This window comes from Somniosus microcephalus, chromosome 13 (assembly GCF_052327205.1).
Source record: "Somniosus microcephalus isolate GS21.2 chromosome 13, FLI_Smic_1.0, whole genome shotgun sequence".
Classification (NCBI taxonomy): Eukaryota; Metazoa; Chordata; class Chondrichthyes; order Squaliformes; family Somniosidae; genus Somniosus; species Somniosus microcephalus.
Window position 1 is genome coordinate 104,851,074 of NC_140999.1, and position 144,179 is coordinate 104,995,252.

At 45.7% G+C, this 144,179-nt stretch overlaps 1 protein-coding gene across 5 annotated transcripts; it reads left to right on the forward strand.

Annotated features, from left to right (window-relative positions):
- Positions 1–11,583: 11,583 nt before the first annotated feature.
- On the forward strand, positions 11,584–81,678 carry LOC147108519 (protein spire homolog 1-like). 5 transcript variants are annotated; one of them, XR_015080605.1, is made up of 19 exons: positions 11,585–11,989; positions 17,616–17,771; positions 18,886–18,917; positions 36,040–36,198; positions 38,524–38,649; positions 46,369–46,419; positions 47,624–47,788; positions 49,884–49,958; positions 52,536–52,662; positions 53,723–53,859; positions 55,375–55,456; positions 58,314–58,459; positions 65,657–65,761; positions 67,212–67,277; positions 68,006–68,033; positions 75,906–76,038; positions 78,711–78,820; positions 80,240–80,705; positions 81,072–81,678. XR_015080605.1 is itself a non-coding variant. In XM_086005173.1 (18 exons), exons 1-17 carry the CDS (start codon positions 11,740–11,742, stop codon positions 78,781–78,783), a joined length of 1,911 nt encoding a protein of 636 aa, XP_085861299.1. In that variant the 5' UTR covers positions 11,584–11,739; the 3' UTR covers positions 78,784–78,820; positions 81,072–81,678. The 5 variants fall into 5 exon arrangements, 4 of the variants coding, with proteins under 4 accessions (XP_085861299.1, XP_085861298.1, XP_085861300.1 ...); XM_086005173.1 differs by lacking the exon at positions 80,240–80,705 and having other exon boundaries at positions 11,584–11,989; XM_086005172.1 differs by having other exon boundaries at positions 80,240–81,678.
- Positions 81,679–144,179: the final 62,501 nt, after the last annotated feature.

Consider the following 144,179-nt stretch of genomic DNA (forward strand, 5'->3'; position numbering starts at 1 on the left):
TTCAAGACGGAAAAAGCTGAAATAAGCCGGAGGGGTTTAGGAAGGGGGTTCTAGAGGATGTTGCCAAAACTGCAGAAGGCTTTGCCTTCAACCGTGTCAGTCGTGGCTCAGTGGGTAGCACGCTCGCCTGAGTCAGAAGGTTGTGGGTTCAATCCCTACTCAAGAGACTTGAGCACAAAATCTAGGCTGACACTCCAGTGCAGCACTGAGGGAGCACTGCACTGTCGGAGGTGCCGTCTTTCAGATGAGACATTTAAACCGAGGCCCCGTCTGCTCTCTCAGGTGGACATAAAAGATCCCATGGCACTATTTCAAAGAAGAGCAGGGGAATTATCCCCAGTGTCCTGACCAACATTTATCCCTCAACTAACATCACTAAAACAGATTCAGAGTGACTGCTGCCAACGAACCGGAAGCTGCGCAGAAACATTCTGTGCATAAATGTCAGATCCTAAATAAGAAAAAGTAACGTTCACCACAATAAGCACACTCCGCAAAAGTACAATAAATCTCTCAATCTGACAACATCCTAATATCACCCTCAAGTCACATTTCCTTGTTAAATTTTACTGGAAGTTTTAGCAGTTCATCCTGATGAATTAAATCACACCGCTGCCTCTCTCCTCGCATTCCTTCTCCACCCTCCCCTCGTTTTCCTCCCCAGGCTCTTTGTCTAGCACTCCTCTCGCTATCTCTCCGCACTCTACTCTTTCTCAATTACCCTTTTCCCAGCCGGTTAAATCCTAACATCCTGCGCCTGCATTCTGTTCACCAGCCGCGTGCTCAATGATCCTATTCTCAGAGTCAGGTTGTTCAATGGCGAAGCTTCTCTAAGTAATTTAATGTTTATATAGATCATTCAAGTCCCCACCTGTTCACCTACATTGATCTGCAATGCATAGAGTAAATAGAATCGAATGCCTCTTCCAGACAGACCTCAGTACCTGAGATTTTCACCCCCTCACCTTTCATCAATCTGTGGGAAGTCTGGTGAGAACAACCAAAACATCACTGGAACTGCATGCCCAATGACTTCATTTCGTTGGCAGCAGTCGTGTCCAAACAGGTAATTATCACATTATTGTTTGTGAGAGCTTGCTGTGTGCAAATTGGCTGCCTTGATTACAAGTGACTACACTTCAAAAGTACTTTATTGGCTGTAAAGTGCTTTGAGATGTCCTGAGGTTGTGAAAGGCACGAGTCCTTCTTTCTTTAATCGAGCCAGGAGGCAGCTTTTGAAACACAGCACATAACATGCAGGTCGTTCTTCCAACCAAGGCAGCACTTCTGCAGCATACTAAAAGAACCACTCCTCAGAGTGGGGAAGGTTAGCCTCTTGCCTTTGCCCCTGGCCCAAACTTACCAAATTAACAATTGCAGATGGAAGCTCACAACAGAAGAAAGGGAACCACTGTGGTCCTCGTTACCTGAGGCCACAGAAGCGCGTTACACATTAATTCACTGTGGTTCAATGCAATGCTGCAATAGGAGGGATAAATATTGGCCAGGACATCGGGGATAACTCCCCTGCTCCTCTTCAAAATAGTGCCGTGGGATCTTTTATGTCCACCTGAGAGAGCAGGTGGGGCCTTGGTTTAATGCCTCATCTGAAAGACAGCACTTCTAACAGTGCAGCACTCCCTCAGTACTGCACTGGAGTGTCAGCCTACATTTATGTGCTGAAGTCGCTGGAGTAGGACTTGAACCTACAGCTTTCTGACTCGCACGAGAGTGCTAGCACTCTCGGGACAGCTCGGGAGGGGTCCTTCATTACAGCCCAGAGCGAATCTCAAGATTATCGTTTGCTGCATGCTCCACAATCTTGCCATACTCAAGGAGTTGCCTTGAAGCTGCATCAGGAGGAAATGGAGGAGGGAGATGAAGAAGGTGATGAGCTGGATGATGCAGAAGAAGAGCACAGTCCAGCAGTTGCAGCGAGCTGACAGAGCTGTAAGGCAGCAAATTATTCTCAACAATCCCCCCCATGCCCAGAGCATCATCACTCCCTCCTTCCATTTGACCCAGTCCTGACACCCACCAGGTTAATGCCCTCAAACAGTACAACTTCATAGGTGTTTCTGTTACATCACTAAAATTATGAAGACCAATATTTTTACTTTCAACAGACTCCCAATTTCACAAATGGTTGCATGACTGATGCCTATCTACAAATCACCCTTGCGCAAAGCCCTAGTTCCTGTCTTGTGTGCTCGGTTGCCTATTCCAGTGCTTCCATGAGATGGTTCCCCAGTGGCTACAGCTTGAGAGGTGGAAAGCTGCTGAACTTTGGCTGAGGTGCTTGAGATGGCCATGATGGGTGACCTTGAGGAGCTGTGGCTGGTGATGATTAACTGCAGACTGTTGGGACTCGGCTTTGGTCGGGCCAGTCTGGCCCAGCTGTCAGGCACTGGATGAGAGGCTAGTGGGGGAGCAGACATGCTGTCATCCTGAGAGAGGGCAGCAGGTACCTTCCCCAATTGAGCTAATGCCACTCAGTGGGGCTGAGCCTCAGCACTCCCACTGCTCTGTGTGAGAAACGAGCGCAGGTTTGCTGGGAGGCTCTTGAAGCCCCTATTCGCGCTTTCCTTCAGGCTTTGTAAATCAGATGCTGGACCCCAGAGTCAGAGCTTTCACCAGAGGCTCTGTCACTGTGGTTCTCCCTGCAGTGCTCATGGAGCTGACCACTCCCTCTATGATTGACTGCATGGTCTCGCTGCCATGCGCGAAGACAGCACAAAAGTTGGAGTGGGACTGACCTATTCTCCTGTCCTTGATCCTACATACTCGAGCTGGGTGCATCGCCATGTGTAAACCCCTCTAGCCAACCCTCTGAACTGCGTGCAGTGTCACTCTCTGAGCTGGTGTCTATAAGCGTACGGTCGAGTGACGGCTCTTGTTATGCAGAGCTTCCCTCTTTGTCTTCTTCAATCTCCTGAAGGCTGATTGGAGCTTCTGACGTTGAAATGGAAAGGCTGGAGTAAGGTTTTGACCCACAACTCTTCTGATTCAGGTGAGAGAGACAAGATAACATTTAACCTGATTTAGCAAACTAAGCCAAACATACCCAATCCAGGTAAACTCAGACTTGGGCTTCAAGCCTGCACTCAATATTCAAAAAAAGGATGATAAAATATTTTATAATTTAATGTTAATCCCCAACAACTTGCATTTATATAGCATCTTTAATGTAATAAAACAGCCCAAGGCGTTTCACAGACAAAATTTGACACTGAGCTACATAAGATATTGGCACAGATGACCAAAAGCTTGGTCAAAGAGGTAAGTTTTAAGGAGCATCTTAAAGGAGGAGAGGCGGAGAGGTTTAGGGAGGGAATTCCAGTGCTTGGGGCCTAGCCAGCTGAATACACGGCCGCCAATGATGGGGAAATTGGAGATGCACAATAGGCCAGAATTGGAGGAACGCAGAGATCTCAGAGGGTTGTAGGGCTGGAGGAGGTTACAAAGATAGGAAGGGGGCGAAGCCATGGAAGGATTTGAACACAAGGTTGTCTCGAACTTCTGGCTCTCTCCTCGTCCTGCTGTATACCTACAAACAAACCATATCATGCAAGCCTCTCTCTACTGAAAGTCATGTGTGAACTCTGCTCCTTAACTACCCACTCTCACCTCTCCATCTTTTCCTCCTCTAAATCCACCTCCGGAAGAAATAGCAGAAGAAGGCCTCCTGCATCTGACTCTGTCATCGCATAGTCACTCACTCACTCCCTCCCAAGGACTGGCACAGAGACATTTACCCAGGGGGAATAAGCAAGTCAGAGGGGGAATGCATTGGGTGATGCATAACAACGACAACAACAACTTGTATTTATATAGCACCTTTAACATAGTAAAACATCCCAAGGCACTGCACAGGAGCATTTTAAGACAAAAAAATTGACACCGAGTCACACAAGGAGAAATATGGGCAGGTGACCAAAAGCTTGGTCAAAGAGGTAGGTTTTAAGGAGCGTCTTAAAGGAGAAAAGAAAGGCAGTGAGGCGGAGAGGTTTAGGGAGGGAATTCCAGAGCTTAGGGCCAAGGCAACAGAAGGCACGGCCACCAAAGGTTGAGTGATTATAATCAGGGATCCTCGAGGGCAGAATTAGAGGAGCGCAGATATCTTGGGGGTGGGGGGTTGTGGGGCTGAAGGAGATTACAGAGATAGGGAGGGGTGAGGCCATGGAGGGAATTGAAAACAAGGATGAGAATTTTGAAATCGAGGCATTGCTTAACCGGGAGCCAATGTAGATCAGTGAGCACAGGGGTGATGGCGAATGGGACTAGATGCTATAGAGCATAAGTGAGCAGGAACAGCTGAGGTGGAAGACGAGGAGAGAGACGTTGCTGACTGGAGGGTCAGGAAGGGTCGCTCCTTGACTTTTGGTTGCAGAGCATCGAGTATATGTGCAGGCCCTGGGGAATGTGTCAGACAGCGTGCAGCAGATGGCGGGTCAAGTGAAGGAGTCCTTCACCTGTGTGAGTGATACCTTGACGGATGGCTTCATAGCACTGCAGTCCTCACTGGAGCATATGGCAACTTCAAGCAGATCTGTAGTGTAGACCCTCAGAGTGCTGCCATAATGACCTGGCATACCAGACTGCAGAAGGCTGCCTTTTCTGGGCTCCAAGTGATTGGGACTAGGAATACTGACAAGGACCTCGGAGGGCTTCACTGACCTCATTGGCACCTTTTTTCCTACAGATCAGTGGCCATGTGGAGGCAGTGCCCACTACTGGGTGGCATGGCCGGAATGGAGAAGAACAATGATGCTGTCTCTCAGGAGCACAGCAACAATGCCTGCACATGTGGCTAACAGGTTGCAGGGCCAGGCTACCACACGAGAGATGCAGGCGGAGCAAGTTCTGCTCGACAATTGCTGCTGTAAGATGAGGACCACCTTCTTCCCAGAGGCTTGTGTAAGAATGCAACAGTCAGCCACCTCCTGCCAATCAGGTATCATGCAGGGCAGAGGCTCCCAAACATTGCTGTTGCTGAGATCCCCTTCGGAGATTAATGACCCATGCTAAGAAACAGGATACATTTTACAAATAAATGATCCCTGTGTGGAATCTCATCCAATGGGAGCACATATCAAGAATTTGGTCCTCAGACCCCTCCCCATGCTTTTCTATCCATTAAGTTAATGGAGCCGCATTCATGAAATTTACCCTGTGTGTCTAAGAAGTGAGAAAATTATTTGGACGGTGGCCATTTTGTGTTCTCACTCTCTCTTTCTCTCCCATACACACACTGTGGGTTTTGATGAAGATTATGGCTGCATTAAAGTAGCTGTGACTGCCGATATTGTTCTTGGCAAGATTTTGAAGTGGCTTTGATGAGGTGGCATGAATGGAAACTGCGTGCGTTAATGCGCACAGAGAAGTGTCTGTGTCTGATGGCATATCTGTGGTGGGAAGGGGAGAGATGAAGTCAGGACTCTGTGCAGTGGTCAGATGTGACAGTCAGGGGAAGGTCTCCCATATCAGAGTAGCATAAATGTGTCTTGCAACCGGCACCAGATTATCCTCTGGCTTTCAGGTTCCTGCTGTTCCTGCTGATGGCTTTGCTCCCTATTGGCATTTTCCTCCTCCAGGTCATCCATGAGCAGGTTGCTGGGGAAATTGTGCAACATACAGATATCACCAGTAATCCTCAAGACCCTCGCTGGACTAGACTACAGAATGATGCAGGCACCTAAAGGCGTGACATCAACATGCCTGTGGTGTGCTGTATGATGACTCTGGTGGCTGCACAGACCTCATAGTCACACTGTTCAGCTGGTATCCTGTGAAAGCCATGTCTGCAGAGAATAATCTTGATCTCTGAGCATTATGCAGACACTTAGCTTTTTAAAAAAAAATCATCCTCAGGATATGGGCATTGCTGGCAAGGCCAGCATTTATTGCCCATCCCTAATTGTCCTTGAGAAGGTGGTGGTGAGCCTTCATCTTGAATCACTGCAGTCCATGCAGTGAAGGTGCTCCCAAAGAGCTGTTAGGCAGGGAGTTCCAAGATTTAGGAACGGCGATCTATGTCCAAATCAGAATGTTCTGTGACTTGGAGGGGAACTTGGAGATGATGGTGTTCCCATACACTTGTTACCCTTGTCCTTCTTAGGTGATCACGGGTTTGGGAGGTGCTGCTGAAGAAGCCTTAATGAGTTGCTATGGTGCATCTTGTAGACAGTACACACTGCAGCCACGGTGTGCCAGTGGTGGCAGGAATGCATGTATAAGCTGGTGGGTAAGGACCTGGAAATATGGAGTTCCTTAAAATAACTCTCTGGAAAGTCAGCATTCACTTACATGATATTTTGTTGTTGGATGCAAATGGCTTCCTTTCCTGTTGATGTAAGTGTGGCCAATAATGAAAGGATCACGTAGGGCCATGTGGGTGCAACCTATGACTCCTTGGACCTTGGGGAATCATGCCACTCTATGCAATAGCAATGCCCTGTGGGGATGGTGCCAATTATTCATGGGAAAGCAGATGAAGTTGCTAACGTTAGAGAATAATTATAAATGCAAGTCTTTATTGCTTTTCTTTTTATCCATGCACACCCATTGGCCTTGTGTTATAGATGTCCCGAATGGCACAGAACTTAATGTTGGTTGTGATGCATATGATGGAGATGGGCTGCAGATCTGCTTGTAAGAGGTGTCAGCCATGGCTCAGTGGTAGCATGTTTGCCTCTGATTCAGAAGGTCATGGGTTCAAGTCCTACTCCACTGATGAGCACAAACTCTAGGCTGACACTCCAATGCAGTTCTGAAGGGGTGCTGCACTGTTGGAGGTGCCGACTTTTATCTGAGGCATTAAACTGAGGCTCCATCTGCCCTTGCAGGTGAACTGAAGAGATCCCTTGGCACTATTCAAAGAAGAGCAGGGGAGTTCTCCCCGGTGTCCTAGAATCATAGAATAGAATCATAGAATCTTACAGCACAGAGGGAGGCCACTCAGCCTGTTGTGCCTGTGCCGGCTCTTGCCCTTTACAATTTAGTCCCACACTCCAGTTTTTTCCCCATAACCCTGCAAATTAGTCCTCTTCAAGTACATGTCCAATTGGCTTTTGAAAGTTCCTATGGAATCTGATTCCACCACCCTTGCAGGTAGTGCATTCCAGATCTTAACAACCCTCTGTGTGAATTTTTTTCCCTCATTTCCCCTCTGGTTCTTTTGCCAATTAATTTAAATCTACGACTTCTGGTTACCGGCCCAGAGGAAACCGTTTCTCCCTACTTACTCTATCAAAATCCTTCATAATTTTGAACACCTCTATTGAATATCCCCTTAACCTTCTCTGCTCTAAGGAGAACAATCCCAGCTTCTCCAATCTCTCCTCATAACTAAAGTCCCTCATCCTTGGTACCTGGTATCTCCACCTTGAAAGCCTGTCATTGCTCATTTACTGTTTTCCTGGCCAATCTTTGTTTCCAGTCCACCTGTGCTGGACCCCTTTTCACATCACCAAAATTGGCTCTCTTCCAGTTGGGTATTTTCACCTTTGATTTTTCGTTGTCCCTTTCCGTAACGACTTTAAATCTAATTATATTATGATCACCCACTGATGTCTCCCACTGCAGCACACCCCACTTGCCCTACTTCATTCCCCAGAACTAGATCCAGCATTGGGCTAGAAACATACTGATTAAGAAAGTTCTCTTCTACACATTTTAGGAATTCTTCACCCTCCTTACCCTTTGCTCTGTTTTTGCCCCAGTCTATATTAGGGTAATTGACGTCCCCTACTATTACTGCTCTATTATTTTTACATTTTTCTGAAATTTGCCTACAGGTTTACTCCTCCATCTCCTTCTCCAGTATCCTGGCAAATTCCTCAACCAACATCACTAAAACAGATTATCTGGTCATTTATCTCATTGCTATTTGTGGGACCTTGATGTGTGCCAATTGGTGGTTGCGTTTCTTATATTACAACAGTGACACACTTCAAATGTACTTCATTGGCTGTAAAGCACTTTTGGACACCCTGAGGTTGTGAAAGGCGCTATAGAAATGCAAGTTCATTTTTTTTCTTTTATTTGATGTAACTGCGACGGTGTGACCGACTGCTCCTCAGCCAAATGCAGGTAGGAAGCGCCTCTGCCTGTATCCCGTGATGTGAGGGCACCAGTGGGTGAAATGTGTCCCCAGGCTTAGCCTTACCAACCTGGCCTCCGCCCATAACAAGTGGCAGAAAGACACACGGTAAAGTAGCCCGGATGGCCTGAGGGCGCTCCGCTTCTTCCTTGAACAGAGGCCCGACCAGTCCCCATCCACCACGACCCTCCTCCGCCTGGCTGAACTTGTTCTCACATTGAACAACTTCTCCTTTAACTCCACTCATTTCCTCCAAATCAAAGGTGTTGCCATGGGTACCCGCATGGGTCCTAGCTATGCCTGCCTTTTCGTGGGCTATGTGGAACAATCTTTGTTCCAGTCCTACTCGGGTCCCCTCCCTCACCCCTTTTTCCGATACATTGATGACTGTATCGGTGCCGTTTCCTGCTCTCGCCCCGAACTTGACAATTTCATTCACTTTGTCTCCAATTTCCACCCTTCCCTCACCTTCACATGGTCCATCTCGGACTCTTCCCTTCCCTTCCTCGACTTCTCCGTCTCCATCTCTGGGGATAGGTTATCGACCAATATTTACTACAAGCCCACTGACTCCCACAGCTACCTGGACTACACTTCCTCCCACCCCGCTTCCTGTAAGGACTCTATTCCATTCTCCCAGTTTCTCCGCCTCCGCCGTATCTGCTCCGACGACGCCACCTTCCACACCAGTGCTTCAGACATGTCTTCCTTTTTCTGCAACCGAGGATTCCCCTCTACTGTGGTCGACACTGCCCTCGACCGTGTCAGTTCTATCTCCCGCACTTCTGCCCTCACCCCTGCCCCTCCCTCCCGGAACCACGATAGGGTTCCCCTTGTCCTCACCTTTCACCCCACCAGCCTCCACATTCAACGGATCATCCTCCGGCATTTCCGCTACCTCCAAAGTGATCCCACCACCAAACGTATCTTCCCCTCCCCTCCCCTTTCAGCATTCCGCAGGGACCGCTCCCTCCGAGACACCCTAGTCCACTCCTCTATCACCCCAAACAGCCCTTCCTCTTCGCCTGGCACCTTCCCGTGCAAGCGGAGGAGATGTAACACCTGCCCCTATACCTCCCCCCTTCCCACTGTCCAGGGCCCCAAACACCCCTTCCAGGTGAAACAGCGATTTACTTGTACTTCTCGCAATCTAGTATACTGTATTCGCTGCTCACGATGCGGTCTCCTCTACATTGGGGAGACCAAACGCAGATTGGGTGACCGCTTTGCGGAACACCTCCGTTCAGTCCGTAAGGGTGACCCCGAGCTTCCGGTCGCCTGTCATTTTAATTCACCGCTCCATTCCCACTCGGACCTCACCGTCCTTGGCCTCTTGTATTGTTCCACGGAAGCTCAACGTAAACTCGAGGAACAGCACCTCATCTTCCGATTAGGCAGTCTGCAGCCTTCCGGACTCAATATCGAGTTCAACAATTTCAGATCATAAGCTCGGCCCCCATTTCATTTTCTCTTGTAATTGTTCCACTCCTTTTCCGCCCCCCCCCTTTCCTTTAGTTTCTCTCTCACACCTGGCAGCTATCTTTTGCCCTGCCAGTACACTTTACACCTAATCCCAGCCTATTACCATCTCGTCTAGCTTCTAATCTCTTTTACTTCTTTCGTTTCTTTTATTCTTTTGTCCGATCGCAGCCATGCCTCCGATCCAGTTTCTTTTCTTTCCAGTTTTGAAGAAGGGTCCAACCCGAAATGTCAACTCAAATTTCTCTCCACGGATGTTGCCTGACCTGCTGAGTTTTTCCAGCATTTTGTTGTTATTTTGGAGGGAAATCAATGGTGAATTAAGCATTTTGCAAAGCTTTAACGCATCTGTGCTTGTCCCCTTCAGAAGTTCTTTTTCCTCTTCCCCTTTGCGTGGCAGCCTCAGTACTCTTTTGGTCCTCTTTTTGTTGAGCCAATTATCTGTAAATTAATAGAACTTTAAATAAAACTTATCAAATTAAATTTAAATGACATTGGCCGGGGTGACAATGCACTCCCGTCCCCGCGGCGCCCACCGGTCGCGGAAGGCCTCGAGCGTGCCGGCGGACACCGCGTGCTCCATCTCCAGGGCCACCCGGGCGCGCCAGATGTGTGTATTGTGCGTATGATTACCGCTGAGCACAAACAAAGCAGATGTGATGGAAACCGAGGCGGATGACGTCACCATTATCGTTACCACCCTATTCGAATATCTCCGCCCTAAAAGTGGGCAGGTGCTTCCACCGTCCACTGGAAAATTGGGCAGCCGCAAAAGTAGGTGGGATCAGCGTAACACGTGAGTGCCCCACTTCTTGCACCCACCTGTCTGATAATTACCCTAAAATGGGACAAGGTTTGGTGGAAACTTTAGCCTTCTGCCTCCACCATCCTGCTTGGACACGCCTTGGCGTGAGCATCTTGCCGTCCGGCGGAGGTGGAAGTCCCCAATGGGGGCTCTCTACGCGGGAGTCCCCCCATTTTCTATTGGGGACTTGGCCTGGAGGGTGTTGCATGGAGCAGTCCCGTGCAATAAAACGTTAAGTAGGTTCACGGACTCCCAGGCCGCCTGCCTTTTTTGTGGCCTAGAGGAGTCCGTGTTCCATGTTTATATTCAATGTGTGAGGTTGCAGCCCCTGTTCCATTACTTAAAGGGGCTGCTCCTCGATTTTTGGTTGCACTTCAGCCCCACGCTCCTGATCTTCAGTCACCCGGTGCGGAGGGGAGCGGGCAAGTCAGAGGACCTCCTCGTAGGACTGCTCCTGGGCCTGGCCAAAGTGGCCATTAATAGGTGCGGGCGGTCAAGGGGGTCGTCTGGCCAGATTGCCTGCCTCTCTCCCGTGGCTATGTTCATGCCAAGGTGGCCCTGGAGATGGAGCACGCGGTGTCCGCCGGCACGCTGGAGGCCTTCCGAGACCGGTGGGTGCCGCAGGGACTGGAGTGCATCGTCACCCCGGCAAACCGAATTCTAGTTTAATTTGTTAAGTTTTATTTACAGTTTTGTTAAGTTACAGTTAATTTTCAGGTAATTTGGTTCAATAAAAAGAGGACCAACCTGCCTGGTAGATTATTCCAAACATTTCCCACCCTCTGTCTGAATGAGCTCCCTAAAGTCTTTATAAAGTTCAGTAATCTATTACCTGTTAGTGTTGCCTTCTAATTTAAAGTTAAAGGTAACCACATTTTTAAATTTGAATTTTTAGCATTTCCACAAATAATCTAAAATTGAACAGCATCAGGCTCCAATCCTCAAATTACATCTACTACTGTGAGGGTTGGCCTATGTCACTTCACCTTCTCTCTACTGGGAAGTTATCAGGACTTTTTCTTTTTCTTACCTCTCCCCCTGTTGTCTTAATGGGAGAGGGGCCTTCTCCCCTCTGTTCAATGAGCAATTAAGTCTTTAAAAAAAATTAAAGGTGCCTTTCGGAGAGGCAGAGAGAGGGAGGCCGCAGCGGCGGGATAGTTATCAGGACTTAACAGCTCTTTAAGGGGTCGTGCTTGAACAATTTGTTAAACGACTGTTCATCAATCAGCAGAAGTTGAGGCTTTGACATTAGCTCGTTGTGCTCGTTTCCTTAAAACCCTCCACAGCTGCTCATTGCTGTTTCATTACAAAAGACTGTTAGGTTGCTTGTGGTTGAATTTGGAATGGTTTCTTCATGCTTTGGATTACAATGGCAGTGCCAGCTTCCTCACAGATGTCCTTGCAAGAGCTCCTGGCTGTGCATGGGCAGCCTGTGACTGAGGAACAGGCGTGGGCTCTGTGCTACCAGAGTTGCCGGTCCATCCAACAGCAGCAGCAGAGCCTGGCCAATAACTGGATGAACTGGAAACCGCCTCAGTTTAGAAAAGTGGATGATTTAGCCCTGTATAAAGATGGGACTGTTGTGTGTGTTTCAGCCAGCAATGGTAATTTGGGGGAGGGTGGGGTTTAGGGGGGGGAAACAATAATGTCCTGCCTATTTAGTAGATAATTTGGTCCCTGTGTAGATATGTTTTTCAGCTTTTTAAGTCATTTTTCTGGGAGGTGACAGGGTTGCACAGTGTATTGGAGTATCAATACTCCTGGATTAGTACACCCCTACTCTGTGCTGCTGTGAGATTAATTACTTTTTTATTATTCATTCTTGGGATGAGGGAGATGCTGGTAAAGTCAGCATTTATTACCCATCCCTAGTTGCCTCTGATAAGGTGGTGGTGAGCTGCTGCCTTCTTGAACAGCTGCAGTCAGTGTGGTGAAGGTATTCCCAGATAGTTTATGGGTAGGGAGTTATAGGATTTTGACCCAGTGCTGGTGAAGGAATGGTGATATATGTCGAAGTCAGAATAATGCGTGATTTTAGAGGGGAACTTGGAGGTGTTGGGGTTCCCATGCACCTGCTGCCCTTGTTCTTGGGTGGTAGAGGTTGTGGATTTGGGAGGTTCTGCCAAAGAAGCCTTGAGTTGCTGTGGTGTATCGTGTAGCTAGTACACACTGCAGCCATTGTATGCTGATGGTGGATGTTTAGGCTAGTGAATGGGGTTCTGATCAAGTGGACTGCTTTGTTCTGAATAGTGTCAAGCCTCTTGAGCATTGTTGCAGCTGCACCTATCTAGGCAAGTGGTGAGTGTTCCATCACACTTCTGACTTGTCCCTTTTTAGGTGGTGGCGAGGCTTTGGGGAGTTGAGAGGTGAGACACTTGCCGCAGAATACCCAGCCTCTGACCTGCTCTTGTAGCCACAGTATTTGTGGCTGGTTCAGTTGAATTACTAGTCTTGGCTATGCTGTTGGGGAGTAGTGTAGGCCAAATGTTTTTCCTCCGGTACCTGCTCTTGCATAGGGAGAAAAGGAAGAGACCAGTCACCCTTATGTACCTCCATATGGCTGCATATAGACTGGTGTTGGCAGAGACCTGCGAGTTGCTCCCCAGCCTGTCCTCTGGGCTGGGTGTGTGAGGTAAACTGTTCCTTCCTTTTCTTTCCTAAAAAGTGTAGCAATGTATGAATATTTGATCCATTATAAGGGTGCATATTGGAGCATTGTAAAATCCAGTCTCTGTTTTCACAGCACGCTGCAAGATCTATATCTGTAGCATAGAAAACCTGAAAGGAGATGTGATTTTCACACCAGATTTTTAAGGTCCAAGAGCCCTTGTAACCCTGGCATTCAAAATGCAGATTGAGCTTGCTATGCCTGCTATCCCCTTCTCTAAAGACTCGCTTCATTGTTCCAGTGATTATTTTGTGCTTGTATCTTGCTTATTCTTTGATATCCAGCACATAAACTGAGCTAGCCCAAATTAGCATGCGGGCTGGTTGGGAAATGACTGGGAAAGCTCCATGCTGGACAAGACCTTCGCTGGGTATTTCCTTCAGATTTCCTGCCCAAGGAAGAAATTGTTTCTGAACTCTAGTCTGCAGTAGTTTTCATAAACCTGACTAGATGGGTGGGCTGATGGGATGTTTGCATGACTGAAGATCTCGCTTTAATAATAAAGAAAATCTTATGATGGGAACTGCCAGTTCCATGTCTAGTGCCCTTCCCTAGTTGCCTTGAGAAGGTAGGGGTGTCATCCTTTTGGTGATGGTGCTCCCACAATGGTGTTAGAAGGGGTAGTCCATGAAATTGATCCATCAATGATGAAGAAATAGTGATGTATGCCCAAGTCAGGATGGTGCAGTGTGGAAGGAAATATGGGCTGATGGTGTTCCCACAACATTGTTGATCTGTAGACTGTACGCACTACTGCCACAGTGCATCAGTATGGAGGGGGTGGATATTGAATTCAGTGGTAGGGGCACTGATCAAGTGACTTGGTCTGTCCTAGATGGTGTTTAGCTTCTTGTGTTGTGTTGTGGCCAAGGATTCCATATGCTTTTTTAACTGCCTTCTTAGCTTGTCCTGTCACCTTCAAATATTTGTGTATGTACACCCCCAGGTCTCTGTTCATGAACCTTTTTAAAATTGTATAATTTGTTTATATTGTGTGTCCTCATTCTTCTCAAAATGTATCACTTCACATTTCTGTTTAATTTCATCTGCCATGTGTCTGCCCATTTCACCAGTCTTTGTTTGTTCTCCTGAAGTCTGTTACTATCCTCCTCGTTGTTTACTACATTTGAGTTTTGTCATCTGCAAATTTTGAAATTATGCCCTGTATACTCAAGTCCAGGTCATGAATGTATATCAAAAAGAGCAGTGGTCCTAGTACAGACCCCTGGGGGACACCACCTTGGGTCTAAAAAAAACAACAGTTCACCACCATTACGCTTCATGTCTTAGCCAATTTTGTGTCCATGCTGCCACTGACCCTTTAATCCCATCGGCATTAATTTTACTAGCCAGTCTATAATGTGGTATTTGTCAACCATCTCTTGAAAGTCCATATACACATCAACTGCACTACCCTCATCAACCCTCACCATTATGTTCTGGACTGTCCCACCAGGGGAATAGTTTCCCTCTATCTACCCTATCAAATCCTTTAATCATAAACACTTTGATTAGATCACCCCTTAATCTTCCAAATTCAAGGGAATAAAAGCCTAGTCTGTGCAACCTGTCCTCCTAATTGAACCTTTTTAGCCTTGGTATTTATTCTGGTGAATCTGCACTGCACCTTCTCCAAGGCCAAAGTATCCTTCCTGCGGTGCAGTGCACGGAACTAAAACCAATACTCCAGGTGGGGTCTAACCAGAGCTCTCTACAGCTGTAGCATAACTTCCACCCCTTTATATTCCTGCCCTCTTGAGCTAAAGGCCAACATTCTATTGGCCTTTAAATTCTGTTTTGTGCCTGTCCACTAGCTTCAGCGATTTCTGTACTTGGACTCCTAAATCTCTCTGCTCATCTGCAGTTCTTACCTCCTCGTCATTTAGAAAATACTCTATCTTTCTTGGGTCCAAGGTGGATGACCTTGCACTTTCCCACAATCAGCCACAGTTTTGACCACTCACTTAATCTATTGATGTCCTTTTGCAACTTTCTGCTCCCATCTACACTATTTACTGTGCCACCTAACTTTGCGTTGTCAGTAAACTTTGATATGCTGCTCTCTCTCCCTTCATCCAAGTTATTTATAAATATAGTGAAGGGCTGTGGCCCTGGTAGAGATCCCTGGGGGACTGCACAGGAATTAAGGTGACTCTAGTCAAATTATACCCATAAAATATTAATGTGCAGGTTTCGCTGGGAAAATCGTAAATGGAGTTTAAACACCAGCAGAGACCGAATGGCCCGTTTCTGTGCTATAGATTCTATAACTCTATGAATGTGATGTATGATCTGCAGAACTTATCTTGTATTTTACATGCACCTCGAATGGGGTGTGGGGGGGATAAAGTCCTAACCTTTCAAGTCCTCTTCATAATTATCTCCTCATCCCTGGTAACTCCTGAGTGAACCTACATTGCCTTTATATACTTCCTATGTGGGTTGCCGAAAACTCCAACTGTAGCTTAATTAAGGTTTTATCCAAATTCAGCATTAGCTCTTTACTTTCCATGTCTGTAGATTTTTAAAAAAAACTAAGGATACTGTTTACCTCGTTATGGTCTTATCTGCTGGTCAAACTTAGTCATTCCTGGGATGGCTCAAACAGCCAGCCAGGCATCAACTGAAATTGGATGCTGGCCTGGAACGATGCCGTGATAGCACCTCTGTTTGTCTGACCCTTTCCTGGCAATGAAATGGTTAGAGTCAATGAAGCAAGTGGCGCTGGTCCTGGGGATCTTGAAAAGGCCACCACCTCCATTTCCCTTTCTGTCATCATCATTTTTGTATCTTCTTGGAGAATAGTGTGAGGATTCACAGTCTGACAGACCGTGATGTGAACGCTCCTTCCATCACCGTAACCATCTTTATACCAGCTGATAGGGAGGTTAGTCCTGTACAGCGGGAGGGTTTTATGGGCTCCCACAGCCCATAATGATGAGAAGGGGCCACCCACACCCACCAGACACCAGTTTCCCACTGGATGTCAACCCAGAATTCTAAGCTGGACTCCACTCCACTTGCCAGGAATGTCTGGAGTGGGGTTGGAACCCGGCACCTTCTGGCCCAGAGACGGGAATGCTACCACTGCACCAAAGGCTCACTCCCTTCATTTCTGTGATTTCCTGCTTCTAACATTCCAGATGTCTTTACATGGGGGAGGAGCTGTACTGGGGCCACAGCTTTTCACTATATTTATCCTCTGTAAAGCCAGGATGTCCCCAGTGTAGTACAGTGACCAGAACTCTGCAGTTCTACAGGTCCGACTAGACCAGTACTTTGTACAAGCCCATCACTTCCTGGCACTTGTGCTCTATTTTGTTGTACACCGGAGGTCAATAGGGTGACATGGCATTCAGTGTACATTTTACAGATGAGTTGTGGTATGTATAAAGTTACATTCCAGTCCTAAATGTACAAATGAATAACTGGTACATGGATGTGTACAGTTGGTTAGCATTACATTATAAGCAGGATTTAGGTCACTTCCTGGCAGATGGCTGCATGCCAAACCAGAGCTCATTACTCACATTTACAGTCGTGAAATATTTAGTCTACTTTTGGCGGAAGGTCATTGACCTGAAACATTAACTCTCTTTCTCTCCACAGATGCTGCCTGACCTGAGCATTTTCTGTTTATATTATAGTTTACTTTATTGTTGTAGTGGCTGTATGCTGCCCACTATCTCTACTTTGAATTTTGCCTCTGAATTGGCTATTGCACCTCTTGTACTCAGTGGCTGCATTGTGTCTGCTGACGTTCTTCAGTGTATAGTTTGACACAATGGTAATGCTTTGTTCAGCAAACAATTGACGTCTACCTAAGCCAGGACATCCCACTCCTAACCCTGGATATGGACGTGGTGCATCAGTGACGATTGGTGTGTCAAGTGAGATGAGATGTACCGGCCTCGCCAAGGAAGCACGTAAAGAAAAGAACAACCTTTTTTAAATTATTTCTGGATCAGCTGCCTTGCCTGGGGGAGCAATAGGAGCAGTGCCAGGGTGGGAGGGCTGTGTGCCAAAGAAGTGACACTTCTACCTGCTCATTGGGTGGCCTCCAAACTCTGGCAGGGATCAGTGTTGGCAAGCACTAGTGGGTGCGATCCCACTGTAATCACTGGGATTGCCACGGGTGGAATTTCAGGGCTGTTGTGTGTAAGTTAGTGGCAGTAGGCCACAAGGTATAATTGCTGTACTTTCCTGAAGCCCTTTGGAAGCCAACTGTCCATGGCCAGATTCTCTGGCCAATTGGAGATCATACTGGCAAGTTGTGGCAGATGTATCTCCAAAACTTGTACCTGTTTATACTCTGGGTGTTTTTTAAAAAAAAAGGTAACAAGTGGACCTGTAAACCATGTCATATTCATGACCAGTGTGCTGTTCAGTCAGGGTCTACTTGTTGAAATATTTATTCAGTCCTTGACATGTTTCATCTAACATGCTGCACTTCCATCTTTGACACTGCTGCAACACTTTTCTCTTTCTTCCCAAGTTTGTACTCGAGTCTGATCTGATCTGGCTTGACTTGGAGTTTTTTTTGTTCCCCAAACTTGTTCTAGGTGGATTTGGATTAAAAACGGACAGATGTTGGGCTGCTTTAGCATTTGAGTTTGGATACAGCAGTACAAGCCCAAAGAAGTTCCATGAGGAGCTGGGGGAAAGAGGGAGGGAAATTTGGATTTGTGCTCATGCTTATCCCAGTAGGCCTTGCAAAGGTATGTAGACTATAGGTCACCTACAAGGTACTGCACATCAAGCATGGCTGATTGGAGTGATCAGCTGGGCCCAGGCATACGGCATGCTGTGTCTCTCATTCTGTGCTATATATTCTTCTGTATTTGTGGCGAACCTGTTTACCAGCACTGTCCTTTGGATAGCTGATGCTGTGTTTTGGAAATTGGGGTTACTGGCTGTCAACATTGGTTGATAGTCCCATGCACAAAGTTGGAAAGCCACTGAATGAGGCAATATTTAAGAATGTGATTAATTCTTAAATATAATTGCAGACCACCTGTAGGTCTGTCCTGATTCCTTCTAGAGCTTTCTCCACAGGATGTGATGAAGTCTGGTTAACAAATAGGTTTATGCATAAATTGCACACACAGTGGTAATTATTATATTCTGAATGGCAATAGAGTATAATGGTGCTGTCAAAGACCAAGGGGATTTGGGGGTACAGGCTCTCAGGCAGCACCTCGTGTTGATAAGGCTGTTTATTAAAAAGGACAAATAGAATTCTGGTTTTATCACCAGATGTACAATTTAAAAACCAAGAAGTTATGATGGGTCTATGTAAAACCTCATTAGAGTTCTGTGTGTAGAATTGCAATGGAGCAATATTAAGGCTTGAGAGGAACAACACAGATTCTCTAGCATGTTGCCTGGTGTGCGGAAATACAAATATGAAGATAGACTTGACATTGGAGCTTTGGTAAAAGAACATGGAGATATGATAGAAGTGTTTAAGAATTATGAAAGCATAGGAGAGAGTAGATAGCAGACTAATTCCAACAGTTGAGGGAGCCATCGATACAATCTTAAATGTAAGAGACAAGAGGGCAAGAAAAACTTCTTCACACAAGTATGAGGCTGTGGTTGAGGTAGAAATTATGCCAACATCAAGATTAGATTGGAGAGTTGGATGTAGGAAAAAGGGACAAAAGGATATGAGAACAGGGCGAGTAAATGTGATTAGAACTATTTGCTAAAGTGGTGGGGAGGAGAGGGCATGTGTTGAAGTCGGGTTATTGGCCCCTCGATTACTCTGGAGATTTAATCAATGATTATGTTTATTTGTCTTGCTGCTAAAAGTAATCTCTTAATTTTCAGATGACCTGGAGAGGACATGCACAGAAGAGAAGGTAACTAACTTCTGCTTTAATCCATTTAGTTTTAGTTTTTCTTTAAGAGGAAGCTGGAATGAGACTCTATTTTAGCTATAGCAGGCAGTCTGATTCTTGTGGAAACCAAAAGGAATTTTAATTGATTCCATAAACAGGGTATGAATTTATGGTGACTGAATAAGTCAGATTTACTTGGATGGGAACCCAGGAGTTTTATTGATAACTTGAGGACTGACTTGTGCAATTGCCCCCATTTCTGCATGGTAGTATTTTCCCTTGTATTATGCAAGATGGTTTCCTGGATCAGTATGTGGAGGATCCAACCAGGGATCAGGCTATTCTGGATCTGTGACTGTGTAATGAGAAAAGGCTAATCAATAATCTTGTGGTAAAGGGACCTTTAGGGACAAGGGACCATAATATGATTGAATTTTACATTAAGTTTGAAAGTGATGTAGTCCAATCTGAAACTAAGGTCTTCAATCTAAACAGAGGAAACTACAAGGGTATGAGGGACAAGTTGGCCATGGTAGATTGGGAGACTACACTAAAAGGTATGAAGATGGACATGCAATGGCTAACATCTTGTATTATCAGAATTAATAATTGGAAATACATGGGCCACAAAATGTGCACTCTGGTTGTACAAAGCTACTTACAAAATCTGTCTGCAGTTCCCTCTTTAAAATCTATCTCTTCAGGCTTGATGGCTGTTACTAATTGTCCTCTATAGGCAGGCAGTTTCACATCATTACCAAATTAACTCTGCTAAACACGTAGAATAACATCTACCCACTTGTACAAACGTTAATGCCTTTTCAGTATGAAATCTTCAACTCTTGGCTTTACTATACATCTTTATTGATTCCCAGCTGTATCTTGGAGAGTGTTGAGTTCTGGATGGTGCAGGTTGTTTCAATAGTGACCTTGCTGGTGCTGCTGATGCTTCTGTTGACCTTGGTCCTGCCGTTTTGAAAGCAATGTTAAGCATACCATCACTGATTCTGGTGTAAGGTGCCATCGCCGATGATGTTGATTGTGTCTGCAGGTCGTTCACAGTGTGCTTGCTGTACCTGTGACCATCCTCCCAGCATCTACCCTGTAAAGCCCCTTAAGAATTTTATGTTTCAATGAGATCACACCTCATTCTTCTAAACTCTAGGGAACATAGGCCTAGTCTACTCAATCTCTCTTCATGGGACAATCCCCCAATCCCAAGAATAAGTCTAGTGAACCACTGTTGCACCGCCTCTAAGACAAGTATATCCTTCCTTAGGGAAGGAGACCAAAACTGTACACAATACTCCGGGTGTAGTCTCACCAAGGCCCTATATAATTGTAGTAAGATTTCTTTACTCCTATACTCAATCCTTTAGTAAAGGCCAACATACCATTTCCTTTCCTAATTGCTTGCTGTACCTGCATGCTAACTTTGTGATTTTATAGACAAGGACACCCAGGTCTCTTTGAATGCCAACATTTCCCAGTCTCTCTCTTATTTTTAAAAAACTTCTGCTTTTCTATTTTTCCTACCAAAGTGGATAGATTCACACTTCACACATTAAATCTGCCATCTTCTTGCCCACTCACTTAGTGTGTCTCTATCCCTTGGCAGCCTCTGCTTCGTCCTCACAGCTTACTTTCCAACCTAACTTTGTAATGTATCCAAGTTTGCTGACGATATAATCAGACCCCTCATCTAAGTCATTGATATAGATTGCAAATAGCTGAGGCCCAAGCACTGATCCTTGTGGTGCCCCACTACTTACAGCCTTCCAACTCAAAAATGACCCATTTATTCCTTCTATGTTTTATCTGTTTGCTAATATATTACCCCCATTCCCATGAGCCCTAATTTTGTGTAATAACCTCTGTGGTACCTTATCAAATTCTTTTTGAAAATCCAAATACACTACATCCACTAGTTCCCCTTTATCTACACTGCTAGTTACAAACTCAAAAACTCTTAAAGATTTGTCAAATACGATTTCCCTTTCATAAATCCACGTTGACTCTGCCCAATCATATTACAATTTTCTAAGTGCCCTGTTACCACATCCCTAATAATAGATTAGGGGATCTCAGAGACGCCGTAATTGTGACCATCTTCAAGAAAGGTGACATGTCTGATTGCGGTAATTACAGAGGAGTTTCCCTGCTGCCTGCCACAGGGAAAGTCATCGCAAGAATCCTGCTCAATCGCCTTCTCCCAGTGGTTGAAGAGCTCCTCCCAGAGCCTCAATGCAGATTCCGCCCACTAAGGGGCACAATGGACATGATCTTTACCGCGCGCTAATTACAAGAGAAATGCAGGGAACAGCACCAACCGCTGTACATGGCCGCCTTTGACCTCACAAAGGCCTTTGACACTGTCAACCGTGAGGGATTATGGAGTGTTCTCCTCAAATTCAGCTGCCCTCAAAAGTTTGTCACCATCCTCTGCCTGCTTCAAGATGATATGTAAGCCATGATCCTGACCAATGGTTCCACCACAAACCCAATTCATGTAAGGACCGGGGTCAAGCAAGGCTGTGTCATCGCACCAACACTCTTCTCGATCTTCCTTGTGGCAATGCTCCATCTCAGCCTCAGTAAGCTCCCCGCTGGAGTGGAGCTAATTTACAGAACAAACGGGAAACTGATTAACCTCCGTCGCCTCCAGTTCAGATCCAAGGTCGTCCCTTCCTCTGTCGTCAAATTACAGTATGCAGACGTTGCTTGCATATGCGCACACTCGGAGGTCGAACTCCAAACCATCGTTAACACCTTCACCGAAGCGTACGAGACCATGGGCCTTACACTAAACATCTATAAGACAAAGGTCCTCTACCAAGCTGCCACCACCACACAGTACTGCCCCCCGATTATCAAAATCCATGACAAGGCCTTGGACGACATGGACTACTTTCTATCCCTCGGGAGCCTACTGTCAACAAGGGCAGATGTCGATGACTAAGTCCAACACCGCCTTCAGTGTGCCAGTGCAGCCTTTGGTCGACTGGGGAAGAGAGTGTTTGAAGACCAGGACCTCAAACCTGGCACCAAGCTCATGGTCCACAGAGCAGTAGTAATACTCGCCCTCCTGTATGCCTCAGAGACATGGACCTCAAAGCACTGGAGAGGTACCACCAACGCTGCCTCCATAAGATCCTGAAAATCCATTGGCAGGATAGGCGCACCAACGTCCGTGTTCTCGCTCAGGCCAATATCCCCAGCACCAAAGCTTTGACCACGCTTGATCAGCTCCAATGGACGGGTCACATTGTCCACATGCCCGATTCAAGACTCCTAAAACAAGCGCTCTCCTCGGAGCTCTGACACGGCAAGAGAGCCCCAGCTGGGCAGAGGAAACACTTCAAGGACACCCTCAAAGCCTCCTTGAAAAAGTGCAACATCCCCACCGACACCTGGGAAACCCTGGCCCAAGACCGCATAAAGTGGAGGAGAAGCATCCGGGAAGATGACGAACACCTAAAGTCTCTTCGCCGGGAGCAAGCGCAAACAGCGGAAGGAGCGCACGTCAACCCAAGCACCCCACCCACCCGCCCCTTCAACCACCGTCTACCCCACCTGTGACAGAGACTGTAGGTCCTGCATTGGACTCATCAGTCACCTGAGAACTCATTTTTAATGTGGAAGCAAGTCATCTTCAGTTCCGAGGCACTGCCTAAGAAGAGAAGAATAATAGATTCTAGTATTTTCCCTACTATTTGAGGGGCTGAATGGCCGCCTCCTGTTCCTATGTTCCTAGTCATTATTTTGTTCTCAGCTGTAGTTGTGACACTCCACTGCAACATATCTGCTCTGTTGACAAGGTCACTACCCAAAGGGTGGCAAGTGTGGAACTCTTTCCCACAAAAAGCAGTCAATGCTAGCTGAATTAATAAATCTGAGATTGATAGATTTTTGCTAGACGAGAGTATGCAAGGACATGGAGTCCAGGCAGATGGATGGAGTTACGGTACAGATCAGCCATGATCTCATTGAATGACAGAGCAGGCTCGAGGGGCTGAATGGCCTCCTCCTGTTCCTATGTTCCCAGTCTTTATTTTGTGTTCAGTAGCTGTGGTTGTGACACTCCACCTGCAACACACCTGCTCCTTTGACAAGGTCACTACCCAGACCCCTCACTTATTGTTTGTCATGTGATGTCCATGACATTTGTTCATGGGGGTTTCCCCATGGAGAAGCTTTTCCTTCATTTGCACATTGTGTCCTAGAGTGTACCACTTCCTCAGGGTATAGGAACAGTAGGCTTTCACTAAATACTGGAATTAAGTTTGTTTGTATTTTTTGTTTTGGGTTGTAGTATTCATGTCTTGGAAATAGTATGTCCAGTTCCTTTTTTAGCTGGATCTGTTCCAGATTGCTTTTGCTCGAGAGGAGAAGCAAAGTTTCTTTTCATTGTTAAAGGACCTTTCGATGTCAATTGCACTCTTTTTGCTGCCAGCCTTAACACCAGATTTCCACACTTTCTGTACTGAATTCCATTAGCATTATCTCACCAATTATTTTTTTCATAGAATCTTGGAGATTTACAGCACAGGAGGAGGCCATTCGGCCCATTGTGCCTGTGCTGGCTCTTTGAAAGAGCAGTCGTGCCTAGTCCCACATCCCCGCCTTTTTGTTCGTGACCCTGTACATTCCTCATCCTTGAGCACCTGTTCAACTCTTTTTTTTAAATTATCGATGGAATTGGCTTCCACCACCTTTTCAGGCCAAGCGTTCCAGATCCCGACAACCCTCTGAGTGAAAACATTTCTCCTCGTCTCCCCTCTCGATCTTTTGTCAATGATTTTAAATCTATGATCTCTGTTTATTGACCCACTCGCCAGAGGAAATAGTTTTTCTCTCTCTATTCTATCAAAATAGCTCATCGCCTTAAATCTCATCAAGTCGCCTCTTAACCAATGATCCCCTTAATTTTTTTTTGGGTGCGTGACGCCTTTAAGGGGCTGCACAGCCCGTTCAAAATACTGCGCATGCGTGAGTTTTTCCCATTGAAAAGCCGGTGAGCCGGCTGCGTGGGAGGTCCAGAGCATTGCGTGGTCATGCAGCTTAAAGGGAACGTTGCACTTAACCTTCTCTGTTCCAAGGAGAACATTCCTAACTTTTCAAACCTCTCCTCATAGCTGAAGTCTCTCATCCCTGGTAAACTTCCTCTGTATCCTTTCTAAGGCCTTTACATCTCTCCTGAAGTGTGGTGCCCAGAATTGTCCACAATACTCCAGCTGAGGCCTAACCAGTTCTAGCATGACCTCTTCACTTTTGTATTCTATTTATAAGCCCAAGTAACACATGCTTTTTTAACCACCTTATCAACTTGCCCTGCCACCTTTAAGGATTTGTGTATATGGAGACTAAGTTCTCTCTGCTTATCTACACTTTTCAAAATCGTGCCATTTATAGTATACTGTCTTTCCATATTAGTCCTCCCAAAGTGTATCACTTCACACTTCTCTGCATTGAACTCCATCTGCCATGCTTCTAACCATTTCACCATCCTATTTGTCATCCTGAAATCTATAACTAGGCTCATTACTATCTACTACTTTTACAAGTTTCGTATCATCTGCAAACTTTATAATGCTGCTCCCAACATTTAGGTCATTTATAAAAATTGAAACGAGTAATGGACCCAAAACTGACCCTTGGAACACCACTGCAAACCACCTCCCAGTCTGGAAAAACATCCATCCTCCACCACCCTTTGCTTCCTGTTACGGAGGGAAAACATCGCCACCAGTGATGAAGGCCTCACTTTGAGTGTAATTATCAAAAAGGGCCAGTTGAAAATTGAAGCTAACACCTTAAACTGGTCAGAAATGGTGAGCCTATTATTAACTGATCCTTGAAGGATTTTTGGCCTTGATCTTTGTAGGTGCTAACTTCATATAAACATGCCTGAAGGCCTTCCATTATTTAGTAGCTTGACAGCATGAGCTGTTTTAGTTAGGCCCACAAGTACTACTTGGACTATCTCACTAGTTGATATTGATCTGTACTCTTGGCTGTTAGTCAAGGGCCGACACTAATCCTGTTGATCTATGAATCGCAATAAGGCGTGAGTTTAGAGGGCCCAGTAAACACACTTGCTCTGCTCTTGTGGCTTATTCTGAGCTAATACTGGAATGGAATGGCTAATTTGAAAACTTGTGTATTTTAAGGGAAAAAATGACCTGGGCCTAGAAATTCGGTTGGTTGCGCCAGCGATTAGCGCCTAAAGAGCCCGAGATTTGGGGCGTTACCCAATTTTCAGACGTGCGCAGTGATCCTAGCGCATCCGGCCATATTGAGTAGCCTGTTCGCGCCGGCGCTAAGTCTTTGCGCCCACTCGCGGGCGCAGCCAGATAATGACGTCATTTCATTGTGCAACGCCTTTTTGGCGCCCCGTACTGGAAATTCAGTGGCGCCCCCCCCCCCCCTCCGTTCCACCTGGCGCTATTAGTGACAGTTGGATGGAACGTTACCAGGTCCTTCTTGGACTCGGGGGGGGGGGGGGGCGCTCTTTAAAGGGGACAGCACTAGTATAAAACCGGCAGCCATTTGGCCTGGCCATACTGCTCGCTGCTGGAGAGAGTTGCAGTCCTTCAGTGGCAGACTTGTTCTTATTGAGCCAGAGGAGCCTTGGGACCTTCAGCCCTGTTCGGAACAGTTGGATCCAGAAAGCTGACTGCGTCTTACTCGTCGGCCAGAATAATGGGAGCTGCTTTGGAGGGGAACGTCATCCTTGCGGAACAACTGGCAAGGGCACAGAGATGGAGGGAGAGAGGGCCGGGATTGGCCAGAAGGAGGAGGGCCAATGGACGTCGCCAAATCCGACATACGCTGCCAGGGTTTTCAGGCAGCAGGTCTCCTACCTTACCATGTCGGAGGAGCAGTGTCTGCGAAGGCTCCGATTTGGTAAGGATGTTGTTACTGAGCTGTGCCACCTGCTTGCTGGGGATCTGCATCCGTGGATACGGTGCAGGACCTCTGTCGGTGGCCGTGAAAGTCACTGTTGTGCTCAACTTTTACGCCAGCGGATCGTTTCAGGCAGCAGCTGGGGACATATCTAATATCTCTCAATTTGCGGTGCATTGCTGCATCCGGCAAGTTACAGCTGCCCTCTACAAAAGGAGGCGTGAATTCAACACCTTCCCTCTGACCCTGGAGAAGCAGGGGGAGCGCGCACATGGCTTCGCGGCTATTGTGGACTTCCCCATGGTGCAGGGGGCCATTGATTGTACACACGTGGCTTTGCGGGCGCCATTGCAGAATCCGGAGGAGTTCCGTAACCGAAAGGGGTTTGTTACGTCCGTGTATAATCCGACACAGACTGTGGAGAACGGTACAAACGGTGTTTACTCAACGTGGCTCAGACCGCAACTGAACTGTACAGATTACTACTCAACGTTATATACAGGTGTGGTCACTGCCGGTACTACAGTATACATGAGCTGTAAAAAGTAGTTCTCCCCTTTAAAGGTACATACATTACAATTCCTCCCCTTTTAGATTAACAGTACCATAACACTCATTTAACAATTAAATATCAAACTAATTACAATTAACACTTTTAACATGCAACATTAGCTGAAAATAGTCTATTTATAAATTCAGTGTTTGGGGAGGCTTCCTGATCCTTTCTGGATAGCGCCTTTCCCAAGTGTCTTGCTCTTGGTGCGGAGGCAATTCTGGCCCCCTGTCATCGGTTGGTTCATCAGCTTCCGATGCTACAGTTTCTGGGGTAGACGCTACCTGTACGTCGGGTTCATCACGGCACGGTGGCATAGTGGTTAGCACTGTTGCCTCACAGCGCCAGGGACCTGGGTTCGAATCCGGCCTCGGGTGACTGTCTGTGTGGAGTTTGCACATTCTCCCCGTGTTTGCATGGGTTTTCTCCGGGTGCTCCGGTTTCCTCCCACAGTCCAAAGATGTGCGGGTTAGGTTGATTGGCGATGATAAATTGACCCTTAGTGTTAGGGGGATTAAATACGTGGGGTTACGGGGATAGGGTGGGATATGTGTTGGTGTCGGGGTTACGGGGATCGGGTGGGATATGTGTCGGTGCAGGCTCGATGGGCCGAAATGGCCTCTATCTGCACTGTGGGCTTTCTGTGATTTCTGTGATTCTGTATGTATGGGCGAGGCATGGGGTTGACTTGTTCCTGTGACTCTAGGATCTGGTCAGCATGGCGTCTCACGATGCTCTCCCCAACGTCCACTGTGTACATTAGTGGGCCCTGCCGTGTGCATATCGTTCCTGGCTGCCATTTTTCTGTTCGGTAGTCGCGGGCCAAGACTGGTTGCCCTACATTGAAGCTTCTTGTTGGCTTCTCATGGATGTGCTGGAATTGCTTACTCTCAACATCTCTTCGTACCTTTGGTCTGAGCAAATCCAGGCGAGATCTTAACCTTCGGTTAAAGAACATCATGGCTGGGGCCTGGTTGGTGACTGCATGTGTCGCATTCCGGTAGGCGAACAGGAAATTGTCCACCTTGTGCTGCAGCGGAATGTTGTCATTGTACATAGCCTTTATTGCCTTCTTAAAGGTTTGTACGAACCTCTCAGCCAATCCATTTGTGGCTGGATGATACGGGGCGGATGTGTAATGCCTTACCCCATTCTTTTTCAAGAACCTCTGGAACTCTTCGGACACAAACTGTGGTCCGTTGTCGGAGCAAATCTGTTCTGGCAAGCCATTCCTGGCAAAAATGGTCCGTAGGACTGTAATAGTTTTCTCCGTGGTGGTGGAGGACATTTTAATGACCTCAGGCCATTTCGAGTGCGCATCCACGGCTATTAAAAACATTGAGTCCATGAATGGACCAGCAAAATCAATATGCACCCATTGCCATGGAGATGAGGGCCACTCCCATAGGTGTAGAGGGGCCTGTGGTGGTGCATTTTGGACTTTCTGGCATCCTGAGCAGCTCTTGGTCAGGTCCTCGATTTGTTTATCGATTCCCGGCCACCACACATGCCCTGGCTAGGCTTTTCATTTTTACCCCTCCCAGATGACCCTCATGAAGCTCATTGAGTACTCTATCCCTTAACTTGGGTGGAATTACCACTCGGGTTCCACACATCAAGGTCCCCCGGCACACTGACAACTGTTCTCTCCTTGTCGAGAATGCTGGCAACAGTGAGTCGCCATGTGCTGGCCATCCCTTCACCGTCAAATCATATACCCGAGACAGTGTCGGGTCATTTCGGGTTTCCTTTTCGATACAAGTGTTAGTTACCGGTAGGTATTCAACTATAGTCGAATGGAATATTTTGACAGGATCCACTGCTGGTGCTTCCTCTGCAGTAGGCACTGGCAGGCGTGATAGCCCATCAGCATTTCCATGCTGTTTCGTGCCCTTGTATTCAATCTCATAGTGGTGCGCCCCTAGAAAAAGTGACCATCTTTGTAGTCGTTGCGCAGTCATCACCGGAACGCCCTTCTTTGGATTAAAAATGGAGACGAGGCTGGTGATCAGTCAGCAAGGTGAATTTCTGCCCGTGCAGATAGTGATTGAACTTTTTCACTCCCCACACTAGGCTAAGGGCCTCCCTGTCAATCTGGGCGTAGTTACACTCGGCTGAGGTTAGTGATCGTGACGCAAAGGCTATTGGCCTCTCTGAGCCGTCCAAGAATTTGTGCGACGGCACCGCTCCAATGCCGTAGGGTGACTCATCACATGCCAACCGAATTGGTAATGCTGGGTTGTAATGGGCCAATACCTCTTTCGATGTGATTAGTGTTTTGCTCTTCTGGAAAGCTCGTCTACATTCGTCACTCCACTTCCATGGCACCCCAGTTTGCAGTAGGGTGTTCAGTGGGTGTAGTATTGTAGACAAATTTGGCAAGAACTTATGGTAGTAGTTTACCAGCCTGAGGAACGACCTCAGTTGTGACACATTTTCCGCTGCTGGAGCCTCGACTACTGCCTCAATCTTCTCTGGGGACTTATGTAACCCCTCTTTATCGCTAACGTGGCCACAATACGAGATCTGTTTTCTAAAAAACTCGCATTTGGGGCGGTTAGCTCGGAGCCCATATTCCTGCAATCTAGTGAGCACCTGCTCCAGGTTGGCAAGGTGATCACTGTCATTTTCGCCCGTGACCAGGATGTCGTCCAAATAACACTGGGTCCCTGGGAGCCCTTGCAGGACTTGTTCCATTGCCCTCTGCCAAATAGCCAGAGCTGATGCTACCCCGAATACCAGCCGGTTGTATTGGTAGAGACCTTTATGGGTGTGGATTGTGAGGTATTTTTTTGATGCTTCTTCTACCTCCATTTGCAGATACGCCTGGGCCAGATCAATCTTAGTGAAGCGTTTCCCTCCAGATAGCGAGGCGAAAATATCTTCAATCTGCGGAAGTGGATATTGTACGGTGTGAAGGACCGGGTTCACTGTTACCTTAAAGTCCCCACAGATGCGAACCTTCCTTGGTTCCCCAGGCGTGCTGCTCAACAACTTTATCATCACAGGGACGATGGGTGTAGCCCACTCGCTCCAGTCTACCTTGGACAGTACACCTGCACGTTACAGACTCAAGGTACCGGTCTGGCCTTAAAAAAATTTTGGCCTTGCGTTTTCTTCAATTTTAATCGTCGCTGTCATGCCTTTTAGTGTTCCGAGTCCTTGCTGGAACACTTCTTTCGTGTCAGTTAGGATCGTTGACAGTTGCCCAGGCGTGACGTTGTCATCCTTTTTGTCAGCCACAGTCAGTGCCTGTATGGAATGCCAATCCAGTTGTATTTTCCGGATCCATTCACGTCCCAGTAGTGGTGGTCCTCCATCTTGCAATACATACAGGTCTAGTTTTGGTGTTTCCTTACCGTTATATATAACGGTCACCCTTATTTTTCCTTTGGGGTAGACTTTTTGCCCCGTGTACGTCTTCAAAATAATTTTTGTGTCTCTCAAGGGTATGTGAGAGTAGCTGCTCGTAGTCCCATCGGTTTATGACTGTTAGGGCTGATCCTGTGTCCAATTCCATCTTTACCTGGACTCCTGCTATCTTGAGAGTGACCCAAATGGTTCGGTGATCCTCTGTTGTGATCACATTATGTAGTTTCAGACAACTCAGTTCCCTGCTTTCGGAGTCGTTATCACCCTTTTGTTCGTCTGAACTATTCTCCGTTATCTTATGTACCTTCTTGTACTTTGGTCGGTTTCTTATTGCTGGTTTTCTTTCCCGACCTGTAGACTTGTGCTATGTGTCCTACTTTTCCACACTGTCTGCACACTTTGTCTTTGAACCAGCAATCATTCTGGTCATGTGTTGTTCTGCCACAGCGATAGCACTTCTCTGTTCCATATGACATTTCATTTGTGCCATATTCTTGCGGTCTCTGTTGTATCTCTGCAGCGCCCCGTGCTGCTGCTTCATATGATACCGCAATGCTGAAAGCCTTTTCCAGCGTAAGGTCCTTTTCAGATAAAAGCCGTTTCTGGGTTCCTTCACTTTGAAGCCCACACACAAACTTGTCCCTTAAGGTATCTGCCAGTCCCGCTCCAAACTGGCAGTGTTTTGATAGTTTGCGCAGTTCTGTTAAATAATCAGCATTGCTTTCATCCTTATGCTGGTTCCGTTTGTGAAACTTGAATCTTTCTGCTAACAGCAGTGGTGTGGGGTTTAAATGTTCCTTTAGTATCATTACTATGTCTTCAAAACTCTTTTCCATTGGCTTCGTTGGGGTTACTAGAATTCGCAATAACCCATACGTCTTTGCACCCATTAAATTCAACAATACCGACGCTTTCTTGTCATCTGACACCTCATTTGCCTTGCAGTACACCTCTATTCATTCGACATATGTAGCCCAATCTTCGACTTCATTGTCAAATGCGGTGATACTGCCACTCTTCGGCATTTTGGGTGTGGTTTAAAATGGCATCTCCCGCGCTTTCCTTCCTCCCCCGCTGCTGCCAATGGTGCTCCCGGCGGTCCTCGTGGCAATGGCGGCGCCTTGCGGGTTTCAGCGCATCTCTCTCTCCGACGCTGCTTGGCCCCTGAACACCGGCTGCGCTCTGCCCTCTCTCTCTCTCTCTCTCTCTCTCTCTCTCTCTCTCTCTCTCTCTCTCTCTCAGCTCTCTCAGCTCTCTCTCTCTCAGCTCTCTCCCCCGTCGACGCTGCTCGGCCCTTTGCTGTGCCGGTCGGGCTCTAGCCCGCTGCTGTCCGGGAAGGGTCTGCGCACTACCTGTTGCCAGCCCGTTTCGCTGGACCACCTCGACTGGAAAGCCAAGCCTGGCTCTCGACAGCCTCCCCCGCAATTCTCGAGTCTCTGCTGGATGACTGGGCAGTTGCCCGTGGTCGACGCCCGAGTCTCTGGCCTTGACCTCCAATCCACTGATCTCCAGGAACGAATCCCCGGGCGGTGATGCAGAATTGCAGGTAGGTTCGAACCTGCCTCGTCGCCAATGTTACGTCTGTGTATAATCAGACACAGACTGCGGAGAACGGTACAAACGGTGTTTACTCAACGTGGCTCAGACTGCAACTGAACTGTACAGATTACTACTCAACGTTATATACAGGTGTGGTCACTGCCGGTACTAAAGTATATATGAGCTGTAAAAAGTAGTTCTCCCCCTTAAAGGTACATACATTACAGGGTTCCACTCCCTTAATGTGCAGCTGGTCTGTGATCACCGGCAGATGATCATGGCGGTGAATGTACAATTCCCTGGCAGCAGCCATGATGCCTTCATCCTGCGGCAGACCTCAGTGGCTGACCTTTTTAAGGCCCCGGCTCACCCACGAGGCTGACTTCTGGGCGACAAGGGCTATCCTCTCTGCCCATGGCTGATGACCCCGCTCCGTTTGCCCACCACCCCGGCAGAAGAGCTTTACAACAGCAGCCATCAGGCCACCAGGAACATTGTGGAGCGTACAATTGGTGTGCTGAAGCAGCGTTTCCGCTGTCTAGACCATTCGGGGGGCGCCCTACAGTACTCACCGGAGCATGTGGTGCACATCGTTGTTGTCTGCTGCATGCTCCACAACCTGGCCATTCGACGCACCCAGCCAATGCCAGCTGATCCTCAAGGTCCAGCAGAGCAGGCGGACGAGGAGGTGGAGGAGGAGCATGTGGGCGAGGAGGATCAGGAAGATTGGAGGGCTCCAGACACTGGAAGGGCCGTTCGTCAGAGGCTCATAAGGACTCGGTTCTAGGCCCCTGGGACGGAATGGTGGCTGTGATTCGAACAGCGCCCTCTGGTTCGCTGTAAGCCTATGAAGGCATCGATGATTGTAAATAGTGTATAGCTCGATTGCAAATAAAAAGTTTTCTTTATTTTCAAACAAGTACTTCCTTTCAAACAAGTGCTTCCTTCCAGCATGACAACGTAATGGCAACAGAAATCATAACTAACAAACTAACAGATAACTGTGTGGCAACCCAGCGAAACTAAACAAACCATAACAAACAAACACAACAGTTGTGGACTGCCTTAAAGCCAGAAAAAGAGACGTCTTAGCACCTCCCTCTACTGGTGACCCCTTGATGGAGACCGACTCCTCTTACGAGGTCGGCCCCTTCCCTCCCTGCAGCTCCTCTGTAATTGTACCCCAGTGGCTAGGTCAAGGCTGGGGGAGGCCTGCTGAGTGTCTGGAAGTGCTGAAGCCCCTGAGGGACGGCCTGGACGACCTCTGGGCTTGGAGGTCCCGCAAGCAGGTGGCTCCAACTGGGCATGTCTGCTAGCAGTGTGCCGCGCAGGTGGTGGCAGCTGCTCTGCTGACGTGCCAGCGGTGGCATCAGGACTGGTCACATGCAGAGAGAGGACACCTGCACCGTGGTCGGCCGGCACTCTGACGGCGCCGCAACGGATCATCCGCTGCTATCGACTGCTCCACAGATTCATGGCCTGCTGTGGTGCTGCAAGGGCCTGGGGTGATCCTGCCTGATGCAGCTACGGTGGCAGCAGTGAGTGTTCGCGTGGCCTCAATCTGCGTGTGGACGAGGCCAACAAGTGACTGCGTGGCAGCAGTGAGGACCTGCGTGGCAGGTGCCAGTGCTTCGGAGAAGCCATGAACAGTCCTTTCCGCTGCTTCGGACAAGGCCGGAGCAGTCCTTTCCGCTGCTTCGGACAAGGCCGCAGCAGTCCTTTCCCGCTGCTTCGGACAAGGCCGCAGCAGTCCTTTCCCGCTGCTTCGGACAAGGCCGCAGCAGTCCTTTCCCGCTGCTTCGGACAAGGCCGCAGCAGTCCTTTCCCGCTGCTTCGGACAAGGCCGCAGCAGTCCTTTCCCGCTGCTTCGGACAAGGCCGCAGCAGTCCTTTCCCGCTGCTTCGGACAAGGCCGCAGCAGTCCTTTCCCGCTGCTTCGGACAAGGCCGCAGCAGTCCTTTCCCGCTGCTTCGGACAAGGCCGCAGCAGTCCTTTCCCGCTGCTTCGGACAAGGCCGCAGCAGTCCTTTCCCGCTGCTTCGGACAAGGCCGCAGCAGTCCTTTCCCGCTGCTTCGGACAAGGCCGCAGCAGTCCTTTCCCGCTGCTTCGGACAAGGCCGCAGCAGTCCTTTCCCGCTGCTTCGGACAAGGCCGCAGCAGTCCTTTCCCGCTGCTTCGGACAAGGCCGCAGCAGTCCTTTCCCGCTGCTTCGGACAAGGCCGCAGCAGTCCTTTCCCGCTGCTTCGGACAAGGCCGCAGCAGTCCTTTCCCGCTGCTTCGGACAAGGCCGCAGCAGTCCTTTCCCGCTGCTTCGGACAAGGCCGCAGCAGTCCTTTCCCGCTGCTTCGGACAAGGCCGCAGCAGTCCTTTCCCGCTGCTTCGGACAAGGCCGCAGCAGTCCTTTCCCGCTGCTTCGGACAAGGCCGCAGCAGTCCTTTCCCGCTGCTTCGGACAAGGCCGCAGCAGTCCTTTCCCGCTGCTTCGGACAAGGCCGCAGCAGTCCTTTCCCGCTGCTTCGGACAAGGCCGCAGCAGTCCTTTCCCGCTGCTTCGGACAAGGCCGCAGCAGTCCTTTCCCGCTGCTTCGGACAAGGCCGCAGCAGTCCTTTCCCGCTGCTTCGGACAAGGCCGCAGCAGTCCTTTCCCGCTGCTTCGGACAAGGCCGCAGCAGTCCTTTCCCGCTGCTTCGGACAAGGCCGCAGCAGTCCTTTCCCGCTGCTTCGGACAAGGCCGCAGCAGTCCTTTCCCGCTGCTTCGGACAAGGCCGCAGCAGTCCTTTCCCGCTGCTTCGGACAAGGCCGCAGCAGTCCTTTCCCGCGGGTCGATGGACTCCGGCATCGTCCCCACTGCAGCCATAAGCTCAGTGTGCCTGAGCCGGGCCTGGGCGCTCATTTCTGCAAGGCTACGCACCTCCTCTGCACTCTGTGCAGTAGTCATGGTGGCCTGCCTCGCCCTCCAGGGAGACGGCCCCCGAGCGTCCCTACCCTCCGCACGTTGCTGCAGGCCGCTGGTTCCTCATCAGAGCCCCCCCCCCTCCCCTCAAGGGAACTACTATCCCCAGTCTCCACATGCAGTGGCTCCCATGAGGCTGGCACGGATGGTCCGGCTTCCTCCTGGTCGTCTCCTCCGAAGGCACTTGCACTGGCAGCTTGAGGGGCCGGCTCCCGAGCTGGTGATGCAGCATCTGAAAGCAGGGAGGTTGAAGAGTGGCTTTCGCAAAAGGATAGTTTGGCAGCAAGGGATGCAACAGTGCGGCAATGCTATGACATGGGTCCACATTGAGAAAGCATGCTGGCGGGGGACACAACTGAAAGGTGACAGCTGTAATAGTTGAGAACCTTACCAACACTGGACAATGGGGTCGGCAGCTGCAGTGGTGGCAAGACCACTCAGACGTCCTCCCACAATCTGGTGGACTCTCTCCTCGAGATCCGTCAGAGGCTCCACTTGAGGACGGCCTCCTCCGGTGCGGAGCTGCTCCTTTCGGTTCCGTGCCAGCTTGGCCTGCAGGGCAAAGGACGGGAAATGATGTTACATGATGCCCTGAGTTATCAGCTCATTCCCCCCCATGGTGGAAGGGCCCTTACATGATGCCCTGAGTGATGTTCTCATGCCCCCCATGGTGGAACAGCCCTTACATGATGCCCTGAGTCAAATGTGGATGCGTGTGACCAGAAAGGGCCATGGGTGCTTGCTGACAGATGGTCATTGGGGTATCGCGCACCTTGTAGCCATAAAGTCAGGTGCTCATGGAGGGATGCATAAGTTAACATTAACTCCACTCACCCTGACGACCCAAGTGAGGTCGTTGAATTTCTTCCGGCATTGGACAGGGCTCCTGGTCGCCATGCTGCTGGAGTTGACCCTCTGAGAAACATCCCTCCAAGCTCGTCGGTAGTCCTTATGATTAGGCCTCCTGCCATTGTTTGGGTATAGGACATCTCGCCGGCGCTCCACTGCGGACACCAATTCCTCCAGAGACTCAGTGGTGAAGCTCTCTGCTCTCTGCCTCACCCTCTCCATATGATCCAAGTTTGTTGTGCCAGAGAAGGGCCTGCGCCGATTTGCAGGCCTACAAGGCACAGTGTGGATGCTGGAGCTGCCTGACCCACCCCTTTAAGAGCTGGCTGGCGCCTGGAAGTCTTGTGGTCATGGGTAATTCAGAGCACCTGCGCTGCGGCTGGACGCCCCGATATTGGGTTGCGCTGGCATGTTAGCGCCTTAGGTGCCCCGTGTAACGCCTGAACTCGCGCCTCAATCACCTTTGGGGTGCTGCAACCCAATATCGCACGAGGTGTCGATAAGTTGCGCCTGGCTATAAAACTTGCGCTCCGCCAAATCTAACGCCCCAAGCGGGGCTATACCCAATTTCTAGGCCCTGGTATTTGGTCACTGTTCATTTCTTTCCTGGGTGGTAATGTCTGAGTTAATTGGATGTGAACAGCCTGATGCCCATTATAAAATCCAATGGCTTGTTTTTAATGCACATTGAAGTGAGTGCCTTGCAGAAATCTTGATGTATTTTCATGCTTTTCTAATTTTCAGTGTTACAATGTTAAATGTTCCTCTGTAATTTGATCACTCCTGAGGAATCAGCATTGATATAATGGGCCTTTTTCACTAAATAGGTTGTGATGAGTCTCTCTCAATCTGGTTACTAGTTACAGCAATGATGCCCTGATGCTCCATGGTCCTATCTTTCTTTTAAACCTTTTCTACTGGGATCAGCCTTGTTTAACTGCTTTGATATTTAGCCAGGACTGTGGCTTGTTGCAGGTTGTTGACTCTCTCGGAGTGCTAATTTACAAGGCTCTGGATTGGAGTCTAAGTGAGGATGAAGAACGGGTTCTCAGCCTGCCTTTGGAACAGTTGATAGAGCAAATGGCGCTGAGAACGGAAAATCAGCCACCAGGCACTATTGATGAAATTATTAAGGTAACTTGATGTGTGTCGGGTGTTGTAACTGAACTATCTGGCAGCATTGGCTTCACACAAATACTTGGCCAGACTTTCAGTCTGGGGGAATGGAAAAAGCCAAACATCACTAATTTATGTTACCGCAAAGATGCATTTTGATGCAATTTGTCTTTGACAAATTAAGTTTGACAAATAATACAATCAATCCTTATAAAGGATGATGTCCAATTTGGGGAAATGCCGATTTTTTTTAAAAAATTTTTTTTTTAATTTTTTTTTTTTTTTTGATGTATCTGTAAATGGTGGTAATTTCTCTTCATTTAGCATAACAAACCAGCTCCATGCAGTTGATGTCCTGGTATGGTCCAGTGTCAATCATGGTTCCCATGGGGCCGAGACCATTTTTTCCTTGCATTTATTTCTAGAATCATATAGTACAGAAAGAGGCCATTTGCCCCATCGTGCCTGTCCTGACTTATCCCACTCCTTGGTCTATCTCCGTAGCCGTGCAAATTTTTGCCCTTCAAGTATTTATCCTATTCCCTTTTGAGAGTTACTTTTGACTCTGCTTCCACCATCCTTTCAGGCAGTGCATTCCAGATCATAACAGCTCACTTCCCAATTATCTTAAATCTGAGTTCTCTGGTTGACCCCACTATCAGTTTGTTCAAATATTTGTACTTTGTCTGGAAGTGGGAGAGGTTCTCCACCCCCCCCCCCCGCCCCCCAATTGCTTTCCTTCAGCTCCTATGAAGATGCTGATTATCACTACAAGATGTGTAAAATTAAGAATAAAGAATTCCTAAGGTCCTGACAGCATTCTGGTATCAAATGTTTTTTTTTGTCTGCTCATCAAGGTTGAGGATGTTAGTGTTGGAAATGGAACTCTTATTTTAGGCATCCCACTATCTAACCTAACAATGGGTCCCACACTCAGCCCCAAGTGTGCACCCCACCTCCCCATACCTCTCACACCAGCCATCCTGTGGCCTCGAGTGAAATTTCCAACATAGTGCTGATTTGTGCTGTGATCTATTTCTCAGTAGGAACTGGGTTGAAACTGTCCAAACACACTAGACATGGGACCATCTCATCCACAGACACAAGAGTCTGGGCTGGATCTGAACCCAGGTCCCAGAGCTGAAAGTCCAGTAATTAATTTGCTGCATCACCCAGTTCCCTGCCTCCTGTACCTTTTTCTATTTGATGCTGGAAGCATGACTGTTAAACCCAGTCCTGTCCTCGCCCAATGTCTCCCACTCGTGTGTTTTCCAGCAAGATTCATGAGGGCATCCTGGAGCAGGAATTTAGTTTGTTGCCTAGATCAGGAGCATTGTGCCCAAGTAGTGCCTCAGTGGAGATCAGCTACTGAAGTGGGTTTGTATCGACCACTATCTCGAGTCGCCTAGATTTGCTGGTCAATGGGTGGTGGTGGTAAGTCCTGATGCTGTGCCTCGATGGGAATCATCTGGAACTCTCTTCCCCCAAACAGCTGTAGAGGCTGGGGGGCCAATTGAAAATGTCAAAACTGAGATTGATAGGTTTCTGTTAGCCAATGGTTACAGAACTAAGGTGGGTAGATGGTTAAGATACAGATCAGTCATACTACTTCGGACCTATCTGGCGTGTTGCATAGCCCTGAAGAGCGTCATTACGGTGGCTTGAGTTTTTGCTCTGAAGATCAAGTGATCGTTCGGTCGCCAGTTGATTGCATTAATTTTGATTTCTCACTAGTGGTCCGCGTGAAGGCTGCCATCTTCCACTCCGGATCAGCCACGATCTAATTGAATGGCGGAACAGGCTTGCAGGGATGAATGGCCTACTCCTATTCCTATGTACAGATCAAACCTGGGATCTGTTGGCCTGTGGATTAGTACTGTGCTGGTTGGTGCCTTTAACGCACTGGATGGTCGGGGTACCTATAGAGCACTTGTTGTGCAAGACCCATGCAGTGATGCCAAATTACCAAAACGTGGGCATTGCAGAGCAGGCTGTTCTCCAAAGGTAAAACTGCCAGAACACACTCGGGCTGCCATGGAGACCTGTTGTTGGTGGGTGTTCTGTGGCACTGTTCTCAGTGAGTCTTCAGTTCCATATTTGGCTTGTCACTGGCAGAGACACTCGCTTGCTCTCTCTGGGCCACTAATGGCAAAACTGCTGCTGCAATACAAACCATATGAGCCATTCAGTCCTGTAAATGGGCTGTATTCTGAATAAAGTCTTAAAAGCTAATTAATGAATTAAATCTGGGAGCTCCTTTAAGATCCTATAGTTGGCTGAGGGAAGTTGAACTGGTGACTTTAACCTTTTCTGCAGAGCGGTAAACCTATTCTGCTGTTTCAGATGTGTGAAAACCACCTCCAGAATCCTTCGGAGGCAGCAGCTGACTATCGAGCTGTGAGTAAGGCTCTGTTTGCTGAGACTCTGGAATTGCACAACAAATTGAACAGCATCAGAAGTGCAAAAATGGTGAGGCCACTTCCAACCACCACTTGTGTTTATTATGCCACCTTTTTAGTATAGAAAAATATCCCAGGGCACTACACAGCAGTAATCGTACAACGAGCCAGTCGAGGAGCTATTAGTAGGGGTGACTAATGGCTTGGTTGAAGGAGGAGACCGAGGCTGAGCGGTTTAGGGAGAGAATTCCAGAGCTTGGGGCCTGGACAGCTAAGCCACTACTGCCAATGGTGGAGCGGGAGGAGGGATGCACGGAGTGCTTGCTAACCTCAGATGGCCAAATAGCTCATCTAATCACTTTGTGGAAAATCAGCTGCTCTTGGCTAGTAGGATACCTTTTTTTATTCATTCGCAGGATGTGGGCTTTGCTGGAAAAGCCCAGCATTTATTGCCCATCCCTAGTTACCCTTGAGAAAGTGGTGGTGGTGAGTCTCCTTCTTGAACTGCTGCAGTCCGTGCGGTGAAGATACTCCCACAGTGCTGTTAGGTAGGGAGTTCCAGGATTTTGACCCAGCAGTGATGAAGGAACGACAATATATTTCCAAGTCAGGATGGTGTGTAACTTGAAGGAGAACTTGGAGGTGGTGGTGTTCTCGTGCATCTGCTGCCCTTGTTCATCTAGGTGGTAGAGGTCACTGGTTTGGGAGGTGCTATCAAAGAAACCTTGACAAGTTACTGCAGTGCATCTTATAGATGGTGCACACTGCAGTCCTATTGTGCTAGTGGTAGAGACAGTGAATGTTTAAGGTGGTGGATGGGGTGCTGATCAAGCGGGCTGCTTTAAGAACTAAGAGCAGGAGTAGGCCATACGGCCCCTTGAGCCTGCTCTGCCATTCAATAAGATCATGGCTGATCATAGACCTCAACTCCACTTTCCTGCCCGATCTCCATATCCCTTGATTTCCCTAGAGTCCAACAATCTATCTCCCAGCCTTGAATATACCCAAAGACTCAGTATCCACAGCCCTCTGGGGCAGAGAATTCCAAAGATTCACAACCCTTTGAACAAATTCCTCCTCGTCTCAGCCTGAAATGACCTACCCCTTATCCTGAGACTATGCCCCCTAGTTCTAGACACTCCAGTCAGGGGAAACAACCTTTCAGCGTCTACCCTGTCAATCCCCTTCAGAATCTTGTATGTTTCAATGAGATCACCTCATTCTTCTAAACTCCAGAGAGTATAGGCCCATTCTAATCAATCACTCATCATAGGACAGCCCTCTCATCCCAGGAATCAATCTAGTGAACCTTCGTTGCACCACCTCCAAGGCAAGTATATCCTTCCTTAGATAAGGAAACCAAAACTGTGCACAGTACTCCAGGCGTGGTCTCACCAAGGCCCTGTACAATTGTAGCAAGACTTCCTTACTCTTATACTCCAACCCCATTGCAATAAAGGCCAACATGCCATTTGCCTTCCTTATTGCTTGCTGTACCTGCATATTAGCTTTCTGTATTTCTTGCACGAGGACACCCAAATCTCTGAACACCAACATTTGAAAATTTCTCACCATTTAAAAAATATTCTGCTTTTCTATTCTTCCTACCAAAGTAAATAACCTCACATTTCCCTACATTATACTCCATCTGCCACCTTACTGCCCACTCACTTAGTCTATCTATATCCCTTTGCAGACTCTCTGTTCTCCTCACAGCTTACTGTTCCCGCCTAGCTTTGTATCATCAGCAAACTTGGATACATTACACTCTTCATCTAGGTCATTAATATAGATTGTAAATAGCTGAGGCCCCAACACTGATCCTTGCGGCACCCCACTAGTTACAGTCTGCCAACCTGAAAAGATCAGTTTATCCCTACTGTCTGTTTTCTATCCGTTAACCAATCCTCTATCCATATGCTACTATATTACCCCCAACCCCATGAGCCCTAATCTTGTATAATAACCTTTTATGTGGCACTTTATCGAATGCCTTTTGGAAATCCAAATATACTACATCCACCGATTTCCCCTTCTCTACCCTGCTAGTTACATCCTCAGAAAACTCTAATAAATTTGTCAAACACGATTTCCCTTTCATAAAACCATGTTGACTCTGCCTAATCATGTTATGATTTTCTAAGTGACTTGATACCACTTCCTTAACAATGGATTCCAGCATTTTCCTGACAACTGATGTCAGGCTAACTGGCCTGTAGTTCCCTGCTTTTTCTCTCCCTCCTTTCTTGAATAGTGGTGTTACATTTGCAACCTTCCAATCCGCTGGGACCTCTCCAGAATCTAGGGAATTTTGGAAGATGAAAACCAATGCATCCATTATCTCTTCAGCCACCTCTTTTAGAACCCTAGGATGTAGGCCGTCGGGTCCAGGGGGTTTGTCGGCTTTTAGTCCCATTAGTTTCTCTAGTATTTTTTCTCTACTTATATTAATTACATTAAGTTCCTCACTCTCATTAGACTTTTGGTTCCCCACCATTTTTGGTATGCTTTTTGTCTTCTACTGTGAAGACAGATACAAAATATTTGTTTAACATTTCTGCCATTTCCTTATTCCCCATAATAATTTCTCCTGTCTCAGCCCCTAAGGGGCCAATGTTTACTTTTGCTACTCTCTTTTTTTCCTTTTTACATACTTGTAGATCTCTTACAATCTGCTTTTATATTTCTTGCTAGTTTTCTCTCATTCATTCTATTTTTCCCTTTTTTATCAATTTTTTTGGCCAACCTTTGCTGGTTTCTGAAACGCTCCCAATCCTCGGGCTTACTATTATTCTTTGCAACATTTATAAGCTGCTTCTTTCAATCTAATGCTATCCTTAACTACTTTAGTTAGCCATGGTTGGATCACTTTTCCCGTGGAGTCATTGTTTCTCAATGTGATGTATTTTTGTTGAGAATTATGAAATATTTCTTTAAATGCTAGCCACTGCTTATCTACCTACATTTTAATCAATTTTTCCAATCTACTTTAACCAACTCGCCCCTCATCTATGTAATTGGCTTTATTTAAGTTTAAAACTCTAGTTTTGGACTTAGGCAAGTCACTCTCAGAATTTCACCTTAATTTTATCATATGATCACTCTGCCCCAGAGAATCCTTTTATGAGATTGCTAATTAACCCTGTCTCATTACACAATACAAGATCTAAATTAGCCTGTTCCCTGGTTGGTTCCATGACACATTGTTCAAAGATACTGCCCTGAATGCATTCCATGAACTCGTCCTCCAGACTTTCTTTGCCAATTTGATTTGTCCAGTCTATATGAAGATTAAAGTCCCCCATGATTATTGCATTACCTTGTGGCGCATGTAGGAGCAATCCTGTTGCAAGCTCCTACTATTGTAAGATTTAGGATCACAGGCTCACACAGATTACCCAACAGGGCTTTAGGAGTTGTAAGGCTTTTATTAAAGAGCTACAGTTTTAAAGCATAATCAGATATTACATATGGTTTAAGCCAAGTATTACAGACATACAACCCGTGACAGTAGGAGCGATCTATGACTCCCGAATCGGAATGCCATGACCGGATGGACGGGGAGGCAGTATGGTGGTCTCGGATTAGATGGATTCCTGCAGTCTGCTGCAGTGGTCACTTCCGTTGGGTCATCTCTCAAGCTGTTGGAGGTATGAGGCCATCAGCCACCTCGGAGGCTAAACTTAACCAAGGTGTTAGGCCGTAGCCACCTTGGGGAAGCCTTCGCCCCTGACTGCCTGATTTCCTCTCTTGGGTGTCTATATTTATAGTTATTTCGGTGGGCTGGTAATCACTGGTGTCAATCATTTGATCCCCCATCCTATTGTCCAATTGTGAAGCAGGAAGGCAACCCTCGCTGTCCCTTTCTGCATGACTGACAAGGCATCTTATCTTTCTGAGGAATGTTTTGTCAAGTTTCTTCAAGGGCATTTTATGGCTTCATGGCTCCTTGTTATCTAGCAGGTGCCATCCTCCCTGTTTCCTTGCATTTTACAATTCCCTTATCACTTCTATTTGTCTTTTGCTGCTTGATATTCGACCTTGCTGGCATTTCTGCTATCTTTTTCTGCTTGCATGTTGTCAGTCTCTGTTCTAAGAATTAAAACCCATCTTTGAATCTAACAGCTACTTCTTACACTATTTCTTGATTAATATTCTGTCCAACAATATAGCTACTGTTAGGGGGCCTATATACTACTCCTACCAGTGTTTTCTGCCCCTTGTTATTCCTTATCTCCACCCATACTGATTCTACTTCCTGATCTTCCGAGCTAAGATCCTTTCTCGCTACTGTCCTTATGTCATCCTTTATTATCAGGGCTACTCCCCCTCCTTTCCATTCTGCCTGTCTTTTCGAAATGTCAAGTACCCTGGAACATTTAGTTCCCAACCTTGGCCACCTTGCAACCATATCTCTGTAATGGCTGTTAGATCAAACCCATTTATCTCTATTTGTGCTACAATTTCATCTATCTTATGAATGCTTCGTTCATTCAGATAAAGAGCCTTTAATTTAAATTTTTACCATTATTCCCTGCTTTGACCGTCTTCTCTGCTGCACTGCTACCATTAAACTCTCTGTCCCTTCCTATCACACTCTGCTTATTTTTACCCAAATTGCTACACTGCTCTATTGCCTTGACCTTTCTCTTTAGATCTAAGTTTCCCCTCACCTGACCCCTCCCCTTTGCTCTGGATGGTGTCGAGCTTCTTGTGGTGTTGGAGCTGCCCTCGTCCAGGCAAGTGGAGAGTATTCCATCACACTCCTGACTTGTGCCTTGTAGATGATGGAAAGGCTTTGGGGATTCGGGGAGGTGAGTTACTCATAACATAAGAAATAGGAGCAGGAGTAGGCCAGTCGGTCCTTCGAGTCTGCTCCGCCATTCAATGAGATCATGGCTGATCTTCTGCCTCAACTTAATTCACCGGCCCGATCGCCATATCCCTTGATGCCCTTACTAGTCAGAAATCTATTGACTTCTGCTTTGAATATACCCAATGACTCAGCCTCCACAGCCCTCTGGGATAGAGAATTCCAAAGATTCACCACCCTCCTGAAGAAATTTCTTCTCATCTCAGTCCTGAATGGCCTACCCTTTATCCCGAGGCTGTGGCCCCTGGCTCTAGACTCCCCAGCCAAGGGAAACATTCTCCCAGCATCCACCCTTTCAAGACCTGTAATAATTTTGTATGCTTCAAATGAGACCCCCTCTCATTCTTCTGAATTCAAGAGAATACAGGCCTAGTTTACTCAATCTCTTCTCATACGACAGTCCTGCCATCCCAGGAATCAATCTCGTGAACCTTCGTTGCACTCCCTCTATGGCAAGTGTATCCTTCCTTAGGTAAGGAGACCAAAATTGTACATAGTACTCTAGGTGTGGTCTCACCAAGGCCCTATATAATTGGAGTAAGACTTCTTTACTCCTGTACTCAAATCCTCTTGTAATGAAAGCCAGCATACCACTTGTCTTCCTAATGGCTTGCTGCACCTGCACATTCACTTTCAGTGACTCATGTACAAGGACATCCAGGTCCCTTTGAGCATCTGCATTCCCCAATCTTTCACCATTTAGGAAATACTCTGCCTTTCTGTTTTTTCTACCAAAGTGGATAACTTCACATTTATCCACATTATATTCCATCTGCCATGTTCTCGCCCACTCACTGAGCCTGTCGAGATCCCCTTGAATCCTCTTCGCAACTGACACTGCCACCTAGCTTTGTATTATCAGCAAATTTGGAAATGTTACATTTAGTCCCCTCAGCCAAATCATTGATATAGATTGTGAATAGCTGGCGCCCAAGCACCAATTCTTGCAGTACCCCACTAGTCACAGCCTGCCATCCTGAAAAAGATTCGTTTATCCCTACTCTGTTTTCTGTCTGTTAACCAATTCTCAATCCATGCTAGTATATTACCCCTAATTTTGTTCACCAACCTCTTGTGTGGGACCTTATCGAAGGTCTTCTGAAAATCCAAATACACCACGTCTACCGGTTCCCCTTTGTCTACTCCACTAGTTACATCCTCAAAGAACTCCAATAGGTTTGTCAAACAGGCTTTGGGGAGTCAGGAGGTGAGATGCTCGCCACAGAATACCCAGCCTCTAAACTGCTCTTGTAGCCACAGTATTTATGTGGCTGGTCCAGTTAAGTTTATGGTCAATGGTGACCCCCAGGATGTTGATGGTGGCAGATTTGACGATGGTAATGCCATTGAATGTCAAGGGAAGGTGGTTAGACTCTCCTGTTGGAGATGGCCATTGTTTGGCATGAATGTTACTTGCCACTTATGTTGTCCAGGTCTTGCTGCATGTGGGCACGGGCATCTTTATTATCTGAGGAATTATGAATGGAACTGAACACTGCAAACATCAATGAACATCCCCACTTCTGACCTTGTGTTGGAGGAAGGTCATTGATGAAGCAGCTGAAGATGGTTGGGTCTAGGACATTGGCCTGAGGAACTCCTGCATTGATGTCATATGGCTGAGCTGATTGACCTCAAACAACCACAATCATTTTCCTTTGCACTACTGATTCTCATTGACTTCAATTTTGCTAGGTTTCCTTGGTGCATGGCCACAGCGAGACTTGTCTCTATTTTTAAACCAGTTTGTTTATGGAACTAACTTTCACTACCTCTTGCAATACAATCTAGGAAGATCGAGCACCTGCTTGAGAACAGCTTCCATGTAATCTTCTGATTCCCTCTAAGTGATTCTCATCAGAGGTGATGGCTTTATTGTATTCCCCAGCAAGATGAGGGTAGTCATTAAATCTGTTAGTGGATATTGTACTCCTGCTATCCCTACCTGCCAAACTGATGAGTTTAGAAAGTTCAGTACTGCAACTTTTTGCTTCATGAACTGGTGGAATCAATTAACTAAGTGGAATGGTTGTGAATGGACTTCGTGCAGCCCTTGCCCAAAAGGGCAAGATTTCTTCAAAGAATCTCCTGTATTCACTGAACCAACATGAAATATTCTTAAAGCTATCTGGAGCCCAAGGCTCTCCAAGCAGAGATCAATGTAACTTCTTGTATCAGTCAAATGTTGGAATAAATACAATTGTGGGCTTTTTCTTGCTTGTATGTAGAATGACAGAGAATGGAGATTTTCCACGCTGCTTTTTTTCTTGAAGTCTTTGCCTTGGTGGGATATGATTCCATGGGTGTCAACAGCTCTCTGGTACCTGCTGCTGTTCTTGTTCTGAGAGCCTGGACAATGAGTGTCCACCGAGATGGTCAACAGCAGGGGATATCATGACCGTCTGTTCAATGTCAATGTGTCCTTTTCCAGCATGAGTAACTGGCTAGCAATCAGGAGCAGGAACACATGTTTCCCCATCCCCAGATTGGAATGTGCTTGTAGGTTTCGGGCTGCAGCTCGGAAACAGCCTTTTAAGGTTGTTTTACATTCCTTTTAACCTCTGCATGTGCAGATGTACCATTTTACTAATCTAAATTGCTACAGGAAAATCTTCAGAACACTGCACAAACCAACATTGAAGTGTCCCAGTGAAAATTAATCTAGATCAGAAATCTCTCATCCTCTCCATTGAAACATGTGGAACTGCTTTGAATTTCTTCTCTTAACTTTAAAGATTTCCCTTTCCACCTTCTCGTCATTGATTTTATAAGTGTTTGGCATAGTAGACAGCTTATTCAATGGAACTATTTTAGTGGAATTCTGGCACTAGCTAGGCTTCAATCTAATGTTGGCATATCATGTTCATTGAACTTGAGGTTTTAACCTTGTGTAATTTTGTACCTTAATTCTTGCAGACTCTAAAAAAGCTACTGGAGGATGAAACAAGCCTAGAGACTGTGTATCAGGTGAGAAGATCTATACTTGCCAACATCGTAACCTTGCTGTCATTAATCCCTGATTCACTTTGTTCATTTCACCTTAAATAAAATGGTGGAATGTTTGTCTTCTGCTGGTCAGTTTGACTCAGTTGATAACTTAGTTGCTTCAGTCAGATTTTGGGTTCAAGCCCCACTCCAGCACTAGAACTGGCTGTGACTTAATGCAGTATTTGAGGGTGTGCTGCATTGTTTTAGATGCCGTCCTTTGAATGAGCCACAAGATCCTGTCTATGTTCTGGTGGATGTTTAACCATCCCATGGCACTATTTGAAGAACAGGAATTTCTCTTGGGACCCTGACAATCATTTCTACCTCCACCAAAAACAGACTAATTGGTTATTTCACAAATCATTAAATGGTTGCTGAGTTTGTGTACACAAGTCCCTGCAGTTCAACGCAAATCACAAAATTGCTTAAAGACATTTGGATCATAAAGTACCATCATTGTGCAGGTCTCTTTCTTTCTTGTCTGTTTAAAGAACAGGTTGAAGAAAAATACTTAACCCATCCCTTTGACTTATTAACAGCTCACTGGTTCTGCTTCTGGATCCTACTGAACACATCTTGATGACTACTGAAACGCAGGACCCCCACTTCACCCCTTCCCCACCTCAACTTTCTGCTTGTTCGCCCAATTGAACCTCAGACCAAGAACCAATTGATTCAACCCTTAATCTCTCCCATTACTTGCTGTGCAGGCACAGCCACAACAAGAAACCTGAGGGCACTTTTTTTGCAAATGCTGCAATCCAAATGTACAATGGCTTCAAAAATATATATGCAAATATTGAGAATCAGATAGTATAACTTTAGTATTGTGCTGTTGTTCATTGTTGGCGGCTCCACAAAGTATGAATTTTCATTAACTTCATTTCTTGTATACAGCCCTTTAAACTGTCATGATAGCGATGCTGTTGCAATGACACTGGCAGTGCCTTTACAATAAATTAAACAGCGTTTGTATGCCAAGATATTTATATTAAACTGAGCATCTGATAACTAAAACCTAGGTACAAGTTAATGCCTTTGTTCTGCTGGAATTCTTATTTCAAGTTCCTGTTTGTTCTAATGTTTGGGCTTTCATCACACTGAACATTAATGTCCAAATGTTTGACATGGACACTGAATGCAGTCTGAACATCTTCAGTCTGCGCTTGTCTTTTCCACCTAGAGTCGAGCATGGTTCCAGTTAATGGAGGAGCTGCGAAATGGCGTGAAGTTAAGGAATGCCTGTGAGCGAAGTTACAAGCCCCTTCCAATGAAACCCCGACTGTCTCCATTTAAGAAAATTCTGGATGACATTAAATACAAGCGCTATAGCCTACAGAAGGTGATGGTGAGTTTTTGCTGGGGGCGCAGGGAGCTGTGGCTGTGCAATTTGTGGCTGAAGATTGTGAGGCAGGTTTTTGTTGTGTATTCAGTAGGAAAGACCAACTCCCATTATTCTTGCTCTAATGGTTCATTTTTCTTTCCACAGCTCGATATCTCATCTGGGTAGTAGTGGTACAAATGGGAGTAAAATAAACTCTGACCCTATACAATGAATCTAAAATCAGGGCAGATTATCAGTTGCCAAATTTTCTTCTTCACTTTCCCTCTCCCTTGAACTTTCTAGGTAGCCTGTTGGCAGTTACATAGAATTATATAGGCCGTGTAGCACAGAAACAGGCCATGCGGCCCAACTGGTCCATGCTGGTGTTTATGCTCCAAATGAGCTGCCTCCCAATTCAGTTAACAATTCTTCAGGACTTTTTGTGCTTCCAGTAGCCACCAAGATTGAGTTTTTAATTCTCTAGTTGCATCACACAAACTGACAAAACTGGCCTCTGGGGAGCATAATGCATAAATAAGACTTTGCTTCATTTACCCTTCCTTTGTAAATCTCCTGACTGTTCAAGAAGACCAAATGGCTTGAGCATTCTGATGACCATTTCAAATGATTGAAATTCCAGTAGCTGACACAGCCCAGCAATACAATGGTGTGGTGATGGTCACGGTTACCTGATTCTTCAGTGCCATCCTGACCTGGAATGGGAATTCAGACCAAGAACGTTTACCATTGGTGATTGAGGAAATGAAGGGCGAGTTAGCCCAGATTGAGGTGGCACCTGCCAATGGGCAGAGCCGTACAGTCAGGCCTGGGAGCAGGTCCCTTACATTGTACCAGGGAACGGCGGAAGAGAAACAATTGTAAATGGTAATTTTAGAAACTTAAAATGGGAGGTTGGTAATCGAGTCCAGATATTCAGTAGTCATCTCTTTCCATCAAGTCATCAGTTAAAGCCTGTGTCTAGGTCGTCACCCATGTGTTCTCAACATGCACTGCATTTTTTACACATTCAGTAACTATCTCAAATTATTCTGCTTTATGTTGGGGCAATTATCTTCTATTAATAGAATTTAAGAGAGCACATTCCTGTTACGAGGGGCAAGTCTGAATGGGCTTGCCTGAGCATTAATTAGATTGATTGATTAATCGGAGGGATCTGGCTGCAGTTTCCAAACAGCCTTGTATGCTAATCCTCCAGTCACAATTGTGGTTTTGTTCATCTCACTCGATGCCCACTGCCAGAACCGCTCTAATTGGGCAATAAGCTTTTCACTTACACCAAATACAATTGCTAGGTTTGTAAAGAGTGTGTGTGAGAAATGTGACTCTTGTATAAATGAGCCTCAAACGCTGTAAACGTTTCTGCTACATACAGCCTTATGGGATTTGAGCTTGTTGAAGGTGCAGTATTTCAGGGCCTTGCTGGGTGTACCCCTCCCAATTTAGTAATGGTGGTTAAATGTTAATTGTGCTTTTGCTAAAACTAACGTCCCTGGACAGCCCAGGATAGCTTTTGTTTGAACGGAGTGAAGAGGCGTTTTTAAAATGTTTGGCTGTAGGGACCAAGGGGGAGAAATTCTGACCAAGGGTCATCGACCTGAAATGTTAACTCTCTGGTTTTCTTTCTCCGTGGATGCTGCCTGACCTGAGCATTTTCTGTTGTTACTGGAGAAATTCATTATAGCCCCATTTGGGGCACTAACTTTTAAAAGTTGAAAATATTAGCGGCAGGCGCTAATGCCTTTCAACTTTTACAAAATTCGGTTTTGCGCTCCAGGAAGGAAGTGGAACGCTAAATCAAGTGCACCACTTCGTTCCTGGAGTGCAGCCGATGGGGCAGTAGGTGTGCAGCGCTGGTAGGTGTGGGGCGATGCGCACGGTGATGATGCCACGATCTCCAGGAGGAGATCGGGGCGCAATGCCATACCGCCGCCGCAAACCTCCTGCCGAATATCGCAGGAGTCCATCTTCTCGCTGCACCCGGTCGATAAGTGATTACTGCCCTGTTATTGCCTCCCGGAGGTGATAATGGGAGGTGCAAAAGTACCCAATTTACCCAAGAGTCTTTCAAAGCCAACTTTGCTCTTGTGCTACTTTTCAGATCAATAGCAATCAACCCAGAACTCCGTGTGATGTCTTGCTGGATTTTGGCCTCTTGAGGTCCTTGTTGAAACCTGTAAGTATAGATGGTTTGCCTGCACACCAATATACACCACAATATTGGTCCAGAATTCAGTAGCCAATCTCCAGGATTTGACAAGGGTGAGGATGTTGATCTCTTGCTGGTGTAGTAGGCTGCATGCTTAGGTGAATTTGTGGTTGAACTATGTAGAGGAAGCGATGCCCCCATGTTTAGATATAGTATGAACTACAGTAAACCTCAGGATTGGGAGCAGTTTAGGATTCAACAAAGGAGGACAAAGGGACTAATTAAGAAGGGGAAAATAGAGTATGAGAGTAAGCTTTCAGGGAACATAAAAACTGACTCTAAAAGCTTTTTTTTATATATATATATATAAGAAAAAGATTGGTGAAGTCGAGCGTAGGTCCCTTGCAGTCAGAATCAGGGGAATTTATAATAGGGAACAAAGAAATGGCAGACCAATTAAATACATATTTTGGTTCTGTCTTCACAAAGGAGGACACAAATAACCTCCCAGAGATGTCGGGGAACATGGGTTCTGATGAAAGGGAGGAACTGAAAGAAATCAGTATTTGTAGGGAAATTGACGGGATTGAAGGCTGATAAATCCCCAGGGCCTGATAATCTACATCCTAGGGTACTTAAGGAAGTGGCCCTAGAAATAGTAGATGCATTGCTGATTATCTTCCAACATTCGATGGAATCTGGAACAGTACCCGTGGATTGGAGGGTAGCTAATGTTACCCCACTATTCAAAAAAGGTGGTAGAGAGAAAACGGGGAATTACAGACCGGTAAGCCTGACATCGGTAATGGGGAAAATGCTAGAGTCCATTATAAAAGAGGTACTAGCAGAGCACTTGGAAAACAGTGACAGGATCGGACAAAGTCAAAATGTATTTACAACAGGAAAATCATGCTTGACTAATCTACTGGAATTTTTTGAGGATGTAACTGGTAAAATAGATAAGGGAGAACCAATGGATGTGGTGTATTTGGACTTTCAAAAGGCTTTCGATAAGGTCCCGCATAAGAGATTAGTGTGGAAAGTTAAGGCACATGGGATTGGGGGCAAGGTATTGACTTGGATAGAGAACTGGTTGGCAGACAGAAAGCAAAGAGTTGGAATAAACGGGTCTCTTTCCGAGTGGCAGGCAGTGACTAGTGAGGTGCCGCAGGGATCGGTCCTTGGACCCCAGCTATTCACAATATATATAAATGATCTAGACGAGGGAACTAGATGTAATATCTCCAAGTTTGCAGACGACACAAAGCTGGGTGGGCATGTGTGCTGGTGAGGAGGATGCCGAGAAACTCCAGGATGATTTGGACAGGTTGGGTGATTGGGCAGAAGCATGGCAGATGCAACATAATGTTGATAAATGTGAGGTTATCCACTTTGGTGTCAAAAACAGGAAGGCAGATTATTATCTGAATGGCAATAGATTGGGAGAAGGGGGAAGTGCAACGAGACCTGGGTGTCCTTGTGCACCAGTTGCTGAAGGTAAGCATGCAGGTGCAGCAGGTGGTTAAGAAGGCAAATGGTATGTTGGCCTTCGTAGCGAGAGGGTTTGAGTACAGGAACAAGGATGTCTTGCTGCAGTTGTACAGGGCCTTGGTGAGACCGCACCTTGAGTATTGTGTGCAGTTTTGGTCGCCTTATCTGAGGAAGGATGTTCTTGCCATGGAGGGAGTTCAGCGAAGATTCACCAGGCTGATACCTGGGATGGCAGGAATGACGTATGAGGAGAGATTGGGTCGATTGGGCTTATACTCGCTGGAGTTTAGAAGAATGAGAGGGGATCTCATTGAAACTTTTAAAATTCTGACAGGACTGGACAGACTAGATGCAGGAAGGATGTTCCCGATGGTTGGGGAGTCCAGAACCAGGGGTCACAGTCTAAGGATAAGGGGTAAGCCATTTAGGACAGAAATTAGGAGGAATTTCTTCACCCAGAGAGTGGTGAACCTGTGGAATTGTCTACCACAGAAGGCAGTAGAGGCCAATTCATTAAATATATTCAAGAAGGAGTTGGATATATTTCTTAAGGCTAAAGGTATATGGGGAGAAAGCAGGGACCGGGTACTGAATTTGGATGATCAGCCATGATCTCATTGAATGGCGGAGCAGGCTCGAGGGGCCGAATGGCCTACTCCTGCTCCTATCTTCTATGTTTCTATGTTAGATGCTGGCTGTGGAGGTGCTACCATCCCCCACATGGGCAACCCCTTGACTTATGGTCTTGTAATTTGACTTTCGGCTATTGCCTATTAATCAATGAGCCTCAATACAATAGTTTATGCCGTGAGTCACTTCACTATGTATATTACTTTTAATTTTACAAGTATTGAGTTACAGCTTTGCTTGCACGTAATCTGATGCAAAGAGCTAGGTTTTTAGTAGTGTTTTATGAAGGAGGAGAAAAAACACTTGGCTAAATGTAATGGGATATATTGTAAAGAGCTACATTGACTCACAGCATCTGTAGGAACTACTGGGGAACCAAGTCGGATAACCCAAGTCCACCTGTTTGTATCTAAACTCTGCCTGATTGCATACTCTTCAATGTAGCTATTCGTTCCCCCTTTTTTTTTCTCCCTCTAAATTCAGGCAACTGCAAGGAAGCTAAGAGACCCGCCCTCTTCCACTCCTTGTCTGCATGAGATGCTGATGAGGGAGATACAGTCAGGTGTTAAAAAGCTACAGCCAGTGTCCTCTGACCTGGACAGCCAATCAAGTAAGTTCTACAAAAGATTAGTGCATTCATGAGACTCTGTTTAAGGTCCTTTCTTGGCTGTTGCATAACTCCATGTAAGTGACCTTGTTAAGACTCTGCTGCTGCTTAGTGACTTGTTTTTACTTCTAAATATGAAGAGCTTTTTAAGTGTTTGGATCATAACTAAACCATGCTTGCTCTAGCCTAGTTAATTTGAAATCTGGAAGCAAAAGAAAAGAACTTAGCCATGAATACCCTTGCTTCAGATTATGGTTTCTACAATGATCAATTATCATACCTATGCAAATCTTGTTACAATCAATAGCAATTGTAACTTTGCCAAATACTATTGTGTAAACAGACTTATCTGGGAGGCTTCTTTAACAGTAGGTGTTTTCCCTCTTGTGATGGAGCAAATGTTTAAATGTCTACTAAGGCCTTTGACTAAGAATACTACAATGGCTTCAAAGCTTTGGGAATTGATCTCTTTAAATGCACCTTCTGTACCCTTTGTACTCTTCAGCAGAGTATGCAGGGTCAGGAGATGGTTCCTGGTCAAGTGGAGCCTGTTTTCGAACTGACCCAAAATCTACAATGACTTGCATTATTATGGCATAATGCCCAAACTTGCTGTTCATATTGAAGTGCTGCAGATTGAAGGCCAACGACTTTGCTAATTCTAGCTGTATAATGGTGCATTCTACAATTGGACCCATCCAAGAATTGTAGATTGCATCAGTATGCAATCCCCAATTAGTTGAGGCAACGCTTGAGACTGAGGCTCTGGCAATTTTGTATTGAGATGGTTACAGCCCTGGATATGTTGGAATTATTTCTTTACTGCAGCAGTGTGGGTTGGCTTGTATTGAACTGTTGATGTTTTCCTGTAGTAACATCTTAACACTCCGTTATTGATGATTCTCTACAATGGTTGATTGTTCACCAGTCTTTGCAATGCTAGATTTCCCAAGGTACCTGTACAAGCTGACTTCCTGGCAGACACAATTGGATGAAGCAGCAAAGGTTCCATGTTTAAATGCAGCATTTGTTTTTCCCTCCCAACCCCCTCCCCTTTGCCCAGCAGATGATTCAAGTGGCCCAGTGCAGACTGCATTAGGGTTACAGTGTCAGGACACACCTGCCAACCATAAGCCACATTTGCAGCACCAACCCGAGAACCCATGGAGGACGCCAGAATTCATGGACCTGGAGTCTGAGGTATGAACTAGAGATGTCAATCCTGAATCTATAGTGTTAAGAGTTCAGCTTCGTGATTGGGACTTCCATGTGCACACCTAACGAAACCACTCCAGTCCAAAGATTGATTGTCGAACTTGTTTGCCTCTAGGTGGGTTTATTCAGCTGTTCTGCTGGATGGAGTGTTGCAGAAACTAATCTTTATGCTAGGAACAAATGCTGCCCATGTGGTTCTGCTCACTTCGCAGTTCATCATTTGGACCACTGAGTGTAGAATTGCAAATAAGCTGACTTCTCAAACCGAAGTTAACAATTCTACATTGGCCAACTGGTGGGAAGAAGAGATTCAGCTATATTGGGGAAGGGCATATAAGCCCTCACTAACTAAAGTGTAGTGCCTTGATATTTTTCTTGGGAACAAAGCCTATTGGCACAAATGTATGGAAGACATCGCCCGAGTCCATGTTGCAACTGTTTCAGAAATGTGAGTGAATTGTACTGTTTATACAGAGCCTCAAAAACTTGGCACAAATTGAAATGTAGGTGTGCAGTGAAACCTGAATTCAGGACTGAAAACCAATATTGACTGACTGTTATTACAAGGTAGTGTCTACAGTTATGGTTACTATTTTTAACTGGTAGGAATATTAGCCAATTAAGAACCATAGGATAGTTTTGGAGATCTGGGAGTGCACAGAACCAGGTAGACTTTGGTGTTGGCATTGAAGCACAGTCTATTGAAGCTCCCATCAGGTGGTTGGCCACACTTGTACCCATGCTTCTCCCCATACCAGCTGGGCTCAGTACTACTAAATATAGTAAAATCATGACTAAATGAGTGTTTTAAGAGTTTGAAGGCTAGAAGAGCAGACAGGAGTTCCATAATTTCATATCCCAGGTCTTGATTTTCCACAATCTGGAGATTTAGGGAGGAGGAAGAACAGATCAGACAGTAACTGTAATTTAAAATAATCCATTTTCTTTTGTGAAGGAGTATTAATTATAATTATACACTCAAAATGGAAGGGGTGGGGAGAAGGGAGACTAGTGGTGAACTTGTACCAAAAAGGAGAAAGATGGTACATAACTAGTTCTGGTGCAGTGGTGCTGCTGTCATTGTTTCTGGTCTAAAGCCACCCTGTGGATCATTGAGACTTATTGGCCCCTCTAGGCTCAAGTTCCATTCAGACATTGTAGTTCCCTGAAAATGGATTTAAGGAGTCCATATAAGGTGTACGTGGACAGCACAAGCAGGTAAAGGTTATCTGTTACCTGCATTATTTGACTCTTATCAATATCGGGAACCAGCTTCCCACAATCCCATCATGACGCCTCAGTGGAATTTGAAAAGCTGTAACAGCTGGTAACGTGCCCATACTTGGTAAGCATAAATCAACCTGGCTTGCTTTCCCTATAGAGTTTCATTACCAGTGCGAGATTTGGTAGTTTTAGTTGCATAGTCTTTTTTTCTTTAGCTCTTGCAAATATTAATTACTGGTGAGTTATCTCGATGCTGATTGGTTGCTATATTTCCAGGCAGATCTCTTGGGCTCGGCGCATAACTGTGAGAAAAGTGAAAGAAAGGAGCAGTCATCTGATGCGGCCTACAGCAGTGCAGGTAGGAGCAGGCTCCAGTATTGTACAGGGCAGGAGAGGGATGTACATCGTCCCTGTTGCTGGAAGGATTTGGAAAGAAGTTGGCGATCTCGTGAAGCATTATAGGAGTACATGAAAGTCCAGCACTGGGGGTAGGGAACTCTGCAGGTGGATCTGGCTGGTCCTAAAAACTAATGCCATTCGATTGTCCACTCCCTCCAAAGCTAACCAATTCTCAATTTTTTCACACTGCCCCTACGGGCAGTGTGTTCCACATGTTCGCCGTCTGTGTAAAGTAGCTGAAACTAAATATGTATGCATATTTGCTTGAGCCCTTTCTGGCAATCTTGAACATATTATCAGGTTTTAATTTTATCTTGCTGTAATTTTTAATGCATCAATAATATGCCACGGTTCTTCTCTTTTTAAACAATCCCAGGCTCTTCAACCTTAAGCTCAGTATCAGTTTAGTTGCCCTTTTCTTCACTGCCTCCAATGCTTGTATATCCTTGCTGTGGAACAGTGACCAGAATTGTAACATGGTAGTTCGGGTGTGGCTATACCTTGTACAGACGTATTACTGGCTCCTGGGATTTGTGCTCTATCCCTATGGCCATACAAAATCTGGTCATCCTTCTTCACCACCACCGCTAAATCCCCAAAATCCCAGATCCCCCTCCTGTGTTGTCCAGTAGCCTAGAGCCATTTGGTTTATAATTCCAATTCTTCCCTTCCTAGTCCCATTATGTTGTATCTGCCACTCATCAACCCACTTTGCCAACTTTTGTATTTGGTTTTCCTGTTCCCTACTGTTTGATTCCCACCTACCCCCAGCTTGCTGTCCACTACAAATGTGAGACCAATTGGCTTCTGTCATTGGCTCCAAATTACTTGTATACACTAAACAGTAACGGCCCTAACAATGATTCCTGTGGTATCTCCCTCGTAGTCCCGTGCTATGTCTATGCAGCTCCACTCTCAACCCTTTTGCTTTCTCTGGTTTAGCCAATTTTCAGTTTACCTCCAAGCTTGTCTCCTGTTCCATGCCTTCCTACCATGTAGACCAGTCCCATTGTGACACTATCAAAAGCTTTGCTGAAATTTAAATCTCAGAAAAACAGTTCATCAGTTTTTCAAAGAACTTCAGTAAATGTCTTCCCAAAAGCTCCCTCCCATAAAACCCTGCCGATTCCTTACTCTTCCTATCTCGATATTTCATTATCCCTTCTCCCAGTGTATTCTAATACTTCGCCCACAGTAGATGCTGCATTCATTGGCCTGTCATTCCTGGGTTGTCTCTCGTGTCCCTTCATATAAGTGGCCAGTTGTATAAATATTGTCACATTCTCGCCACTATCTTTAGGGAATCATTCAACACTGAGTAGTGCCAGCGGATTGGAAAGTAGCTAACCCCCTATTCCCTGCATAACTTCTTGCATTGATCTTTCTCTCTGTTACCCTTCTCCACTAGTGGTATGCATCTGCTCTGTACTCTATGTAGGATTACTGAACACAATCCATTTTTCTTCCATGTTTTTCCCCTAACAATTTTGGCAAGACCAGTTTCCTCAGCTTGCCCTTCCTCACCTAAACAAATCTGTCTGAAGTTGAATGTTCCTATTGTACCCATGCCCTGTCTCTTCAACCTTAAACTCCATGATATTTGTGCTCACTGTTTCTAAGGTGTTCTCTGACTCTGTCTGACATGCTCTACCAGGTCCAATAGTGCCCCTATTCAAGTGGGTTCCCTGACCTGTTGTTCCATGTTACAATATAATATTGTCATGTTATCATTGAAAACACATTGAAGTAAATGGTTATTGATGAGTTCTGGGACAATTTATTCTCCACTGTAGATAATGATTTGTTCCCTTGGATATAGAGAAAGAGCAGGGAACTGGAATTAGAGTTTGAGCTATCAGTGGTACAAGTACAATGGATGGAGGGTAATCCTCCAGTCCAAAGTTCAATGTAAGTTCTAGAAACATCTATAGATGTAACTTGCTACAGTTAATTAAATGACCCCTTGAATATAGTTGGTTGCATTATTTTTCCTGTTACCTTAAAGGCTCATGCTTTATATTTTCTTTTGGATTTCATACAAACAAATTGGACTGTTTTTACAGCCCTTTCCTGGACTTTAGTGCTGTCTGTATTGATTGCTGCAAAGGATTTGCAAATAGAAAATCCTGACCGGATCTGTGAATGACCGATCTTGCTATCAAATGGTGGGGGCGGGGGGGGTTTGTGGTGGTAAATCTGCCTGAAGTGGTAGCACCCCACCTTTTTTGTTCCTCTCCCAAAGCTCCAATGACATTCTCAAAGAGGAAGCCTTGTGTAATCTGGTAGTTGCAGTGTGCTGATAACTTGGGGTGATTGTGGTGCATTCTAAGAGCTTGCTCAACCATGCTTTCACAATCGCACTAGTGAACACTTGAAGTGGTAGCATGCTATCCGCTCGAGCCTCTTCATTCAGCTGACCAGTGATAGTCCTGGGAAGCCCTGGACTTCTTGGAGGGACAAGGCTCTGAAGACATTGCCACTTTTAAAACCTACACTAGGCAAAACATTGGTAAGCCACTTTCTTGCAACTCTCAATGTTTTGGGAAACTTGTTACCAATAGCAAGTGCTCAGTTTTGTGAGGAACCAAGATGGTAGCCTGATTTAATTGGTTCTCTTTCTGCTATTTGTAGGTATTTGGCTGCTGAATGTTTGGTATATTTAATGGTTTCTGCTCACACTTGCTTATTAATATGCTTCTGACTGGATTTGTTTTGAGTGGCATTTCAACCAGTTTGGTGTAGGTGTGACACAAGGCGAACGCCAACCAAGACTTTTACCTAGATCGATTTTAAAGGCCCTTCTACTTATTCTCCAGATATGTCTACAGAACGGGTAATGCCAAAACCTTCATCATGGATGGATATGACTAAGCTCGTGTGGCATTCAGTCGACAGACACAAGTTCCAATATCCTTTGCAAATAAGCAAGCCTTTAGGCATGGGTTATGAATTTGTAGAAAATGTAAGCTACAACCAGCATTGGTATCTATTTGCTTTCCAACAATTCACAAAACAAACTGATTTATTGGACTATAAATTTCTCTCTGGGGTTTGTCCTGTCCATGTGGTTCTGACAGCATTGCACAAGATTTTATGCCAATTTGGCCAAAAGGAGGGAAAGAGAGCTCACTCCAGTAATCAAGAATAGCAGAGGGGAGAAACGAGTGACCCGTTGACATTTTTCTTTTGCTTCTGGGAAGCGGGTGCAAGTCTAGCCCAAGTTGATGGGACGGAAGTGTCACCTGTGGCCTATGAGTGTCCCAAATTGAGTTGGTATGTTTTAATACTGGTAAGGCATAAAACTGCCTATCCTTTTGTGCCAAGACTATAAAGGTTAACTGTGAAATGGCAAGTTGAGGGGATGACCTGATAAGAGGTCTTAAAGATTTTTGATGGGTTAAGATGAGGTAAATAGTGATTGTTTCCACTGTTGGCAAGATGAAATTGAGAGGGCACATTTAATATGAAGAATTAAGGGGGAACGGGGTTAAGAGGGTGGTTAGAATGTGGAATTCTCTGCCACACAAACTTTTGAAGCAGTCCATCACATTTTTATAAAGCAACTTGGTTGAAAGAGGGATATTAAAGTTTATAGGAAGTGATTAGGAGAGTGGGATTAGACTGGGTGCTCCTGTGGAGGGAAATACCGGTGTAGACTAGATGAGCCGAATGGTCTGTTTTTGTGCTAATATCCTTTCTTGTGATTCTTTGTCAACTGATATTTAGAACATAGGCACTCGTTGAGTTTGCCAGTATGGAATTCAAAGTACCGCAAAATTAACTTAACAATTCTGCCAGCTCTAACCCAGGCCACTAGACAAATGTCTGCTTTGGGAGGTGGAGGGGGAAGAGAGGAAATAAGGAGGGTTCTGTCTTCTCCCAGAACATAGCTTGTGCTTTCCAGTCTTCAAATCTTGTGTTGAACCTATTCTGTCCGTGTATAATTGAGACACGGACTGCAGGAGTTGATTATAACAAGTCTTTACTGAATGGAGACAACCTGGAAACTGAAACTACAGAAGCCTGCTAGGGCCTTATATACAGGGGTGGTCACTGCCGGTACTGCAGCCTGAGACCAGTTATTCCCTTAAAGGTACATACACAACAATTCCTCCCCTTTTAGATAAACTACATAACATTCATTTAACAACTAAATAATAACTAATTACAATTACGGTTGCTAGATACATTGGTTGAAGTTAAGCAATTATAAGTTCAGTCTTTGAGGAGGCTTCCTGATTCTGTCTGTATAACACCTCTTTGGGATATCAGGTTCTTCTGGCAAGGTTGCGTCGGGATCAATGTCGTTGTTTGGTTCGTCTGCTTCCAATATCACCGATTCTGCGGTAGATGCAATTGGTACTTCGGTTTCATCGCCAGGTGTATCAGATCGTGGTGTGGAGTTGACGTTTTCCAGTGACTCTAGAATCTGGTCAGCATGGCATCTTACAATGCTCTCCAACGTCCACGGTATACATTAGAGGTCCTTGCCGTGTACAGATTGTTCCTGGCTGCCATTTCTCTGTGCGGTAGTCCTGGGCCAAAACTGGTTGACCTATCTTAAAACTCCTGGTTGGCCTTTCATTCATATTCTGAAACTGCCTGTTCTCCACATCTCTTCTGATGTTTGGCTTAACCAAATCCAAGCGGCATCGTAGTCTTCGATTGAAGAACATCATGGCTGGAATTTGGTTGGTAACCGCATGTGTCGCATTCCGGTAGGCAAACAAGAAGTTATCCACCTTGTGTTGTAGGGGTATATCTTCATTACACATTGCCTTGATAGCCTTCTTGAATGTTTGAACAAACCTCTCGGCCAATCCATTAGTGGCTGGATGATATGGGGCGGATGTGTAATGCTTAACACCATTGTTCTTTAAGAACCTCCGGAACTCTTCAGACACAAACTGTGGTCCATTGTCAGAGCAAATCTGTTCAGGCAGCCCATTCCTGGCGAATATGGTTCGTAAGACTGTGATAGTTTTTTCTGTGGTGGTTGAGGACATTTTTATTACCTCTGGCAACTTGGAATGTGCATCCACCACAATTAAAAACATCGAGTCCATAAAGGGACCAGCAAAATCAATGTGCACCCTTTGCCATGGAGATGAGGGCCACTCCCATGGATGTAGAGGGGCTTGTGGTGGGGTGTTTTGGACCTTCTGGCATCCTGTACAGCTCTTGGTCATCTCTTCGATTTCTCTATCGATTCCCGGCCACCACACAAACGCTCTGGCTAAGTTCTTCATTTTTACCCCCCCCCCCCCAGATGACCCTCATGAAGCTCATTGAGCACTCTATCCTTCAATTTGGGTGGAATTACTACTCTGGATCCACACATCAAGGTTCCTCTGCACACTGACAGCTGTTCTCTTCTTGGCGAGAATGCTGGCAGCAGTGGTTCGCCATGTGCTGGCCATCCCTTCACCGTTAAATCATAGACCCAGGAGAGTGTCGGGTCATTTCGTGTTTCCTTTTCTATGTTTGCATTCGTCACAGGAAGACATTCGACAATAGTCGAGTGGAATAACTCCACTGGATCCAGTTCTTCTTCCACCATCGGCAACGGTAGGCGCGACAATCCATCAGCATTCCCATGCTGTTTAGTTCCTTTGTACTCAATGTCATATTGGTGTGCCCCTAGGAAAAGGGACCACCTCTGTAGCCGTTGTGCCGTCATTATTGGTACGCCCTTCTGAGGGTTGAAAATGGAGACGAGAGGTTGATGATCAGTTAGTAGAGTAAATTTCTGACCGTGCAGGTAGTGATTGAACTTCTTCACCCCCCACACCAGGCTGAGGGCCTCTCTGTCAATCTGGGCGTAGTTACGCTCGGCTGAAGTTAACGAGCGTGACGCAAAAGCTATCGGCCTCTCTGAACCATCAAGGAATTTATGTGATAGTACCGCCCCAACACCGTAGGGAGATGCTTCACATGCCAGTCTTATCGGTAGTGATGGGTTGTAGTGAGCCAATACTTCTCTTGAAGTGATTAGGTCCTTACTCTTCTGAAAGGCCCGCTTACATTCATCGCTCCATTTCCATGCTACTCCCGTTCGTAGTAGGGCGTTCAGTGGATGCAGAATTGTGGACAAATTCGGCAAAAACTTATGGTAGTAATTCACCAATCCGAGGAATGACCTCAGTTGCGACACATTTTCAAGCGCTGGAGCCTTAACTACCGCTTCAATTTTGTCAGGGGACTTATGCAACCCCTCTTCATCAATCACGTGGCCACAATACGATATCTGTTTCTTAAAAAACTCGCACTTGGGGCGATTGGCTCGTAGCCCATGTTCACGTAGTCTAGTGAGCACCTGCTCTAGGTTGGCAAGGTGTTCACTGTCATCTTCACCTGTCACTAGGATGTCGTCCAAGTAACACTGAGTCCTCGGAATCCCTTGCAGGACTTGTTCCATCGCTCTTTGCCATATCGCCAGAGCTGATGCTACTCCGAATACCAGTCGATTATACTGGTAAAGACCTTTGTGAGTGTTTATTGTGAGATACTTCCTAGAGGAATCTTCAACCTCCATCTGCAAATATGCTTGTGCTAGGTCAATTTTTGTAAAACGCTTCCCTCCAGATAGTGAGGCAAAGATATCTTCTATCCTTGGAAGAGGATATTGTACTGTGTGAAGGACTGGGTTCACCGTCACCTTGAAGTCCCCACAGATGCGAACCTTCCTTGGCTCCTCAGACTTATTGTTTAACGTTTTCTTCATGACGGGAACGATGGGTGTCGCCCACTCGCTCCAGTCTACCTTAGATAACACGCCTGCCTTCTCCAGCTCTGCTCGACGGCTGGGCGAATTGCATATGGTACCGGTCTTGCTTTGAAAAACTTGGGAATTGCATTCTCCTCTATTTTTATCGAGGCGGTTACGCCTTTAAGAGTGCCCAGTTCTTGTTGAAATACCTCTTTGGCGTCAGCTAAGATTGTTGACAATCGTCCAGGAGTGTCGTCGTCATCCTTTTTACCAGCCACCATCAGTGCCTGAATGGAGTGCCAGTCTAAACTTATCTTTCTGATCCATTCACGTCCCAATAACGGTGGTCCACCATCTTGCAGAATGTAGAGATACAATTTCCGTATTTTCTTGCCGTTGTATTCGACAGGCACCCTTATTTTTCCTCTGGGGTATACTTTTTGCCCCGTATACATCCTCAAGAAATGGATGTCTCTCTCAAGGGTATGTGTGAGAATAGCTGCTCGTAGTCTCGTCGATTCATGACGGTTAGAGCTGATCCTGTATCCAATCCCATTTTGACTTGGGACCCTGCTGTCGTGAGGGTGACCCAAATGGTTCGGTGATCCTCTTTTGCGATTACGTTGTGAAGTTTGAGACAGCTTAGTGTCTTGTTCCCGGATTCACTATCGCACATCTGGTCTTCGGAACTACTGTCCGTCATCTTTTGTACTTTCCTGTACGGTTCCTTAGTAGCCTTTTTGTTGTCGTTGGTCGTCTTCCCAGACCTGCAAACTCGTGCAATGTGTCCCATCTTTCCGCATTGCCTGCATATTTTGTCCTTGGACCAGCAGTCCTTCTGGTCATGGTTTGTTCTGCTGCAGTGATAACATTTTGCAAATCCCCGTGTCATTTCGTGGGTGCCGTATTCCTGTGGCTTTTGTTGTATTTCCGCAGCTCCCCTTGCTGCTGCTTCGTACGATACTACCACGCTGAAAGCCTTATCTAGCGTCAGCTCTTTCTCTGAGAGTAACCTCTTCTGGGTTCCTTCACTTCGGAGTCCACAGACAAATTTGTCCCGTAAGGTCTCTGCCAGTCCTGCTCCGAACTGGCAGTGCTTTGATAGCTTGCGTAGTTCCATAAGGTAATCAGCATTGCTCTCCTTTTTATGCTGATTTCTCCTGTGGAATTTAAATCTTTCTGCTATCAGCAGCGGTGTAGGATTTAGATGTTCCTGTAGGATAGCAACAATTTCGTTAAAACTCTTCACCTTCGGTTTAGCTGGAGTAATCAGGTCCCGCAATAGGCCGTACGTTCTTGCGCCCATTAAATTTAGCAATACCGATGCCTTTTTCCCCTCGGCTATTTCATTTGCCTCGCAATATACCTTGGCTCTCCACATACGTGGTCCAGTTTTCTATTGCATTATTGAAGGCAGTGATATCGCCAGTCTTTGGCATCTTGAAAATCTAAGATGGCGTCTCCCGCGCTTTTCCTTCGTCCCCGATGGATCAAAATGGCGCCTCCCGCGCTTTTCCTTCTTCCCCGCCAAGTTAAGATGGCGCCTCCCGCGCTTTCCCGCCACTGCCGGTGCTGTCAACACCGCTCTCCGTGGTATTTTAATTTTTAACCATTCCCGTCGTGGCGCGGACCCTCTGGGACACTTCCCTCCCTCTTAGGTCCGAACGCTGCCCGGCTGCAAAGCACCGGCTGCGCCCTGTGTGCTCCACCCTCTCTCTCTTTGCTTCCCGACTCGCTGCCCGGCCCCATTACAGAGCCACCCGATCGAGCTCTAGCCCGCCGCAGCCCAGGAAGCATCAGTGCACTACCTGCCACCAGCCTGATTAGCTGGGAAACCACAGACTGGAGACCAAGCCTGGCTCTTGACAGTCTCTCCTGCACTTTTCAATTCGATGATTTGGAGGGCGGTTGCCCACGGTCGACGCCCATTTCTCGAGTTTCTTTGGATTTTTTTTTTTTCTTTCTTCTGGCTTCGACCTTCAATAACGTCGTCTGAGGTGCTGCCGAGTTGCAGGTAAGTTCGTTTCTTACTCGTCGCCAGTATTATGTCCGTGTATAATTGAGACACGGACTGCAGGAGTTGATTATAACAAGTCTTTACTGAATGGAGACAACCTGGAAACTGAAACTACAGAAGCCTGCTAGGGCCTTTTATACAGGGGTGGTCACTGCCGGTACTGCAGTCTGAGACCAGTTATTCCCTTAAAGGTACATACACAACAGAACCTACTGCTACTTCCTAGTTAAGGAACTAAATATGGAATGTGATGAAGCGAACGGGCACCTCCAGACCATTTGCTTTGTGGACTTTGCTCTGCTAATCACAGAGATGATCAACTACCCATTAAAATCTTCACATTGTGCCATTTCTGAATCTCTGTCATCTGGCAGACTCCACACCAAGCTAGCCTCATCAATTTAGATTTATAATCTACATTATTCAACCCTCCTTAATTGCATTTGAGAAATCTCATTCAAACTTTCAATAAACACAATTATACTTGCCTAGGCTTAAAGTTTTCCAGTTTCATCTGACTTTTTGATGCATTTACACGATGGTAAAAATTCTAAGCTTTGCTCTTGTATGAGGTTCAATTATTTATTTCTATCTAGTCTGTGATTGTTTTAACTGGAATAAAGCATGTTGGGTGGAATGCAATATTGTTGGGTGGAATGAATGAATTGTATACAACAGGTCCAGTTTGGTGTCGAGTTGATGGTTTACACCACATTAGCGTACCTAACCTATCACTGCAGATGTGGAATCCAAATCTGAGAACCAATTTTGTTGTAAATTGACCTGCCTTGCCCCATCTGAGCTAAATTTTGTTCCCAATGACCAGTGTCTGTTTATTTAATGTAAACCACAAAGTTGTGAAGGACCAAAGGAGTGAGTTTAACTTGTGCTGAAATTAAGCTCTGAGCTTTCCCTTCATAAGCAATGCCAAACTGGACCTAGAAGGAACAAAGTTAATGGTGAATTTTTGATGAGTACTTTGATGGTCAATGATCACGCAGATCAATGGTTGCCATATTGCTGTCTGCGGGGCTCCGTTCCAAGAGCAGCCCCATGCCAAGCTTGCAGAAAGTCTACATGCTGACCTCCCAGCAAAAGTGGAGTTGAAATTCTGAAGTGAAGATTGATCAGGCACACTTTGTAGCATTCCACAAGCAGTCACCCCTTCAAATTTGAACATCCATTTGTGTCTCCAGAACTTAAATGGAGAATAGATTTTCAAATGCTTCATTTAAAAAGCCGATGACTATTTTGATGTGGCACTAACATAGTACTCCTATCCTAAAGCTATGAACAAGCAGTATTCACTGTCTTTTAGCCCTTTGCACCATTCTAAATGAGTGCAACCTCCTACTCTTGAATTTAACAGCCAATGTATGAAATGCTTGCTGACTTGTTTTGGGGTTGAGTAGCGGGCTGTTTTTTCTGTTCAGGAGGAATTCCACTATTCTTCATCGCTCTTCATCAAAGAACTTGTGTGTGTTTGTCAGACCATAGCAAAAAGAGAAGTGGGACATCGCAGAATGGTGAAAGACAAGGTTGGTATTGGTACGACTATTCCTGGTGACGCTGCAGCAATTCTTTCCTGCCCTCAAATATCTGGAAAAGCTTTAACAGAGTTTCTGTAGTCCCATGCAGTTACTTGTTGGGTTTCTTCAGTTACTGCTGTGTAGAAAGGGTTGGGTGCTCGAAGAATTTGACCAGTTCTAGAGTATGCATGATGCGATTCATGGAGTCTGCTGTTCTTGAATTGTTTTGAAAATGTGTAAAATCTTTAATGCAGACTCCATGACAACTGCTGGATTGGCTGATTCCCAAGTAGTTTGGGGCAGGGCAAGGGCTGGAGTTCATGACCTTGCAGAAATGAAGCTCCGGTTTGACCATATTTGTGAAGACTACAGATCTCAATACATTATTAATCTCTTGGAGAGACGGATGTAATTAAGCATTGCTAATGTCTGTTTCTCCTCTTCTGTTCTTCCCTTCGCCCTCCCAAGAAAACTAACAGGAGAAACTGGCTGTTCAATTGGAGATTACAAATCAGCACAACTGAAGTAGAATTTTTACTTTCTATCTGGTTAAAATGAGTTGGATATTTGAAGCAGTGTTTCCTACCGGGCAGGCAGGAATGGGATGAGTCATCCTTGGGCCACCTTCACACTTTGTGGTGTTGGAGTAGCTCGTGTTGTTTACCCCCTACCTCTTTGGTCACTTGTGGAATAGGCAACTGTTTCAAGAGGTGAATTTCAGTCGAGGTTTTCACTGCTGTCCAACGATTCTTGCTGCATGTTGAGCGAGGATGAGCTTGTGCTCCATTGTGAAGCCCCACAGTTGACCAGAACTGCCAGCACTTGGCTAGCTCTTGTATGAGGTGCTGCAGTCCTAGCCCAGCAAGGCTTGCTGTCTTCATGAGGGGAGGGAGGAGGTTTGTGCAGGGGTGGGGGTAATGAAGGGAAACTGGAAATATCTCCATGTTCTGTGCTAGAAATGGAGGAGTGAATTGTTTGGCTATCATTTTGGTTGAGTTTGAAATGGTCAGTTCCTGCGATCCTGGAGATGCACTCCCCTTTACCCTTTCACATGTATTTCAATTTTTAAATTCAATTTCCTCAAGTGCATTCATGTATTTTTGAAGTTACTGTACAGTTTGTCATACACTGCACATGCTGGGAGATGGAATGATTTGGCAGTTTTTGGCATTTGGCCAAATCGAGGGACAGTAAGTGTGTTTCATGTATGGTGATGGGCCTCAGGAGGTTGGGGCACTGCTCTTTTAGTGTTGGCCAACAATTTCAAGTGTTCACTTTTCTTTCTGTTCCCCATGGTCTCCATGTTTGAATAACACTGGGTGCTCTGCAGCTTTCAGAAGGGGTGATGGTTGTTGAGTATGTATGGTTAGAGTCTGTAAGGTTATTTACTATTTATAAAGGGACAACTGTACTTCTAGACTTGCAACAGACTAACACAATGAAAATGTCTACTTTTCAGTTCTGTTTCTTTTGCCAAAGGGATTTTTTCTTCACCTGGGCTCTCATTTGTCACTTCTGTAAAAAGGTAAGGCTAGTGATATAAAGTTTGTTTTGGGGGGAGTAAAGTGGGGTGGGAGGGGGCTGTGCAGGGGCCTGTGCATGTATCTAGCAAGTGTATAACTTTATTCCTGCTACAAAAATACAGAATTTCAGGTATATCCCACTTAAAGTGGAAAAGGAACATAGGAACAGGAGGTGGCCATTCAGCTTGAACCTGTTTGCCATTTAATTAGGTCATGGCTGATCTGTATCAACTTTATTTACACACCATGGTTCCATATCTCAATACCCTTAACTAACAAATATCGATCAATCTCCGTTCTGAAATTTTCAATTGACCTAGCTTCAATAGTGGGTTTTCTTTTGTGGGGGGGGGAGGGGAGGGGGGAAGTTGGTGTGGCAGGGGGAAGAGTGTGTTCCAGAAGACCACTACTCTGAAGTGCTTCCTGACACTATGCCTGATTGGTCTAGCTCTAATATAATTATACCCCCTTGTTCTGGACTTCCCAGAAGGGGGACTGAATGGATGTTAAGAACCCCTAATGCAGTAATGCTCACCGTGTCAGGTGCTTCACTACTATTAGACATATGCAGTTGAACAAAGACATTTTGGTTAAGAGTTTTGACTTCCATGGCAAAAAGCCTTTGTGATAAATTACCACTGGGTAATGAACGTTCTGTTACCAGATCTAATCTATCGGCTTCAGTTTCCTTGTGTAGCAAATCCAGTAACTACTTTCTTGCTTTCTACAGATAAATCTGTTCAGAGTACTCTATGAAGGTAAGAATACTGAAATGACACTTGCTACTTTGTGTTTTTGGGATTATGGAACTCTATTCTGTCCATTTGGTCTCACTTTTCAAAGCATGATTCCGTGCAAGCTAACTTTTTGTATTTAACCGCCCAGTGCCGAGTTGACGTGTGCCTACAATTATAAAAGCAAGACTCTGCGCTCCGCATGGGGCTGATTTAAACCAAGAACTTTTATTTAAATTGGAGAGTTTATATTTTTTTTAAAAAGGTACCATAGAGATGATTTGATATGGACTCCTGCTGAAAATTCATTCGTGCCAAAGCTGGGCCAGTGAATTGAATGCTTAATTTTGAATGTTCATAGTTGTCGATGCATTAGAGATGGTGAGTGTTCAAATTGGATGGCTAGTAGTGAGACGTCCTTCCAGGGCAGATACCTGTGTATTGATCCATAAACTCCAGTGCAACCTAGAGGGGAGGGCTATACTTTGTGAACAACTTTGCTAGCTGATATTGTCAATGGTTCTCTTTCCTCTGGTACCATTCCTGTACCGTTCAAAACTACTGTTATCAACCCCTCTTCAGTTATATTTAAAAAAATCTTGATCTTCTTGCCAATTACACCCATCTCCAACCTCCTTTTACTCTCTAGAAGGTCCTTTGATATGTTGCTACCCAGCTATGAACCCATCTCTTCCATAACTTCCCCCCGCCCCCCCTTTGAATCCCTCTAGTCTAACTTTAACCCTGTTCACAGCCTGGAAAAGACTTTAACTAAAGGCACAAACTATATCCCTTATCCTTGCTGATCTATATTTCGGTTCCCTGTCTCACAACACATTTTAAATTTAATTGTGTCTTTAAATCCCTCCATGACTTTACTGCAACCCACCTCTAACTTCCTCAAGCTGTACATAGCCACCCCCACCCTGCATCCTCCCTCCCTCCTCTTTCTCTTCCACCCCTCTTTTTCCCCCCCCCCCTCCCCCCCCCCCCAAAAAAAAAAATCATTGGTGCTGAGCCTTCTGTTGGGGTCCTACACTCTTCTGAAACATCTCTGCCTGTCCACTTTTCCTTTTAATTAAAAAAAAAAAAATTCTCAAAACTATTAAATCCGTGTGTTAATGGAGACACGGAATGCAGGAGTTGGTTTAACAAGTCTTTACTGAATGGAGACAATCTGGATACTGAAACTACAGAAGCCTGCCAGGGCCTTTTATACAGGGATGGTCACTGCCGGTACTGCAGTCTGAGACCACTTATTCCCTTAAAGGTACATACACAACAATTCCTCCCCTTTTAGATAAACAGTACATAACATTCATTTAATAACTAATTACAATTATGGTTGCTAGATACATTAGTTGAAGTTAAGCAATTATAAGTTCAGTCTTTGAGGAGGCTTCCTGATTCTGTCTGGATAACGCCTCTTTGGGATATCAGGTTCTTCTGGCAAGGTTGCGTCGGGATCAATGTCGTTGTTTGGTTCGTCTGCTTCCAATATCACCGATTCGGCGGTAGATGCAATTGGTACTTCGGTTTCATCGCCAGGTGTATCAGATCGTGGTGTGGAGTTGACGTTTTCCAGTGACGACTAGAATCTGGTCAGCATGGCGTCTTACAATGCTCTCCAACGTCCACGGTATACATTAGAGGTCCTTGCTGTGTACAGATCGTTCCTGGCTGCCATTTCTCTGTGCGGTAGTCCCGGGCCAAAACTGGTTGACCTATCTTAAAACTCCTGGTCGGCCTTTCATTCATATTCTGAAACTGCCTGTTCTCCACATCTCTTCTGACGTTTGGCTTAACCAAATCCAAGCGGCATCGTAGTCTTCGATTGAAGAACATCATGGCTGGAGTTTGGTTGGTAACCACGTGTCGCATTCCGGTAGGCAAACAAGAAGTTATCCACCTTGTGTTGTAGGGGTATATCTTCATTACACATTGCCTTGATAGCCTTCTTGAATGTTTGAACAAACCTCTCGGCCAATCCATTAGTGGCTGGATGATATGGGGCGGATGTGTAATGCTTAACACCATTGTTCTTTAAGAACCTCCGGAACTCTTCAGACACAAACTGTGGTCCATTGTCAGAGCAAATCTGTTCAGGCAGCCCATTCCTGGCGAATATGGTTTGTAAGACTGTGATAGTTTTTTCTGTGGTGGTTGAAGACATTTTTATTACCTCTGGCCACTTTGAATGTGCATCCACCGCAATTAAAAACATCGAGTCCATAAAGGGACCAGCAAAATCAATGTGCACCCTTTGCCATGGAGATGAGGGCCACTCCCATGGATGTAGAGGGGCTTGTGGTGGGGTGTTTTGGACCTTCTGGCATCCTGTACAGCTCTTGGTCATCTCTTCGATTTCTCTATCGATTCCCGGCCACCACACAAACGCTCTGGCTAAGTTCTTCATTTTTACCCCTCCCAGATGACCCTCATGAAGCTCATTGAGCACTCTATCCTTCAATTTGGGTGGAATTACTACTCTGGATCCACACATCAAGGTTCCTCTGCTGTTCTCTTCTCGGCGAGAATGCTGGCAGCAGTGGTTCGCCATGTGCTGGCCATCCCTTCACCGTTAAATCATAGACCCAGGAGAGTGTCAGGTCATTTCGTGTTTCCTTTTCTATGTTTGCATTCGTCACAGGGAGACATTCGACAATAGTCGAGTGGAATAACTCCACTGGATCCACTGCCAGTTCTTCCACCGTCGGCAACGGTAGGCGCGACAATCCATCAGCATTCCCATGCTGTTTAGTTCCTTTGTACTCTGTCATATTGGTGTGCCCCTAGGAAAAGGGACCACCTCTGTAGCCGTTGTGCCGTCATTATCGGTACGCCCTTCTGAGGGTTGAAAATGGAGACGAGAGGTTGATAATCAGTTAGTAGAGTAAATTTCTGACCGTGCAGGTAGTGATTGAACTTCTTCACCCCCCACACCGGGCTGAGGGCCTCTCTGTCAATCTGGGCGTAGTTACGCTCGGCTGAAGTTAACGAGCATGACGCAAAAGCTATCGGCCTCTCTGAACCATCAAGGAATTTATGTGATAGTACCGCCCCAACACCGTAGGGAGATGCTTCACATGCCAGTCTTATCGGTAGTGATGGGTTGTAGTGAGCCAATACTTCTCTTGAAGTGATTAGGTCCTTACTCTTCTGAAAGGCCCGCTTACATTCATCGCTCCATTTCCATGCTACTCCCATTCGTAGTAGGGCGTTCAGTGGATGCAGAATTGTGGACAAATTCGGCAAAAACTTATGGTAGTAATTCACCAATCCGAGGAATGACCTCAGTTGCGACACATTTTCAGGCGCTGGAGCCTTAACTACCGCTTCAATTTTGTCAGGGGACTTATGCAAACCCTCTTCATCAATCACGTGGCCACAATACGATATCTGTTTCTTAAAAAACTCGCACTTGGGGCGATTGGCTCGTAGCCCATGTTCACGTAGTCCAGTGAGCACCTGCTCTAGGTTGGCAAGGTGTTCACTGTCATCTTCACCTGTCACTAGGATGTCGTCCAAGTAACACTGAGTCCTCGGAATCCCTTGCAGGACTTGTTCCATCGCTCTTTGCCATATCGCCGGAGCTGATGCTACTCTGAATACCAGTCGATTATACTGGTAAAGACCTTTGTGAGTGTTTATCATGAGATACTTCCTAGAGGATTCTTCAACCTCCATCTGCAAATATGCTTGTGCTAGGTCAATTTTTGTAAAACGCTTCCCTCCGGATAGTGAGGCGAAGATATCTTCTATCCTTGGAAGAGGATATTGTACTGTGTGAAGGACTGGGTTCACTGTCACCTTGAAGTCCCCACTGATGCAAACCTTCCTTGGCTCCTCAGACTTATTGTTTAACGTTTTCTTCATGACAGGAATGATGGGTGTCGCCCACTCGCTCCAGTCTACCTTAGATAACACGCCTGCATTCTCCAGATTCTCCAGCTCTGCCTCGACGGCTGGGCGAATTGCATATGGTACCGGTCTTGCTTTGAAAAATTTGGGAATTGCATTCTCCTCTATTTTTATCGAGGCGGTTACTGTTTTGATTTCTTTTTGGGTTCAATAAAGACTCATTTATTGAAAGAGAAAGTTGTTTTAATCTAAAGTCTATTCAACTCTTTTTAGCAGCCTTTTTACAGAACACTCTATACTGTGATGCAGCTAGAATCAAAGTGAAAGTAAAACTCCCTGCCTTGCTTCTCTCGGTCACATGACCTCTGCTGGTCAGGCATAAGTAATCAATACCTGCAATCATGCTATTAAGACATCATAATCGAACAGGCAAATAACATCACTATTTGCTGATATCATTACAGTTACGCCTTTAAGAGTGCCCAGTTCTTGTTGAAATACCTCTTTGGTGTCAGCTAAGATTGTTGACAATCGTCCAGGAGTGACGTCGTCATCCTTTTTACCAGCCACCGTCAGTGCCTGAATGGAGTGCCAGTCTAAACTTATCTTTCTGATCCATTCACGTCCCAATAACGGTGGTCCACCATCTTGCAGAATGTAGAGATACAATTTCTGTATTTTCTTGCCGTTGTATTCGACAGGCACCCTTATTTTTCATCTGGGGTATACTTTTTGCCCCGTATACGTCCTCAAGACAATGGATGTCTCTCTCAAGGGTATGTGTGAGAATAGCCGCTCGTAGTCTCGTCGATTCATGACGGTTAGAGCTGATCCTGTATCCAATTCCATTTTGACTTGGGACCCTGCTGTCGTGAGGGTGACCCAAATGGTTCGGTGATCCTCTTTTGCGATTACGTTGTGAAGTTTGAGACAGCTTAGTCTCTTGTTCCCGGATTCACTATCGCTCATCTGGTCTTCGGAACTACTGTCCGTCATCTTTTGTACTTTCCTGTACGGTTCCTTAGTAGCCTTTTTGTTGTCGTTGGTCATCTTCCCAGACCTGCAAACTCGTGCAATGTGTCCCATCTTTCCGCATTGCCTGCATATTTTGTCCTTGGACCAGCAGTCCTTCTGGTCATGGTTTGTTTTGCTGCAGTGATAACATTTTGCAAATCCCCGTGTCATTTCGTGGGTGCCGTATTCCTGTGGCTTTTGTTGTATTTCCGCAGCTCCCCTTGCTGCTGCTTCATACGATACTGCCACGCTGAAAGCCTTATCTAGCGTCAGCTCTTTCTCTGAGAGTAACCTCTTCTGGGTTCCTTCACTTCGGAGTCCACAGACAAATTTGTCCCGTAAGGTCTCTGCCAGTCCTGCTCCGAACTGGCAGTGCTTTGATAGCTTGCGTAGTTCCATAAGGTAATCAGCATTGCTCTCCTTTTTATGCTGATTTCTCCTGTGGAATTTAAATCTTTCTGCTATCAGCAGCGGTGTAGGATTTAGGTGTTCCTGTAGGATAGCAACAATTTCGTTAAAACTCTTCATCTTCGGTTTGGCTGGAGTAATCAGGTCCCGCAATAGGCCGTACGTTCTTGCGCCCATTAAATTTAGCAATACCGATGCCTTTTTCCCCTCGGCTATTTCATTTGCCTCGCAATATACCTTGACTCTCCACATAAGTGGTCCAGTCTTCTATTGCATTATCGAAGGCAGTGATATCGCCAGTCTTTGGCATCTTGAAAATCTAAGATGGCATCTCCCGCGCTTTTCCTTCATCCCCGATGGATCAAAATGGCGCCTCCCGCGTTTTTCCTTCTTCCCCGCCGAGTTAAGATGGCGCCTCCCGCGCTTTCCCGCCGCTGCCGGTGCTGTCAACGCCGCTCTCCGCGGTATTTTAATTTTTAACCATTCCCGTCGTGGCGCGGACCCTCTGGGACACTTCCCTCCCTCTTAGGTCCGAACGCTGCCCGGCTGCGAAGCACCGGCCGCGCCCTGTGTGCTCCACCCTCCCTCTCTTTGCTTCCCGACTCGCTGCCCGGCCCCACTGCAGAGCCACCCGATCGAGCTCTAGCCCGCCGCAACCCAGGAAGCATCAGTGCACTACCTGCCACCAGCCCGATTAGCTGGGAACCCACAGACTGGGTAACCAAGCCTGGCTCTTGACAGTCTCCCCTGCAAGTTTTCAATCCGATGATTTGGAGGGCGGTTGCCCACGGTCGACGCCCGTTTCTCGAGTTTCTTTGGATTTTTTTGTTTTTTTTTGTTTCGACCTTCAATAACGTCGTCTGAGGTGCTGCCGAGTTGCAGGTAAGTTCGTTTCTTACTCGTCGCCAGTATTAAATCCGTGTGTTAATGGAGACACGGAATGCAGGAGTTGGTTTAACAAGTCTTTACTGAATGGAGACAATCTGGAAACTGAAACTGCAGAAGCCTGCCAGGGCCTTTCATACAGGGATGGTCACTGCCGGTACTGCAGTCTGAGACCAGTTATTCCCTTAAAGGGACATACACAACAAAAACCAATATCTTGGACCAAGTTTTTATTTACTGTAGGAGTGCTTGAACACCTAACGAAAGTACTGAGACTGAAACTAGCAGTTAACCAAACGTGGTTTAATGCACTAGTAAAAGTTACAAACAAAAACGCAGGAGAAACTCTATACAGGTCTGTACACCAACTGGTTCCACGAGGACAGAGGGGGAACGCCTCTCCCCTCTGACGTCATGACATCATCACGTTTCCCGCTGTTGGGAACGTCATGTGACCTGCATGATGACGTCATCGCGCTGGATCGCCATTTTACCGAACCCGCGCTGTTTATACAGAGCAAACACTTAAAGGTAACAAGCCCCTGTTAAAGGCAATTATATACATTACTGCAAGAGTCTCTTGGTGGCTTTGGCACATTACCCCCTTTCTTCCTAAACTTTTTGTTGCCTGCTTTCCTCTTTGCTCCATGGTGTGATGAGATGTGGAGTTCAATCCTGCAGAGTTGATCTCTCGCAGTGCTGAATCGAACCCTGCTGCTTTCAGAGTTCGGGCGAAGTTCTCCAGGGAATGCATTTCCCTCTGTATGGGGAAATGCACAGCTCGGAGAGATTTGACACAAAGCAGCAGCTAAAAGGTACCGTCCCCTCCCAGTATTCCATTTCCTTAAGTGGAGACCCTAATCTTATGATCTCCCCAGGCTTGTTAAGCTTCCAACTTCTTTTGGGTCTTGTGTCTGCGGGCCATCCCGAGCCCATTTAGGCAAGCAAGGTGGGAGAAGTGAGGTTTTGTGGCAGGCTGCTACTAATCTAACTCTGCTCACTATGGGGGAAAAAGACTGTCAGCATCTCATTCCCATAGGATAACTGATATTTGTTGCATGGTATCTGGTGATATGGGTGCAAACACTAAATCCTGACACTCCATGCTGCAACACAGGAGGACAAGAGCAGCAATGTTGTGGAAACGCCATCACTTCCAAATCTCACAATGTCCAGACTTAGACATAATGTATTACCATTCTTAAAACCATTATGGGAGCACAAGGACTGCAGCTGTTCAGAGAAGGTCTGCTTCTATTTTGGGGTACTGAGGGATGGGCAGCAAATGTGACCTTGCCAGTGTTGCAAGCATCCCAAGAGAAAGTATTTATTTATTTTTAAAAAGTCATAATTGTTGTACCATCAAACCAATTTCTAGGCAAAGAACTGTAGAATGGATCATTGCATCTTTATTTGGTGGGTGAAGGAATGGCTGTAATAGGCTCTTGTCTTTCCAACTTGTCGTCGTTGCCTCATGGACTAATCCCATGCTCTTTGGACTATGTGTGTAAAGGACAACCATTCTTCACACATTGGAGCCTTTGAATTAAGACTTAAATCTGATTCCACTATGTTTATATAAAAAAAAACTCTTTTTTAATGGTCTGACTTGAGATATGTTGCCCAGATAGTTGACATTGAACTTCAAACAAGAACTGGTGAAAGTAGGAAACAAATTTATTAAAGATCAGCATGTGCCACAACTCATTGCATTTATATATTATATAGATGTAAATCCTCCTCCATGTATGCATCTTCCTATTAACTACAAACCATTGGCTGTAAGGACGGCAGAGGCTGGTGTCCAGGCAGAAATGTGCAGATGTGGATGGGGAAAGGTGCAACAATGGGACTCCACCAGGTGAGTATTATTCTCAAACCAGAGGTGCCATTAGTTGAACTGCAGCACCGACTAATGTACTTAGTTGGATTGTCCTTGTTGGAGGAGGTCAGGTCTTGCACTACACTGATCTGCCTAATTTATTTAGTCAGAGCTCTAGTGTAGAAAATGAAACGTGTCTTCACCTTTAAGGATTGTCTGTTATTTATGGACCTTACTGTAAATGGGATTTTATCCAAGGATATTCTAGCCTTGGTGCCTTGTCGAGCTTCTTTCACAAATGTGTATTAATTGTGGTCCAAGTGAATGTGCTGATGTTTTTCTCAGAATATTGGTGAGATGTTGCCATATTGCATGGCCATGTGCCTCAACCAGCACATGGATTCTAAACGGGTAGGTGTGGGCATCTCTGCTGTGGGTACATAGACTAAAGCACCATTAATGGCAGTCGGTGTGGTTTTGACTATTTCTGAACTTTTTAAATTTAAGAAAAATTTAAACTCTGCTCCCCATGACATTTATGGTAGGCTCATCACTGGAAGCTGACTGATAAGACACAGGGATTGAATTGAAGACTAGGGGCAGGATTTTCATTCAGGAGTCGGGTTGGAGGCGGGACTACAACTTTCGGGGTAATAGTCCCGCCTCCATTGAAATGCAGCCAATCCACGTGATTTTAACTTGATTGACCTTGTTGAGCCCGCCCAGTGGGCTCAGCAGGCCAATTAAGGGCTAACCGGCAACAGGTGACGTCACAGACTGACATTTCATCTGTCAAGAGGCTTTGACAGATGAAATGTCAGTGTTTGAAAGCTGTTTGAAGCTGTCAAACACCGACAGTCTTACTTCTAACCTGAGTCCTTCTCCACACACTCAGTTAGAAATCTCTCCTGCACAGCAAGCTGAAGGCTGTCACTTTTGACAGTTCGCAGCCATTCTGCTTTCTGTGTCGGTGAGATGAGGGACTCCCGGGACCTAAAGGAAGGAAGGCTGAAAAGGTCATTTAAACTTCTTTAATCACTTTAGACACACCAAACACACTTACCTTCGCACTCATGCACCCATCACTCACCTGAACACTGACATCTCGACCCCTCCAAGTCCTTCAACCTGACGGCCCGCCTCCTCTAACTTGCCGTGGTTTGGAGCCGTTGGGAATCCCACACTTCAATCTTAAAAATAGGGATTAGGCTAAAAACTGCCTGTTAACTACCTGTTAACAGGCAGTTAATTGGCACTAATCCCTTCCCTGCGGGGCAGGTACCTGCCTCCTTTGAAACTGGCATGAAGGCGGGTTTGGGTGCGGGATGGGGTCGGGACCCCTGATTTCAGGATTTTAACCCTCCACATGCCTCCAATCCCGACTCCACAGCCCAATGAAAATCCTGCCCATGGTTTCCATAAAGCTACACTATTTTCAGTTGATGATTAATTTGGTGACGATATCACCCAAGTTATTAGGAGAATATGAAGGTACAAGACCAGAAAAGACTTGGGTCCCAAATACCCCTTGATCATCTCCCCCATTGCTTGAAAAGTTATGGCATTTGATGTAGACTAGATAGCTGCTGACTATCTGATTTTAAAAACTAATTTTGCTTTGACAATAGCTACCTCATGGGGCAATGATAACTTGGTCTTAACTTGTGTAAAACTGCCACATAGAATCTTGATACTTTTATAAAATAGTTTTAGTTTGGGCTAACTGCTTTTATGTCATTTTAAAAAACCCTTGGTGCATTGGCTGTTTTAAGGAAAACCTTAGCACAATCATTAACTGGGATCCCATTCTGCCACTACTCTGGTAAACTCATGAATGTATGCACTGGATGAACACCTGTGTAACCATTTTTAGTGGAGTCTCTGTTCTGTAGTCAGTCATCCATATATCTTGCTCACTCTGTTCCTAACTCCATTAGGAATAATCGGACTTTGCATTTCTTTCTTTCACTACCAAATTATAGGCTGTCTCTAGGCAGGGCTGTTTGTGTAGCATGGGTTGATGATGGTTACATGGCACATGATATAAATGCCACCATGTAAACCCATTGGGTGGGAGCAGTTGCTTGGTGATTTCCTCCATTGATGGAAAGTAGACTTATCCTGAAGATATGGTGGATAAATTCTGCTCCAAGAATGATGGCCATCCTTTCTGCATAGGCACTTGGTGTTTGAGACCTGATCTGTCACAGTAAACTTTATTATTGAATGCTCAGAATGAACTAAAATGGAATTAATGCTATATTGACTTCTGATTTGAAAAATCTGGTCATTTGAACCGCTAGTGTGGTTGTGCCTAGAAGATATATGAAATCTTAACTTGCAATGGTGTTGGTTTGTAGTTCAGAGTGACATACTGTTCTCTGGAGGTTTGGCCAAGACTCTGCCTGAAATTTATAATTGAATTATTATAAAGGCAGCAAGAGCTAGATAGAGTACAAATACAAGTTTCTTTGCAATACACATACTAATCCTGGAAGTGGGGGGCTTCATGTAAATTTTAATATTTTCTGGCCTAATTTCCATCTGACTTGATGCCCAACATTCCATTAGCACACTTCCAATCACTGGATTTAAGCTTTTCCAGATACAGTATCGACTTTCATAGACACGTTGTGTAATTTAACAGATTTATCTTCAACATACAATCTGACACTCATTGATAAGCGGGCTAACTGTTTGCTTGCTTTTAGATGGAAAGCCAAGGTAGGGAACCAAGAACCAGGAAGCTTTGTTGGACAGCACCCGCGTGTTAATAGCCGTTGAGCTGAGGGAGAAAACTGGTACCAACAGAATAAGTGAGGTAAGTGTTGAAGCCAAAATGAATTTCCGATCAGAATGATGGGGAGAGACGTACAAGGATAGTGACAAATGATTATGGGAAGTGAATGAACAAGTTTGAGAATAGTTTAAGGACAGCAGATTGAAGATGATTTTCTGAAAGCCAAGTTTGAGGAGCATGAAGATGGAATGGAACTGGATGGAAATCAAATGGGGGAAAAAATGAGCATTAGAATCTAGGGAATCTTTGGAGTGAGAGGAGAAAAGTGAGCACTTGAAGGACATTGGAAAATGATTATGGGGAGGAGAAAAAGTCCGAATAATTGGGGTGGAAGGGTCAACTGAAAGCTAGATAAAAAGCTTAACCGTAACCGTGCAAGAACTTAACGTGTTCAGATCAGGAAATGCGGAATTGAAACCATTGGCAAATAACTAACTACGGAAAGTTCCAAACTGAGGAACGTTCCAAATAAAACTATCATGCATGCATTGATAAATAACTTAAAACAATCTGAATCTGATCAGCGCTGCAGAATTAGTGTCGGATGGAGGTGAAATTGATGTGACCATAGGGTTATAGAGAATTAAGACACCACAAATACAATACTTAACTTGAGGCTAGAAAAAAGTGTCCTGATGATTTTTTTCTTTCCAAGCATTGCAAAATGATGCAAGTTGTTAACAGTATTGCTTGTGTGGTGTTGCCGTGCCAAATGTTGTAGTTGTTCTCCGTGTGTAAAATCAGTTCTTCTAAGTGCTGTTCACTGACAACGATTAACTATGGAGGTTAATTGATGTACTAGTGATTGAAAGGTGAGCGTTTGTCTTTGATAACCCTTGGGTTGATGGAAGAATTATATGCTACAGTACTCGGACCATTTCAGTCCATCAAATCTGCACCAATATTTTCTAGTCTTGATACCATTGTGACTAATGAGAGGTAGCACTGATCTCAAGGTGGTTGTATTGTGTAGTGAAAACTATCCTGAGAATGCTCTTCAAAGTAAAAAGTACAAATACTAGGGAATTGAACCTTTTCTCTTGGAGCCCACTGTTTGCACTGACAACTCTCAGATCAGCATGGAACAGCCCCTCCACTCCACCCAACCAAAATAGCTCAACTTTCAGAGCACCCTCAATTGTGTTTATAAATTTTCCCATTCTCTCTTGGATATCTTTATGACCTTCGATTGGTATATATTGGTAAACTGACATCGTGCACAACTTATTCATTGTTCTGGGTCTGCACCCACAAGGGAACTTGCTTGAATTAGGACCCAGATCTGCAATGAATAGTGTGACTGCCAACTTAACTACTGCCCCACATGTACCAGGTGCCATCCACTTGACAATACACTAGTCTACCCACCAAGGCTTGTATTCTGTTTTTATGTATGGATTGTTATTAGATGTCTAATAATCCATGGTTGCATTCTCCCAGAGTGCTGTTGATGTTGGAAACCTGGAATTGTGCAGATGATCCATCTCCATTGTCATAGAATCCATGCCTTCAACTTGCTATGCGAGCCACTGGTCCCTTCAAAGCTAAAAGGAATATGAAGTGGACGCCTTCTTGACATGTAGAATTAACATTTTATAATTGAGCCTTTGGCTATAGTAGAGCACTTTCACAGGAAGGGTTTCTGTTTTTATTTGTATTTAAAGTCTGAGCCCTTTGGACACATGTTCTACTATGGGAGCACATGGAACTTCACTTCAGAAAATACTGGTCCATTTCAGTGCCTGTATGATACCTAAGTTGGTTTAAGGAATACAAACTGATGAACAATTTTGAATAGGAAGAGGTTTACAGTTCCATCTCTATTTCCATGAAGAATGTTTCCAGTGATGAGCTGCATTAAGCTCTAACTCACGTGAAACGATGCACTAGAACAGAAAGTTCCCAGGTAAGGTTGTCTCCTATTCTGCATGGTTCAAGACTGAAACAAATGGTTAATCTGTTCCATTATTTCATCTCTGAATCCAATTTGAACTTGGGTTTTGTACGTCTTTGGTCACTTTCCTACAGTAATGTAATCAGGAAAGGGGGGATGCATGGCTATATATTTGGTTTATCCAATTTTTGTATAATTGATGCCTTGTTCTAGATCAGCACTTAAAAATAGAAAATTCAGGATATGAATGGGGTTGACTAGCATCAGAGGTTAAAGGTTTGGGGTGTGACCCTTCAGAATTCTTGTCTAATGATCTACAATGTTCCAATATTTTATTTCAGATTGCAAACATTGTTTTTCTCTTGATTTCTGTCTTAGATGTGGGAGGGAGGAGGGAACGTGACCTCAAACTTTGAAATGTGACTCAGTACACGGATCTTTGATTACCTTCAACAGTTCCTTTTGTAATAGGACCATGTGATTTATGTAACTAGCTTATTTGTGTGTTGGTTCAGTTATAGGCATGGATTGACATAAATGGAGATAACTCTCTCAAATTTTTTTTAACGACTTTTTAATATGGTGAATTGGTTGTGATTTACATATGAATTGCTCAGGTCCCTTTATCAATCTTAGTAGCACTTAAATTTTATTATATAAATGTAGAACACTTGTATAGAATATTTATTGTACACAGTTGTTAGGCTGTTTTAGTATTTGGTGTGCACTTTAACTACAATCCTAGTAATGGGTATTTGCTCACGTGTGCAAGGTCACTGCATTATTTCCCTAGAAGTTCACTGCCTGTGCTATACACGATACTATGAAGAGTTACCCATTGTTCGAAGGGACCCCAGCTCGGTTTCACAACTGGGGGGATGTTTGTCTATTTATTGATCTGCCTGTATTGTATGTACTCAGTGTTTAATGTGAAAGAAAAAAATGTTGATTTATGTACAGAATAAAATATTTGGCTATTTTTGTACAGTGGCTTTGAGTAATTGACACATCGTATAATCCTAGAATCTTCCAGCACAGAGAGCGGCCATTTGGCCTGTCGTGCCGGTGCCGGCTCTTTGAAAGCTCTCCAATTTAGTCCCACACCCTGGCATTTTCCCCATAACCTTGCAAATTAGTCCTCTTCCAAGTACATGTCCAATTGCCTTTTGAAAATTCTTATGGAATCTGATTCCACTGGCCTTTCAGGTATGCGTTCCAGATCTTAACAACCCTCTGATGAAATTTCTCTTAATTTACCCTCTGGTTCTTTTGCCTTTTAAATCTATGACCTCTAGTTACTGAACCCCCTTGCCAGAGGAAACAGTTTCTTCCTAATTGCTCTAACAAAACCCTTAATGTTGAATACCTCTGTGGTCTCCCCTTAACCTTCTCTTCTCTAAGGAGAACAATCTCCGCTTCTGCAATCTCTCCACATCACTTGCCCTGCCACCTTCAAAGATTTGTGAACATGCACCCCCAGTTCCTTTTTGTTTTTGCACCCCCCTCAAAATAATATCTTTTAGATAATACTGCCTCTCCCTATTTCTCCCAAAGTGCATCACTTCACCCTTATCTGCATTAAATTGCATCTGCCATGTGTCTGCCCATTTCACCAGCCTCTCCCTGTCCTCCTGAAGTCTGCTGCTATCCTCCTCACTATTTTACTATGTTGCCAAGTTTTGTATCCTCTGCAAACTTTGAAACTGTACTCCTGATACTGAAGTCCAGGTCATTTATATATAACTAGAAAAGCAATGGTCCTAATACCGATCCCTGGAGGACCCCACTGCATACACCTCTCCAGTCAGAATTTAGTACTAACCAGAATCTGGGCTAATCTGGAAGGAAAAGGTTCACCTGGTCCTTGTGGGAAAATTGAGACTTCAGCTGGCAAGCTGCACTACAGTAAACTATAGGTTGTTGCTATAAACTTGTCTAAATTACCTTTGTCCCATATAGGTGGCAGAGCTGTCTTCTTGAACTGTCTCCATTGACTGCCTTTTTCCCACAATTAAAAGTGCAATTCTTTGTATTCCATTCGATATATTAGCTTTACACTACTGTCCCTCCCAGGCTTAGCAAATTAACCATATCAAACCTTGTCCTTTCGTGATCCATGCATGGGTACTTCAACCATTGGGCTGGATTTTGCCAATGGGGAGCTTTTGGAGGCGGGACTCCCACTTGTTGGGTTTTAGTCCCGCCTCCATCAACTTCTGGTCAACCCACGCTATTTTCCCTTGATTGACCTTGTTAAGCCTGCCCAGCAGGCTTAGCAGGCCAATTAAGGGGAAGCCAGTTACAGAGAACGGCAGCGTATGACACTTCATCTGTCAAATTTTTGACTGATGAATTGTTATCATTTGACAGCTCTGTGAAGCTGTCAAACACTGACATTCTCTGTAGTTTGATGAGTTCTTGAATTCAAGACTCATCAAACCTCTTTCTTTATCAGAAATTCGATGGTTGTTGCATTGGAGAATGCAGCAGCCATCTGTCATCTCTACCGTGGAGGTGCGAGACTCTCCACATCCCCAACGATTGAAGCCTGCAGGAAGAAACAAAGGTAAGTAAACTTTTACTAACACTTTCCACTTGCCTCACATACTCATCTCTCCACACTTGCACCCATCACTTACCTTCACAGCACACTTGCACCTCTCCGACCCCCGCAGACCCACTGCTCGTCTCGCTGACCTGGCGGGGTTCGCAGCCTTCGGGAAGTCCGCACTTTTATGTGGGTAAAATGGGGATAATCCTCTTAACTGCCTGTTAACTACCTGTTAACAGGCAGTTAAGTGGCTGTAATCCCCTGCCCGCCTCCAAGTAGATGGGACCCGGCGTGGGTTGGCTACCTGCCTCCTGGCAAGATGGCATGGGGCGGGATGGACACCTGCCCCCAGATGCTGCCATTTTCCCAGCAGTCCCACCTCCCCAGGGCTGGCAAAATCACGCCCATAGACACTCTCCCACTAAATCTCAACTCTCCCTTCTCCCCATCCCAATGTGAATCCGATGTGTTAATATCCCTCTAACCAAAGTCACTCAATTACAGCAACTGAATAAATCAGGTTCCACTTTTATTGCACAGGGGATTTTTCTGAGATGACACCTGATTCTGTCTACTTTCTCCACCCTAGCACCCCGCCCTCTGCTTTTAGAAATGCTACATTCTGTTTCTTGCAGTCCTCCATCCTCACTTTTTTTTTATAGAAGCACAAAAATTATTTCTCCAATGTCCAGCCTGTGTTTATTGCTTGCCACAATCTGCCCATTTGAACTCCATCACTCTCCTAGCCTCCATGCTTCCTATTGTCCAAAACCAATCCAGATCCTAACCTGGCCAATTCTATGGCTTGTGGTCCCAATTCAAATATTGTAATACTTCTGCAAATGTCAGTTTTCTGAATGTATCCTCAGCTTTTGGACTGAGGTGATCTTTATCTTGCAATAGTTCATTTAAGTATTTATTTGCCCTGTTCTTCTTGGTCAATTATTTTATCACATGGGGAAATTTTAAGCATAAAGCAAATTGTTTTCATAAGTGCATCAAACCCAAGGTGAAACTATTGTCAGTGAAAGTGCAAAGTGATTCAGGTATGTAGTCTTCACAACACAGAAACAGGCCATTTGGCCCAATAGGTCTATGCCAGTGTGTGTGCTCCACACAAGCCTCAAGTGCTTTGTTTCTTTTTATGATATTAACCTGCATTGCTACTTTGTGATTTGAGTATCTGTACCCCCAGATCCTCTGCTCCTCTACCCCATTTAGACACTTATTTTCCAAAGAGTATGTGGCTTCCTTCGTCTTCCTACTAAAATGTACCACCTCGCACTTACCTATATTGAAGTTAATTTCCCATTACATGCCAGTAGCTGCAGGTATTGATTGGATCCGCAGCTTCTTGCTTTATACTGGGTTTGATTACAAGCAATAATTAGGGATTGGCAATAAATGCTGGTCTTGAATAATAAAAGGGTTCAAAAACCTTCTCTGGGCATTAAGCTGGTCCCCAGAGCCAGATTACTGAGTTACAAGGAAAAACTAGAAAAAACAATGGCTTTCTCCTTGAAGACACATGTGAGGGAACCAGAGGTATATAAAGTACTAAGTGTAATAGAAAGTGTTGATCTTGAGCATGGTTTCAAATTAACATATGACTTACAAGGGTTCTTAGAGTGTATACGGGATGGTTTCTTGGAACAATATGTTGTGGAACCAACCAGGAAGAGGACTATTTTAGATCTGGTAAAGTGTAACGAGGCTGGATTATTTAATGATCTCTAAGTGAAGATCCTCTTGGGAAGAGTGATCACAGCATGGTAAAATTTCAAATTCAGTTTGAGGGTGAGAAAGCTAGGTCTCAAACTAGTGTCCTGAACTTAAACAAAGGTAATTACAAAGGTATGAAGGCAGACTTGGTTAAAGTGGACTGGGAAAATATATTAGTGTAAGACTCTAGAAAAGCAGTGGCAAACATTTAAGGAAATATTTCATAACTCTCAGCAAAGATATATTCCAGTGAGAAAGAAAGACTACGAGAAGGATATACCATCTGTGGCTAACTAAGGAGGTAAAGGATGGTATTAAATTGAAAACAAAAGCATACAATGTTGTGAAGAATAGTGGCAGGCCAGAGGATTGTGAAATTTAAAAAAAAACAGCAAAAGATGACTAAAAACATTATAGAGAAGATAGTTTGAGAGTAAGCTAGCAAGAAGTATAAACACAGACAGTAAGGGCTTCTACAGTATATAAAAACAAAGAGTAGTAGTAGTCCCCTAGAGGATGAGTCTGGGGAATTAATAATGGGGAAACAGGGAAATGGTGAAGACTTTGAACAAATATTTTATATCGGTCTTCTTGGTAGAAGACACTAAAAGCATCCCAATAATGGATAATCACGTGGGGGTGGGGGAAACTTAAAACAATCACTATCACTAGAGAGAAAGTACTAGGCAAAATTTGCTGGAGTTCTTTGAGGATGTAACAAGCAGGGTGGATAAAGGAGAGCCAGTAAATGTCGTGTATTTGGATTTCCAGAAGGCATTCGATAAGGTGCCACAAAGAAGGTTACTACACAAGATAAGAGCTCACTGGGTTGGGGGTAATATATTAGCATGGATAGAGGATTGGCTAACAAGAGAGAGTCTGGATAAATGGGTCATTTTCCAGTTGGCAAACTGTAACTAGTGGGGTACCGCAGAGATCCGTGCTGGGGCCTCAACTATTTACAATTTATATTAATGACTTGGATGAAGGTACTGAGTGTAATGTAGCCAAATTTGCTAATACAAAGATCGGTGGGAAAGCAAATTGTATGGAGGACGCAAAGCATCGCCAAAGGGATATAGATAGGCTAAGTGAGTGGGCAAAAATCTGGCAGAAGGAGTTTAATGTGGAAAAATGCAAGGTTATCCACTTTGGTAGAAAAATAAAAAAGCAAATTATTTAAATGGGGCGAGATTACAAAATGCTGAGGTACAGAGGGATCTGGGGGTCCTTGTACATGAATCACAAAAAGTTAGCATGCAGGTACAGCAAGTAATTAGGAAGGCAAATGGAATGTTAGTCTTTATTGCAAAGGGAATAGAGTATAAAAGTAGGGGTGTCCTGTTGCAACCGTACAGGGTGTTGGTGAAACCACACCTGGAGTACTGCGTACAGTTTTGGTCGTCTTATTTAAGGAAGGATATACTTGCGTTGGAGGCAGTTCAGAGAAGGTTCATGAGGTTGATTCCGGAGATGAAGGGGTTGTCTTATGAAGAAAGGTTGAGCAGGTTGGGCCTATACTCATTGGAGTTTAGAAGAATGAGGGGATCTTATTGAAACACAAGATTCTGAAGGGGCTTGGCCGGGTAGATGCAGAGAGGAAGTTTCCCCTCGTGGAGAAATCTAGAACTAGGGGGCATAATTTCAGGATAAGGGGGCACCCTTTTAAATCTGAAATGAGGAGGAATTTCTTCTTTGAGGGTCGTGAATCTTTGGAATTCTCTTCCCCAGAGAGCTGTGGAGGCTGGGTCATTGAATATATTTAAGGTGGAGATAGATTTTTGAAAGGTAAGGGAGTCAAGGGTTATGGGGAGCGGGCAGGGAAGTGGAGTTGAGGCCAAGATCAGATCAGCCATGATCTTATTGAATGGCGGAGCAGGCTCGAGGGGCCAAATGGCCTGCTCCTGCTCCTACATCTTATGTTCTTCATTCTTATGATGAATACAAACTAATTAACAACAAATTTCAAACTGACATCTGGGCATGAAATGGTCTTTGGATAGGTTAATTGAGGTGACAGTTGATGTCCATCATGCAGTAGCTAATACTTGGACATGGCTTCACTCATAGAATCATGAAGTAGAGAGACAGGCCATTTGGTCTTTCTCAGGAGCCACCTTGTCCATTATTATAGACCCCCCCCCCCCTTTGCTCCTGTTATCTGACCCAAAGCCCACTTCAGCACTTGACCTCAGTTCTACAATTGCCTTTTATCAATTTGTACCCTTGTCCCACAGTTTTGTGTTATGAATAGTGCTAAGGATCAAGCACTTTTCCACTTTGTACCTTTTTGATTCCCTCAATTTAATCTTTTTTCAAGCAATTATTGAATTCCTTGAAGCGTTTGTAGATTGAGTAGAATGCCACATTCTCACTACCCTTGAATTTGTTTCTCTAGCTGCTCCCTCAATACTTTCAGTATCTTAAACTTGTGCCCTCTTGTTGTCTCGCTGACCCGTGAAAACAATATCGCTGTTTACCTCATCACAACCATTCAAAATCTTAGATCTTTAAGCAGGTAAACCCTTAAACTTCTCAGCCCTAACTTCTCAAGTCACTCTTCCTAATGCTGACTACATCCTACTGTATCTTTGCTACTTTTGTCTTTTATCTGTACTTGCTAATTAACCTTGACATTCAATGGCATTACCATTGCCAAATTCCCCCACCATCAACCTCTTGAGGGGTCACCATTGACCAGAAACTTAACTGGACCAGCCACATAAATATTGTGGCAACAAGAGCAGGTCAGAGGCTAGGTATTCTGTGGCGAGTGTCTCACCTGACTCCCCAAAGCCTTTTCACCATCTACAAGCCCAAGTCAGGAGTGTGATAGAATACTCGCCACTTGCCTGGAAGAGTGCAGCTCCAACAACACCAGAAGCTCAATAGTGTAGTGTATGTACCCGTCTACCTTTAAGGAAACTATTGTATGTAACCGTTCACCTTTAAGAGAACTACTTTAGGTGTGGCACTACTTGTTTGGCTTCTGTATACTGTAATACCGACAGTGACCACACCAGTATATAAGTGTTGTGGCAGGATTGCTGGGGCAAATTCGCCCTGACCTTCGAATAGTAAAGACCTGTTTGTTTGTTATTCCTGAAGTCTGTATCGTTATTAACTGTACAACCCACAGACTTTACAGTGGCGACGAGTCCGATCGTACCCTGCGGCAAGACTACTAAAGCAACTAAAGAGCGTCGAAGAGAGACAACCGCCCTCGTCATTCTGCTGGAAGAAAACACGAGGCTGCAGCAATAGAAAGGAGGAAGACTTTAGCAACAAAAGCTTCCATCAGCAACAGGCACTGACTACCCTTCTACCACGGTGCGGAGTGAGCCGAACAGCAGGAAACAAGGCGGCCGCGGAGACTGTGAGTAGGGAAAAGTGTAACGAAATCCGGAGGATAAGGGCTGTGCACTCGACCACGGTCGAGGGGGAGCAGAGCTGGTCAGGAAGGCGGGTCCAACGGCGTCGTGAGATAGCCGGACCGCGATCGGCAGAAAAAGCCGGGCAGCGACCGAAGCCACGAAGCGCTGAGACCGGGAGCAGGCGCGGGAAGAGAGAAACTCAGCCGCAGCCGGGGAGGGAAGCACCGGACTGCGTGAGGGCTGGGAGGCGAACGGGAGCCGGGCGTGTGGGAGAGGCAGAGCCGACCAAAGGAGGCTGCGCGAGAGCCAGTCCAGCGGCTGAACTGTTCTCCACCAATGGGGTACCCAGCGCCGGTAGAGCCGAACGTGGAGGAGAGAGAGACAGAGCCGAGCAAGGGGAGAGAGACTGCGTGAGAGCCAGTCCAGCGGCTGAACTGTTCTCCGTGAACGGGGTACCCAGCGCCGGTAGAGCCGTGCGAGCGGGAGAGAAAGACAGAGCCGAGTAAGGGGAGCTGTGCGGAAACCAGCCCAGCGGCTGAACCTGTCCGCTGTGGGGAAAGCGTACCCCTCCTACCAGGGAAGAAACGCGGGAAGCCGCCATTAGGCGGAGAAGACGACAGACCCGGGAGACCGCCATTGAAGGGGCGGGGAGAGAAGGAAAGAGCGGGAAACCGCCATTTTCGCGGGAAAAACCGCCATCTTAGAAATAAATAAATAAGAAATAAGAATTTAAAGAAATACTTGTGCTGCTCCCAAGGAAAGGAAGATGCCTAAGCGAGGGAATATTAACGATTTTAATTCTGAGATAGAAGACTGGGCCATGTACGTGGAACGCATCGAGATCTATTGTGAAGCCAACAAAATAGAGGAAGACGACAAAGCGATAACATTGCTAAACTCGATGGGCGCAAAGACATACGGGCTCTTGAAGCATCTAGCACCAGCTAAACCGGCGGATCAGACTTTCGAAGGGATTGTGGCTGTTCTGAAGGACCACTTGAACCCCACACTGTTGATGTTGGCTGAACGATTCAAATTCTATGCAAGAACGCAACGGAAAGACGAAAGCAACGCGGAATATTTGGTTGAACTGCGTAGGCTAGCGAAATGCTGCCAGTTCGGAGGGAATCTGACAGAGGCACTGCGAGACAAGTTCGTATGCGGATTGTCCAAGGAAGGGACACAAAAGCGACTACTCGAAGAGAGCGACCTCATACTTGACAGGGCTGTCTTTATAGCCGCATCGCACGAAGCCGCAGCGAAAGGAACGGCGGAAATGCAGCTAAAGGCGGCGGCACTCGGGGTGGACCAAATTACCTCAAGTACAACAAAATGCTATCGTTGTGGGAAGACAACACACGACCAGAATCAATGCTGGTTTAAGAACCAAGAATGTAGGAAATGTGGCAAACTGGGTCACATCGCTAAGGTATGCCGGTCAGGGAAGAAGACCAACAACCAAAGGAAGCCACCACAAGAAAAGTACAACAAGGTACACAAGGTGGCTGAGAAGAGTTCAGATGAACAGAATTCAGACTCAGACCCAAACAGCCAGGAGCTGGGTAGTCTGAGAATTCACAATGTGAGTAAGGAAGCTGACCTACAAACTATCTGGGTCATACTAAAAATAGCTGGAGTCCAAGTAAGAATGGAGTTGGACACTGGATCAGCTCTATCAGTCATAAATCGAAGGGACTACCACCGGCTATTCTCTCACATACCCTTAAGAAATACCAAGTTCGTATTGCAGACATACACGGGGCATAAGGTATACCCCATGGGGAAAATAAGAGTCAAGGTGAGAGATAGGGGTAAAGAACACCCAAGAATGAACTTGTACGTATTATCTGAGGGAGGACCACCACTTCTAGGACTAGAGTGGATCAAGAAAATAGACATGGAATGGCACTATCTAAAAGCCATAATGAGTGAGGACTCGGTGCAAGCTATCAGCTCAGATTCTGAAACGGATGACGATAAGACCAACTCAAATATGGAAGACAAGGCTAAAATGAACTTGCCGACTATGGTGGAGAAAACGAAGACATGCATAAAGGCTTATGCTACCGAGAAGAATAAAGCTTCAGAGCAGAACTCCAGTTTGACAGAGAATTCTGAGCCTGTTCAAGTTAAGGACTTATCTACGACGGAAGAACACCGAACTCGGACTCAAACTTATTTCAAAGTACGACAACAATTAGAACAGTTGAGTTACCGTCTCGTACAAGAGATGAAAACAATGGAAAAGTTCTGGGACACCGAATGGGAGAACCTGGAAAGACAGCAGAGGCAGCTAGCTCAAGCAAAGAGCGACCATAGAGCCATCATGACCAATTACCGATCACATCTCCCTTATGATGTTCAGGAGTTAGAATATTTGCATGATCTAGAGATACAGCATAAAGGCAAACCACGCTACACTGAGGATTTTGTTCTGCAATTGGAGACGGAGCTAGTGCAAGCAAGGTTAAGAGAAGCTGAATCGCAGTGTGCACTTAAAGATATGCAGAAAAAAATCTTGGACATGGAAAAGAGAAACGCTTCTTTACCTGATGTGAATAATGTGGCCATGTTGCAAGAGGAGCTTATAGGGGCGAAACTGAAAGAAGCTAAGCAAAGGATGTTGGAACTTGAAACACAGAACCAAATCAGCAGTAACCAGCTATGTCGAGCAGAGAAGGAGTGCCATGGTCTACATGAGAAGGTGCAATATCTCTCAGCCCAGAATAAGGGACTACTCACTCAGTTAAATGAAAGTAATCGGAAAATGGCTGAGATAGACTGCAAGAATAAAGAAGATTTGATGGCAGTGAGACTTCGAGAGGCAGATAGCATAGCAGCCTTGGCTGAACTCCAACAGGAAATTGCGAAAGAAGCAAATGAAGAGGAATCTTCAGGAAGCCAGGATGTTATTCCAGTTCTTCTCTACGACTCCTTACAAGCAGAGTGTGAGAAGTTGAAAGAACAGTATGAACAGGCCCAGGCTACAATTCTGGAGGGGGTTAACTCGGCAACCTCCGAAAAGCTAGTTTCAGTAGAAGCATATGAACAACTAAAGGTTGAACATGAGCAAGAAGTCCAAAGGCTGCAGGAAATTCTTGATGAGCTCAAGGCCAAGACAGACTCATCGGTAGAAGTTCCATCCATAGATGAGAAATTAGAGGTGAAAGACATGGCAGAACATGAAAGACAAGATGTCCAAGAACTCATAAAAATATTGAAGGAAACCCAAGACAAATATGAGGCGGCAATGTCCGAGGTTCAACAACTTGAAGAACAGATTCAACTGGGAATCCTTTCAGTGGAAGAAAAGGAAACTGTAAGAAACAGAGACTGTAAGAATGGTCCCTGAACATGAGCTAGAGAGCATCCGGGCGCAACTTTTCCGAGCGCTGAAAGCCAAAGTACAAGAAGAACAGAAGGTGGAAGCATTGGAGGAAAAGGTGGATGAAAGGGAGAAGACTCTGATCCACAGTGTTCCCGTGGAAGAGTTAACGGTCAGCCAACTCCTTTATATGTTGAGGGAAAAGACTCTGCAATGGGAACAATCTGAACACGAGCTTCAATCTTCAACGGGAAGAAGTTCGGAGCTCTCAAAAGTTTGGGAAATAGCTGAGGTTGCAAAACAGACTTTACTGGGATGCCAAAAGTACGCTGAATCGCATCTATGTGAACAACAGAATGTTGAAACGGCTGCTCCAGTAGAAGGATTGACTAGCCCGATCAATCAATCCCCGAGGGAAGGGGAAGTGTTGAAATCACAAATGAGGTCATTAGTGAAGGATTTGCAGGAAACCCAGGAAGAGCGGGATGAAGATGAATGCATGAAGAAGTCTTTTCAAGAAAGATGTCTAGGGAAGGAACCACAGTCAGCTAACGTCCAGATGGGTAAGGAGGAAGTAGAAGGCCCTCTCGCTGGCCTAACTCAGGACGAACCCGAATATTACCATGACCTGTTGAGTGACACTGAATATTTTGAGGATGTGGTCTGCCCAGTTTGTGATGAAAACTCCCAAAGTGCTGAAATCAGGATGAAACGCTTAAGGTCTAAGGAACATAGAGAGTTGGTGGCACTACAGCTGGCAGCCGAGAAAGGAGCCCCGAGAGTCTCAAAAAGGCAGAAAAGAAAAAGAAGAGGCAGAAGACAATAACTATCTAAAATATTATCACTTCTACCAGCTCAGGAGGGGACCTACGAAAGGAGCTAAATTAGTGGAAAAGTGGGAAATTATCAAGACAGCCAGTTGGTTATAAAAGTCGGCACTGCCGGTTCAACAGGACGAAAGTTCAAGCTGTTACGTCAAGGAAAAGGCTATGGAGGAGTCACACTATCCATGTGAACCGGCTACACCAAAGAGATGTTGTTCGGACCAAGTCAAGATCGGAGACTGAATCTGTGAACTGTTCCCGCAGAGACTGACTTTGTGAATTGTTTCCCACCGAGATTATATCTGTAAAGTGTTTTATATGAAGTTGAAGATATGTATGTTAATGGGACTCTAAGTAATAAGCTAAAAAGGGAGGATTGTAGTGTATGTACCCGTCTACCTTTAAGGAAACTATTGTATGTAACCGTTAACCTTTAAGAGAACTACTTTAGGTGTGGCCCTACTTGTTTGGCTTCTGTATACTGTAATACTGACAGTGACCACACCAGTATATAAGTGTTGTGGCAGGATTGCTGGGGCTGATTCGCCCTGACCTTCGAATAGTAAAGACCTGTTTGTTTGTTATTCCTGAAGTCTGTGTCGTTATTAACTGTACAACCCACAGACTTTACAAATAGCATCCAGGACAAAGTAGCCCACTTGATTGGCACCCTATCCACTACATTAAGCATTCACTCCCTCCACCACCGGCGCACCGTGGCTGCAGTGTGTACTATCCACAAGATGCACTGCAGCAACTTCCAAACCCGCGACCTCTTCCACGTAGAAGGATAAGGGCAGCCGGTGCATGGGAACACCACCACCTCCAAAGATTCCTTCCAAGTTGCACACCATCCTGACGAGGAAATATATTGCTGTTCCTTCATCGTCACTGGGTCAAAATCCTGAAACTCACTCCCTCCCTTCTTAACAGCACTACCTTCACCACACAGACTGCAGTGTTTCAAGAAGGTGGCTCACTACCACCTTTTCAAGGGCAATTGGGAATGGGCAATAAATACTGGGCCTGCCAGTGACATTCATGGTGATGAATGATTAAAAATAACACTAAGAACTAAGCTGTTGGTTCCTGAATCTGACACGTGAAGACCAATTCTGATAAGCAAGCTGATTTGACTTCTACCTCAATGGGTGAATTTTGGGAGAGAAGGGCTTTAGAGTAAGAAAAGGGGGAATGTATTCTATTTTGTCCTTGAGCTATTTTGTGTTGCTCCAATGTAGTGGAAGAAGGTATAGAGCACTCCAGCCCCACACCCAAAAATGATTACAAGCATGAGGGTCTTTGTGTTGTCCTCCTGCTTTCATCTTTGCTTAATTTAAATCTGGAATCCTCCCCATTACCCCTTTGGCAGAGAATCAAGGGTGTAAATCAAACAGGGCCACAGTAAATAATAATTCTAAAAGGACGAAGAGTGTTAAAAAATCAATCCTGAAGGCTTTGTGTCTTAATGCGAGGAGCATTCGTAATAAGGTGGATGAATTAGCTGCGCAAATAGATGTAAACGGATATAATTGGGATTACGGAGACATGGCTCCAGGATGACCAAGTCTGGGAATTCAACATCCAGGGGTATTTAATATTCAGGAAGGACAGGAAAAAAGGAAAAGGAGGTGGGGTAGCATTGCTGGTTAAAGAGGAGATTAACACAATAGTAAGGAAAGATATTAGCTCTGATGATGTGGAATCTGTACGGACAGAGCTGAGAAATACCAAGGGGCAGAAAACGTTAGTGGGAATTGTATACAGATCCCCAAACAGTAATGCTGAGGTTGGGGATGGCATTAAATGGGAAACTGGAGACACGTGCAATAAGAGCACAGCAGTTATCATGGGTGACTTTCATCTACATATAGATTCGGCTAACCAAATTAGTAATAATACTGTGGAGGAGGAATTCCTAGAGTGTATGTGGGATGGTTTCCTGGACCAATATGTCAAGGAACCAACTAGAGATCAGGCCATCTTAGACTGGGTATTATGTAATGAGAAAGGATTAATTCGCAATCTTGTTGTGCGAGGCCCCTTAGGGAGGAGCGATCATAATATGATAGAATTCTTCATTAAAATGGAGAGTGAAGTAGTTGACTCAGAGATTAGGGTCCTGAATTTAAGTAAAGGAAACTACGATGGTATGAAGCACGAGTTGGCTAGGATGGATTGGGGAACGTTACTTAAAGGGTTGACGGCGGATAGGCAATGGCAAACATTTAAAGATCACATGGATGAACTACAGAATTTGTTCACCCCTGTTTGGCATAAAAATAAAACAAAAAAGGTGACTCAACCGTGGCTAATGAGGGAAATTAGGGATAGCATAATATCCAAGGAGAGGACATATAATTTGACCAGAAAAAGCAGCAAACGTGAGAATTGGGAGCAGTTTAGGATTCAGTAAAGGAGGACAAAGGGATTAATTAAGAGGGGGAAAATAGATTGAGAGTAAGCTTGCAGGGAACATAAAATCTGACTGTAAAAGCTTCTATAGATGTGAAGAGATAAAGATTGGTGAAGTCAAGCGTAGGTCCCTTGCAATCAGAATCAGGGGAATTTATAATGGGGAACAAAGAAATGTCAAACCAATTAAATACATACTTTGGTTCTGTCTTCACAAAGGAGGACACAAATAACCTCCCAGAGATGTCGGGGAACATAGGCCTAGAAATTCGATGGGCTGCGCCACCAGTTAGCGCCTAAAGAGGGCACTCAGTGGCTTTAGCACCACTGGCCACGCCTCCCGTGATATTTAGCGGGGCGCTAATGGTGGCATTAGCCTGTAGTGCTGCGCCACCACCGATGACGTCATCGGTGTGCGCAGCGCCCCGCTACCGCCCCGATTGCAATATTTGGTCGTGCCCGCCTCTAACGCCGGTCGCAAATCACCTGTGGCGGTAGTGGCGCAAATTAAGGTGGAGGTGTGGGGCGGCCATTTTTATCGGTGGCCGCCTGCCAGCACCTCCGTCCCCGGCCTCCTGATTTCTTCCCCACCCCCCCGGGCAGTGCCGGCTGTGTCCCAAAAGCCTGGCACTTCTCCTCGGTGCCGGGCTCTTTTGCCGGCACTCGCGATCGGTCATCGAGCTGGTGCAGGCCCCTCCCTCTTAAGAAGGGGAGGAAGGCCTGCGGTACCACAGCGCACCGTGCCGCAGCGTGTGGTGCTGTGGCACGTTGCGCTGCGATATTCAGTTTCAGCGCCCCAAGAGGGACGCGGGGCGCCTCGAGCAGCACCCCGTGTCCTCCTTGGGGCGCTCCAGCTGAATTTCCGGCGGGTGCAACGGCTCCGATTGCAGTGGTAATTCCGGCGCCCAGGCGAGCTTGGGCGCCACCAAATTTCTAGGCCATAGAGTCTAATGAGAGGGATGAATTGAATGAAATCAGTATTTGTAGGGAAATTGACGGGATTGAAGGCCGATAAATCCCCAGGGCCTGATAATCTACATCCTAGGGTACTTAAGGAAGTGGCCGTAGAAATAGTAGATGCATTGCTGGTCATCTTCCAAAATTCGATAGACTCTGGAACAGTTCCCATGGATTGGAGGATAGCTAATGTAACTCCACTATTTAAAAAAGGTGGTAGAGAGAAAACGGGGAATTATTGACCGGTAAGCCTGACATCGGTAGTGGGGAAAATGCTAGAGTCCATTATAAAAGATGTAATAGCAGAGCACTTGGAAAACAGTGACAGGATCGGACAAAGTCAACATGGATTTACAAAAGGTAAATCGTGCTTGACTAATCTACTGGAATTTTTTGAGAATGTAATTGGTAGAATAGATAAGGGAGAACCAGTGGATGTGGTGTATTTGGACTTTCAGAAGGCTTTCGATTAGGTCCCGTATAAGAGGTTAGCATGCAAAGTTAAAGCACAAGGGATTGGAGGTAAGGTACTGTCTTGGATAGAGATCTGGTTGGCAGACAGGAAGCAAAGAGTTGGAATAAACGGGTCTTTTTCTGAGTGGCATGCAGTTACTAGTGGGGTACCGCAGGGATCGGTCCTTGGACCCCAGCTATTCACAATATATATAAATGATCTAGACAAGGGAACTGTTATGTTCATAAATAAATAGAGGTTTTCATTATGAACAGCTAGCTTGAGTTGGTCATTTATTCAGCCATGTGGACTAGTGTACAGGCATCCATCTTGACTACTGCCTTCTGGGTAGCCCCCTATTAAACATACAGCTCCACCTAGTGTACCATTCTAGAATGACATGTTACTGATCATTACAGGAACTAGATGTAATATCTCCGTTTGCAGATGACACAAAGCTGGGTGGGCATGTGTGCTGTGAGGAGGATGCCGAGAAACTCCAGTATGATTTGGACAGGTTGGGTGATTGGGCAGATGCATAATGAATGCAGTATAATGTGGATAAATGCGAGGTTATCCACTTCAGTGGCAAAAACATGAAGACAGATTATTATCTGAACGGCAATAGTTGGGAAAAGGGGAAGTGAAATGAGACCTGGGTGTCCTTGTGCACCAGCCGCTGAAGGTAAGCATGCAGGTGCAGCAGGCAGTTAAGAAGGCAAATGGCATGTTGGCCTTCATAGCGAGTGGATTCAAGTACAGGAGCAAGGATGTCTTGCTGCAGTTGTACAGGGCCTTGGTGAGACCACACCTTGAGTATTGTGTGCAGTTTTGGTTGCCTTATCTGAGGAAGGATGTTCTTGCCATGGAGAGTGTGCAGCGAAGATTCACCAGACTGATACCTGGGATGGCAGGAATGACGTACGAAGAGAGATTGGGTCGATTAGGCTTATACTCACTAGAGTTTAGAAGAATGAGAGGGGATCTCATTGAAACTTATAAAATTCTAACAGGACTAGACAGACTAGATGCAGGAAGGATGTTCCCGATGGTGGGGAGTCCAGAACCAGGGTCACAGTCTAAGGATAAGGGGTAAGCCATTTAGGACTGAGATGAGGAGGAATTTCTTCACCCAGAGTGGTGAACCTGTGGAATTCTCTACCACACAAGGCAGTTGAGGCCAATTCATTAAATATATTCAAAAAGGAGTTAAATATATTTCTTAAGGCTAAAGGGATCAAGGGATATGGGGAGAAAGCAGGGACAGGGTACTGAATTTGGATGATCAGCCATGATCACATTAAATGGCGGAACAGGCTCAAGGGGGCCGAATGGCCTACTCCTCCTATCTTCTATGTTCTATAATTCAGAGGATTTTGAAACTAAAATGTCACTTCTTTTGATTTATCCCATCTTTTATTTACTCTTCAATTGGTTGGTCTCCAATATCTTGAAATGACATCTTTACTAAATTTCAAGAAGTACAAGTAAATCGCCGTTTCACCTGGAAGGAATGTTTGGGTCCCTGGATATTGGACAGGGAGAAGGTAAAAGGGCAGGTGTTGCATCTCCTGCGCTTGCATGGGAAGGTGCCATGAGAAGGGGGTGATAGAGGAGTGGACCAGGTTGTTGCGGAGGGAGCGGTTCCTTCGGAATGCTGAAAGAGGAGAGCAGGGGAAGATGTGTGTGGTGGTGGGATCATGCTGGAGGTGGCGGAAATGATGGAGAATGATCCGTTGAATGTGGAGGCTGGTGGGGTGAAAGGTGAGGACAAGGGGAACCCTATCATGGTTTTCGGAGGGAGGGGAAGGGGGTGAGAGCAGTAGTGTGGGAAATGGAATGGACATGGTCGAGGGCCATATCAACCACAATAGAGGGGAATCCTCAGTTGAGGAAAAAGGAAGACATATCAGAAGCACTAGTATGGAGGTGGCATCATCAGAACAGATGCAGCGGAGAAGGAGAAACTGGAATCGAGTCCTTACAGGAAGCGGGGTGGGAGGAAGTGTAGTCCAGGTAGCTGTGGGAGTTAGTGGGCTTATAGTGGATGTTGGTCGATAGCCTATCCCCAGAAATGGAGACAGAGAAGTTGAGGAAGGGAAGAGTCAGAGACGGACCATGTGAGGGTGAGGGAAGGGTGGAAATTGGAAGCAAAGTTAATGAAATTTTCTAGTTCAGGGTGAGAGCAGGAAATGGCACCAATACAATCATTAAAGTACCGGAAAAAGAGGTGAGGGAGGGGACCTGAGTAGGACTGGAATGAAGAATGTTCCACATATCCCACGAAAAGGCAGGCATAGCTAGGGCCCAAGTGGGTTCCCATAGCAACACCTTTAATTTGGAGGAAGTGAGTGGAATCAAAGTGTAATGATCAATAACATGTCATTCTAGAGTGGTACACTAGATGGAGCCATAGAGCTGTATATTTAGTTGTATGTGTTTAAGACTACACTACCCATGATGCACTAGGCTACCCACAAGGCAGTAGTCAAGATGGCTGCCTGCACACAGAAGTACACATACTGAATCTCTACAGATGCTGTACCTAGAGAACGTGTACTGAATACATGACTAGCTAGAAGCTAGCTGTTCATAATAAGAATGTCTAGTTATTAATGAACATAACATGGTACCAGGATTGGTGAAGATCTGCTCAAAATTGTGAAACGCGACATGGAGAATTTGAAGCCACCAGAGTTTTTGAATCTCATGGGAAATGTCGACTACAATTGGCAGACTTTCAAACAACAATTCGAACTCTACATTGCTGCCATTGGGTTCGGTATGAAGCCAGACGCAAGGAAAGTAGTATTGCTGCTTATGGTTGCAGGCCCACAGGCGATAGAGGTATTTAATACATTTGTATTTAATCCAGAGGAGAACAGAGAAAAGTTAGACGATGTGCTAAAGAAATTTGATACACATTGTTCTCCCAAAAAGAATGAAACCTATGAAAGATACATGTTCCGTTCAAGGACACAGCAGCAAAATGAGACTTTTGATAGCTTTGTGACAGATCTGAAACTGAAAGCACAGACATGTAATTTCTATGAACTGAAAGCATCCATGATTCGTGACCAGATTGTGTTTGGTATTCATGATAAAAAGGTCAGGGAACGTCTGTTGAGAGAAACCGAACTAACATTGGAAAATGCTGTGACAATATGCCAAGCCGGCGAGCTAGCTCAAAAGCATGCGAAGACTTTCAGTGAAATCAATAATGATGCGATTGTAGTAAGTGCTGCTGTTGGTGCTGTGTCCTACAAAGGGAAGAAACATGGGCAGAACAGAAATGAAAAGCAATCGGAGGATGAAATTTTTAATGGTAAACGCTGTGGTTACAAACACCAGTTAAGACTATGCCCAGCGTTTGGAAAAATGTGCACAAAATGTCATGGAAAGAATCACTTTGCCAAACAATGCTTTTCAAAAGTAAAAACAAAGAAAGGGCAACAAGTCCAAGTCAATGTGATTGAGGACACTGATTTAAGTGAGACATTTTTTGTAGGAATGGTGTCATGTGACAATATAGAAAAGGATACAGAAAATGTGCAGCCCTCAGGAATAAACAATGCTGAACATAATGTTAATGCAGTAAAAGAGGACAAATAGATGATCCCACTGTAGGTAAATGGCGCATTAGTTACATTGAAACTAGACACTGGGGCAAAAGCAAACTTAATCAGTATGAGTGACATTAAAAACATGAAAGAAAAGCCCAAAATACAGAAAAAGTCAGTACTACTGAAGAGCTATAATGGACAGAAAATAGATAGCTTAGGTGTATGCAGACTTAAAGTGACAGTCAAAGACAAAGTGCATCATCTCATGTTTTCTGTTGTGGCTGAAGGACTTGATTCACTACTGGGTGACAAAGCTTGTGAGGACTTAGAACTGGTCAAGAGAGTCTACCATATAAACTGTGCCATAAGCAGACCAGATGACTCTGGATTCTGTACTGAATAATTTCCAGGATGTGTTCAAAGGATTTGGAGTTCTACCATTCACTTACAAGATCCAGCTAAAGGAGGATGCTCAGCCAGTGGTACATGCTCCACGAAGAGTTCCAGCACCCCTGTGTGACTGGCTCAAGAAAGAACTGGACAGAATGGCCACACTAGCAGTCATCAGGAAAGTTGAAGAGCCAACAGACTGGGTTAACTCCATGGTATGTGTAAAGAAAAAGAACAATGATCTAAGAATATGCATGGATCCAAAGGACTTAAATGCAAACATAAAACGTGAACACTACCAGATTCTCAAGCGAGAAGAAATCACCAGTGAAATGTCAGGTGCCAGATACTTTACAAAGTTCGATGCCTCACAAGGATTTTGGCAACTAAAACTGGATGAAGAGAGCACCAAATACTGTACCTTCAACACACCATTTGGCAGGTATTGTTTCCTCAGAATGCCTTTCGGGCTAATATCTGCATCTGAAATCTTTCATAGAGCAATGGAACACATAATTGAAGGTCTGGAAGGAGTCCGGGTCTGTGTTGATGACATCATCATCTGGGGCTCCACACTGAAATAACACAATGAGCGACTGACTAAAGTGCTACAGAGCATACGCTGGAATGGACTGAAGCTCAACAAAGCCAAGTGTCAGTTTGGTGTCCAGGAAGTCACTTTCCTAGGAGATAATCTATCTGGTAAAGGAATAGAGCCAGATATGGAAAAAGTAAACGCCATACTCAACATGCCCCGACCCACTGACAAAAGGAGTGCTACGCATCATGGGGATGATAAACTTCATTGGAAAGTTCATTCCTAACTTGTCAGCCAAGACAACCTGTCTGCAAGACCTGCTGCATAAAACAAATGAGTTCGCATGGACAGAAAGACATGAACAAGAGTGGATGAATCTCAAAACAGTGCTGACAACCACACCTGTACTCAGCTTCTTTGACCCAACAAAGAGAATCAAAGTGTCAACAGATGAATCAAAAGATGGCCTAGGCGTGGTCTTGCTACAAGCAGAGGGTGAAGATTGGAAGCCTGTTGCCTATGCCTCCAGGTCTATGACTGATACTGAGTGTCGATACGCCCAGATTGAAAAGGAATGTCTAGGCTTGGTAGTTGGATTAGAAAAGTTCCATGGCTACATATATGGACTTCCCACCTTCACAGTTGAGACAGACCGCTGCCCACTGGTTGCCATCATTAAAAAAAAATCTGAATCAGATGTCTCCAAGGATTCAACGACTCATGATGAAGCTGCAAAGATATGACTTTGAACTGATCTACACACCAGGCAAATACATAGTGTTAGCAGATGCACTATCCCGAGCACCCACAATGAGTCATGTGAGCTCTACTGAAGAAGACGTGCATATTCATGTGAGTATGGTCACTGCTGCGCTGCCCGTGTCAGACACAAAATCAAAGCAAATAGCAGAAGAAACAGTAAAAGATAGTGTTACAAACAGTAATAGAGAACATTCATCATGGTTAGCCAAAATGTTCCTGTCCAAAATACTTTCACATGAGGTCAGAATTGAGTGTTGCAAGTGGACTATTACTAAAACAGAACAGAATAGTCATTCCACAGGCTCTACGTCAAGACATGCTCAAAAGGATTCATGAGGGACTCCTCTGAATTGAAAAATGCAAAAGGAGAGCAAGAGACTCTGTTTATTGGCCTGGCATAAATAAGGACATTGAGAACATGATAGGCAAATGTGAGACATGTCAGAAACACCAAAACAAACAAACAAAGGAACCAATGATAGTAGCTGACTTACCAACAGCACCATGGCAAAAGGTTGGTATGGACCTCTTTCATTTGAATGGTAAAGAATATCTAATAGTGATTGACTACTATTCTAACTATCCTAAGATGGCGCTGCTCTCAAGCACCACAGCAAGCAGTGTCATAATGCATGTGAAATCCATCTTCGCCAGACATGGAATTCCCAGGATTGCCATTAACGACAATGGTCCGTGCTTCAACTGTAAGGAGTGGCAACAGTTTGCAGCACAGTATGACTTTCAGCACATCACATCCAGTCCTTTTGTATGCTCAGTCAAATGGTAAGGCAGAGAAAGGTGTTCAAGTTCTCAAGCAGCTACTGAAGAAAGCGACAGAAAGCAAGCCTGATCCTTATCTCGCCCTGCTGAGCTACCGAGCCTCACCTTTAGACTCTGGTTCTTCACCTGCTGAACTACTAATGGGTCGCAAGTTGTGCACCACGCTACCCTGCTGTGCAAAAGAAAAGCAGAGTAAGGAACTGAGACAGAGACTTCAACTGCTAAAGCTGAAACAGAAATCATACTTTGACAAGTCATCCAAAACTCTGAAGCCATTGACAAGGGATGATGTTGTCAGGATTGAGGATCCAGATGCATGGAACAGGAAAGCTACAGTTCTTGAGGAAGTACGATCAAGGTCATACACTGTTAGAACTGAGGAAGGACAGATTCTCAGGAGGAACCGCCGTTCCCTCCTAAAAACACAAGAGACTATCCAAGAGCAGATTGATGACAATGCCGCAACTGAATCTTGTCACTCACCACCAGAACAATCTCATGAAAACACATCAGACTTACCCATGCTGAGAAGATCCACACGTGAAGTAAAAAAGCCTGATCGACTTAATCTTTGAGTATAAAGTAAAGCTTTGAAAATGTATTGACTGTTGTGAAAATGTTTATGTTTATAGAGCACTAACAAAAGTGTTACTGATATCATCTTTATCGTTTTTCTTGAAAGTTGATTGATATTGATTGTGGTATCTTGAGGTGGCCATAGATGGAGACGGACACCGGTTAACTCCTTAACATGGTTTAATCAACACTTGCTCCTAAAAGCTTCTGCCATGAGGCAGCCAAAACAAAGAGTACAACCAGTACAGATCAGACTTAACTCAGGAGAGCAATTGCCACAGCACCACTTGGTGGATCAGGTTACTCATAACCTCTGAGGTTACTAAATTGATTTTGTTAACCTCAAAGAATGGGGGATGTAATGATCAATAACATCATTCTAGAGTGGTACACCAGATGGAGCCATAGAGCTGTATAGAGCTGTATATTTAGTTGTATGTGTTTAAGACTACACTACCCACGATGCACTAGGCTACCCACAAGGCAGTAGTCAAGATGGCTGCCTGCACACAGAAGTACACATGCTGACTCTCTACAGATGCTGTACCTAGAGAACGTGTACTGAATAAATGACTAGCTAGAAGCTAGCTGTTCATAATAAGAATGTCTAGTTATTAATGAACATAACACAAAGGAGAAGTTTTTCAATGAGAACAAGTTCAGCCAGGTGGAAGAGGGCGGTGGTGGAAGGGGACTGGTTAGGCCTTTGTTCAAGGAAGAAGTGGAGCGCCCTCGGGCCGTCCTGGTGAGGTATGGAGGTGTAGAGGGGTTGGATGTCCATAGTGAAGAGGAGACGGTTGGGGCCAGGAAACTGGAAACTGTTAAAGTGGCATAGGGCATAGAAAGAGTCGCAAATGTAAGTGGGAAGGGACTGGACAAGGGGAGAAAAAATAGTCGAGATAGGTGACTACCCAAATGGTTTGAATAGACATTTCTTCTGTTTGGGCCTGGCCGCTGGTGTTAGGAAAGATTCCTGCTCTTTTTCCATTCCAGGTAACTCCTTATGCAATTAACCTCACTGGGGATCGGGTGATTAGTCATCAGTGGATCTGCCCGAGCTGGCCAAGGTTTTTTTTCTAATTACTACTTGATCTGGCCTGGAAAATGTAATTAACAGTGCTATATTGGCCGAGTATTGCTTTGTACCTCTTAATTGGATGGCAGAAATCTGAGGTGAGTGTGTATTAGCAAATCATAGCATTGAAGGCAATGATCAGAGGTGTCTTTTTTCCACTCCCTCAACGATTGATGACTAGTGGCAGGTGAAATGGGTTTATTAGGTACTGTTTATTCTGGTAGTGATTTCCCCCCCATCCACTCCGGGATGAATATTTCCTGCTTGGCCTTCTATTTCAATAGAAGTGTCAACCAACTCTCATTTAATATCAATATACATGTCTACAGAGTGCACCATTTGCAATTCCTGCAACTTCAGAAGCAAGGAGCGATGTGAAATGTTGGGTCTCCTTTTGAAGCCAAAGCTGTCACTTGAATTAAAATTTCTCCTGAAAGGTAGACGATGCCTGGCTTTTTACATACAGCAGAGTATTTGGAGAAGGAAAGGCCCAGGGAATATGTTCTGTGCTAAGAGAAACCATTTGAATCCAGCAAACATTTGTTTCATATATTTTGCATCCTACATTACAGGTTAGCTGCTATTTTGTTGGGAGGCTGCATATCGCTGATCCTGGTGGTATTGTCTTACTTTCCGTCCATCTCTGTTCCCAAAGCATCACATTTTCAATATCCGGGCAATAGCTATCGTGAGAGGAGTTCTAAATAAAGGAAAACATGAAATTTTTAAACACTAGTTTTCACCCCCCCTTCTCCCTCAGCAGTCAAGGCTGTTGTCATGAGGTTATCAAACTCATCCTATTTCTAACTTAACCCCACTGTGGAGTGACCAGTCCAGTCTAGGGCTAGTTCTAAGCGGGAACAGTGTTAAAATGAATGAGATGCAATTTGACTTTGCATCCACTACTGCTTTACATGTTTAATAGCTGTTGGGTAAAATATTGCAGAACATCTTCTCAGACAGCTTCTCGAAGATTTAGCTCTCGAAAGCTGTAGCATTTTGAAACTCTCATCTCTTGCCAATTTTTAATGATAAACCAAGGAGAAGAGCTATGGTCTGTTCAACGAGGACACCAAGTTTGAAAAGATTAATCCTGAAGACCATGTAACTCGAGCAGCAATGGTTAAGCTTGGGTTTTTGAATCTTCTAGATCGTAAGAGGAAAGGGATTCTGTCATTTTTGTTAAAGATGGTTCAATGTGTCTTGATTACAACAAAGTGAGGATGTAGGGAGGAAAAAGATTATACAAGTCCTTATTTGTAGCTTAGGAGCAAAACAGAACAGTTAGAGAGGAGTGCCTTAGCCGTATTGGAAATATAGAGAGATGGGAAGTGTGTGCAGCTGGAGGTAAGAAGAATCACCTATTGGACAAAAAGCTTTTTCACGGGAGATGATGAGTCTGAAAGTGTTGAGATGGAGCAGGACTTCAGGGTGAAGCCACAAAAGGCAAGCGGTAGTGGAACGTGCAAGAGATGTGAAACTGCATCTTAAAAAGAATTGAAAGAAACATTGGCCCAGAACTTGGTGTCGGGGGCTTGCTGCGCGTGCAAGCCCCCGATCTGCACTCACCCGGCGCGCTGAAATCTGAAGCCTGGGCCTGCTTGCATTTCCTGTCACAGGCCCGGTTCAGATGTCAGCGCGCAGTGCTTACCTGATCCAGCGGCGTAGTTAGTGTGATGTGCCGGCTGGGATCAGGTGAGCACTGTACAACCAATTGGGGGGCCCAAAACACTATTTAAACTTTAAATAAAAATTTAAAAAACATCCTAATCATTAAATTAAGTATAAATAAGTTTAGAAAAATAATTTAAACAATAATTCTTTTTTTGAAAAAAAATTTTTTTTTAATAAAAAGGGTCTAAAACTAAACTTACCTTATTGTAGATTCTTTAAAATAATAAACCTGTGGGGGAAAAAAAATTCTAAATTACACTAAAACACCACTTACCTGTAAAAAATAAATACTTACGTGTGCTTTTTACAAGCGTAAAGACCGGAGGCCTTTAGACATGCGCAAATCCCCCAAAACAGAGGAAATCCAAGACGCACGCGCTGCCCCCTACAGCGCACGCGCTAGCCTCTTCAACTTTTGGGTTGGAGGAGAGGAAATGCCGGTTTTCAGCGCATGCGCTGTGCATGCTGAAAACTGGCATTTCCTCCGGCCAGACGCGTGAGTACCCCTTCCGTACTCACGCGTTTGGGGAGGAATTACTGCCCCATTAAAGGGCACAAATATTAAGGTGTAATGATTTAACCACTGCACTGAGGGTGTGAGATCTGAAGGAAGCTTATCAATGAAGAGTGGCTGTATTTGAATGATTAGTATAGGTGGTCATGATGTAGAAATGAACAGTGTGTGAGTGAATCACAGGCATGCGGAATCTCTGAGTTGATACAAGGAGAGTTAGAGCACAGGACAATTAGAGGATAGTAGATAGCTATGGAATTAGCTTTAGTGCAGTGATAACTCACTTAGTGTCCAAGGCAATGCTGAGCAGAAAATGGGCGGATTTGGGTGGGCTGCTCATTTTATGCCCCACCTAATTTTATACACTATTGACTTCAATGGAAAGTGAAATCGGGCGGGGTGTAAAATGGACAGTCGACCCTATCCTGTCATCTTCCCGCTCGGTGGGTTAGGTTTCAGTGATCTCTCTCATTACTATTTTAAATTCAGTGATAGCCATCCATTATTATGTGTAGTGGATGAAGTTTCAAAAATATTTTGATTAAAATGTAGTAATAGCCCAGTGACTAGTTGCGCAGAGTTTGTGTCAGCTCCCAAATCCTTATGTTGCAGGTAAACCTCTCGCACTACCAGACAACGCCAATGGCACTGCGGTTGAGAGTTGGTCGCCAGCTAGGATCCTCCAGGATATATTGAGAAATCCGCATGCCATGCCAAGATCAGTCAGCACCAATGTCCCCTCTAATTTTTCTTTTGGGTGCGCAGTCCCTTTAACTGGCTGCGAGGCCCATTCAATTTTTCGCGCATGCGCGGTTTCTTCCATGTAATAGCTGGCGAGCGGCCTGCGCGGATCTCCAGACCACTGCGTGGTCGCGCAGCTTAGTGGAAACGTTGGTCAGCACCTGAAGGAGGGGAGTGAGAGAAAAATGAAAGTGTCGTTCTAAAACTGTCTCTAAGCCCATTAAAAATGGTGATGGTTTAACTGATTAAACTTTTCTGAATTTTTTTCTATAATGTTAAAGGCAGACGAATGGACTTCTATTTCTAGAGCGCTTTTCACCTCCGGATGTCCCAAAGTGCTTCACAGTCAGAGGTACTTTTTGACATGTGGTCACTGTTGTAATGCAGGAAAGGTGGCAGCCAATTTGCACACAGCAAGCTCCCACAAACAGCAAGGTGGTAATGACCAGATTTTTTTTTAAAGTGATGTTGGTTGAGGGATAAATATTGGTTAGGGCACTGGGGAAAATCCCCTGCTCTCCTTCAAAATAGTGCCATGGGATCTTTACATCCACCTGAGAGAGCAGGTTGGGCCTTGGTTTAAGGTCTCTTTCTTTTACAGTGCAGCACTAGGCATGATCTGCTTGGTCTCAGCCCAGATGAAATCTTGATCTTTTGACTGGTAAATGGGATACTAGCCTGAGGTAGCCACTTCTGCTTTGGGACCATTCCAATTACCTCGTGATTCAGACACACCTTGTGCTCGTTAATCCTTTTGTTATTCCTTTCAAGGCATTTGATAAAGTCCGTCATAAGAGACTGTTAGCTAAATGTGAAGCTCATGGAATTGAAGGCAAATTATTGACCTGGTTAGGAGATTGGCTGAGCGACAGGAGACAGAGAGTAGGGATAATGGGCAGGTACTCTAACTGGCAGGATGTGACTGGTGGTGTCCCACAGGGATCTGTGTTGGGGACTCAAGTGTTCACCATATTTATTAACGACTTAGAAGTCCAAAGATGTGCGGGTTAGGTTGATTGGCCATGATAAAAATTGACCCTTAGTGTTAGGGGGGATTCAATATGTGGGGTTACAGGGTTACAGGGATAGGGCTTGGGTGGGATGGCTGTTGGTGTAGGGACCGAGTGCTAGGGTTTGGATGATCAGCCATGATCTCGTTGAATGGCGGAGCAGGCTCGAAGGGCCGAATGGCCTACTCCTGCTCCTATCTTCTATGTTTCTATAGAGCCACATTTCCAAATTTGCTGCTGATACAAACAGAGGTGGAATTGTAAACAGTGTAGATGGAAACATAAAATTATAAAGAGATATTAATAGATTAAGTGAATGGGTAAAACTGTGGCAAATGGATTTCAATATAGGCGAGGTACTTTGTACCTAAAAAGGATAGAACAGAGTACTTTCTAAATGGTGAAAAGCTAAAAACAGTGGAGGTCCAAACAGACTTAGCGGCCCATGTACATAGATCATTAAAGTGTCATGGGCAGGTACAGAAAATAATCAAAAAGGCTAATGGAATGCTGGGCTTTATATCTAGAGGACTAGAGTACAAGGGGTTCAGTATATTCAGTTCTGGGCACCACACCTTAGGAAGGATATATTGGCCTTGGAGGGAGTGCAACGTAGATTTACCAGAATGATACCCGGACTCCAGGGGTTATATTACGAGGAGAGATTACACAAACTGTGGTTGTATTCCCTGGAATTTAGAAGGTTAAGGGGTGATCTGATCGAAGTTTTCAAGCTATTAAGGGGAACTGATAGGGTAGATAGAGAGAAACTATTTCCGCTAGTTGGAGAGTCTAGGACTAGGGGGCATAGTCTAAAAATTAAATCCATACCTTTCAGGAGTAAAGTTAGGAAACACTTCTACACACAAAGGGTGGTAGAGGTTTGCTGCCTGATCTGAGTATTTCCAGCATTTTCTGTTTTAATTTCAGATTTCTAGCATCCACAATATTTTGCTTTTTGGACTAAACAGTATTGGTTTAATAACTGTTCTACATTAAATGGCGAGCAATTATTACAATTCATTTATCTTTCCACAAAGTCTTGTTCAAGTTGATCAGACTTGTAATCTTTTATGGATGGACTTCCGACTACCCCCGAGATTTTTCTGATCTTTAAAAGAAACATAACCCATTCTTATACTATTCGGCTACCTTGGGCTGCATCTACGTACAACACATGCTTAGATGCACGTTTGCTGAGGCCACGTATTTAGGGGTTTACCCCGCTTCTAATCTTTCGGCCTTCATCTCTGTTCTACAAGCTTTGTATTTGGTTCTGGAAAATGTGGAAGCTAATTGACCTTGCATATTGTGTCTTAGCAAATGCTCCCTTATTTTGGTATGGGCCATCTCTTGACCTGGGTGTTTATCATTCTCTGTCTATTGAGTTTCCAAACGTCTTTCCTCATACATTTTCCCTTTCCTCCACATTGGCTTTTGGACTAAAATGCTAAAAAGCATGCTGGGATACTTTGACCAATTTAAACCATTTTAAGATATTCTAACAACAGTCTTCACCCAACCTTATATTGCTGTTTGGTTACCACTGAACTTGTAGATCTATTAAAGGAACACCCTCTCTTGTGCAATTAAAAGTAAACCACTTCTCCAGGCTTTGTCCCTCTAGTTGTCTATTCCAGTCTATCTCCATTAACTTCTCCCTCATTCCCCCAAAGTCCACCTTCCCACAGAATCCCTGAACATTCCACACAATTAATGTTGTGGAACATTAATGATGTGCAATGTCTGGGAGCCCATACATTAATCAGGGCCAGTTTTATGATTAAGTCTCTCTTTCATGGTCTTTAGAAAAGTAAAATAAAAGTAGAAATTGGTTGAAATTTCGAAGCTTTGCCTGAGCATAAGGGGGACTTAATAGATGTTGTGTTATTCGGAAATGCAGAGTGAATGGACCAGGCTCATTTGATCATTAGTTAGTTGTGTAAAATTGGGGAAAGAGGCACTGAGATTAAGATTGCAGGGAACTGCTCATTCTGAAGGAATGGAATTTACTGTTGATGTAATAGTAAGAATGATTAACACCCATCATTTCAAATTCCTTTCTCTTAGAAATAGGTTTGTGCCTTTGTGTCAGCTTGACCTTGTTGGGAGCACTCTCGCCTCTGAGTCAGAGGCTGTGGCTTTAAACCCACTCCAGGACTTGAGCATAGAATTTATGAACATACGAACAATGACGGACAGGTAAAGACCCTTTGGTCCCTCGAGCCTGTCCCACCCAATTGCGATAGCTTGTGTATCACAATATGTACATCCACCCCACCCAATACAATGTGATCTCCTGGGAGAGCCAAAAAAAACAGATAAAAAACCCAGGCCAAGTTGGGGAAAAAAATCTGGAAAGTTCCTCTTCGACCCATTTAGGCGATCAAAATTAGTCCAAAAGATCACTCTAGCCCTGAATTCCCTGCAGTATCTATCTTCTGTAAGAGGTGATCTCTGGTCCAGCTCTCGCTTGAAGGAATTCAGCGAATAAACATCCACCGCCGAGGTATATGTTAGGCACTAGTTTGCAGACCGAGTGAATTGCAAGCAGAGTGAGGAATTTTGTGAGCGCAGGAATTCAGTGGAGATGTCGGATTGAAAAGGAGGAGTGGAGCCACAAAACCCAAGGTCTCTAAGTTAATAGACACGAGAGCAGACCTGTGGGAGAGCGAGAGGAGTGGCCGCAGAAAAAGGTAGGCACAAGAGCCCAGAGGGAGCGCGAGTGTCCGAGTGAGGTAAATGAAGTCAGCGCAAGGGAAGGAGCAGATTGAGTAGTTGGTGATTTTTTTAAAAAGTCTTATGTTTATTTCTGTTAAGTTACTTAATACTCTATTATGTAGAGGCATGGCAGGGCACCCCGGTCATGTGGAATGCACATATTGTGCCATGTGGGGACTCCAGGATGCTTCCCGTGTCCTGGACAATCACATGTGCAGGAAGTGTTGTCAGCTGGAGGAGCTCAAGCTCCGGAACTATAGAGTAGTGATAATGGGGGACTTCAATTATTATCCTAATATAGACTGGGATAGTAATAGTGTAAAGAGCAGAGAGGGGGAAGAATTTCTGAAGTGTGTTCAGGAGAACTTTCTTGATTAATGTGTTTCCGGCCCAACGAGGAAGGAGGCATCTGGTTCTGGGGAATGAAGTGGGTTAAGTAGGTGAACATTTAGGGAACAGTGATCATAGTGTCATAAGGTTTAGATTAGCTATGAAAAGGACAGGGAGCAATCTCGAGTGAAAATACTTAATTGGAGGAAGGCCAATTTCAGTGAGTTGAGAATGGATCTGGCCTGGGTAAATTGGAATCAAAGATTGGCAGACAAAACTGTAATCGAACAATGGTCTGCCTTTAAAGAGGAGATGCTTCGGGTACAGTCGAGGTACATTTCCACAAGGGGGAAAGGTAGGGCAACCAAAGCTAGAGCTCCCTGGATGACAAGAGATAGAGAGTAAGATGAAGCATAAAAAGGGGGCGTATGGCAGACTTCCAGTTGAGAATACAAGTGAGAACCAGGCTGAATATAGAAAGTTCAGAGGGGAAGTGAAAAAGGAAATGAGAGGCAAAGAGAGTATAAGAATAGATTGGCAGCTAACATAAAAGTGAAACCAAAAGTCTTCTATAGGGATATAAATAGTAAACAGATTGTAAGAGAAGCGGTGGGGTTGATTAGGGACCAAAAAGGAGACCTATGCATGGATGCAGAGGGCATGGCTGAGGTAATAAATGAGTACTTTGGCAGCATCTTCTTCCTTGGTAAAGACAGATGCAAAGTCATAGTGAAAGAGGAGGTAGTTGAGATATTGGATGGGATAAAAATTAGTGATGAGGTACTAGAAAGGCTGGCTGTACTTAAAGTAGGTAAGTCACCAGGACTGGATGGGATGCATCCTAGAAGGCCGAGGGAAGTTAAGGTGGGCCGAATGGCGGCCTCCTGTGCTGTACTATTCTATGATCTATGAAATTGTGGAGATATTGGCCATAATCTTCCAATCCTCCTTGGATATGGGGCTGGTGTCAGAGGACTGGCGAATTGCAAATGTTACACCCTTGTTCAAAAAAGGGTGTAATGATAAACCCAGCAACTACAGGCCAGTCAGTTTAACCTCGGTAGTGGGGAAGCTTTTAGAAACGATAATCAGGGACAAAATTAACAGTCACTTCGATAAGTATGGATTAATTAAGGAAAGCCAGCATGGATTTGTTAAAGGCAAATTGTGTTTAACTAACTTACATTACATAGGATATATGGCACAGAAATAGGCCATTCGGCCCAACCAGTCCATGCTGGTCAAAGAGTCATAACGGCACAGAAGGAGGCCATTCAGCCCATTGAGTCCGTGCCAGCTCTCTGTAGAGCAATCCAGTCAGTCCCATTTCCCCGCTCTATCCCAGTAGCCCTGCAAATTTATTTCCCTCAAGTGCCTATCCAGTCTCCCCTTGAAAACATTGAGTGTCTCTGCTTCCACCACTTCTGTTGACAGCGAGTTCCACGTCCTATAACTCTATGGGGTAAAAAAATTGGTTAGTGCTACCCTTGGGGCGCTACCTTCGGCGGGGCGCTAAAATTATCGTTAGCACCCCCGCAGCCGATTTTTCCAGGTAGCACCCTGAGAGGGAGGAGGGGAAATACTGGAAGCGCCCCGCGTCCCTCTTGGGGCGCTGCAAGGCAATATCGCGGTGCTACGTGCAGCAGCCCCATGCGAGGTAAGTGAAGTCAGCGTAAGGGAAGGAGCAGATTGACACAAAACTTGGAAGTCTAGTAAAGAGTGAGGAGAAGAGTGATAGACTTTATGAAGACCTGAATTCTTTATTGCTGCCTTATTACCCAGAAGATTAGGATGGCACCTGTAAGACTGAATTTCAGAGGGATAAGTACACTCAGCCTTCCCCTGTGACCTAACGATTTTGACTAAGTTTTATGAAATGTAAAGTAGATGCGTTTATTATATTTACAGCAGTCTTCTTTCAAATGAATAGATGGGGCATAATGGCATTGACTGACTTGATCAATTTTATGGCATTTTGGTTCCTGTCCCAGAACTGCAAGCATAGAAATTTGAAATGACAAACCATTTTAAAGTAAGTCTATTAATTCCAAATGAGTCATTAAGGTTTGTACTATTAATGGGATGTTATATCAATGCTTCAAAGTCATGGACTTGGAGCACCTGACAACTTTTCAGAACAAAAGGGTGGAATTTCTCATTCTGAAATTGCTGCTATTCCGCAATAAGGAACAAAAAGACTTTGGATTAGGAAGTGGGTAATAATTTTCACCACTCCAAGAGATACATTGAACAAATTTTAAGATACTTCGTAGAGTTTCTACACCAGATGTTTAGTAATTTACGCAGTCAGATTAAACTCCGTTTAAGCTGTGGGATGGGCAGTACTTTCTTGACATTGGGTTCGCCTGTAGGACCATTTACTCCTACTCCTACTCCTCCCATGTGTACTAAGTATTTGTCCAGGTACGGTCATGCGTGATGCTTTAAAAACACAAACTCTGATTGTAAACCTGATCACAATTGTCCATTTTGTCTTTTCCATTCCAACTCTCCATTTGCTCCTCTTATTTTTCTCACCTTCCTTTTCTTCTTGTCTTATCTTACTGTATACATGCCCTGGGAAACTAGTTGCATAAGCACCCTGTAAATGCCCCCTTAGGAGAGATAGGAAAGCAGGTTCCCAGTGACCCGTGCAGATACACTCTCCCCTCATTATGGTGAAGGAGTCTGACACCTGCCAAACACCTCCACCATTGGCACATCTCCGATATATAACTCGCCTATATTCTACCAACCCTCCAGTATGGCATGATGAGCCCCCAATGAGCTGTGCCACCTTAATGCCTGCTCTATAATCCAGCCAAAGTCTCCTTGATCGTCAGTGTCTGAAAGAGAAGTAAGCAGGAAAATCAACCCAAAGATCGGAAATATAAAGGGAAGTAAAAACAAATATAAAAAGGCTAAGCGGGATGGGAATGAAAAAAAATTGGCAGGGAATATAAAGGGAAATAGGATGGATTTTACAAACAAATAAAAAGTAAAACAATATTTAAAGAAAGGGCGGGGCAATTTAGAGATGAAACAGGAACTCTTGGGGAAATGAAAGATATAAAACGAGTACTGTAATAATTTGGATTTTATTTACTATCACACTACAGGATTTTTTGACTATTTTCCCACAACGGATTTGGGAATGAGTTATGTTTAAGTGTGTTTTAAAACTAAATGAGTTCACACAGGTTTAAAATCCACATTACAGCTGCCAAGACAGAGAGACGATTGATATGTTCATTTTCGGTGTCAAATTTTGTTTGATAATGCTTCTGTGAAGTGCCTTGGGGATTTTGCTATGTTAAAGGTGTTATATAAATGCAAGCTGTTCTTGTGTTAATGAATCAACCATCCTTACTGTTTTCGACAATTCATCGTCTTGCTATAAACAACCAATAGGCCCTCCACTCTGCTGAGAGTATACTCTTGGAAAGGAGGTAACTGATTTGGTTGACAGGCCTAGTGGCGAATCACTGAATGAAGTTGGGGGGGGGCAGCCCTTCCACCTCCTGGGAAGGCTGGGAGGAAGAGAGAACATGTACAGTCAGTGCGTCCATCCAGTGAGGTCAGGGAAGGGAAAGCATCCTAGTAGGGGGAAAACTTCCTTAAGTTCAAGGCCAGTCAGAATCAGAGGGCTGACGAGAAAATTTAAATCAGCCCTCTAACAGGATAGTGTGGAGTAATTCATTATTTCATTTTTATTCATAAGGGGGATTTGAAGAAAGTGAAGTAAATGAGTTTTGATTATTACTGTCATACTGTTCACTTCCTGTCTGTAAAATAAAGCAGATTTATATTGTAGGGGGTTTTTGCACAGGCGTGTTCGGGTCAGTCAGCTTTGCCTCTGACTACCTTCCTTGAGCGGTTCGAATCGCTCGCCCCCTGGGTTCTGGACACCGGACTTAGATACAGGCAGCGATACAGAGAAAACTCAAGTAGACAGGTGGTTGGATGCAAACAAAACCAAGATTTTATTGAAGAGGAAAAACTTGATACAATCTTATGGAAAATTATTAGCGTACACTTCTACAGGCAAAAATTACAAGAGAGTCATAATAATACTATATACTTATACAGGGAATGGGGAACACATGGCACATCGAGGGAAAACAACTATCTTAACAATCCCCTTATCCTTAACCCACCTCCTATACCTAACTAGGTTAATCTATGAGGGGTCAGAATTCATGCTCACCAATAAAAGGGTTTGTTAGACTCAAAACAGCGGTTGGCTTCGGGGTTCGCTCTTGGTGCTCTCTGGAGCCTGCCGTCGTCACGTGGGCTCCGGGGGCTGCAAGGGCGTTGTCCAGGTTCGAGTACCCCAAAGTTACAGTCTCTGCTTGGGTACTTTACCTTGCAGGGATGATTCTTCACCAGCAGCTTGAGTTTGTATGAAGATACTCGCAGGTCGGCTGAGGCTGAAGGCCCGATAATTCGAAGCCTACCCTCTGTTGGCCTTCCCCGGGTGGTCTTCCTCCTCTCCTCATTGCGTCCCGCTTCGCCTGGCCTGAATTGCCCATGTTCACCCGACCCGGTGTCAGGGCGAGTCCGGATGGAGTTGGAGAGGGCACGGGCAAAGGCTAGTGGGTAAGTGTGGGACGGGGGAAGAGCGGCAGCCACGAGGGCGAGGGGCCGAAGGACCAGGGAGCGGCAATACCGACAGCAGCCGAGCAGCAGTCGTCGTCTTCTTCCAACGACTACCCCTTATTGCTACCTGGGGGCCTTCAATTATACCTTTGTCGAAAAACCTTATCTGCCCACCAAATCAGGTTAGTTCTTTGTTTTATTTTTGGCGGGCTAGTTAAAATAATGGTAGCAATCTATACTGACGGGTTTTAGATGGCTGGTAATTGCATCTACCGGCCCGATAATTGACTCGTATTGTCCTGAAAGTCCTTGATGGGTTTGTCCGGCCTCGATGAATGTGTTTAATCTGTTTCCGGTTATGTATGCAGACTGTTTGTTGGCTTTAACTGTAGGCCTCATTGAATTCAGATCTGCCTCTAATTCGGCCTAATACATAATTCACAGTTTGTCTGGGTCCCAAATCACAAAGTTCTTTTCACAGGAAACCTGCAGCCTTAGTTTTGATTTACCTCAAACGGCCTGGGCTGCAGAATCCATTTTGGAGACCCGCAGGCTTTCTGCCACGAGGCACGGACGCCATCTTGGGTACCCTTTTTAATTTCAAAAGAAATGTCCACGCAGGGTCCTTTTTATCGATAATAACCTTCGGGGAAATGCACAAATTTTGCGACTCTTACATTCCCCCCATGATACTAAAACTTGCTTGAAGTATCATACTTTTCCAAGGTGAGCAAAATTTTTCTGACCCTCCATCGTCAGCCTTCCCCTGTAACTATATCTAATATACCCATGACACATGCACTTCCCATTCCACGAAAATGTAGTGTACATCAGCATACAAAGAGTAAAGTTACAGGCTTTACACACACATCCAAGCGTGGAGGGGGTCCTACACCCCTGCACCACTTGGCACACATATCTTTATTAAACCGCGTCGCAAAAGAAAACAACAAAAGAAAAACCTTTAATTAAAAAAACAAACACAAAGAAACAACAATTCTTCAATCGAAATACGGGAAAACTTAAACCGGCGTATCTTCCTCCACCTTTACATAATGTTCTTTCCAAAAGCTCTGGTTTCGGAATTCTGACCACCGACCTTTTCTCTTACACTGGATGCAAACTAAATACAGCACTATTCCTAACTGGCAAACCACGAGAATGTGAGAAGCCAGTCTGACCCACGAAGGGACCTCTATTATTGAAAAGGTTCCACCAGGGTGGAGTCACAATATCCAATATCTTAGTCCCTATCTCTACTGTTTTCTGCTCGAGAGTGTAGAAATGTTTCTGTGAAACTATAACGGCTTTTAGAATTTTGGTCAAATGTTCAGGGAGAGGGGGAATTTCATAGCCAAAGTGCGCTACGTACTTCTGCAAGTTCGTAAAATTCTCCTTCACAGTGAGGTGAACAGTGGAGGGTTCAGGGATGGGGACAATTCGCTCCTGGGCCACTCGAACTTCTGCCTTGGGTTTAAAACACAAACTGCTGTCACTAACTGGGCACCAGCTGTGCTGTCCGTGCTGGTAGTGGGACGCGCCGGTGGTGACACAGTATGTCCCACCCCCTATATATGCTACCTGCGGGGGAACATGGTCTTGTGCCATTGCCTCCATGGTGCAATTTATAGGCTCCGCGTCAGCAGCTCTGAACCCACACTGCGGTCTTGAGAAGGCATTCAATTGCTGGGGGCACAGGATTATGTGTGCTCCCCGGCTCCGGCACCCTGAGAGGTCAGTACCTGTCATAGCGTGCTCCCACTTAATGATGTAAGGCGGGACCGCTGTGAACTGAATGTGTGCACCCCCCTGAATTACTCCAATGTTCTCTACCCTGTATACTGGGGCGGGTCGGGCTGTCTTATCCATGACCGGCATCCTAACTACTACTCCCATGATTGTGTGGTTGGACCGCCCACAATCCACGGGGACTGGATAGGCTTCGGAGGCTAGCTGGAGTTGGCACGGGCTCAATGCATTCTCAAAAGGGTGGAGGGCTGCGAGGTGCTTGTTGCTAATCCAGGAGGGGACCAAACCTTGTTTTAAATCCTCCAGGTTACTGCGGCCCTCGCCCAGTAACCACGCCCCGTAAAACACGCACACCTCATTCTGTGCAGCTTGGTCAGAAGCATTTCTGTCCTCCCTTATGAGAGCATTTACCATCTTTGCGTGCTTTTCCAACTCGGCTATAATCTCTTTTAAATGGACCGTCATGGCCTGGTCCTCATGCAACTCCGAGCCCACTACCTTGTTCTCATCCAGCAATATCCCTTTTATCTGTTTTTAAACCGTTTATCTGGGTCTGCAGCTCTATGTCATCCAAGCTGTTGATGACAGAGGACCCAGTGTTAAACGCAGTAAAAACATCATTCCATACACCCCTTCTTTGTCTCCCTGGGTTACCCAAAAATTCCCGGCGTGTGGTGTAGAGTTCGGTCTTGTCCATGTGGGCAAAATCGAACTCGTAAAACTTTCGGAACATGTCTTTTAATAGGGCCTGGTATAATTGCTCTGTTTCTTTGGGGCACCACTCCGGCAAATGTACCTTGGTGAGATTTAAAATCACGGAGGCTACCGCGTAGTGTACCCCCTGGTACAGCATCTGATCGGTGGGGACTAGTACCAATCCATTCACTGGTCCCTTGGTGGTGGGGCAATCTTCCCTGGATAACCTCGCCGCCTGCGCCGTGGGTGGGGGCTTATGGGGGCGGGTTACCAGCTCCGTGGCATTGACTGGGATCTGGGAATACGGGACCGCACACACCTTCCGGCTGGCATCCCACCTTATCCCCTTCCCGGTGTCGTGCCACTGCTGGTGGAACATAATGGATATGCCTGCGGGGCAGACCGTCTCTGACCCCCACATACAGATGTAAATCCCTTGGTCCGGTTCCCACCACTTGTCCCAACACACACTCAGTCCTCCATGAGTCCCGGTAATTGTCCGATGGGTGTTATTCCCCAGGCGTTCCCATTCGACTTCGGGGTTCCTCATGTCCTTGCTCAACTTTCGGCGCCACCACCATTGGTCCAGTGGAATGTGTCCTTTGCATGTTAAACATATTCGCTTTCCAACGGTGACGCTGACCCTCGTGGAAACGACTCTCACTCGGGGGCACAGGAGGGAGGCTTCCCCGTACGTGAATCCGGTTTGGCTGGAGTACTGAGATGAATTGGACCCCAACCATCCTGGCCACCTTCACTCGTGGAAGAAGACAGCGGTCTCCTCCGCATCCCGTTCGCCACTCCCATCGATCGCCAGGGGCACTTTGTCTCCCGAACACCCATAGATGTGGGAGTCTTGGACGTCTCCCCTCCTCTCCTCGCTCATCCTGATCAGGATGAATAGGACCACGATCCAGCCCATCCCGCACATCTTTCTGCAAAAAGATGTAAAAACATGCAGCCAGGTCCCAAAGAGATTCTCTGGCTTGGTGAGGCATAGTCGGGTCCTGCGACCTCGACCCAAATATATACACTCTCGGCAGATTTCTTATTCAAACTACCCATCACCTTATTTAACCTAAGCTAAACACCCAAACTTAAGTTCAATAATTACACCTACTTAAACTTAAGCTTACACTATACTATATACATCCGCCGCCCGTCTCCGGGCGGCCAGGTTAATCCCTGGTCGAACTGCGGCTCGCCGCTACCCCTGGCGTGACTGCACCTTCCTTCACGGTTGGTCCCTCACAGCCCGAGGCTGCTGGCTGAGGACCTCTGTCCTTGGATCTCTCCCTGGCTCGAGGGGCGGCCTTTGGGAACTGGAGGGCTGGTGACCATGGCTTTCTTGGCTGGGGCGTCTGCGGGGACTTTCTGGGGGCTTTGGTGAGTGGGGCTTTCTTGGCCGCTGGGCCTTTTACCCGAACCGCTGCTCCCCCAGGCTTGACTCCTCCCGAACCCGGGCTGGGGGTAGGGACCTTTTTGCAGCCTGCTGCTGCGAGCTGAGAGTCTCCGCCCCTAGGTCCCATGGTTGGGTCTGGGGCGGGGTTTTCGACCTCAGGTCCCTCCCTCTCATCTGGATCCCAAAAGAGTGGGGGCGTGTCCCAATTGATGGGCTGGATGGTCCCTCCCTTCAAGCAAGCCACAGCGCCTGCCTGTGTGGTCTGTGAACTCGCTCGTGCTGCAGGCTGAGGATCTTTATCCTCAGACCTTACCCCGACTGGCTGTTTTCCCCTTTCAGGCTGAAACAGTTTGCACTGGTTGATATAACCAGCGGCCTGTTTTAGAACCTGTGTTGAGGGCTAGCTCGCTGCCCCGAGCGGACCTTCTAGGGGCTGTCTTTTTTCTCACTGGGACAGTCTTGCAGACGGGATCTCGGAACCGGACCCGCTTCGGGTCCGGGGCCAAAACTACCCCCCGTTGTTATGTTCATTAATAACTAGACATTCTTATTATGAACAGCTAGCTTCTAGCTAGACATTTATTCAGTACACGTTCTCTAGGTACAGCATCTGTAGAGATTCAGCATGTGTGCTTCTGTGTGCAGGCAGCCATCTTGACTACTGCCTCCTGGGTAGCCTAGTGCATCGTGGGTAGTGTAGTCTTAAACACATACAACTAAATATACAGCTCTATGGCTCCATCTAGTGTACCACTCCAGAATGACATGTTATTGATCATTACATCCCCTTTCTTTGAGGTTAACAAAATCAATATCAATCAACTTTCAAGAAAAACGATGAAGATGATATCAGTAACACTTTTGTTAGAGCTCTATAAACATGAACATTTTCACAACAGTCAATACATTTTCAATATAGTTTTTCTTTCTACTCAAAGATTAAGTCTATCAGGCTTTTTTACTTCACGTGTGGATCTTCTCAGCACGGGTAAGTCTGATGTGTTTTCATGAGATTGTTCTGGTGGTGAATGACTCAGTTGCGGCATTGTCATCAATCTGCTCTTGGATAGTTTCTTGTGTTTTCAGGAGGGAACGGCGGTTCCTCCTGAGAATCTGTCCTTCCTCAGTTCTAAAAGTGTATGACCTTGGTCGTACTTCCTCAAGAACTGTAGCTTTCCTGTTCCATGCATCTGGATCCTCAATCCTGACAACATCATCCCTTGTCAATGGTTTTAGAGTTTTGGATGACTTGTCATAGTATGATTTCTGTTTCAGCTTTAACAGTTGAAGTCCCTGTCTCAGTAGAGGTAAACAAGTATGATTTGATTGGGATTACAGAAACGTGGCTGCAGGGTGGGCAAGGCTGGGAACTTAACATCCAGGGATATACAATATTTAGGAAGGATCGGCAAAAAGGTAGGGGAGGTGGGGTAGCATTGCTGGTAAAGGAGGGGATTAATGCAATGGAAAGGAAGGATATTAACTCGGATGAAACGGAATCTGTATGGGTAGAAATGAGAAATAGCAAGGGGAGGAAAACGTTAGTGGGTGTGATATATAGGCCTCCAAATAGTAATATGGAGGTGAGGGAAGGCATAAAAAGGGAAATTAGAGAAGCGTGCGATAAGAGCACAGCTGTCATCATGGGTGACTTTAATTTACATATTGATTGGACTACCCAAATTAGTAAAAATTCTGAGGAGGAGGAATTCCTGGAATGTTTTCGGGACGGTTATCTGGACCAATATGTCGAGGAGCCGACTCGAGATCAGGCCATTTTAGACTGGGTATTGTGCAATGAGAAGGGACTTATCAACAATCTTCTTGTACGAGACCCCTTGGGTCAGAGCGATCATAATATGATCGAGCTCTCAGTCGAGATGGAGAGTGAGGAAATTGAATCAGAGACTAAGGTCCAGAACTTAAATAAAGGGAATTACGAGGGTATGAGACGGGAATTGGGTAAGATTGATTGGGTGGTGTTTCTGGGGGGATTGACAGTGGATAGACAATGGCAAGCATTCAAAGATAGAATGGAAGAATTCCAGAACATGTTTATACCGGTTTGGCATAAAAATAAACCTAAAAAGGTGGCTCAACCGTGGATAACGAGGGAAATTAGGGACAGCATAAAATAAAAAAAAAGGGCATATCAACTGGCAAAAAAAAGCACCAGACCGGAAGATTGGGGGCAGTACAGGATACAGCAAAAGAGGACAAAGGGATTAATCAGGAAGGGGAAAATAGAATACGAAAGTAAAATTGCAGCAAACATAAAGACAGACTGCAAAAGCTTTTATCGGTATATCAGGAGGAAAAGACTGGTAAAATCCCAAGTCGGTCCCTTGCAGTCCGATTCGGGAGAATATATAATGGAGAATAAGGAAATGGCTGACCAATTAAACTCATACTTTGGTTCTGTATTCACAAAGGAGGACACAAATAACCTCCCAGGAATATCGGCAAACATAGGGACTAATGAGAGGGAGGAGCTGACAGAAATTAGTATCTCTAGGGATATGGTGTTGGGTAAGTTGAGGGGACTGAAGGCCGACAAATCCCCGGGGCCTGATAAACTACATCCTAGGGTACTTAAGGAGGTGGCCCTGGAGATAGCAGATGCTCTAAGGATCATCTTCCGGAACTCCATTGACTCGGGAACAGTACCCGTGGATTGGAGGGTAGCTAATGTTACCCCAATATTTAAAAAGGGGGGTAGAGAGAAAGCAGGGAATTATAGACCAGTAAGCCTTACATCGGTTGTGGGCAAAATGCTAGAGTCCATTATTAAGGATAAAATAGCGGAGCACTTGACAAATGGGGAAAGGATCGGACAGAGTCAACATGGATTTACAAAGGGTAAATCGTGTTTGACTAATCTGCTGGAATTTTTTGAGGAAGTAACTGGTAAAATAGATGGGGGAGAGCCAGTGGATGTGGTGTACCTTGACTTCCAGAAAGCCTTCGATAAGGTTCCACACAAAAGATTATCATGCAAAATTAAGGCTCATGGGATTGGGGGCAAAGTATTAACGTGGATAGAGAACTGGCTGGCGGATAGAAAACAGAGAGTTGGAATAAACGGCTCGTTTTCGGAGTGGCAGGCAGTGACCAGCGGGGTGCCGCAAGGATCTGTCCTGGGACCCCAGCTGTTCACAATATATATAAATGATCTGGATCAGGGAATTGGATGCAATATTTCCAAATTCGCTGACGACACTAAACTAGGAGGAGGGGTGGGCTCTGATGAGGATGTCAGGAGGCTACAGTGCGATTTGGACAGGTTGGGGGAATGGGCGGATACGTGGCAGATGCACTATAATGTGGATAAATGCGAGGTTATCCACTTTGGGGGTAAAAACAGGAGGGTAGATTATTATCTAAATGGCAATAGATTGGGAGATGGGGAAGTGCAGAGGGACCTGGGTGTTCTTGTGCACCAGTCACTGAAGGAGAGCATGCAGGTGCAACAGGCGATTAAGAAGGCAAATGGTATGTTGGCCTTCATATCAAGGGGGTTCGAGTATAGGAATAGGGATACCTTACTACAGCTGTACAAGGTGCTGGTGAGACCGCATCTGGAGTATTGTGTACAGTTTTGGTCGCCCCATCTGCGGAAGGATGTTCTTGCCATGGAAAGAGTGCAGCGGCGATTCACCAGGCTGATACCTGGAATGGCGGGAATGACCTACGAGGAGAGATTGAATAGTTTGGGCTTGTACTCACTGGAGTTTAGAAGATTGAGAGGGGATCTCATCGAAACATATAAAATTATGGCAGGCCTGGACAGGCTGAATTCAGAGAGAATGTTTCCAATGGCAGGGGAGCACAGAACCAGGGGCCACAGTCTAAAAATAGCGGGCAAATCATTTAAAACAGAGATGAGGAAGAATTTCTTCACTCAAAGAGTGGTGAGCCTGTGGAATTCCCTGCCACAGAGGGCTGTGAAGGCTAATTCAATAAATATTTTCAAGAGAGAATTGGATATATTTTTGAAGGCTAAGGGGATTAAGGGTTACGGAGAAAAGGCGGGGACGGGGTACTGAACTGGTAAGATCAGCTAAGATCTCAGATGAAGATCAGCCATGATCTCATTGAATGGCGGAGCAGGCTCGAAGGGCCGAATGGCCTACTCCTGTTCCTATCTCTATGTTAGTCTATGTTAGTTCCTTACTTTGCTGTTCTTTTGCACAGCAGGGTAGCGTGGTGCGCAACTTGCGACCCATTAGTAGTTCAGCAGGTGAAGAACCACAGTCTAAAGGTGAGGCTCGGTAGCTCAGCAGGGCGAGATAAGGATCAGACTTGCTTTCTTCAGTAGCTGCTTGAGAACTTGAACACCTTTCTCTGCCTTACCATTTGACTGAGCATACAAAGGACTGGATGTGATATGCTGAAAGTCATACTGTGCTGCAAACTGTTGCCACTCCTTGCAATTGAAGCACGGACCATTGTCGCTAACAGCAATCCTGGGAATTCCATGTCTGGTGAAGATGGATTTCACATGCATTATGACACTGCTTGCTGATGTGCTTGAGAGCAGCGCCATCTCAGGATAGTTAGAATAGTAGTCAATCACTATTAGATATTCTTTACCATTTAAATGAAAGAGGTCCATACCAACCTTTTGCCATGGTGCTGTTGGTAAGTCAGCTACTATCATTGGTTCCTTTGTTTGTTTGTTTTGGTGTTTCTGACATGTCTCACATTTGCCTATCATGTTCTCAATGTCCTTATTTATGCCAGGCCAATAAACAGTGTCTCTTGCTCTGCTTTTGCATTTTTCAATTCCAAGGTGTTCCTCATGAATCCTTTTGAGCATGTCTTGACGTAGAGCCTGTGGAATGACTATTCTGTTCTGTTTTAGTAATAGTCCACTTGTGACACTCAATTCTGACCTTATGTGAAAATATTTTGGACAGGAAACTTTTGGCCAACCATGATGAATGTTCTCTATTACTGTTTGTAATACTGTATCATTTACTGTTTCTTCTGCTATTTGCTTTGATTTTGTGTCTGACACGGGCAGCGCAGCAGTGACCATACTCACATGAACATCCACGTCTCCTTCAGTAGAGCTCACATGACTCATTGTGGGTGCTCGGGATAGTACATCTGCTAACACTATGTATTTGCCTGGTGTGGAGATCAGTTCAAAGTCATATCTTTGCAGCTTCATCATGAGTCGTTGAATCCTTGGAGCATCTCATTCAGATTTTTTTTATGATGGCAACCAGTGGGCTGTGGTCTGTCTCAACTGTGAAGGTGGGAAGTCCATATATGTAGCCATGGAACTTTTCTAATCCCAACTACCAAGCCTAGACATTCCTTTTCAATCTGGGCGTATCGACACTCAGTATCAGTCATAGACCTGGAGGCATAGGCAACAGGCTTCCAATCTTCACCCTCTGCTTGTAGCAAGACCACGCCTAGGCCATCCTTTGATGCATCCATTGACACTTTGATTCTCTTTGTCGGGTCAAAGAAAGTGAGTACAGGTGTGGTTGTCAGCACTGTTTTGAGGTTCATCCACTCTTGTTCATGTCTTTCTGACCATGCGAACTCATTTGTTTTATGTAGCAGGTCTCGCAGACAGGTTGTCTTGGCTGACAAGTTAGGAATGAACTTTCCAATGAAGTTTATCATCCCCATGATGCGTAGCACTCCTTTTTTGTCAGTAGGTCGGGGCATGTTGAGTATGGCGTTTACTTTTTCCATATCTGGCTCTATTCCTTTACCAGATAGATTATCTCCTAGGAAAGTGACTTCCTGGACGCCAAACTGACACTTGGCTTTGTTGAGCTTCAGTCCATTCCGGCGTATGCTCTGTAGCACTTTAGTCAGTCTCTCATTGTGTTCTTTCAGTGTGGAGCCCCAGATGATGATGTCATCAACATAGACCCGAACTCCTTCAATTATGTGTTCCATCGCTCTATGAAAGATTTCAGATGCAGATATTATTCCGAAAGGCATTCTGAGGAAACAATACCTGCCAAATGGTGTGTTGAAGGTGCAGTATTTGGTGCTCTCTTCATCCAGTTTTAGTTGCCAAAATCCTTGTGAGGCATCGAGCTTTGTAAAGTATCTGGCACCTGACATTTCACTGGTGATTTCTTCTCACTTGGGAATCTGGTAGTGTTCACGTTTTATGTTTGCATTTAAGTCCTTTGGATCCATGCATATTCTTAGATCATTGTTCTTTTTCTTTACACATACCATGGAGTTAACCCAGTCTGTTGGCTCTTTGACTTTCCTGATGACTCCTAGTGTGGTCATTCTGTCCAGTTCTTTCTTGAGCCGGTCACGCAGGGGTGCTGGAACTCTTCGTGGAGCATGTACCACTGGCTGAGCATCCTCCTTTAGCTGGATCTTGTAAGTGAATGGTAGAACTCCAAATCCTTTGAACACATCCCAGAAATTACTCACTACAGAATCCACTGAGTCATCTGGTCTGCTTATGGCAGTTTATACGGTAGACTCTCTTGACCAGTTCTAAGTCTTCACAAGCTTTGTCACCCAGTAGTGAATCAAGTCCTTCAGCCACAACAGAAAACATGAGATGATGCACTTTGTCTTTGACTGTCACTTTAAGTCTGCATACACCTAAACTATCTATTTTCTGTCCATTATAGTTCTTCAGTAGTACTGACCTTTTTTGTATTTTGGGCTTTTCTTTCATGTTTTTAATGTCACTCATACTGATTAAGTTTGCTTTTGACCTAGTGTCTAGTTTTAATGTAACTAATGCTCCATTTACCTGCAGTGGGATCATCCATTTGTCCTCTTTTACTGCATTGACGTTATGTTCAGCATTGTTTATTCCTGAGGGCTGCACATTTTCTGTATCCTTTTCTATATTGTCACATGACACCATTCCTACACAATGTCTCACTTAAATCAGTGTCCTCAATCACATTGACTTGGACTTGTTGCCCTTTCTTTGTTTTTACTTTTGAAAAGCATTGTTTGGCAAAGTGATTCTTTCTATGACATTTTGTGCACATTTTTCCAAACGCTTTGCATTGTTTTAACTGGTGTTTGTAACCACAGCGTTTACAATTAAAAATTCCTTCCTCCGATTGCTTTTCATTCCTGTTCTGCCCATGTTGCTTCCCCTTATGGAACACAGCACCGACAGCAGCACTTACTACAATCGCATCATTATTGATTTCACTGAAAGTCTTCGCGTGCTGTCGAGCTAGTTCACTGGCTTGGCATATATTCACAGCATTTTCCAATGTTAGTTCGGTTTCTCTCAACAGATGTTCCCTGACTTTTTTATCATGAATACCAAACACAATCTGGTCACGAATCATGGATGCTTTCAGCTCAGAAATTACATGTCTGTGCTTTCAGTTTCAGATCTGTCACAAAGCTATCAAAAGTCTCATTTTGCTGCTGTGTCCTCGAACGGAACACGTATCTTTCATAGGTTTCATTCTTTTTGGGAGAACAATGTGTATCAAATTTCTTTAGCACATCGTCTAAATTTTCTCTGTTCTCCTCTAGATTAAATACAAATGTATTAAATACCTCTATCACCTGTGGGCCTGCAACCATGAGCAGCAATGCTATTTTCCTTTCGTCTGGCTTCGTACCGAACCCGATGGCAGCAATGTAGAGTTCGAATTGTTGTTTGAAAGTCCGCCAATTGTAGTCGAGATTCAAAAACTCCGGTGGCTTCAAATTCTCCATGTCGCGTTTCACAATTTTTAGCAGATCTTCACCAATCCTGGTACCATGTTATGTTCATTAATAACTAGACATTCTTATTATGAACAGCTAGCTTCTAGCTAGACATTTATTCAGTACACGTTCTCTAGGTACAGCATCTGTAGAGATCCAGCATGTGTGCTTCTGTGTGCAGGCCGCCATCTTGACTACTGCCTCCTGGGTAGCCTAGTGCATCATGGGTAGTGTAGTCTTAAACACATACAACTAAATATACAGCTCTACGGCTCCATCTAGTGTACCACTCCCGAATGACATGTTATTGATCATTACACCCGTGTACCTCCCTTGTCCTGGACTGTGGCTTCTGGGCCTGCCCGATAGGGGTCTCGGGATTCTCCTTCACCAGCCCTATCTATGGCCCTTTCTCCAGCGCGTAGGGTCAGACCGAGGAATTTCACCTCCTGCTGGCCGATCTGCGCCTTCTTGGGATTCACCTTGAAACCCTTCTGCTCTAACAGCTCCAGCAGTTCGGCCAATAGTGGACCATGCTCCTCTTTTGAATCAGTGAATAGGAGCAGGTCATCCACATATTGTACCAACTGCCCAGGCTGGCTAAAGTCCTTCAAACTGTCTGCCATACACTGATGGAAGATGCTGGGGCTATTATGGAAGCCCTGAGGCAAGCAGTTCCATGTGTACTGTTGCTCTTTAAACGTAAAGGCAAACTTGTACTGATCTTCCCTCCTTACGGGGATGGACCAAAACCCATTGGAAATATCCAGCACCGTGAAAGTGGTCGCGGATGCTGGAATACTCCCGATCAGGTCGGCAACTGCTGCCACTGTGGGTGCACAGGCTGCGATGTTACTATTAAGCACCCAATAGTCCACCGTGGCCCTCCAGGAATTGTCTGGTTTTCTAACCGGCCACAACGGAGAGTTCACATGGGTGGCTATCGGCCTCAGAACTCCCTGCCGTACTAACGAGGACATGGCTGCTTCCATATCCGGCTCTGCTTCCCAGGGGAAGTTATACTGTTTCTGTGGTTGGGCCATGGGGTCCCCGCCTACTCTGACCTCAAACCCTGTGACCCTCCCGCAGTCATGTTTGTGAGTGGCAAATGCGGCTAGGTGGGCCTGCACAAATGCCTGGAACTCTGGTGGGGTGTTGCTGACCATGAGCCCGAGGTTATAATCCTCTTTGGGCTTCATGGTGCAGATGGTCCCCTTCCCTTCCTTACCCGGGATAACTACGATCTCACCGTTCTTTACCTTTCCTGCCCCCCCAGAGTCAGTGATTCCTTAAATCCACCAGGGTCCCATGACCTACGATAAAATCGGCCCCCAGGACCCCCCTTCCACCCTCCACTTCCCAATTCATCAGGACGCATGTCCATGTGGAGCGGAGCGGTCCTATCCGATTGGCGAGCGGGATGGAAACCGAGCCAGCCTGTTCCTTGCCCGTGAACCCAGATAGACTGTATGGGACCCCGCTAGAGAGAGGTGAGGTGGTGGGGTTAGCTGAGTAGATCACGGTGCGTGATGCCCCCGTGTCCAACAGATAGGTCCCCGCTACCTTTTCCACCTCCACCTCCATCATGGGTCTCCTCCACTCATCATATCGGAGCGAGCACAGATACACAGGCTGCGCCGGCTCTTGTCACTGTTGTGGGTGGGATGGGGCTGACTGGGTGAGAGCACCGGTGGCGGCTGCTACTCTCCCCTGGCCAGTCAGTAAGGACCTCATGCGTCCAAAAGCGACTCAACTGCTGCGGAAGGGGCCCCTACCCCCACCTTTTGGGCCGGGGCTGTGGGATGCTTTCCCTTGTTATCCTTCCAAGGGTTCTTACACTCCTTCCGCCAGTGACCATCCTTCCCACACCCGTAACAATTGGTCTTTGTGTTGGGGGGGTTACTCCCTTCCTGGTGCCACTCTTTCCTACCCGGTCCGGGTTTTAGCTCATGCAGCTTACCCTTGGGTGGGTGTGCATCGGCTCCCCTACCATTTTTATAGGCCAGAGTGAGCTGTCTAATTACCGTGATTTCTGTGGCCTGGGGATCTTTGGGGTCGAACCAGGCTTCTGCCTTGGCCTGGATCTGTGGCAAGCTGTTCGCCACCAGACAACGGAGCCAATGCGTCGGAGAATCCCCGTTCAGGAATCCCCGGTCCCGCGTCCCCGGACAGGCTTTCCGGTATACTGGCCACAACCGGTCCACAAAAGCCTGCGGGGTCTCCCCTGAGAGCTGTACCGTCTTCTCCACATGGGAGAAAGGACTTCCCTTATCCATCCCCATGGCCTCCAGAACCACGTCTCTAAGCTCCTCGTACCCGCTCTGTCCCCTCTTACACTCTTCAGAGAGGGATTGGAGGAGATTACTCTCCTGGGAGAATAGCAGCATCTTGGCCTTTTCAGCGTCATCACAGTCGTTGATACTGGCGCCCTGCTCTATTTCCCTGAAGTGAATCAAGGGGTCTCCCTTGGCGGAAAGCTTTGCGATATGGTTGACCATACCCTTTAACACCCAACAGCTTAGGGTTAATACGAACTGGTTTTGGAGGGGTCCCTCATCTTCGCCATTGACGGGTGGGCCGAACCTCCGATGCCGTGCTGGGCACATCGGCTCCGGTTCCGACTTTTCGGGCGGAGGTTGCTCTACCTCCGCCTCCACCTCTGGCTCCACCCTGGGCTCCACTCCCCCTTGCTGCCAAACCTCACTGAAACTTGGCGCTATGGGTGGTGGCCAGTGAGGTCTCCTCTCTCTCAACCGGGTCGTCCCTAGACACTACCGTTGACACTGGAACTGTTCTCCCCTCGTTCCCCATAAATTCTGCCTGACCTGCCTTTGGGCTTATGAGGCATAACATGCCTTTTGCCTTGTGGAGGGCCCGGCTCAGATTTTCTATTTTCTCTTGGCAGGGGCCGTGGTCTGCCTCCTCAAACCCCTGTTCATTTGCTAGCTTGTAAGCGGATTTTACCTCCTGTACTTTCTCTTCCTGTTCCCTAACCTGCCTTGCCACGCGGGCGTTTTTCTCCCGCAACCTTGACTCATTTCCCTTGGCCTCGGTGACTTGACACCATAGGTATTCCAACTGGACCTTGTGTTCCCTTACTAGATGTACTCTTTCTTGGTTCAAAGCCTGCAGAGCTACTAACAACTGTTCCCCTGCGAGAGCCTTATCCTGGATCTCCAGTGCTGACTCCCTTAACTCGATTGCCTGAGCGGCAACAAGCCCGTCCAGAAGCAGGATCTGCTTTTTAAAGCACATCAGCCAAACTGCTTTCTCTAAGGACTTCTTGGGTTCCTTTCCCTCTGTCCACTTGGCTGCTGCATCTACCGGACGCCCAGCCTTTAACAGAGTGGTGATCCACTTCTTAGTGATATTCACCTTGCTAAAAACATAATCAGAAATCCTTTCCTCCATCATGGTTCACTCATCCAAACCACTGTCTACCGTATCGCAACCTTGATGCCGGTGTCCTGCCGCGGTCGCCATTTCTCTAGGGGTTTTTTGCACAGGCGTGTTCGGGTCAGTCAGCTTTGCCTCTGACTACCTTCCTTGAGCGGTTCGAATCGCTCGCCCCCTGGGTTCTGGATACTGGACTTAGATACAGGCAGCGATACAGAGAAAACTCGAGTAGACAGGGGGTTGGATGCAAACAAAACCAAGATTTTATTGAAGAGGAAAAACTTGATACAATCTTATGGAAAATTATTAACGTACACTTCTACAGGCAAAAAGAGTCATAATACTATATACTTATACAGGGAATGGGGAACACATGGCACATCGAGGGAAAACAACTATCTTAACAATCCCCTTATCCTTAACCCACCCCCTATACCTAACTAGGTTAATCTATGAGGGGTCAGAATTCATGCTCACCAATAAAAGGGTTTGTTAGACTCAAAACAGTGGTTGGCTTCGGGGTTCGCTCTTGGAGCTCTCTGGAGCCTGCCGTCATCACGTGGGCTCCGGGGGCTGCAAGGGCATTGTCCAGGTTCGAGTACCCCAAAGTTACAGTCTCTGCTTGGGTACTTTACCTTGCAGGGATGATTCTTCGCTGACAGCTTGAGTTTGCATGAAGATACTTGCAGGTTGGCTGAGGCGGAAGGCCCGATAATTCGAAGCCTACCCGCAGTTGGCCTTCCCCGGGTAGTCTTCCTCCTCCCCTCATCATGTCCCGCTTCGCCTGGCCTGAATTGCCCGTGTTCGCCCGACCCGGTGTCGGGGCGAGTCCGGATGGAGTTGGAGAGGACACGGGCAAAGGCCAGGGGGTAAGCGTGGAACGGGGGAAGAGCGGCAGCCACGAGGGCGAGGGGCTGAAGGACTGGGGAGCAGCAATACCGACAGCAGCCGAGCAGCAGTCGTCGTCGTCTTCCAACGACTACCCCTTATTGCTACCTGGGGGCCTTCAATTATACCTACACTGAAAAACCTTATCTGCCCGCCAAATCAGGTTAGTTCTTTGTTTTATTTTTGGCGGGCTAGTTAAAATAATGGTAGCAATCTCTACTGATGGGTTTTAGATGGCCGGTAATTGCATCTACCGGCCCGATAATTGACTCGTATTGTCCTGAAAGTCCTTGATGGGTTTATCCGGCCTCCATGGATGTGTTTAATCTGTTTCCGATGATGTATGCAGACTGTTTGATGGCTTTAACTGTAGGCCTCATTGTAGTTGACTCAGAGACAAGTGTAGGGTTTGCAAAATTTCCCCTGTTTCCCTGAAGATTGAAAATATTGGTCCACAATGTGTACGAAGAATTGGGTGATGTGACTGGTCTACAGTGTTTTAAAATGTGCCGAGAACCCCAAAAGACTGCTCTGAGATGGAGAGAACGTGGACAACACGGGAGTCGAGGAGCTCTGTGGAAAATATTCACACACCTTAAGACAGTACTTTATTAATAAAATCGTTCCCTGGAGGTTTGGCAATTATAAAAGGTTTTAAAATGGCCAGAGAAAGCATGGCAAAAGGACAAGCAGCTTGCAGCAAGGATGTCGGTGTATAAAGTGGGAGGATCTAGCAGTGGCTGTGAGTCAGAATGCCAATCAAAGGGAGGTTCCCTTCAGAAGCACTTGAAGTTGTTTATTTACTTAAGAGATTAGCCCACTTGAGATAAGCAGGACAATCGATTTGAAACTGCTTCTGTTTATATAGCCATTCAAAGCATTCACAGACAATGAGACACTAAAATCCTGAAATGGACTTTTGAAAGGCAACAGTTTAAGAATGAATGAGGTTTAAATCACTCATCATTCTGGACAATAGAGCAGTTGAATTTCCCTTTTGTTTTAGCCCAGGTGGGCTCCGGATGTGGGCGGGAACATTTCGGCCCCACAATGCAGACACACTAACCCAGTCCAACCACTTTGAGTTAGCCAATCACAGCTTTTCTTTTGTGAATTGGAACTTTTTGGGCACGAATTTTCCAGACAGGCAAACAGCAGAGGGGGGAGGGGGCTCACAAGGTATATATGATAGCTCCTGAGAAGCTATCGCTCTCTTTACTTCCTGGGACCACAGGCGAGCCTCTCTCTCTCTCTCTCTCTCTCTCTCTCTCACTTCGCTGGACCACATGTGAGCAGAGTTTCTGACTCCTCAGCAAAGCAACGTAATAAGGAGTTTGGGGGGATGGTAATTAAGGGGATATTGCTAAGATTGTTTCATTAGCATTGTAGTCACTTACCCCTCGTTTTTACCGTCTGCATTCCCCCATTTAAGCAATTTTACTGTAATTACTGTGTTCGTGTGGGATAGTTTGATATTTTGATTATAGTTTCTTTTAGTTAATAAAACTTGATTTTTCTCTCATCCAAACCACGTGTCCATTTTAATATCATTAATTATAAGTCCTGCAGTCAGAACTGGAAGGTGGGGTAACGATTTGAAACCGCTATTTTAAAATTGGTTTATTTGGAATTGGTCAGAGTGCAGGCAAAGGCTGCAGACCAGGTGAATTACCTTAAACCAGTTAAATGAAGCCCCCTTACAAAATGGCGACCACGGCAGGACTGCAGACCGTTTTTTGATTTGATGAGTGGTTTGGATCTGGAGAAAGTACCAGCTCTTTCTCTCATTTTCAGTATGTAGGTAGCCCTGTGAATTTTAGCAGCAGCGTGTAGGCTGACCTATCATGGTATAGGTGGCTGGATTAAGAAGGGTGAGATGAGGGAGCAGGAGGAGGTTAAAGAGGCCAAGAATCGGGAGTCCCAGTTTGAAAAATGCCAGGCATTTATAGAGCGCCTGGTGCAGGAAGTCACTGAGACCAGAGAAAGTGAGATGAGACTGCGGGAAGAGAATGCCCGGCTCATCTCAGAAGTAAAAGAGCAGGAGGAAAGGTTTAGGGAAGTAAAGGCAGCCTATAAGCTGGCCTGCGCCCAAAGGTTTAGTGAAGCAGATCATGGCCCCTGTAGGGCAGAGATAGAAAGCCTTAATGTGGCTTTAAAGGGAGCAAGGGGAATGATTTGCGTGATCAGCCGAAGGCAGGTCAGCCGGATTTTACTGGCAGCCCAAATCAAACCGCCCCAGAGGCAACACCCAGGGAAAGGCTGGCTAGGGAATTAGAGACCCCAAGACAGCAGCCCACAGCTCCAGGTTCTGAGGAGCTCTGGCAGCAAGGAGGGGTGGACAATGGGGTGGTAGGAGAATGCCAGCAGGTCCCGCTAGGCAGGCGGGGACCAGGACCAGTGTATCCCCTCTGACAACGGAGGTACGGTCCGCCCGTGAGGGGTGAACCTGAGAATAGGAATCCTCAGCCCACAGCAGGCACAAGTTCACAGGCAAGCTCTGTGGCTTGTGTGGGGGGAGGAGCAATTCATGAACAGAGTAAGCTGCTTAAGCAGGGGAACAGGGAAGGAGAGTTCTGGGACCCATGTGGAGCAGGTCCAGTAGCAGAAATCCGGGACAAGGGAGGCACAAAGGGGATAGTTTTGGCCCCAGACCAAAGGCAGGTCCAAGTCCAAAATTCCCCATTTAAAGCCACCCAGGTAAGAGGACATGAGTTTGCCCACAAGACAAGTTCGAGTTCACTGAAGGTAAAAACAGGCACTGTAGCTTGTTCTAAAGGAAAAGTTATCCAGCCCTCAAATTGGGACACTTCCCTACCCCAGTGGGACCCTAGTTTTGGCAAAAGTTCGAATTTGAAATCGTTAGGTGGCGTAGAAACAGAGAAACAGCAGCCTGGGATCAGAAAACTGCAGGCTGCTGCTACTCCATCCACTGAAACTGCTCGCGCAGGCACGGTTCCCCAGCCCGTACCCCCAGTGGATCCTTTTCAGTTTTCCCACGCAGGTGCAGTCGCGCGCCTGAGGGGAGAGTTTTGCCCACAGGAGGTTCGCGCAGGCACAGCCGCGTGCCTGAGAGGAGAGGTTTCTCAACACCGGGTTCGCGCAGTCGCGAACCCAGAACCCCCAGCGGCTTTTGCTCAGTTTGAGGCCGAGCGCGCAGGCGCAGTCGGCCATTTAAAGATCCCTGCTGCTCAGTTTTTACGCGCAGGCGCACAGGCCTGCTTGGAAGACTCAACGGTTCTTCCAATCCTTTTCAAACAAATCGGACGCGCAGGCGCGTTTGCCTGTGGGACCCTAGTGAGCCCCTTTTCTGTTTTCCCGCGCAGGCGCGATCGCCTGTTTGAAGCCAGAGGTTTCACAGCCTCTGCCATGGGACAAGCGGGAGGAAGTTTGAGCAGGCGCGGCCGCCTGTTTGAATACAGAGGCTTCACAGCCTCTGCCGAGGGACTCCAAAAAGATTTTTCACACAGGCGCGGTTGCCTGCGGGACCACAGCGGCTCTTCCTCAATTTTTTCAAGCAGGCGCACCTGCTTGTTTGAAGACACAGGCTTCACAGCCTCTGCCGCAGGACTCAGGGGAGAAGGTTTGCGCAGGCGCACTCGCCTGTTTAAAGGGACCAGCTTCACAGCCAGCCTCTAGAATGGTCCCCCCCATGATGTGGGACCCTGGGGGGGCAGGGATAGCAATTCCCCTTGAAGGGGAGCTGGTAACAGGTTTTGGACATAGGGGAGAAGGTTCCCAGCCAGCTAGGGCTGCGACCCTGGCTCAGGGTCCGCCAGCCAAAGTTTCCCCCACTGAGATGCCCCTCAGAAGGTCTCAGCGGGCCCGCAAGCCCAAGAAAAGGTGGTCACCAGGGTACCTGCCACAAAGAGCAATCTCCCAAACCGGGGAGAAGCCAAAGGGCAGGGGTCCCCACTCAACAGCCATAAGCTGCGGGGGACCAGAGACAGGAGGCAGTCCAGCTTCGCTGCAGCCAGCAGCAATATGCGGCAGTGCCAGAGATTTGCCTGGCTGTCCGGAGACGGGCGGCATTTGTATTATAGCTTTGGTGTGAATATAGCGTGCTTTAAGGTGTATTTTAAGTTTTGTTGATATAACTAGTTTTAAGTTTAAAGAGTTTAAGTTCACGTGTGCCAAATGTTTGCATTTTGGTCTGAGGTCAAGGGACCTGACCATATCTCCGCCTAAGGCAGCAGGTCAGTGAGACCTGGCTGCATGTCCTTTTAAGTTTTGCAGGAGATTGGACCATGAAGCAGCCATGTTTGCCCAGCCCGAGCTGGGCATCGAATGAAAATACGGATATGGAATGTTGGGGGATCACCTCGCCACTGGACGAATCCAGGAGACCCCGCAGCGATCTTCGGGAAAAACTGGACAGGGTCCGGAGGAACTTGCCTACTCCTCCTATGGGGAGGAGATGGCCCCAGCTGGGTGGGGCACGGCCCCCAACCCAGCACTATCCTGACCGAAGTTCATTTGCGGGAGACCTCGCTGTTGAGGAGTCATGATGGGGAAGCACGGGCGCCTTGTCTGATAGGGACGCGTTCCCCCGGGGGTGGGTGGTGATGGCCCGGAAAAGATTGTAAAGGGAGGGGGAGGCCCAAGAGTTGGGTGGGTGCGTTCGGGGGAGGGAGGAACTCGCCCGGGGGCCCACGGGCAAAGTGGGTAAGTGTGGCTGGGAAGGATGAGTGGGTGGCCGGATCTGGGATCCAAGTCAGTGTGGAGCCAGGGAGAGCCGCCACACAGGCACCCATTATTTTCTGCAGCCAGTTGAGGGAAGACGGGAGGGGGAGGGACTGGGAGTCACGGTCCCATACTCCCCGGTCTCGGTCTGTGCCAGGGAATTTTAAACATGAGGGGTACCCCGCCTCCACAAAAGGACAAGGGAACGGCTCGGGGCTGGAGGAGCAGGCTGGTCTGTAAAGTCATTCTGTCTGTTGTAAAGTTTAAGATGATCATAGGGGGGGTGGAAGGTACTTTTACTGCCTGGGTGGGAGGAGCAATACCCACTCGAATTTCGCGACCTATCATCGGCACGTGATGGTCAGGGTTTTGTTTAAGCATGTTGTTCAAGTTTTTTTGTATTTTGTGTTAAAGCCCCAAGTTGCGCAGAGGCGTAGGATCCTCTCTGTGCTTGGGATCATTTTGATTACATTGGGTAACTTAGATTACAACATTTTGTAATAGGTTTTAATGTAAAAAGTGATTGTAAATTTTGATTGCATTGTAATTTTACAAGCGTGTAGGGGTATGAGACCCCTTATTGAAAACTGATGTATCTGTAAGATGCCTACCGTACCACGGTTTTTCTCGAATTTTAGGGGAAAGGACGGTTCAGGGGATCAGTGGCAGATAGCTGTTAGGTAAAGACAGGGGATAGTTGTTTGTGAGGGGGTCTGAAAATTTTGCTCACTCTTTCGAGTTGATACTACAAGCAAGTTGGGAGTATCAAAAGGGGGGAATGTAGGGGTTGCAAAATTTCCCCTATATCCCTGAAGATTGAAAATATTGGTCCACAATGTGGATGAAGAATTGGGTGATGTGACTGGTCTACAGTGTTTTAAAATGTGCCGAGAACCCCAAAATACTGCTCTGAGATGGAAAGAACGTGGACAACACGGGAGTCAAGGAGCTCTGTGGAAAATATTCACACACCTTAAGACAGTACTTTATTAATAAAATCGTTCCCTGGAGGTTGGGCAATCATAAAAGGTTTTAAAATGGCCAGAGAAAGCATGACAAAAGGACAAGCAGCTTGCAGCAAGGATGTCGGTGTATAAAGTGGGAGGATCTAGCAGTGGCTGTGAGTCAGGCCTGCCAATCAAAGGGAGGTTCCCTTCAGAAGCACTTGAAGTTGTTTATTTACTTAAGAGATTAGCCCACTTGAGATAAGCAGGACAATTGATTTGAAACTGCTTCTGTTTATATAGCCATTCAAAGCATTCACAGACAATGAGACACTAAAATCCTGAAATGGACTTTTGAAAGGCAACAGTTTAAGAATGAATGAGGTTTAAATCACTCATCATTCTGGACAATAGAGCAGTTGAATTTCCCTTTTGTTTTATTCCAGGTGGGCTCTGGATGTGGGCGGGAACATTTCGGCACCACAGTGCAGACACACTAACCCAGTCCAACCACTTTGAGTTAGCCAATCACAGCTTTTCTCTTGTGAATTGGAACTTTTTGGGCGTGAATTTTCCAGACAGGCAAACAGCAGAGGGGGGAGGGGGCTCACAAGGTATGTATGATAGCTCCTGAGAAGCTATCACTTTTTTTTACTTCCTGGGACCACAGGCGAGCCTCTCTCTCTCTCTCTCTCTCTCTCACTTCGCTGGACCACATGTGAGCAGAGTTTCTGACTCCTCAGCAAAGCAACGTAGTAAGGAGTTTGGGGGGATGGTAATTAAGAGGATATTGCTAAGATTGTTTAATTAACATTGTAGTCACTTACCCCTTGTTTTTACCGTCTGCATTCCCCCATTTAAGCAATTTTACTGTAATTACTGTGTTCGTGTGGGATAGTTTGATATTTTGATTATAGTTTCTTTTAGTTAATAAAACTTGATTTTTCTCTCATCCAAACCACGTGTCCATTTTAATATCATTAATTATAAGTCCTGCGGTCAGAACTGGAAGGTGGGGTGGCGATTCGAAACCGCTATTTTAAAATTGGTTTATTTGGAATTGGTCAGAGTGCAGGCAAAGGCTGCAGACCAGGTGAATTACCTTAAACCAGTTAAATGAAGCCCCCCTTACAAAATGGCGACCGTGGCAGGACTGCAGACCGTTTTTGATTTGATGAGTGCTAAGATTGTTTAATTAACATTGTAGTCGCTTACCCCTCGTTTTTACCGTCTGCATTCCCCCATTTAAGCAATTTTACTGTAATTACTGTGTTCATAGAAACATAGAAGATAGGAGCAGGAGTAGGCCATTCGGCCCTTCGAGCCTGCTCCGCCATTCAATGAGATCATGGCTGATCATTCAAATTCAGTACCCTGTCCCTGCCTTCTCCCCATATCCCTTGATCCCTTTAGCCTCAAGAAATATATCCAACTCTTTCTTGAATATATTTAATGAACTGGCCTCTACCGCCCTCTGTGGCAGAGAGTTCCATAGGTTCACCACTCTCTGGGTGAAGAAATTCCTCCTCATTTCAGTCCTAAATGTCCTACCCCTTATCCTTAGACTATGACCCCTGGTTCTGGACTCCCCAACCATCGGGAACTTCCTTCCAGCATCTAGTCTGTCCAGGCCTGACAGAATTTTATAGGTTTCGATGAGATCCCCTCTCAATCTTCTAAACTCCAGTGAGTATAAGCCCAATCAACACAATCTCTCCTCATACATCATTCCTGCCATCCCAGGTATCAGCCTAGTGAATCTTCGCTGCACCGTCAAGGGGATTTATCAGCCTTGACGGTGCAGTTCATGTGGGATAGTTTGATATTTTGATTATAGTTTCTTTTAGTTAATAAAACTTGATTTTTCTCTCATCCAAACCACGTGTCCATTTTAATATCATTAATTATAAGTCCTGCAGTCAGAACTGGAAGGTGGGGTAGCGATTCAAAACCGCTGTTTTAAAATTGGTTTATTTGGAATTGGTCAGAGTGCAGGCAAAGGCTGCAGACCAGGTTAATTACCTTAAACCAGTTAAAAGAAGTCCCCCTTACACAAGGGTCCTCAATTTAAATAAAGGAAACTACGATGGTCTGAGGAGCGAGTTGGGTAGGATTGATTGGGGAATGGCACTCAAAGCGTTGATGGTGGATAGGCAATGGCAAACATTCAAAGACCGAATGGATGAGCTACAGAAATTGTTCATCCCAGTTTGGCATAAAAATAAAACAAAAAAGGTGACTCAACCGTGGCTAACAAGGGAAATTAGGGATAGCATAAGGTCCAAGGAGAGGACATATAAATTGGCTAGAAAAAGCAATAATCCCGAGGATTGGGAGCAGTTTAGGAGTCAACAAAGGAGGACAAAGGGATTAATTAAGAAAGGGAAAATAGAATATGAGTGTAAGCTATCAGGGAACATAAAAACTGACTGTAAAAGCTTTTATAGATATGTGTGAAGAGAAAAAGATTGGTGAAGTCAAGCGCAGGTCCCTTGCAGTCAGAATCAGGGGAATTTATAATGGGAAACAAGGAAATGGCAGACCAACTAAATACATACTTTGGTTCTGTCTTCACAAAGGAGGACACAAATAAGCTCCCAGAGATGCTGGGGAACATAGGGTCTGATGAAAGGGAGGAACTGAAAGAAATCAGTATTTGTAGGGAAATGGTGTTAGGAAAATTGATGGGACTGAAGGCCGATAAATCCCCAGGGCCTGATGGTCTACATCCCAGGGTACTTAAGGAAGTGGCCCTAGAGATAGTAGATGCATTGCTGGTCATCTTCCAGAACTCAATAGACTCTGGAACGGTACCCATGGATTGGAGGGTAGCTAATGTTACCCCACTATTCAAAAAAGGTGGTAGAGAAAAAGCGGGGAATTATAGACCGGTAAGCCTGACATCGGTAGTGGGGAAAATGCTAGAGTCTATTATAAAAGATGTAATAGCAGAGCACTTGGAAAGCAGTGACAGGATCGGACAAAGTCAAAATGGATTTACAAAAGGTAAATCATGCTTGACTAATCTACTGGAATTTCTTGAGGATGTAACTGGTAAAATAGATAAGGGAGAACCAGTGGATGTGGTGTATTTGGACTTTCAGAAGGCTTTCGATAAGGTCCCACATAAGAGATTAGCGTACAAAATTAAGGCACATGGGATTGGGGGCAAGGTATTGACTTGGATAGAGAACTGGTTGGCGGACAGAAAGCAAAGAGTTGGAATAAACGGGTCGTTTTCCGAGTGGCAGGCAGTGACTAGTGGGGTACCGCAAGGATCGGTCCTAGGATCCAGCTGTTCACAATATATATTAATGATCTGGACAAGGGAATTGTATGTAATATCTCCAAATTTGCAGATGACACAAAGCTGGGTGGGAGGGTAAGCTGTGAGGAGGATGTCGTGAAACTCCAGTACAATTTGGACAGGTTGGGTGATTGGGCAGAAACATGGCAAATGCACTATAATGTGGATAAATGTGAGGTTATCCACTTTGGTGGCAAAAACAGGAAGGCAGATTATTATTTGAATGGCAATAGATTGGGAGAAGGGGAAGTGCAAAGAGACCTGGGTGCCCTTGTGCACCAGTCGCTGAAGGTAAGCATGCAGGTGCAGCAGGCGGTTAAGAAGGCAAATGGTATGTTGGCCTTCGTAGCAAGAGGGTTCGAGTACAGGAACAAGGATGTCTTGCTACAGTTGTACAGGGCCTTGGTGAGACCGTACCTTGAGTATTGTGTGCAGTTTTGGTCACCTTACCTGAGGAAGGACGTTCTTGCCATGGAGGGAGTGCAGTGAAGATTCACCAGGCTGATACCTGGGATGGCAGGAATGATGTATGAGGAGAGATTGTGTCGATTGGGCTTATACTCACTGGAGTTTAGAAGATTGAGAGGGGATCTCATCGAAACCTATAAAATTCTGTCAGGTCTGGACAGACTAGATGCAGGAAGGATGTTTCGGATGGCCGGGGAGTCCAGAACCAGGGGTCATAGTCTAAGGATAAGGGGTAAGCCATTTAGGACTGAAATGAGGAGGAATTTCTTCACCCAGAGAGTGGTGAACCTGTGGAATTCTCTGCCACAGAGGGCGGTGGAGGCCAGTTCATTAAATATATTCAAGAAAGAGTTGGATATATTTCTTGAGGCTAAAGGGATCAAGGGATATGGGGAGAAGGCAGGGACAGGGTACTGAATTTGGATGATCAGCCATGATCTCATTGAATGGCGGAGCAGGCTCGAGGGGCCGAATGGCTTACTCCTGCTCCTATCTTCTATGTTTCTAATTCAGATCTGCCTCTAATTCGGCCTAATAAATAATTCACAGTTTGCCTGGGTCCCAAATCACAAAGTTCTTTTCACAGGAAACCTGCAGCCTTAGTTTCGATTTACCTCAAACAGCCTGGGCTGCAGAATCCATTTTGGAGACCCGCAGGCTTTCTGCCATGCGACACGGACGCCATCTTGGGTACCCTTTATAATTTCAAAAGAAATGTCCATGCAGGGTCCTTTTTATCGATAATAACCTTCGGGGAAATGCACAAATTTTGCGAATCTTACAACATGTAGCCTCATCTCACTAAGGTGTTTCCAGTCAGCTTACTGAAAGATTGGAAATATGCATATGTGGGAACATGTGAAAGACACAGGGCAGGATATTCATTCAGCAGTCGGGAAGGAGGCGGGACTACAACTTTCGGGTTTTAGTCCTGCCTCCATCGACGTCCGGCCAATCTATGCGATTTTCCCTTGATTGACCTTGTTGAGCCCGCCCAGCGGGCTCAGCAGGCCAATTAAGGGCCACCCGGCAACAGGTGATGTCACACACTGAAATTTCATCTGTCAAGAGGTGTTGCCAGATGAAATATCAGTGTTTCACAGCTGTTTGAAGCTGTCAAACACTGACAGTCTGACTTGTAACCTGAGTCCTTCTACGCAGACTCAGTTAGAACTCTCATCGGCACTGAAAGCTGAAGGCTGTCACTTTTGATAGATCGCAGCCATTCGGCTTTCAGTGCCAGCTGAGTGATGGACTCCCAACGCCTAGAGGAAGAAATGGTGTGGAGATGCCGGAGTTGGACTGGGGTGGACAAATGTAAGAAATCACACAACACCAGGTTATAGTCCAACAGCTTTATTTGAAATCACAAGCTTTTGGAGCGCTGCTCCTTCTTCAGGTGAAGTGGAGAAATGCATAAAGACACAGCTTATATAGTCAGAGAATCATGTCAGATGTTTACAGGTAACCTTTCCAACTGCCATTTATCGCACCTCGGCAGAGAGATAATCACAGCAGTCAAAGGTGTGAATGGTGTCCAAACAGGTCAGTCAGGGAAACATTACATCAAAGAACAATGAGGTGGGGTCACAAGGGGTCAAATATTGCAGATGCTGGGGTCTGTATGAAAAACAAAAAAACAGACAAAAAACATTTTTTTTGGCTGGAAATCACAGCAGGTCCAGCCGCATCTGTGTAGAGAGAACAAGCCAATGTCGACTCGAGTCTGGATGACCCTGCATCAGGTGGGGTTACATGTAGCGTGACATGAACCCAAGATCTCGGTTAAGGCCATCCTCATGGGTGCAGAACTTGGCTATCAGTTTCTGCTCGACGATTTTGCGTTGTCGTGTGTCTCGAAGGCCACCTTGGAGAATGCTTACCCGAAGATCGGAGGCTGAATGTCCTTGACTGCTGAAGTGTTCCCCGACTGGGAGGGAACACTCCTGCCTGGTGATTGTTGCGCGGTGTCCGTTCATCCGTTGTCGCAGTGTCTGCATGGTCTCGCCGATGTACCATGCTCCGGGGCATCCTTTCCTGCAACGTATGAGGTAGACAACGTTGGCCGAGTCACATGAGTATGTACCATGTACCTGGTGGGTGGTGTCCTCACGTGTGATGATGGTATCTGTGTTGATGATCTGGCATGTCTTGCAGAGGTTGCTGTGGCAGGGTTGTGTGGTGTCGTGGTCGCTGTTCTCCTGGAAGCTGGGTAATTTGCTGCGAACGATGGTCTGTTTGAGGTTAGGCGGCTGTTTGAAAGCAAGTAGTGGAGGCGTGGGGATGGCCTTAGCGAGGTGTTCGTCGTCATCGATGACATGTTGAAGGCTGCGAAGAACATGGCGTAGTTTCTCCGCTCCGGGGAAGTACTGGACAACGAAGGGTACTCTGTTGGTTGTGTCCCGTGTTTGTCTTCTGAGGAGGTCTATGCGATTTTTCGCTGTGGCCCGTCGGAACTGTCGATCGACGAGTCGAGCGTCATATCCCGTTCTTACAAGGGCGTCTTTCAGTGTCTGTAGGTGTCGATCGCGTTCCTCCTCGTCTGAGCAGATCCTGTGTATTCGCAGGGCTTGTCCATAGGGGATGGCTTCTTTAACGTGGTTAGGGTGGAAGCTGGAGAAGTGAAGCATCGTGAGGTTGTCCGTGGGCTTGCGGTAGAGTGAAGTGCTGAGGTGTCCGTCTTTGATGGAGATTCGTGTGTCCAGGAATGAGACTGATTCTGAGGAGTAGTCCATGGTGAGTTTGATGGTGGGATGGAACTTGTTGATGTTATCGTGTAGTCTTTTCAGTGATTCTTCGCCGTGGGTCCATAGGAAGAAAATGTCGTCGATGTATCTGGTGTATAGCGTTGGTTGGAGATCCTGTGCAGCGAAGAAGTCTTGCTCGAACTTGTGCATGAAGATGTTTGCGTATTGGGGTGCGAATTTGGTCCCCATGGCTGTTCCGTGTGTTTGAGTAAAGAACTGGTTGTCGAAGGTGAAGACATTGTGGTCAAGGATGAAGCGGATGAGTTGTAGGATGGCGTCTGGAGATTGGCTGTTGTTGGTGTTGAGTACTGAGGCTGTCGCAGCGATGCCGTCATCGTGGGGGATACTGGTGTAGAGTGCCGAGACGTCCATCGTGGCGAGGAGTGTTCCTGGTTCAACTGGTCCGTGGGTGCTGAGCTTCTGTAAGAAGTCTGTAGTGTCGCGAAAGAAGCTGGGGGTTCCCTGTACGATGGGTTTCAGGATGCCCTCGACATATCCAGAGAGGTTCTCACACAGGGTTCCGTTGCCTGATGCGATAGGACGTCCAGGTGTGTTGGCTTTGTGTATCTTTGAGAGGCAGTAGAAGTCACCCACGCGGGGAGTACGTGGGATGAGAGCATGTAGGATGCTT

Bases quoted from the DNA above. Each gene is read 5' to 3' on its own strand.
- LOC147108519 (XM_086005173.1), top strand. From the start codon at position 11,740: ATGCTTTGGATTACAATGGCAGTGCCAGCTTCCTCACAGATGTCCTTG. The intron at 46,420-47,623 runs GTGAGAAGATCT...TTTTCCACCTAG, and splicing joins GCCTAGAGACTGTGTATCAG to AGTCGAGCATGGTTCCAGTT. The intron at 67,278-68,005 runs GTAAGGCTAGTG...TGCTTTCTACAG, and splicing joins TTTGTCACTTCTGTAAAAAG to ATAAATCTGTTCAGAGTACT.